This window comes from Carassius carassius, chromosome 15, assembly GCF_963082965.1.
Source record: "Carassius carassius chromosome 15, fCarCar2.1, whole genome shotgun sequence".
NCBI classification, from domain to species: Eukaryota; Metazoa; Chordata; class Actinopteri; order Cypriniformes; family Cyprinidae; genus Carassius; species Carassius carassius.
Window position 1 is genome coordinate 16,293,965 of NC_081769.1, and position 109,939 is coordinate 16,403,903.

Here is a 109,939-nt window from a genome sequence, read left to right on the forward strand (position 1 = left end):
AATTGTTTTGAAGTTAACTAGATATCCACAAGTGAAACTGCATATTATGCTTTGTTTTCTGAGTTATGTCTGTAATAATAGTGTGTACTTTTTTTGCGGGGACAGAAAATATGATCACAAAGGCAGTCTATACACATTTTCCACTTTCTTTCTTTTTTTCTATTTGTTGCAACAGCTACGTAATCTTGTCTTTTTCTTTTCTTTTTTTTTTCTTTTCTTTTCTTTTCTTTTTTTTACTCTTTTGTGTTATTGTGGTTACCCTACCACAATATCACAAATACCACAAATTCACCCTTGGAATCACCCTAGTGAAAAATAAATATATTAAAATGTATTTGAAAAACATTTATTTCATGCTAAATATACTCCAAATACATATACAGTACATAATTATGTGCTTAATAAAAATCGTACTAAACTGCTATACTTAAAGTATGCTAAGTTGGAACAACTCATTTCGTACTTAATGCACTTTGTGTGGAAGTAGTGCTGAAGTCCACCTAAAGATATACTGCAGTATATTTGATTGTGCTAAAGTGGAACTACTACAAGTATAGGCCTACTTTAGGTACACTTTAAATATTTACATTTAAAGACCGATATTATTCAAAAATCATGCAATCCTCATTAATAGTGACATTAAAACACATTTTAGGCTTAATATTAAGAAATGTGCATTGTGCACAAGTAGTACTCCAAATAAAGTTTAATTAAATTTTTTTATATCAGTAAACCTCCAGCGATATGTCAGTAAATGTTAATATATATATATGATCCATTCTTATTATGAAATAAATGTATTTTAAAGACGTTACTTTTTTCCTAAGGCAGGTAAATACCTCAGGTAAACTGTGGTTGGTTGTTTTACGTCAATGAGATGGTCTGCTTCAGTCTAAAGTCAATCTTTCAGCTATCTTTGACTTAACCTACAATTTTTCACATTTCTGGTAGTTGCATGCAGCTTTCAAATTTTTTATGTGCTCTGTTTGGTACCATGGTAAAAATGTATGAATATATCCATGCAAAACAAATGACCGCCAGCACATCAGAAAGAAAGGAACTTTGCTTGTTAAGACTATGTAATAGTTATGTTAACTACTCTTCATTGGAAATGAATGACTTCTCGTCTATGCTGTTTAGTCAAAGGTCAGGGTATACGGGACTAGCTTAACCTTAGTTACCCTTTACTAATTAAACAAAATAATTTTCATGCTTAAGGAAATACAATTACAGTGTCAGAATGCCGAAGCACTCAATCGTTCACAATTGGTAAATAGATTTATCCAAAGCGACACTTGTTGCATTTAAGATATATACATTATTTTCCATTTTATGCGTCCACGGGGAACTGAACTCATGGCCTTGTGTGATGCTCTACCGTTCAAACTACAGGAAAATGATGTGTCAAAATGCAATCAGAAGACATGTGTATTCATGAGGTGTGTGAGAAGGAAACACATTTTGTGTGCATCCAGGCACTATGTCCACAGCTGGGGCACATGGCAGATATGACTACAGTGAACGAGAGCAGTGGGAATGTGAGAGGTGTAATATGGGGTGTGTGGGAACGAGAGCTCAGGTGTTACACTCTAATCTTTGATTAGCGATGTCATCTCTGAGCTCAGTGCGGTCTTACACCCTCAGCATGACGATGATACTGCAGCAGCAGCAGCGATAAATTCATCCAAACAGAATGGTGAAGGTAGTCTTTCATTGCTTTATTTGATGTATAATGCTATTCACTTTTCAAAGTCAATCACTCAAGTGTTTCCTTGCACAAAGGCATCCAGCTGCAGTGCGCTTGCTTTCCTTTGATTTCATTCGGACTTTCCATTATTATATTGCGTCTGCTCTGTCCATTCTCTCTCCATCTGCTTGTGGCTCACATTCATTCTCCTTCTCTTCCGAACGGTGCAAAAGAGGCCAGAAATGATGCTCTTTGTCATGATTGCAGCAGGGACTTACGTGCTAATTATTTTGATTCACGAGTCATAATAATTGGACGCGTTTCCCATAATTACGGCTTTCACAGTCATGACATGATTTGTCTGAATGGTATATTAATTGTCTAATTTTGATCGGTTACTTGAAGCACACATCTTGATGTGTTGAATGTATGGCGAGGAAGTAGTGATCTGGGGGAAATTAGTTATTTTGTGTCTTTTCCTCCCACCAAGTCTTGCTAATCAATTCTCACACGGCAGTAATAATTGTGAAATTATGAATGGAAGCAGTATTGTGGCTGATTAAACGACAGTCTCAAGAGAGCAAGATCTCTGCTGTTTTTTCTTGTGCCTGTGTGATTATAAATAGATGTAAATAAATATGTGATTTTTGTGGTCTGCCAAGCCATATGTTTGTATGTATTTATCGCAAATAGAGGTGACAGACTGTGGAAAAGCAGAGGCGATCTGCTTCATGTCATGTGTTGTGTGTGGTTCTGGGTTTGTTTGATGCTGTTTTTTTTTTAAGAATGGCAGAGGCATCACATAAGCTGCCGACTGTCTTGTGAGTGACTCTCGGGCTGATTCGTTTGTTAATGTTAATGTTTCTGGGGCCTGCAGAGGTGGAGTTAAACCCCTCAGGGCTGTTCAGTTTTCTCTGGCTTTCTGTGGGCAGTCATGTGAACTGCAAAAAAATGACAGCCTGTTATTAATCAGTAACACTTTTGGCACTGTTTTCGGTGGAGGAATATAATAACTCTTTATTTGAGGAGAAGTAATGATATTTTTTTAAAAAGTGAATTCTGTAAGGCAGTGGTTCTCAATTGGCCCCAGATTTACCAAAATGTCACAAAAAAAAACATTTCAATTATATTATTATGAACATTCAATTATATTATTATGAACCACATAGGTCTAAGAATATGCAGCATTAGTGATTTTTTTCTTTCTAGATGTTTCATGCTATGGGGAGCCAATAATTAGTTGCAAAAAACACAATGTTCTTTAGTATATTAAATCATGGAGAGATTGACTAGATGCATGCAATGTGATAAGTATGTATTTTTGATACACTCATTTATATTGTTAGGTGTAGCACTGAACAATTCTTGGTTTTTGAATGAAAATATACTTTTATTCACCAAGAATGGATTAAATTGATCAAAAATAACAGTGAAGATATTTATAACATTAAAACTAATTAGATTTCCAAATAAATGCTGTTCTTTAAACTTTCCATTCATCAAAGAATCCTGATAAAGTTTTCAACATTTGATAATAAATGCTACTTGCACCAAATCAGCATATTAATATGATTTCTGAAGGATCACGTGACTCTGAGTATGCTGAAAATCCAGATTTACCATAACAGACAGAAATGACATTTTACAATATATTAAAATAGAATTTATTTTAAATTGTAATAAATTCTGGGTTTTGATCAAATAAATGCAGTAGCATCATTGGTGAGCACAAGAGAATTCTTTCAAAAACAGAACATCTTTGATTATACTACATTTGCAAACAGTAGTGCATAATAGTCCATGCTACTAATGTACTGTACATTTGAGACACATAATTCATATTACATACAAAAGACTGAAGTATAATATATTTATTTATACCATACACTCTCAGAAAAAAAGTACAAAAGCTGTCACTGGGCCACTACCTTTTTAAAAGGTACATCTTTATACCTTATTTACCCCTAAAGGTTGCATATTAGTAGTACCTAAACAGTACATTTTAGTACCTTTTGAAAGATAACCAACTCAGTGATGGATAATACAGTTTAACTTAACAGGGCTTACTGCATATTCCTGCACTTTTCTCAGGGCACAGATTAATTGCTGTAACATTGAGAGGAATTAAATTTACAGAGCTTTGAATATGGTAGTTAGTGTAATTTACTGTGTGGTAGTATCGTAGTAGTTTCTAGTTATTGCATACTAGATTTCTAATGCAATAGTAAATTTATCGTGCATATTAGGTTTATAGTACACCTGTAGTGCATACAGTACTAGATGTAGAGAATATTAAATATTATTGTAAGTGTTCCCATGTTCCCAAGTTATTAGTATACGTTTAGTTTTGTAGAAGTATACAATATTGCTGCAATGCAGTTAGCAACTTTTACATTTCTGAAGTTTTATAGCTTCCTTAATACTGGCAATGTAATAAAGCACCATTAATCAGTGATAACACGCTTAGAAAAGAAGCATTTGTGATCTGTGAATATGACTTTGAGACAAGGGCTGCTGGCAGAGACAGGAGCTGTAGTAATGAAATCTTGGACCCAGTTTACACAGGTTAATGTCACATGATGCTTTATTTCCTGCTGAGACTCGACTGAGAGTGTGGAAACAGACTGTTGCCTCTCTACCTCCATTTTTCACAGCTTCAGTCCCAGATTCTTGTATTAATCACAATAAACTTCATGAGATTAAATGAGAGATTTTCATCTTCTCCATCTGCTTGTATCAAGTTATTTTATCATTATGGTTTTCTGATTAATACCTTTACCCTTACCTGTGGCCATAGGTATTAGACTAGCGGTACGGTATTCGTTAATAAATTTAAAGTTCATATATAAATTAACTCATTTGCAGCTTCTTCACTATAAATGTCTAATTACAAAATGTTTAATAGAAAATGGCTATCGTTTCAATAGAAATGACATTAAAATACAGATTTTAGTTTACAGTATGTCCCTGTCTGTGTATGTAGTACAAATTAACCATATTTCGAAAGACAATTAAAGTAATTATGAAATCACATTTAAAGATGTAATTAAATCTTGTGGAAGTAGCTCAAAAAATCATTATATTGCATTTAATATATTTTATGTTACTTGCAATTACATGAAATTAAGTTTCTAAAAACATTACATTCATTTGCACTTCATTATATTATTAGTAGTATATTATTTCGGTGATAAGTACACATGTATTCATATACTTTATGAGTATTCAAAAATATAAATACACATACATTCACACAGGTTACTATCCCAAATAATTCTCATTAATGGCTGCTTGAAACTCATTGTATGTCCTTTTTGTTATTGGTTGTGTTCAATTGGTTTTGTACAGTTTATATTTAGTTTGTTCTCTGCTATTTTTGTATTTATAGTCTACCAGCTTCTACAGCTGATAAACATCTTTTAGTTAGAATCCCTCGATTGCTACATGCATAATTCCACATTTACAATATTTTTTTGTTTGTTTTTGCACTGATGTGACACATTAGAAAACGGCTGAGATTTTCCATCCATGCTTAACTCAAAAGGGATTTTTCTGTGAGGGCTACAAATCTGTACTGCAGAGGCTCACCATGCGAACAGGGTTTAACCCATTTTGATGGCTGTGCCATATTGCATTATAAATTATTAACGGCCAAGGCAGCCCTGCATTATGTCTGCTAAATTATGTTTGCTAAATTATGCGTACTGCACGATTGTCCTCTGATTTTGTAGGTTTTTCCTTGTGTGTGTGTTTGTGAGCATCTTTGCCTCTTATAGGTGTGGTTAACATAAAGCATCCGGCGCTGTGAGGTAATGCTTCTCCTCCTGCTTGGTCAGGGAGTCTCTACAGGCTCATTGCAATGATCCAATTCATGTCATGTTGCTGAATTGCATGTTTGTCAGTTATTCCCTTATCTCGTCCCGAGGGATGAAAGCACTGCCCCCCTCCCATCTCTCCATGCTTTTGCGATTCAGCGTTACTATGGTAACAGTGGAGCCCTGCCTTCGCTCCTCTCTCCCCAAGTTCTTAAGAATCTTTGCTTGCCAAAGTCCCCCCAAACATTTTATTTATTTTTAATTTTTTTGTGGCAAAGAAGTTGCGGCAGAATTCAGTCTTTCTTTCTTCTCTATCTCCAGGTTTTTTAGCAGCAATGAGCAGAACTAACAAAAAGTAAGACACACACACGAAGGCATCAGCACAAGCTTATCCACTTTGGTCGATCTGTGAGAGCAGCAGAGAAACACGGGGAGTAAAAGAGTGCAGGAAGGAGAAAAGGTGTGTGCGAGGACAGTCGATGGATGCTGCCCGGATTGAAGGGACAGCACATTCTCATCTGACGAGGAAAAGAAAGATTTCAAAATTGAGTCGAAGGACAGAAACTCGCCGTCAGGTAAGCTTGGCCAATCAGGTAACAGTGTTAAAGGGATAGTTCACCCCAAAATTACAATTCTGTCATTAATTACTCACCCTCATGTCGTTATAAAGCTGTTAGACATATATCTTCGAAACACAAATTGAGATATCTTTGATGAAATCTGAGGGTACTACCATGGTCAAGGCACAGAAACATAAGACTTTGTAAATTTAGTCGCATTCATGTGCATTCCTCTGCACGTAAACAAGGCGCAGCACATGGTACTCTCCATAATGGAGGTGGACTTTCTCGGTAAAGAAGAAATTGTTGAATAAAGTCATAAAAAGTATTCTCGTAGCTTCATAAAATTAGGGTTGAACCACTGCTGTCCCATGGACAATTTTAACAATGTCCTTACTACTTTTCGGGGCCTTGTACGTGTCAGTTGTGTTGTTGTCTATGCAAGGTCAGAAAGCTCTGGATTTCATCAAAAACATCTTCATTTATGTTCCAAAGATGTTACGTTTTTGCAACAACAAGAGGGTGAGAATTTAATGACAGAATTTTTATTATCACTTTAAATGATCTTTGGGCTGATGCCAAAATAGTGAAAAAGCATTTCTCATCTCTCCATCACTAAACTGTCAAGTTAAAAGAAATCAAATGCGAGGAAAGATAGATGGGCACATCTCTCTCTTCCTTTATTTGCTTCATCTCTCGCTCTCTCCCATAGGCATGGTGTGTGAGAAGGGCATTCAGATCCTTCTCACCATCGTGGGTGCTTTTGCATCCTTCGGCCTGATGACGGTGGCTATCGGCACTGATTATTGGCTGTACTCGCGGGCGCTCATCTGTAACAGCACCGCCAATAACACACAAGAGGATCCCCATAATAAGGAGAAGAAGGACCCCGGGGCCTTGACGCACTCTGGCCTGTGGAGGATCTGTTGTCTGGAGGGTCAGCCACTGTCTTGGCTCTTGGTTACATTGTGGGGGTGGCGTCTGTGTGCAGTTATTTGAAAAAAAAAAAAGAAAAAAAGATGAGTTAAGATTTATTAACATTTGCCTTCGTTAGGGCAGCCCTATGATGAGACAGTGTTGATACAAAAAAATATATATATTATTATAAAAAAATTATTAATCCTTTTTAAAGCATTTACAGAATTTGATATTTCTGTAGCATTTTTAATTCTACAGGCTCTATGGAAATTATGAGATTTATTTTATTCTGTTGACAGCCATAGTTTTTAAGTAAGAAATGAAAAACATATTTGTCTGTTATCTCATCAATTATATATACAATACCATTCAAAAGTTTGGGGTTGGTAAGATTTATTAATGTTTCTAAAAGAAATCTCTTCAGTACTCACTAAAGCTGAATGTATTTAATCAGATATACAGTAAAATAAATAAATAAATAAAACAGCAATATTGTAAAAAATCTAAAATCTTTTGTTTTAATGGTAAAATATTTTAGTATATGTCATCTATTCATGTTATGGCAAAGCTGAAATTTCAGCATCATTACTCCAGTCACTTCTTCAGAGTCAAACTATTTTTCAGAAATCATTCTAATATGCTGATTTGGTTCTCAATAAACATTTCTTATTATCAGTGTTGAACATAATGTTGTACTTAATTTTTTTTTTTTTAAACCTGTTTTTTTTTTTTAAACCTGTTTTTGTTTTAATGCTGAATACAATTAACCTATTTAAAATAATAATTATAATAATGTTTCTAACCCAAACTTTTGAATGTGGTGTGTTTGTGTGTGTGTGTGTATATACACACACACACACACACACACACACACACATAATATCTGCAGTGACGATATAAAATGTTATCTTTGTAATATCACACTATTCTTTATATTTATATCTTAGGAAGGAGGTCACTTGAAGGGCATATTCTTATTTTAAGAGGATAAAAAAACATGTCTTAGATTATTTTACAGGCTGGCAATGATTCCAATTGTAAAAATAGTCTAATCATAAGGTTTGCAATGTTTACTTTAATAATCATCAAATTAATATGATCTCTCATGCTTTACATAATGCATATAAAGTATTTTCATAATCAAGTACATTTAAATTATTCTGAAAATGGCTAATGTGCGTGTAGAAAGGATGAAACCATTTAAAAAATGTTCAGTTCTTGATTTAAATAGTATTAAAGTATAATTAACACACACACACAGTATCATAAAACGTATACAAGTCCTGAACCCTGATATGGCCATTTACTGCTAAAGAGTTTTGAGTGTAGAAGTGAAGCCCAACAAAGTCTGTAAAGGCCTAATTAAAAGGCTGAGCTGATTGCATTGAGAGGTCAACACAGAGGGACAGCAGTCTTGGACTTAGGGGCCGTTCTAGCACCTCCGGCTCTCACTCATCCCCGTGTAATGCGCTCTCTGCTCCGCCTGCAGCCAGCCATTGTGCTCTGCTAATTTAGCCTTATGGCTAAGCTCTCTGATAACAAAGCATTCAATTAAAGATAAGCCTGGATTCCCAATAATCACAGTGGCGCGGCTTCTCTCTCTCAGTCGTCTCTCTTTGTTTCTTTCTCGATCTCATTAAAGCTTCGCTTTCCCCTTTTTCTTTGCCCCGTCGGTCGCTGTAGTGTAACAGCACTCTTGGCATAGTTTGGAGGTCAAGACATCCTTGCTTTCCCCAGGGATTAGAGCCAAGATGGATGCTTAGTAGAAACACAATTAAGAGCAGATGAAGTGGAAAGCGGACATTTTGGATCTGCATAATGAATGTCACAGCTAGACCGGACCAAACAGCAAATACTGTTGGCTGTGTGATGATGGGTGCACTGATTGTCACATCATCCCGAATCGATTCTAGACACGCATGCACGCACATGCTGGGTCTCGTCCTTGCCTTCATCCAAGCTCCCCTGTTGCTGGAGCAATCGATAGCAGAAGCTAATGCTATTCTTAAAGATAATGAGCTGCTTTCATGTTTATGTAGCTTATATCAAAGAAAGCAAGGTCAGTAGGTAAAGTAGGTAAGTAGGTAAATACCTGCTGAGAAGTCCAGTTTAGAGCATCCAGCATGAGTATCCATACCGGCTTGGTGCTGGTCTAAACCATAGAAATGTATACATAGATGCCTCATTAGCTGCTGTTTCTGTGGGCTGCTATACATAAATCATCCATCATGTTAAAAGGGGCAAGGCCTGTCTATGAACGCTCAAGAAACTTGATTTTGAGATGATTTTGCTAAACTAACACAATGCAACAAGACAAAGGCATTAGATAACATAACATCAAAAAGTTACCATAGTTTAAAATCCTGTAATATTGTACGGCGCCCCTAAGGTGACGTGGTCGGTTCATTTAGTTTTGTTGTGGCCACAAGATATTAATTTGAGAGAACGTCATATTAACTCATGGGAACATGATATTATGTCGTGGCCATGAGATCATTTTGTCGAGGTAATGCGTCCATTTCTCGTGGCCATGACTTCTTATGTTGAGCGAACCTTGTGACCAAGAGATAAATGTAAACAAACCTGTGTGACCAAAGCAACCCGGGCTTATCAGAGGTGGATTTATTAATTTTTTATCTAGAAATTAGACATTTTATTTTATTATAGAAATTATTACATTATTAAATTATTATATTAACCATAGGCCTTGGCTATCGGACTGCATAACGTGCAATAGTCAACATTCAAATTTATTATGAATAAATTCTACATAAAGTGCATAATATAAAAAAGGCCTACAAGAAAACATTTTTAGTCCATTAACTGATAGTCTTTTCCCCTTGATATTTGTATATTATTATTATTATTTGCCTATTATGATTGGTTATAATTTTTATATTCGTTAATATAAATTTTACCCCTTCATTTCGATCTCTTTACTTTCATGTTCAGAAAACTTTTGTAACTAATAGCCTACTGTTAATGCTCGACATGCCAATAAAGCTTTGATTATGCTGACTGGAATTTTTGCTGAAATGCAATTTAAATTGAACATATATTTCATTATATTTCGGCTAATTAATGGACCATAATTATAAATATTATAGTATTTTGTTATATTATTATAGTATAGTATAGTATAGTATATATATATTATAGTATTTAGAAATTATTCATACACATAGTTTCATTTGTAAATAAAAACACAACACGCTCATTTATCATCGCACATGGGCATAAATACAATCATGAAGTCAAAACTTTATTGACATTTGTCAGGCATTTATTTACAAAATAATTATACAAAACATTAACTAGGTAAAGCGATACAGAAATTGAAAGGGGAAATAAGCATAAATAACAATAAATACAAAAATGTAGCCATAAAAAGTTAATGTAACAATAATTATAATATACAAATATTAAATTAAATTTTTAATTTTAATAAAACTGTTTTATCTATTTTTGATAATCCCGGGTTTCTATGGTCACACAGGTTTGTTTACGCATTAAACTTGTGGCCACAAGATAAACATGTCATTCCCTCACAACATAAGAAGTCATGGCCACGAGAAATGGATCGTTCCATCAACATAACATCTCAAGACCACGACATAAGGATGTTGTTACCTCAACAAAATAACGACATAATATAATGTTCCCACGAGTTAATATGATGGTCCCTCAAATTAATATCTCGTGGCCACAACATATTATCACGTTACCACGAGTTATGAATTTAAATGTTCAAATGTTTTTAAAACCACTGGCTGCACAATCTTGGAAAGCCATTGCTTTTTACTGTGAGTGATGACATATTTACTGGAGCAGTTGAATGTGGCATCTACATACCGTACACAAAATACATAAATTAAAAATAATAATAAAAATAAAATGTTAACTTTTACATATTTTACTTAGTTGTCAAAGCAACATTTCTCACTTTTTTTATTTGATGTACTAAAATAATCTATAACCAATTAAAAAAAAATTCAGGTACATTTAAAAACATTAAAAAATATATTTAATTCAAAATACAACTACTAAAACGTTAACTAAATTTTAAATGAGAACATAAAATAATAACTAAAACTAATAAAAAATATTGACAGAAATTATAATAGTTTTTAAATTATACTACAATGACATTTGATTGCACAGCTGGATTAAAAGTAACGTGCTCTGCTTTTTACTCAGTGCTTAACATTTTTCAACTGACCTTGACCAGAAAAAAAAGGAAAGCATGCAGTCTTTTTTTTTTTTTTTTTTTATAGGGTACAAGGTGATTCCATTGCAAACTATTGAAAAAATAAATACACTGGTCTTAGCTCTTCGGTGGACACATGGCCTTATGATGAAGCCAGCTATTTCTTGCTGGCAAACAAATATATAGATATAAAAAAATTGGGATAGAAGATTACAGTGCTTTTGGACTGGATTTCTGTCATACCTCAAATTATGACTCAAAATTATACAAAAAGCTGGTGATGCCTTTATATTCAACTGTGCATGAGCACTACTCAAGACAAGCAAGAGTAAGCTGCAGCTGGCCTGCCAAAAGGCAAAAAAATAATTGTTTGATCAATCAGTTAATTCCCCCAAATATCAAGCAGGGATGAATGACAAATACGTAAAAATTAAATGAGAACCACTGAAAGCAAAACAAAGTGCGGCACTGTGTTCTTTAAAACATGGGCAGCAAATGATCCAGTGTTCGCTATGGCTCGAAAAAATGCTGCTCAGTAAAATGCTGCTCTACATGAACTCCATCTCTGCAAGTGCCTCAAGTTTGGGTCTCTTATAACCTGCATTTATCTTCATGATAAAATTCACTGCAAATTTTTGCAGTGCATCTTTGGCCCCGCAAAGTAAAGTAATAGTCTTATAAATGATCTTGTCAATCATGTCTCTTCCCAGGTCAGGAACTTTGGTTTCATTCTAGACTCAAAAAAATTCAGTCGTCAAGAACAGTTTTTATCAATTACGTATCATCTCGACATTGAAATATTTGTCTTTTCATGACCTTCTTGCCTATGGTACAAAATGCTGCTGCAAGGCTGTTGACCAGGGCAAAGAAAAATCATCATTTTACAACAATTTTAGCCTCTCTTCACTGGCTACCTGACCATTTTAGAATTCAATATAAAATGTTGTTGTTTGTTTTTAAGGCTTTTATTGGTCAAGCCCCATCTTACCTCACAGATCTTACTCCTCTTTCATCCTCCAGATCTTTAAGATCTTCTGACAGGGCTTTTTTAGCTGTCCCTCGTACACATTTAAAAACAAATGATAATAGGGCTTTTTCAGTTGCAGCCCCCTATTTTTGGAATCAGCTGCCACTAGACATCCACCTTTTGTTGCACCATTTGTTACAACTTTTACAACGATGTTGAAAATATATCTTTTCTCCCAGGCATTCGAATTGGATTTTATCTCTGTTTTTTATAATTTTACTGTTTTATGATCTGTCCTGCTTGTTTTATGTTTTAACCTTTTGATTCTGTTCAGCACTTTTGCCAGCTTTGCTGAGATAAATGTGCTATATAAATAAACTTTACTTAATTTACTTAGTTACAATCCACATTTAAAAGCCGATATATATATATATATATATATATATATATATATATATATATATAAACTAGTGCAAAAACTTGTGAGCTGATACACTATTGTGGTACTCAATATATTTTCCCAAGGTTGCAGGTCAGTTGATGTGCACTTGATGATAGATACTATTATTTAGACACAAGGACATTGCTGAAAGATGCAGTATCTCTAACAAAGATCCCAAATGGTGATGCCAGATTTTCCTCAGTGATACCTTTCCTTTTTGTGCCCTCATCTCTTTCTTACAGATTAATGTCCACGAGAGGAGGAATATAAAAAGGCTTAAACAGCTGTGAAAAGAACCCCCCTCACACCTGTCCACCTGTATCTCCCTGCGTGTGTCTCATCAATCCATCACATTCCCTTTCCATCAATCAACACCAGTCATGATGTCATCTTAGTCCGTCAGTCTGTCTCTCTGCACTGGAGTGGGTATCTATTCACTCCCTGACTGGCTCCAAGCCTATCTGCATGTGTGTGTGTGTTTCCTGTTCCACATCTTAACAAATGAACATAATGAATTAAGAGAATTAGATCTGTATCAGGCGCTACAATCCGAAAATGACTTCCCTATCTAATTTAGAGATTGGATTGCTGATTAGCCCATTAATTGATATTTCAGAACTCTTGCAGTATTCCTTAATGAGATTTCAGAAGGGTCTCTATATCTATGTCTGTCTGTCTCTCATCTGTATCTATCCATCTATGTCTGTCTCTCATCTATATATCTATCTCTCATATATCCACATATCTGTCTCTCATCTATCAATCTAGCTGTCTCTCATCGATCGGTCTTTCTATATGTATATAGAATTTTTCTATATATGTCTGTCATCTATCTATCTGCCATCTAGCTATCTATCTGTCTATCTTTCATCTGCCTCACATCTATCTGTCGATCTTTTTGTCTATGTCTGTCTGTCTCACATTAATGCCTGTTTTATTATGAGAAAATATGTTTGTATCTTTATTTCTGAGTAAGTTCTAATGTTTCTGTTATAGCAAAAAATATATAGAAAAAACGTGACTGCAGTATCATTTTAGTAGGAGAAAATGTATATCCATGCAGTTTTCCATATCAGAGACTTTTTTTTTTTTTTAAGAATTTATTTTTATTTGGCAAGGACTCATTAATTTCGTAAAAAATTACAGTGAAGACATTTATATTATTACAAATAATTAGTTTCAAATAAATACTGTTATTTCAAATGGTGTATGTATAAGTTTCCACAAAATATTAAGTAACTGTTTTCAACATTGATAATATCTGAAGGGTCATGTGACACCGAAGACTAAAGTAACGACGCTGAAAATTTAGCTTTAAATCACAGGAATACATTACTTTTTAAAATATATTAGAATAGAAAATGGTTATTTAAAATTGTAATTTTTACTTGGTTGAGCAAAAGAGACTTCCTTCAAAAACATTAAAAACTTTTGAACGGAAGTGTAATTAAACCGCGATGTCACTTAATTATGAACTAGATAAGTATTAAATATTAAAATGATCCAACTACAATGTCTGCCAGAAAGTGCAGTGAGAGCTTGTACATCAGGGTGTGATCCTGAAGACCTTTGTGGGAGAGTGTGAGGGCTTTTGATGGAGGTACAGTGCTGCAGTTCATTCTCAGTTAAGCTCAGAAATAACATATGTGCAGTATGTGGGGCTTGTTGCGAGGATGTCTTACCTGTGATGTTCCTGTCTGTTTACTTGTAGGGGTGAAGCGTGGCGTGTGCTCCCAGATCAACCACTTCCCAGAGGACGCAGACTTTGATCATGATGGAGCAGAATACGTCCTGCGTAAGCAGCTGCCCTTTATTACAACGACAGACTTTATCATGACAAAGCATTTCTGCATCATGAATGAAATGCAGCTACAGCAAATGTCTTTGCCTTGTTAAAGAAACAGTACACCCAAAAATAAAGCATTTCTACTATTTATTCACTCATTTTTAGTGTTAAATCCTTGTTCTTGCTTCCTTGTTTTTTTTTTAAGTAACATATTGCAGATTCACAATAATTCTTCAAATTCAATCCTATGCTTCATATCCCCTGAAATGCTCCAAGACATTTCTGTACTACAGTTTCCTGTGTGCACGTGTGCATGTCACACACATAAATGCATGCATGCACCCAGGTTGGCATTTTGGTTGGTATTTAGATGGCATTTCCTTGCACTGTCCCAGATTGACTGGTCTCAGATGGGATGCCGAACCGCCAGGGGAACATTTTTCCTCTGGGGCTTTTTCATACACAGTGCACAACAGCCTCATTTTATTACCCAGGTGCCTCATTTTAGCTTAATATTTATGTCTAAAAATGTGGCATGGAGATAAGTATGCACAGTGTCAAAGACCTGAACAGAATTGACTCGCCTACACTCATCATGTCTCAAGCTTCTAATGCTCTCCGTCTCTCGCCCTCTCCCATCTGTCTCTCTACTCCGCTATTCTCTTTCCCTGCAGGAGTGGTTAGGGCCTCCAACATCTTTCCCATTCTTAGTGCCATCCTGCTGCTAATGGGAGGAGTCTGTATCGCAGCCAGCCGTTTCTACAAGAGAAAAAGGAACATCGTGCTGGGGGCTGGCATTCTGTTTGTAGCGGCAGGTAAAGTGTGTGCATTATGTGTGTACAAGCATTGGTCAAGGAGTAAATGTCAAATTACATCTAATATTTACCTGTGCTAGAAAAGTGTGTCATACACCGTGGTGTCCTATAAAGTCTAAAAGTCTTAAATATGGGATTTAACTTTTTTTTTTTATTAAATGTGAATAAATGCATACATGGAAAAACCTGTCAATTTAAATATTTATGGTTTTAATATAATGCATGGAAGATGCACAATATTATATCCCATTTTTATTTATGCATTTTGCAGACACCTTTATCCAAAGGAGCTTACACTGCATTCAGGATAAACATTTCATTTTAAATTTACTTTTGATAAAGGCATCGGCCAAACGCATAAATAAAAATGGAAAGTAATCTTATAATTAAATATGTATAATGCAATATAATTGCATATATTATAAATTATTTTAATATAAAAATATGACAAAAGAAAACACCACGAAATGCTATGAAATGCTTAATACAATTTTACAACAAGTCTTTAAGTGAATGTCTGTACAGAATGATCCACAATATAACTGTAAAATGTAAAACATTTTATCTGATAAAACCTAATTGCCAGATTGGACAGTGAATGCTTCAGAATCTTTTTTATTCTGTATTTCTCAGTACCTGAGAGTTTTGATCAGTTGGCATGTTTTGATCATTGATCTTTCACTGATCTTTAGGCCTGAGTAACATCATTGGTGTGATAGTGTACATTTCTGCCGCTCTGGGTGACATTTCCCCAAAGAAGGATGAAGATAAGAAATGGCAGTACTCCTACGGCTGGTCCTTCTACTTCGGCGGGCTGTCCTTCATCCTGGCTGAGATGGTGGGCGTGTTGGCAGTAAACATCTACATCGAGAAGAACAAGGAGCTCCGCTGTCGCTCTCGCACCGATATCTTTAAGAGCACCACTCACGCCATGCTACGGCTCCCAAGCTACCGCTTCCGGCGCAGATCACGTTCCAGCTCTCGATCCACAGACCCCTCCCGCTCACGAGACCCCTCTCCCGTGGGTGGCCCACCAGGGGGGAAGAACTTCGGAATGCCCCCGTCTGCTTTACTCTCTCAGGGGTCCATATCTGTGTCCACTCTACCCAACCCTCACTCCCGTTCCGCTCTGCCAGGGGGCGATATTTCCCTTTACACCCTCTCTCGAGACCCCAAACTGGGTGGTTTGGGAGGTCTGGGCGCCCCTCCGCTGTACGGCACAGTGGACCGCGCCACGCTATACCAGCTGCACAACTGCTTCCCGAAAGAGAGCGGAGGGAGCGGAGGAAGCATTATGATAACTGGGACACTGCCCTCGCTCAAATCCCACAATCCCTCAGCTGTCCAAAATTCTTCCAACTCCAACGCACCACTCAGCAACTCCGTCCCGTCCTCGCAGCCTCCACCTTTCTCCTCCTCTACGGTGGAGCGGGAACGAGGGATGGGAACACTGGATAGGCTAGGAAAAGGTGACAGAGAGAGCAACTCCAACACGTTAAATAGAAAAACTACACCAGTGTAGTCTCTTGGCATTGACAAATGTTTCACTTTATAAAAAAAAATAAAGAGTAAATGAAAGACAAACATCTCATAATAATAACAACACCTTGTTTTTTTTTTTTCTTCAGTACTGTTTTAATGAAACTATTATCATGGAATACTGTGATATTTTGCTTGATTTTAGGCTTGGAATTTCAAGATGGTGAAGTGTTGTTGTTATTATGAATGCATTTGAACTGCTAGCTCTTAACATGTTGAATGATTCTAGTTTTTAAACTAGAAAGACTATTTTGCTTTTCAAAGATTTTTGACTGTGATTCCAAAACGTGATACTGAGCACTGCAGAAACATGAGTGTATTCAATGTGTGTGAGAAGATTATTACTACGACTAACTTTGTGAGAAGCATTATTTATTTTAAAGAAAGTTTTATTTTCTACCCTTTGATAACATGCAATTTAGTGTAATATCTGTCTTCCAGCTCAGTAAAGAGATCAGCACCATAATTGATGGACTGAAATGACAAAGAGTTAAAATGAAAAAGATTTTTTATATAAACCTACCATCATATTTTTGTTAAAATCACTATTATTAGTAGAAGTAGCACTTGTTGAATTGAAAACCTTTGTTTTGGGGCATTAAAACATTCCCTCATTTGTTCAAAGAGGGACAGATGATATATTTGTGTAGAGAGAATGACGAATGATGACATTCAGTAGAGGGACTTCTATCCAAAACTGTGCTTTTCAAATTGGAGGGAGGTAGGATGGATGGAAAAAAAACAACTTTTTAAATTAAAACTGTATATTACACATAACTGTATTTGAAAAAAAAAGAAGATACTTTAAAAATCTAGAGTACAGATGTGGCGGGGGGGTTGGGTCGGGCTTGAAAAGGGAAGAATGGGTAGCTGGGTCGGGTTCTTTTGAAAATGTATGAGGACACGGTCTTCCTTGAGCTCTGATTGGGCTACACTTGTATGTGGGGCATGCCCGGTGTCATTTGTGTTTTCCCTCCATTGTGTCATGTGATCATGACAGCATCCCAAAGGCAAACTCCCATCCAAAAAACAAAAACAAATGTTCACTGTGCTGCACCTGACTCCCTTTGATCCGTCTGCTTCTCTAAATGAGAATCATATATGTGGACATTCTGCTAACCTTTAACCTTTATTCCATGATCTCAGCCAACAAGAGGTCAACACAGGACATTACATAAAAGAGTGCAAATGAGCATCAAATCACAACCTGCAGTCGGGGGTCTTTTTTAATTCATACAAAAAAAAAAAATTGTGGAAAGCTACACAGACAGCATTTATGTGGTCAGTTATAAATAATACGTAGTGGAGAATAGATATATCTAGAGAAAATATGGTTTATCTTAATGTGTGATAAACTCTTAACACTGTATTGCACGAATTTTACATATAAAAGAAACAACAGACAATCTACGAGTGATGTCGTTTGTGTGTTTTTAACATCTTTATCCATAAAAGATAACCAAGATGATCTTTCATGGAAGTATGTTGGAAGCACGTTTCCAGTTAAAAATACAGCTAAGTAATAGTGAGATAAAGTTTAAAACACAACATAGTGACAAAGTTACAAAGTCAAAATTCAGTAAAAAAAAAAAAAAAAAAAAAATACAAATAAAAGTCACAATTATCTTTTTTTTTTTTTTTTTTTAACTCTGAGGACAAAATGGGCTTCCGTTAAACTGGTTCTCAACCAGGGGCCAGGGCACACTAGGGGGCTTATTAAAAATAAGACAAAATTAGTATTAAAACAAACCAAATCAATCAAGATATTTCTTATTTTAATTCACCCCTCAACAAAGGTTTTTTCTTTTTCTTTGAAGAACCAAGACTCTTTATATGAGGTAAATGTCACATAAAATTATAAAAATCTGAATATATTTTTCTAGTAACGTCAAACACAAATACTTTATTGGGTAGAAATTGTGGGGAAAAAAAAAAAATTATATGTATATATTATTTATATATTTTTTTTTGCCTGATTTCCAGATGAGCAGTCCATCAATTTCTCACTATTGGAGGACTGTTTAGAGGTTTTTATTGTACCCACCCACAAACATCCACTCATTTTGGTCCCGACCAACAATTAATAAACCTGCACGAGCAGATCCTGTTTTATCCCCCCCAACCCACGCACTCGTACACATAAAAAGTGAAAGAACAGCCAGCTAGTCTGACAGGCACTATTAAAGGGCTATATATACAAGCAGACCTCTGGCTTGAGTGTCAACCTACAGCTCCAATTTCCCTATTCCTGCAGCCTACAGATTCACCACATTAAATGGGCCAGTAATAAGCTCGCTGTGGGACATGTTGAGACAGTTGCTCCAGGAACATGCTCACCACCTGTCATTTCTGTGGTTTAAGGAGATCAAGATTGTTACGCACAGGATGGAGGATTTAGTTAGACTGGACGAAAGACACACAGATTACTGAGGCTCAGACCTTTCCTCACTTCCCAAATGTACCGGCACTGCATTCACAAACACTCGTGTGGGAGGGGAGGAACGGGACGGCAGATGCAGCTCCTCCCAAACCCTCAGAGACACCCAAGAGCCGTCAACATTGGCAGAGAACGTCGAGGGGGGGCATAGTTGACATTCTAGGATAATATTTCTTATCCACATCAACATGATTTGCTTAGATGAGCAATGTGCTAATTTTAGAGAGAAGGATTGAAATTAAGAAACCAGCGAGGGAAGGAGTACAGGAGACTGTCTTAGGTGAAAGAGATTTAATCCTCAAGCAAAACTAGTGAACGAGAAAGAGTGCGACGAATATAGAGTGACACAATCAACCAAGTGAAGAACAGACATGAAAGAAAGAAGAAGAAAGTTCAGTGAAGGACAGGGTCTTCAGTATAGGGATAAAGAAAAGCAGGAATACAATATAAACAGTATTTACAGAGAAATGTGGTTCAACAGTGGGTTCATATCATCCACATCAATCGATTCTGTACAATCCATTTTATACACACAATAGAAACACATCTGTTTGAAGTGTATTGTATTAAGCATTGTTTTACGTTTATATACAGTAAAGTCAAAAGTTTACATACACCTAGCAGAATCTGCAAAATGTTAATTTTACCAAAGTAAGAGGGATCATACAAAATGAATGTTATTTAGTACTGACCTAAATAAGATATTTCACATAAAAGATGTTTAGATATAGTCCACAGAAAAAAAGTCGAATTTATAAAACTGACCCCATTCAGAAGGAAAAAACGATGCATTAAAAGCCAGGGATGTAAGATTGTAAGTTTGAAGATTAGGGTAAAGTTTACTTATTTTCTCCTCTGGGAAACATGTAAGTATCTTCTGTAGCTTCTGGAGGGCAGCACTAAATGAAAAGATATGATATTTAGGCAAAATAAGAAAAATGTACACATCTTCATTCTGTTAAAAAGTTTTCAGCCCCGTGCTTGTAATGCATTGTGTTCCCTTCTGAAGCATTGGTGAGTGTTTGAACCTTCTGTAATATTTGCATATGAATCACTCAGTTGTCCTCAAAAGCATTGAGTCATTGTTAGAAATGGTTCAAATACACAAAAATGCTGGAAAATCAAACAATTTGTGGGACCTGAAGGATTTTTCTGAAGAACAGCGGGCAGTTTAACTGTTCAGGACAAACAAGGGACTAATGAACAACTATCACTAAACACAAAAACACAGCTGTGGATCATTCAGACAATAACAGTATTAATAATCAAGTGTATGTAAACTTTTGAGCCATTTTTTAATTTTTTTTTTTTTCTATATGTAAACATCTTTTATGTGAAATATCTTATTCAGGTCAGTACTAAATAAACAAGAACATGCATTTTGTATGATCCCTCTTATTTTAAAAGAATTTACATTTTGTAGATTCTGCAAGGTTTATGTAAACTTTTGTATTCAACTGTAAATAATAAACCATCCCATTAAATCTATATCTAGTCTGCTGATGACTTTGTTCACTGAAAACCATCAGAAAAGACCAGTATAAAGTGATCCCAAAAACAAAATGTGGAGATTCAAATGCATTAATATTTCCATTTTATAGCTAATTACCAAACAAAGTAGCATTTATTTTAAATAAAGATGGTACAAATATATATATTTGCTGTTTTTTTGCTAGTTTGCTGATGTTTCCCAGTTGGTTTTACAACTATCTTAATTAGAAAGACTATTTAAGCTGGTCAAACTATGGTTTCACTATAAACATAATTCTAGTCAATGAAACTCACCTGCCAAGTTTCCTTATTAAACAGAATGGCTATGATGGTACACAAGCCATCTCTCAATAGCATAAACTTGTAAAGCTGGCTTGCAGTTTTATTCTAAAGGCCTGTTTGCACCAATGACTATAACTATAATGGTAACTATAAATATAAAGTTTGAATAATCATTCTAATTTTATAAGAATAGAGAACCACAGCTATACTGAAAATGTCACAGAGAAACGAAAATACGGGAATTATTTTCAGAATAGTTTTTTTTTTCTAGCTGATGAATGATAAAAGCACTGACAGCCAAAACAGAATACACTCGACTTTAAAGAGCTCAAGCATTTGAAACAGCAGTGTGCTCTTATAATAACCAGAATGTTATCTGACACTAATATAGTTTATAAAGTTTCTTATACAAATGCAGATAAAGGGACAATGCATAATAACAGCATGCTGTGTAAATGAAGCCTTTCAAGACGGTAAACAGATCTGTTGGTCACTGATTTTATGTACATAACCATCATAGAAATATCAGTTCAAATTTCAGAGTCAGTGTATGAGCATTAAGTTATATAATCTTATCAATGAGCAAACTAATGCTATTTATTGCAAAACATTAGCTTTTGATAGTCCTTTATAACATTAGTTAATCTCCACAAGCAGCATAAGAGTATAAAAGATTTTGTGCTACTTAACTCGCTGGCAGTCCTCTGACAGCTAGGCATCACTACTGCTCTGCTGACGAAAACATTTCTCCAGGGGGTTGTAGGGGAGGGAAAGCAACAGGAACATAAGCCCTCCAAAAATGAGAATGGCCCCAGCCGAGCCAAGACACGCCACTGACCAGGACAACTCGTGATGGAGAGGGATATTGTGATCACTTGCCAATAATGCCAGCACAGACTGGTGGAAAACTATGATGGACAGTAGGACCAGGATACCTGAGGAAAGTGGAGATGAAAGGTCATTTTATTTAAAGGAATGGTTCAACTATTTAAATTCAATGTGAAACACTCAGGAGCAGAATTAGATTTGTAGTTGGTAGTTGCATCTGAAGTGCTTCACAGTACATAGCTTCCTACTTTGGTTTGTAACTGCGGTCACTATATACTAAGTTTAAATTATCTAGATACATTTAATGTAAATTAGGTCCAATTTTATAGTTACTATACAACTTAAATTTATGGTTTCAATTTAACAAATACTAATTGAGTGATTTAATTAAATCTTTTAAGTTGTAAAGTTTTTTCATGAGCTCGGTTTTTAGCAAAAAAAAAAGAAAAAAAAATGCAACAAGTGAAGTTGCTCAATTTGTCATTTACACATAATTTTATTAGAAGTTGTCATAACTCAGAAAGATTGATGCAAACTGTTGCTTTTTTTGGAGTAACATTGTTACATTGTACACATTGTAACATGTTTTCTTGGAATGCCATTATTGATTGCTTCCAACAAATCTCTATTTTTAATCAAGTCAAGGTAACGAGTTCTTGTTCATTTCCATGACTTGCGATTCAGTGAGGGAGTTACTTATGAAGTTAATAATGATTCAAAAACTTAGTTGAGACATGAGTGAAAGCATGAACACACTGAATAACTGCTTTATAGTAAAAAATTGAGGTTGTAATTCTAATTGGAAGCGATGCTGACACGTTTTTTTTTTCATTTTGCAAATTGTTGACTTTAAAACAAACTATTTGTTATACAAACTAAGTGTTGTATAAATAAATGTGACATGACTTGACTGGAGTGCTGAAATTGCAAAGCTGGTACAAACTTATCCACATGGATATGATCAGATGCTTTCTTAACTGCTGCTTTCTCACCACTCTCTAACCCTAAGAGAATGAAAAAGGACTTCACCGTTTAGTATATTAGGGATGTTTTTCTCCAATGTTTTCTTATGATATATCTGAAAGTCATATTAAACTTGACTGGTTGACACTGAAATTCAGTCATCTCTATTTCTTGAGATGCTTGATGTTGAGGTTTAAGCTCAGAATCTCAGCAATGGGACACAGTGTGCTTGAACATTGCCAATCCCCTATTAAGTCCAGAACACTGACTCATATATTTGACTCAATAAATTTGAGCCTCCTTCATAACTACTTCACATACTTCATAATAGGGCTGCACGATGTGTCGTTTAAGCATCGATATCGCGATGTACAAATCCACGATAGTCACATCGCAGGATGTGCGATGTAGGCTGTCGTAGTTGATCCGTTATTCATTAACTGTACGGGCCAGCTACTCCCCTGCCCTTGACGAATGTGATTCGCGGATTAATTGCACAGCTTAACCATCATAGAGTGAAAGTTTATAATTGACAGGACTGAAAACCACATGCAAGTTTAACAGGGCAGAGACAGAGAGAGCGCGCGGCGGCGCGAGAGAGACAGAGAGAGCGAGAGAGAGAAAGACAGGGAGAGAGCGCGCGCGAGAGACAGGGAGAGAGAGCACGCGCGAGAGAGACGGACAGAGATTACATAAGAAGTACCATTAATGTTTATAGAAATGTATATGGATTTATTTTGCATGTAATTTTTTTTCTTATGAATATATATGTATTTTTGTTTTGTTTGTTTCTATTCTGCTATGTACAATGCTTTAGGAATATGTACCTTTGTATGTCATGCCAATAAAGCAATATTAATTGAATTGAGAGAGAGAGAGAGAGACCGAGAGAGAGCGAACCGTTTTCAAACAACACGAGCGCTGTCTTGCTCTCTCTCGCTCCCTCGCGCATATTAATCAATTGACACGATGGTGTCGATGTTTAAATCATTTAAAATGAGAATGTAAGTGTGCTCACCCCATTTTTGTTTGTAAGAAAAAATATCGCAATATATATCGCAGAAAAATAAAATATCGCAATGTCATTTTTTCCCAATATCGTGCAGCCCTACTTCATAACTACTTCAACTACTCCATAAGTACTTCATTCGGAGGATTTAGTGCAGCTGAATGGTGCTGGTGTGTTTTTAAAGTCACCGAATGCAGTTATGAGATGTTTAAGAGGTACCTGAGAAGACGAAGCAGATGGTAGCAGGCTTGAGGAAGAAGGGCACACTCTTACTGAGAGACATGGTGATGCACACAGAGCCCATGATCATCAGAAACAAACTCAACAAAGCCAACATTGCACCTGCTATATGCAAACCTAGGAGAGAAACAAAGCAAGCAACAAGTCATTTGTTTTAAGACATAATCCTCCATCGTTAAACAATATAGGCAAACATATGTGGGCAACTAAACCCTGCTGTGTTTGTTGAGCATTTAATTATAAAACCATTTGCATTAATGACTCTCCGGAACAGCCGGCACTCTTCTGGGAAGGCATTCCACTTGATGCTGGAACATGGCTGAAGGGATTTGCTCCCATTCAGACCGAAGAGCATTAGTTAGGTCAGGGACCAGTTTTGGCCAATGGGATCTGGCACACATTCAGCATTCCAGTTTATCCCAAAGGTGTTCAATGAGGTTCAATCTGGATTTTAAGCAGTAAATTATTTTCATGTGGCTAGCATTAAGGTCTACCAGTGGATATACAGGAACACTATTAGATCAACTGATTATCACATAATGGGAGCTATATTCCAAGACATGAGATTCATGTGAACAACAGGCTTAAAATTGAGCCATTTTTCACTATAAATATTGACGTATGTTGTCAGTCTGTGGCAAGGCTGAAGAGAAGTAGCAATGTCTGATTCATCAACTAATTGCTCTTCTGAGTCAGATCTTTTCAATAGCCAGTGAGGTTCTCCTCGTCTGGAGAGCGTCAGCACCGTGGGTTATTTATAACAACACAATTAAAGACTTTTAAAATAATTTCAGCTCAAAACTCACTTTCCAACAGCAGCAAGTGTATGAAATATCTTTTGTTTGAGATCCAATGTGGATTATGATCATACATGATCATACATATTTGTAAGCAATGCAAAAGACCATTAGTACCATAGTAAAGATGTTAAATATGAACGCTTGAAGAAAACAGATAAATCATATAGGCTAGGTTATCACAATTGTGTATTAATTTAGTAACATTTTATCTGTCAGTAGACTCATATGACGTTCATATTTAGCTCATAATCATAGCAGCCCATAGCCTCATAATCATAGTTATTGTGCGGGAGCTCCTCTGCTGCTGAGGGTGTATTTTTGATGGAAATAAAGAAATTATTATTATTTCTATATGTGATGTATACTGTGACTACAAATAAACAGAAAGATACGTCACTGAATGGTCCTCTTTCTTTTGTGAGTAACAGTAAATACCACTTTATTTTTGTGTGACTAATTTTCAATACTGACAAATTAATTCATTATGATCAGTGTATCACTTATTATTGTAAAACTGGTAAAACAGAGATGCTTTTGGATTTAATTCTTTGTAAACAACAAAAAATGCAAACACATGGATGCTCTTATGTCTGTTTTGTTGGTGAAATGATGGGGTTGTGTGGCGTTGTTCCAAAGAGTTTAACGTGCAGGTTTTAGTGCAGCACAGCAGAGCCCGGTGCTACAGGTCCGAGGCTACTAGCCCTGCCTGGCCCATTGAAAGCACTGGCTCGCACTGGCCCTACAGTGGAAAAGCAGCTATTGAATCTGTTGATTCAGTTGAATACCAGTGTGAATTATTTAGTCAAGAATTGAACCAATCTAGATCTGTTTTATACAGAGATAATGATGAGATTTGTGAATAATAACTTAAATTCCAGTCTGTTTCTTACACAAAGCTAGGAATGTGGATTCAGAGGATTCTTTTGGGTTCCACAGGAGAAAGTCATTCAGGTTTGAAACAATATGGGGAGTAAATGAAGACAGAAGTTTCTTTTCTTTTTGGTGAACTACATTCTTAAAAACAAAAGTTTTTTATTGGCATTGATGGTTCCACGAAAGAACCTTTAACATCCATGGAAACCTTCCAGTGCACAAAAGGTTCTTTAAAGTGAAAAAATTATCTTTAGATTATTTAAAGGTTTTTCACACTAAGGAAAATAGTGGTTATGTATGGCAGCGCTCCAAAAAAAAAAAATACCTTTTGGAAACTTTACTTTTAAGCGTGTACAGCCAAGGCTACAAGAAGGGGAATCCATATACTTTGGGGAGTATATTTTGTTGGGGTACTCAATAATTATGCCAATGCACTTGAAATAAGTGAAACAAGAAAGAGAGCTCATTATGCATTCTTGTGCATGTACACAGTATGAGATGTGGAGAGATGGAGAGGGGGAGGAGACAGAAACACATGACTGATTTTCAATGAGAGAAACAGCGTGGAAAGAGAGAAAATGAATAGACGAGGGGGAGCACACAGACAGCAGAGTGAAAAGAAGGCAGATTATACAGGAAGAACTTACTTTTTTCTGTCGTTTTCTTAAATATGATAGCATTCTCTCCAGAAGTGTAGAATTTAAAGAATGTGCAGTTTGATTCTGAGGGAGAAAAAAACGAGACAGTGAAAAAGAAAACAGAAAAATGCGCTTGAGCTTTCTGCTATAAGCCCTGTGAGGGTTATTGTGTATTAATGTGTCGAGGACACAGAGCAGCCCTCTCACATATGGCACTGAAAGAGCAAGAGCAACAGAGAGAGCGAAGCAGATGGAAAGAGAGGATGAAGGGCAGAACAAGGAAGAGAGAACAGACTCAAATCCACATTCACTCTCTCTTGTCCTCTGCAGCTTATCTGTTGTCTTCTTATATTTCCAGATTTTTCATTCACGTCCTCTATATTTAGACTTGAAACCAGGCAGCAGTCATATTGCAGTTTATCCATGCGCAATATGACTGACCTTTCTGCTTTAACTGTGACCCACCACACACACACGTCTTTTTTCCAGAACTTTCCCCTAATTAAAAACAATCTGTCTTGTTTTTTGTCCCCTAATTACAAAACAAGCAATAACAGCTCTTAATTTCAAACCAGGCCTTAAAGTTAAAAGTCACTTTTCAATATATTATGAAAAAAATCATTTTTTATATGCGCACTATTATTTCTGGGTTTAGAAATAATAAAAAGTTATATATAACTTCATGTTTTATAATTAGACAAATAAAATATAATTTAAATGTGTTATATATTTGCATTAATTTAAAAATACTAATGTAGCCAATAAATAATACATATATATTAATTGTACTATTAATTACTTTTACAGCCTAATTTAAATACATGTATTCACACATACACGCACAGTCAAATAAGGTCACTGTTGTGAGCTGCACTAGATATAATTTGCATTGAGCTGCTAATGTAATATTGAACAGATCCCTTAAAAATGCACCATAGAAGTCATAACTTAGAATGAAATCAAGGCATCTCTATATAATGACAGGGTTCCAGCATCAAATTATTACGATTTTTTTGTTATCATTAACAGTATTAAACATATAGATCGATTCAGAAACCAAACTAGTTGCATTTTCTCTGGATTGGGTAAATCTTGCCCACTTTGCCAGAAAAAAATTTGGCCCAAAAGCTGCTGTTCTGCAGTCTCAGCTAAAAAGGCATCATGTAATGATCTGTTATGACAGGTTCAAGTAAAGAGTGGAACTGTTCCTTAACAGAGCTGGCAGTCGGACCAGTGGCACTGTTACAAGAGACATCACAGTCCTCTGGGCCTTACAAACGAGACTCCCTGGCTCTGTTTATGTGTGTTGTTATATGAGAGGTAAGATGAATATCACAAACCAGAACACCGTAAACTAAGCAGGTATTGCTGCATATCAAAAACTCAGGTCATTAATGACATCATGGTTTGACTGTATGTGTGCTGAATGCTGCTTTGTGTCTTTAAAAATAATTATGCATGATCTGCTCCTCCTGCTAACCCAGATACATAAATATACGTATGCCCGGCTATACTATGCCATATAATGTGCTCACATTTCCAACAATACATGACAAACAAATTACAAATAAAATGGTTAAAGCCTAAAAAAAATGTTTTACTAAATCAAATGTGGAAATTAAGTAAATCTTAAAATTTCTTTATTGTTTCTTAATCTTGTGTATTTTGATCTCATTATTTCAGCCTCCAATGTCCCCAGGAACCAAACACTGTCACACTGGTTTGGTAGGGTGTGTAATATGTATCTATGTCCAGAATGGAAAACTATCATATTGCCTACTAAATACTACACTGTTTGATATTTTTTTTAAATAGTATGTGAAACAATGCATTACGCAACAAGAAACGCTTTTAATAGAATTAATCTACATTACTATCCTTGATCTCATTATGCTGCATGTTTAGTGTACAATTATCATATCTGGGAAATAAAAAGGTTTTGCATTTTAAATCACATTTTATATATTAATAATTAATATTACGCAGAAAAAAAAAATCCACAAGAGACTCCTGTTTAATGTCAATGTGTATATTACTTGTCAAAAAGTTAAGTTAAAGAAGTAACTTATGCTGCATTAGTTAATAATACTAAGACTGCATTTTCTTATATATATTTATATTATAAATAAATTATAATTTAATATTATACAAATTATATATTTATTATTTTATTAGAATTATTGTTGTGCTGTTTATTCTATTTTTTTTTCTTGTAGGAAGTAATCATTGGTAAGAGAACCAAATCAGCATATTAGAATGATTTCCGGAAGAACATGTGACACTAAAGACTAGGTAAATAGAAAACAGTTATTTAACCGGTTTTTTACTTTACAGTACAAACTACAAATCGAGCACACTGCATTGTGGGAGTACAGAAAATCTGCATAGTAAATACTGCAGACACAGTGAGGGAAGTATTCTGAGTATAGACAGTGGGTGTGTGAGTGTGTACTCTCACCTCCATGCAGTTCTGCAGGTCCACAGCTCTCTCTCTCTGGGTCAATATCTGACACCCATAGCGTGCGAACACATGATTTCCAAAGGCCGTAATGTGCCATCTCACATGTCTGGTTGTTCCTTAAGTGTTTTGGCTGGGATAGCTCCACCCAGAACTCTGTGCCCATGCCAAGCACCGTCAGAGTCACACCAATGAGAGTGAGGAAAAATGCCAGCTTGATCTTGCCTTCTTGGCTGTCACTCATTCGAGGGGGCCTTGACCGTTTACCTGAACGCCCGCTCTTACTGCCAACTCCACCCAAAGCCGCCGTACCCACTCTCCCGTCGTCATCCTGCTGCAAAAATAAGTTGGACCACATGGCAGCAACAATGCGTGGAGAAACTCCCAGAGGCAAAGTCAAGAAAGGAGACAATCAAATAACTAAAGCAAAAATCAGGAGACTAGAGAGATTCGTCTGGAGTTAGGCGGACGGATGGATAATGAGTATGCAGAGAGGTGTATTAATAGAAAGCACAAAAAGGAAGAGGAAATGATAGTGAATTACAATGTTCTGTGATTTAAAAGGAATCCAGCGTGCAAGAAATTCATGTGACAGGGGGTCATTTCTGAAGAGCGCAGAGTGGGAGTTAACTGACGTCTTCAAAAGACAGAAGGTTTGATAAGAAACTAGACAGGAATAATGGCTAGATGAAAAGAAAGACTTGATGAGAGACACTGGATTGAGGCCTTATAGAGCGGTGAAAAGATGACACATTCCTCTTTTTGATGAACCTGCACAAAAAAAAGAAAAAGATTTCAAAAGACATGGTACATAAAAAGTAACAGAAAGACTTAAGGATAAAATTATCAGTAATCTACAATTGTTCTTTTCCTTTAGTCACTCAATATAACTACTTAAAAAAAACTAATTATAATTTGCCAATGGGATACAGAAAAACTGTTCAAGCTATTTTTAATTAACAATTTTAATTATCCAATAGTTATCATGAATTAACAAAAAATAATTTCCAATGTTAACTAAAAAATTATTTTGTTTATTGTAATTTTATGTTCATTCATGACACAAGCCTGAAAAATGTAACTTTTAATTTAAAAGTAAAATTAGAATTGATCTAGTTTTTAAAAGGTCTAATTAAATTACAATTAAATTATTTAGAAGTTGTTTTAGAGTATATATCTTTAAAAAGTTTTTTTTTTCAATACCACTGATATTTTTACTATAAAAAAAGATAAGACTATAAGACAGTTTAAAAAATAGGTATGACTTTACAAAGAAATAAAATATCTAATCTGGTTTTTAGTGGTACAGAAAACAGCCTTTGAGGCCCAAATATGAAAAGTTGTTCCAAACCTGTATGAGTTTCTTTTATCAGAGATTTACATTCAGTTGACCAAACAGTTGATGGTCCCCACTGACTTCCACAGTATGGAAAAAATGCTATGAAAATGAATGGGGACCAGCAACCGTTTGGTCCATGTTACCGACATTCATCAAAATATATTTTAGAAGTAGAAAGAGTTCGTACAAATTTGAAAAAGCTTGAGGAGTAAATAATTACATATTTTTCATTTTTTGGCGAGTTACCCCTTTAAAACTTTAAAAAACAATAGTATAGCTTTGTCCTCTTTTGAGTAAACAAACAGGCAGTAAGCCTACAGAAAAGGTTAATGATTAGGTCACATTGTCTAAGAATTAGCTATGCCAGATGCGACTCCAAGATATCAACACATACCCACATAACTCGGCCCACTTTAGCCCAGCCTGTTTGATCTGTGCCATTTTAAGGCCTCATAAATACCCGAGCATTACATGTACAGAGAACTATTAGATCTATGGACAGAGAGTTTCAAGGTGTGCGGCGTTCTGCTACTCTAAAAAAAGATGCGAGAGCAGGACTGAACAGACTGAGGGATGAAACACAAGGTTGTTGAGAATGGAGGTGAAAAGAAGAGCCAGGTGGAGCAGTAGGTGTTAGTTCATGTGTGACAGAGGGTCTAAAGACAAGGCTCATTGAGGCCAGTCACCTACACAGGAGCAATAAAAACACAAGGCTATAAACAAGCATGTGGGCCACAGCCAAAATATGACCCTGGACCACAAAACTGTCTTAAGTCGCTGGGGTATATTTGTAGAAATAACCAAAAACACATTGTATGGGTCAAAATGATAAATTTTTCTTTTATGCCAAACATCTTTATGATATTAAGATCATGTTCCATGAAGATATTTTGTAAATTTCCTACTGTAAATATATTCAAAGTTAACTTTTGATTAGTAATATGCATTGGTAAGCACTTCATTTGGACAACTTTAAAGGCGATTTTCTCAGTATTTAGATTTATTTGCTCCCTCAGATTCCAGATTTTCAAATAGTTGTATCTCTGCCAAATATTGCCCGATCTTAATAAACCATACATCAATCGAAAGCTTATTTATTCATCATTCATGGGAAGTATAAATCTCAATTTCGAAAAATTGACCCTTGTGACTGGTTTTGTAGACCAGGGTCACAAATAATAGCATGATACACTCACAAACATGCCACACATAAGGTTTTGAAATTTGTTTAGTAAAATATAGTACAAACAAATAATAAGTTATTAAATACATTTTAATATTAAATAAAATGTGATTATATTTTATGTTTGCCCCATTGGCAAATAGTTTAAGTATACACTACCATTCAGAAGTTTGAGGTCAGCAGGTTTTTACTCAGCAAAGATGCATTCAATTGCTCAAAAGTGACACTAAAGACTTTTGTCACAATGTCAGATAAATGATATTTGAAACGTTCTATTCATCAAAGATGAAAAATATTTTTTTTGCACTGATAATAAGAAATTATTTTTAATCACTGGATACATTTAAAAATATAACAGTATTATTTAAAAGTGTATTATTTCACAATATTACTTTTTTACTGTATGTATGATAAAACATAATTAATAAAAATAAATACCTTATTCTTAAAAAGTGTGTTAGGGAACCCAGGGAACATGTTAGGAGAAAATTGTCCAAGAGGGCCTGGCTGCAGGCTTGCACTTGCACTATCAGACACTTGCAGTCTTTGTTTTTTATTTTGTTGAATTTTTTATTACTTTTTGTTTGAATTTCCCAACATTTTATAACAGTAGCCAGGTGGCGAAGACAAGAAAAAAAGAAACTAAATAACAATGTCACTTGCAATTGCTACTTGCACTCTCTGCTGCCTGCGACACTTGCGATCAACACAAATCGTGCGTGTTGCCAATGGAGACAAGACGCTGTGGTGGTGATTAAACGATTAAACCTAATTTAGTACTATAACGTACAGGGTCCTTCAAGAAAAAGACAAGACTGGCAAATACATGGCCAGAACACCAGAATATGAACGCTTGCGCAAAGTCTCTCGCTAAGCGTTTTCCTCCTGTAGAAAAACAAACACTTAACATGGCTTACTGTATTAAAGGTCCCGTTCTTCATGATCCCATGTTTTAAACTTTAATTAGTGTGTAATGTTGTTGTTAGAGTATTAATAATATCTGTAAAATTCTAAAGCTCAAAGTTCAATGCCAAGAGAGATATTTTATTTAACAGAATTCGCCTACAAAAAACGACCCTTTTGGACTACAGCCCTCTAGTTCCTGCAGTAATGACATCACTAAAACAGGTTTTTGACTAACCTCCGCCCACATGAATACACAAACAGGGGGGCGTGGTCTTGTTGCGCTCCGATGGAGAATAGAAAGAGCTGCGTTTGTGTTTGTCGCCATGTTGTCGAAACGCTGTTATTCAATCATCTTTGTTTGGGCTTCCCAGGGACGCTGTACTTAGGAGATTAATGGTTACAATTTATGTTTAACTCGGTTCCCGAAAATTATAATCCACATGTAAAACTATGTGCAGCACATTTTGCTGAGGACAGCTTGCTGAGGGCAGTTTTATCAATCTCAATCAGTTTAATGCTGGATTCTCACAAAGATTATTCCTGAAAGATGGAGCAGTTCCCTCTTTGTCTGGAGAAGGCGTTGTTTATGGACCACACCCGGTAAGTGTATTTTATTATTTAAGTTGGTGCGTTTAACAGTTTCTGTAACTTATTATACAAAGGGCAACGCTGTTTAGCTTTGTTAACTAGCACTGTGCAAAAAAATTGAACGCGATTTTCATGCGCATCTCGTCAGTAAAGGCGTTCTGTGATTATAAGTACATCTCCAGCACATGCATCTGCCCACTTGCTTCTCAAAACTAGCCCTATCGCGTTTACAGGAGAGCCGCGTGCTCTAAGCTGCTGTCGAATCACAACACAGGAACCGCTGGCCCGATCAGAACTCATTATGTATTTCTGAAGGAGGGACTTTATAGAACAAGGAAGTCATCAGCCCGTTTTTATGACAGTGAAAACAGCGGTATACAGATAAACTGTGTGTAAAATACTGTTTTTGTTTTTCACGCGAAACATGAACACATGTTATATTGCACACTGTAAACACAATCAAAGCTTCAAAAAAGCGCGAAAAACGGGACCTTTAATATGCTATTAAAATATCAAATTAAATATACAGTTCATTATATTAATGAATATGTATATAGAATTTTCCTCACATACCGTAAAATGTGGCATAATGGACTAAGACGATAAAGGCCAAACTCAATATGCTTCTCTACATTATTAAAATACATAACTAATATGTACAGGCAAGCAGCCCAGAATTAACGCAACATGCAAAGTTTCGCGTTAAGCATTTTTCCATATAGAATAAACTGTCTACAACTCATTTATTATGCGTTTTATTTATAATGATTTTCTATAGGAGGAAAACGTTTAATGTACAATTTAACACACTGCATTTTGTACTCATCTGCTTGCCTGCACGGAGTTGATCCTTTTAAAATCACAATGCATTTCATAATGCACGTTTATATTTGCTGGTCTGTATATACGTTGAGTCAACAACAAGACATATAGGCTAGGCCTACTGAATTGTCATTATCATCTTAGTCTGTTATTAGGCCACATTAAACGTTTTGGTGTATGGGAGGACAAAGTTTGCGCATTGTGTTCACAGCCATCTGCTTTCCTTGTAGTACATTAAATAATCGAATATTTATCTATATATCGAATTTGGTCTTTTAATTGAACTTAATGTATCTTAATACATTATGCCATATTATGATTTTTCTACAGGAGGAAAACGCTTAACGAAAGACTTTGTGCATTTCGTTAATATTCTGCTGTTCTGTAGCCACGGATTTGCCGGTCTTGTCTTTTTCTTGCATGACCCTGTATGTTATAGTAGTAGGCCTCCTAATTTAGTTTTAATCGTTTAAATCACCACCACAGCATCTTGTCTCCATTGGCAACACGCACGATTTGTGTTGATTGCAAGTGACGTCACAGGTAGCGGAGAGTGCAAGTGGCGATTGCAAGTGACATTGTAATTTAGTTTCTTTTTTCTTGTCTTCACCACCTGACTATTGTTGTAAAATGTTGAGAGATTCAAACAAAAAGTTATCAATAAATAGAAAAAAAAAATAAAGACTGCAAGTGACATCGCTAGCGGAAGCACAAGTGTCTGAGAGTGCAAGTGCAAGTCTGCAGCCAGACCCTTCTCAAAATAGTTAGCCTGAATGCAATGTAAGTCGCTTTGGATAAAAGCGTCTGCATAAAATAAAATAAAACATACATGAAATAAAATACGGCAGGCTTTATGCTTAAAACTAAAATATTGTGTGAAAAATCATCTTAATTCCATATATTGTACTCAAGAATCAAGTCAATACACAAGTAAAAATACAGATACTGTGTGACTACACACTGTTCTGCAGATATAAAACTAGATATTCAGTAAAGGTTTCTGGGGCCATATTATGTTGTGTAAGTTACAGTCATATAACACACTATCAAAACACTAAACACGACCTGGAAATGTAACACACAGGCTATAATTAACCCTCTGAGATAATCTCCATCACAGCTCTTTATATTACCACACCTCGTCAAAACTTTCTTCAAAACCATTATGCTTCTATAATATCTACTATAATTTGCAAGTTGTTGCCTCAAAAGTAAAACATCTGCCTGCACCCATAGCAAAGGGGCTCACATCTCAGTAAAGAGACAGTTTTGGCAGTCGGGATGGAAGAAAACCAATTATCATTTTAAAGCAACTGGGCTTCAGCCCCACACTTGCACATTAGCTCTACTATATAGTTTCCGGAAACAATGTGTAAACATTTCCCAACAAAATACATTACATCCAAATAACTGCCTAGATGTTTGTAGAGTATCAAATAGCAAGAAAAAGCAAACATAAAGTCTTGACACATCAAGTCACATTTAACAGGTATCTTTGGCAATAAAAAACTGAAATATGAATGCATTTTTTTTTATCGGATTAATAAACAAAATCAATTATAACCATAGCAGTCTGCAGATAAGTTTATACTTCTATCAATTAATCCATGCACCCATATTTTAATAAGCTGCACAACATAAACATGTTAAATGAAATTTAAGGCTTGTGTCACAGATATTTATTAAACTATGACAGTGTGCAGCAAGTGCACTGAAAAGCCATCAAGCTTTAGTAACAGTAAAAGCAATCAAATCCTGACCTGTTCTGTGTGAGTGAAGATCTGATGACTAGATAGATGAAACTCAGCTGAGAGAGGAGAAGGAGGGACGTAGAGCGAGAGAGAAAGAAAAGAGAGAGGGACAGAAAAAAGGAGGGTGGAGAAAACTGGGGCTAATGAAATCAAGTTGTAGAGACTATGTAGTGTATGAGTGTGTGTCAGTGTGAGTTTTGCATGTCTGTGGGAAAGTATATCATGTGCATGTCAGCTGATCCATGGATGTTTGTGTGTGTGTGTATTGGCAAAGCTTCTATTTTGGACAAGCACCTGTTAATGACATTAAGAGCATGGGAGTTACATTTGCAAAGAGAGAAAAGAGCGAGAGGGCTGTTTATAAGGCAGCTGATAGAGCCACTTAGAAATGTATACCGGTAAGTGGCATTGAATCAAAGAGGGGTGTGAGAGAAAAAAAAAAAAGAGAACTGGCTGTAAAACATAACACGGGGCATTATCAGTGGGTGGATAATAATGAAGCCTGAAAGATTCTCACTAATTAACCAACAGAACACATGCCTCCATCCATTAGTAGATGTTCATTCAGTCGTTCCATAAATCAATAGAAAACATTTCTGTCTCCCCAAAGTTATTAAAACTATTTCATTGTACTTTAACATATAAAAATATAAAAGCATACTATTCATTTACAAGCTAAATACATTAACGTCTTTCAAAGACTTGGCAACATGAACGATGACAATGTTACCAAGCTGGCTAACACTGATGAGGTGGGGCCAAACTTGCAAAAACAGAGAACTAGTCAGTATGTTCTGCACAATATGCCTTTACTTTCAAGCAAAAGTGTTTAATTTATTGGCTTACATTGTAGCGGATTAATTTCCAGGTGAAAACGTGGGGAGAAATTAAATAAAATTTTTGTATCAGGAAAACTTGCATCTAATGTAGTGCTAAAGATTAAAACTCATCATTCTTTTGCGGCAGGGCACATACAAATCTGAATTACTGATCCGATTGGACCAGAAGTAAAAAAATAATAATAATAATAATAATAAAAAAACTTACTGCTGAGCTCTGCTTGTCAACAAATTTTCCTGGCACTGTAAAAAATATTGGCCAGTTTGGAATTCATTTTCAGACATTTTTTGCATCACATGCATTAGGTAGTCTGTAGCTGTCCGGAGACTCAGAGACAACCAGCTAGTCAAATAATTCGTTTTCTTCATAATAAAAATAACACATTTATATATCCCTGGACTCGTGTCAAACAGCTAAATGCAATTTTATTATATTCTATTAAAATCAACCACCCGATAAATGACTCTTTTTCTAGTCTTTGCAGAGGACTTTATTCGGTTTAATCTACTTGGATTTGTGAAGCACATTAAACTCAAACTCTATTTCTCTGCATTTCATAATTTCCAGTCAAACTCATATAAACACATGAATATCGGCAATCAACATATTTCTTATATGTTTATCCGGTTTCTTTTCTTTGACCAAAAAACAAACATACACCAGCCCACCCCCCAGTCTAAATACAGACTGACTACTGACAGACCCATTGCTCATAATACTCAGATACTGTATTGAAACTGCACTACTTGAAGTGAGCAGTGCCTGTTAGCACTATCTGCTGGCAGAATACAGATGCAGTGTGTAGCAAGTCAATTCAAACGCATTGAGTTTATTTCACCAGAACTTTCTCTGGTCTTCATACATAAACGCATCGTATTAAATCAACTCATTTTTTAAAAAAACAGCAGTGGACAGTTAGATACAGAATGTATAAAAAAGAAGAAGAAAAAACAAACAGAAAAAAGACAAGTATCTTTTTCATTGTGTATAAATTTGGTTAGATTGGGCCAGGAAAATAGGGTTTACGAAAAACAGTACACCTATTATAAAAGGAGGGAGCGATAGCAGGTAAAAGACAGAGGAGGCGGGGGAAAGTAGAGGACAGTATAGATGTAATTGGTAATTATCACCCTCTACAAGACAGAAGCCTGTAGCAGCTTGGCCTTATAAACGTATGGTGTCAAAAGACGACGTGGAAACTCCTCTGGCTTTTTATCCTCAACACTTTTTCACATGAAACCTTATTCACAGCCTAAATATAAAACCATATTCAAATAACAAAGACTTCTCTCCTGAAATACCCCCTCTCACCTTCTTGTTTGAGTGTAACATTCATTTTTGTAGTTGTCATCATTTCTCTTTCCTCACTTGCTCCTTTACATCCTCCTTTCACTCCTATCTGACCAGTGTGTGAGCTGTACAGATGATAGAGCAGGAATTTAACATCGAGACAAAGTGACATGGTAAATTCACTATGGGCCAAAATTAAGCTGGAAGTTTAGTGGCATGTCTAACTGAATCCTTTTCTGTAGATAATGACATGGTACGGTCCATTTTCCCATCTTAAAGCTTTGCACATATTTCAATGTTGTTGTCATCATCATCATAAAAAAAACAAAAAACATGACAAATGATTGGTTCGCTACATTCTGACCAATCACAAGTCATGCTTTAGTCTGCCAGATTTTAAAAAGCTCACACTCTCTCAGACCTCATAAATCTACAAAATAAGGGGCTTCCGAGAGATTCATATCACACCATCTGCATCTCTCCGAGTCTCTCTCACTCTGGATTCTGTCCTGTCTCTACCAGAACTCGCGGCGGTGGTAGGCATCAGGGTCGCAGTATTTAGTCACCACCACTCTGTTGGCGAATTTCCTTCCTGTTAAGCCTTGCATTGCCTTCTGGGACTCAAACACTGACATGAACTCCACAAAGATCTAAGACAAAGAAAAAAATAAAAAAGACCATAAATAACTCTTTCAAATGGTCACGATGAAATGTGACAATGTACAAACAGTTTTCAAACCTTTCCAGTGCCAGGAACTTCCACGCCATCAACGGGACGTGGGATCTCGATGCTCTTGACCTGGCCGTATTTGGAGCACTCGTCTTTGACGTCTTCCACGATCTCCTCATACTCTTCATCATCCAGCAGCTCCTCTGGAGCCACCATGTTCATCAGACACAATACTTCTGTGGGAATGCCACCCATCTGAGTCACCGAGCTGTTCATGAGACCTGGAACTTGAAGGGTAACTGGTGTCTGGTTTATACCAGTCTTCAGAAGGAAGAAAGAGGGGAAGAGGGTGAGAAACAGGAGATATGGTCTACATCCAATGAATAAACTATACACTATTCACACTTTTCCCTCACCAGTGTGGTGTTTTTGGAGCCGACGCTTGCTCTCTGGACCAGGAGTTTCTTGTCACCCAGCTGCATCCCGTTTAGCCCTGCGATGGCCTGTGATAGTAAACAGTGTGCCTTGGAGAGGTCAGCATTGGCGTCAACCAACAGCTCTGACATTGCCTCCATCTCATCCCATGATAAATTATAGCTAAATATTTGTTTCTCATAGATTTACAGATAAAGCCAATATTAAACAGTACATGCAATATATATAAAACAACAAAGCCAACAGTATATGCAGAAGATAAATGAGTGTTATTTGCTGAGCATTTACTGGTTGATTATGAAGGTGTAAAGCTTTGCGTTGTCATCACCTGGTCACTGATATTGACGTCAACATATTCACAGAAGGCATAGCCCTTAGAGAGGCCTGTTGCGCTGTCTTTCACTAAATTAAAGGCCTTCAGTGGGCCAAATGATGTCAGTAATTCCTTGACCTGTAGAACAGAGAAAAATCACTGTTAAATTTTACAAATCTATAACCACACAAGAAGTCATGCATTAAATTGATCCAAAGTCACAGAAAAGACTAGAAAAACATTTCAAACTAAATATTTTGAATGATCTATTTATCAAACTATTTATCAGTTCTGAAGGCCAATTTCTGAAAGACCATGTAATATTCAAGACACGAAAAGCTGCTGAAAATTGAGCTTTGCAGTCACAGGAATAAACTGCATCTTAAAATGACAGAATACAGTTCTTTTAAACTGTATGTGGCGAGTGGGGCGAGGCCGAGAGCCTGGAGTGATTGAGAAATGAGCGACACCTGCTTGACCCACCGGTCTCAAGTCCCACGGAGGAGATGGAAGGATATAGAACATGAGCGACCAACAGTGAAGGACGAGAGAGGACCAGGCCTGGATTTTAGTTTGTGTTTTAGTTTTGTTTGTGCGCGGCAGTCGGCTGTGAGGGGCTGCCGCGCTGTTTTGTGTTTATTTTGTCAATAAAGTTTTCATTTTGATTGTCCGCCGGTTCCCGCCTCCTTCCCGTGATCATGGAGTTTTTATTGATACACTGTAATATTTCACAATATTTCTGTTTTGACTATTTTGGCCAAATAAATATACATTGGTGAGCATTTGGGAACAAATGACTTATTGCATTTGAATCATAAATTAAATATTTACAGTGGTGCTTGAAACTTTGTGAACTATGTTTCTATGTTCTATGTTTCTGCATAAATATGAACCAAAAGATCATCAGATTTTCACGCAAAAAAAGTTGACAAAAAGAATCCAGTCAAACAACTGAGAAAAAAAATATATACTTGGTCATTTATTTTTTCCTGAAAATTATCAAATATAACATATGTTAGTGGCAAAAGTATGTGAATCTCTAGAATTAGCAGATAATTTGAAGGTGAAATTAAGAGTCCATCTGTTCAGAGGTGTTTTTAATCAACAGGATGGCTGTCAGGTGTCAGTGCATGCCCTGTTTTAATTAAAGAACAGGGATCTATCAAACTCTGATCATGTTTGTGGAAGTGAATTAAGGCAGCCAGGGAAAAAGGAGGTCTCTGAGGACCTCAGAAAAAGAGGTATTGTTGCTCATCAGGCTAGAAAACCATCTCTCAAGAGCTTGGACTCCACAAATCCACAGTCAGATAGATTGTGGAGGAAAATCAAGACTATTGTTACTAGTGCGGTGTTCAAAATATTGATACGACGATGCATGGTCACAGAGATTTGACAATACGAATATCGATACAGCTGAGAGAGGAAAAAAGGAGAGAGGCTGTGCACATATGAATTACCTCAGTTTTGTCGCATTTCTCTATTAACAGTGAAGCTGTGGATTTAATTCCTTTAGAAACAATGATGTTACCATCTCCTTGTTGAGAAAGATAATGTAGCTCTTGAGCGATTAAGCTATTTATTGTTTATAAAAATATGCGGGGCAGTGCTAAAAAGTTTGTTCCTGAATGTCTGAATGCATGCAAAGTGTGTTCTGTGTGAGTGACTGAGTGTGTGTGTGCATAAGATACAGAAGACAGCGCATTAGTTTAGAACTCTTTATTTTATTTGTAAAAAGTAGAGAGTGCATTCATTTGTGCAATGATAACATACCATCAATGTTAAGATTATTTTTTTATATATATTAATATGAGTACATTACAATATAAATGTATTAGAATGAGTAAATTATTATTTATGGGCTTCAAAACAAAATGCAAACGATCAGAATTTTGTACCTAGTGGGAAGTGCCCAAAGGCTTTTCTCATATTGGTTGATGTTAGTGTTCATGAATCCACCATCAGGAGAACACTGAACAAGCATGGTGTGCATGGCAGAGTTGCAAGGAAAAAGCCATTGCTCTCTAAAAAGAAGATCATGTGGACAAACCAGAGGACTTGGAGAAACATTTTTTGGATGGAAGAGACGAATATAAATTTTGGGTTTAAATAAGAAACTCTGTTTGGTGAAAGGAGAACACTGCATTCCAGCAAAAGAAACGTATCCCACCTGAAAAACATGGTAGTGGTAGTATCATGGTTTGGGCCTGTTTGGCTGCATCTGGGCCAGGACGGCTTGCCATCATTGACAGAACAATGAATTCTGAATTATACCAGCAAATTTTAAAGGAAAATGTCAAGACATCTGTCTGACAACTGCGTCTCGAGAGAAAGTGGGCAACGCAGCAATACAACGACCCCAAGCACACAAATCGTTCTACCAAAAGAATGGTTAAAGAAGAACAAAGTTAATGTTTTGGAAATGCTGAGTCAACGTCCAGACCTCAATCCATTTGAAATGTTGTGGAAGTCTCTGAAGCAAGCAGTTCACAGGACATTGCAGAATTGAAATTGTTCTGTACTGAGGAATGGGCTAGAATTCTTTCAAGCTGGTTGTAAAGGACTGATCAGCAATCACAAGAAATGTTTAGCTGCAGTTATTGCTGCAAAACTGAGTCACACCAGCTATTGAAAGCAAAGATTAAGATAATTTTACCACTCACAGATGTGTAGGGGAGAGCGGGGTAAGTTGTCACACTTTTCAAACTGCCTAACATTTAATGAGCACCGTACATCACAATGATATAAATGTCATACCAAATGAAAGAATGAAGTCTTGGGCACATATGTTGTTTTCATTACATTTTCATATTTTATATCATTACTGAGTTGTAGACTGTTGAATAGAGAATGTGCACTTGTGACAACTTGCCCCATCGGCAGGTAAGTTGTCACACTAGACTATCTAAAAATAAGAACAAAACTATTTAATTCTGATTATTGATTTTAATTTTAAATTTCAACCAGAACTGGAAATGTAATTTCCAGAATGTGGAAGAAAACAATTATTTCAATCCAAACAATACACATTTCAATCAAAACATGTTTAAGTGGCAAGACCACTTTACTTTGAACTTTAAACTCAAACATTCTCTGGCTTGCACATAGATCCATGATAACTGAATGAAATACTGCAGATAACTCACTTAACTTAACATGTTTAACCTCTGAACAAAACAGATTCCCTGTATCTGACTAATCAGACTCATCTTCAGAGTCACAATTCTGGCACACCTAAATTGCCTGGACTGAAGTGCAAGCATCATGGGCCCATTTGTTGATTTTTACACATTTTACCCAGGTCTCTTTTAGAAGAATGTTTGAAAATGGCTCCACAAAGTCGAGGCAGAAGCACTCTTCATCATCTGATGATGACTCTTCTATTATTTTTCTTCTTTTGACTGCCTCGTTTTTAGTAGGTCCAGATTTTGACTCGCATACAAAAATTTTGAAACTGCTTTTAGCTAGAATCAGCCGTATTCTTTTCTACTTCTAGTAGCTTTTCTATTTCTAAGAATTGCTCTGGAGTTGGTAGTCCGCTGTCAGCAATAGCATTGCTGGGTAAGGGTGAGCTGGTGATAGCAGAAGCATAAATGGGCATGCTAGACAGAACAGATTTGCTGCTGGGGCCTGGCAGGGCAGGGTTCTGAATGGGTCGATCTGTGACATAGGATGGTGCAAAACCAGTTTCCAGAAATACATCTCAATGTTTTTTGAGCATGTTCTATGTGGTTTTTTTTTGTACTGGGGCAAGTTGTCATATGTGACGACTTGCCCCAAAGTCATTGAGACAACTTGCCCCAAACTGACTTGTGTGCTAAAGTTGGCTAAATCTCAAGGTTCGCTCAATAATAGCACGTCAGCTAAAGTATCAAAAGACACGTTATTGTCGTCTCTATTTTGTGCAAAATAATAATTTTTAACATTCATACCTAACAAAGTTGTATTGCATAAAATGTAGAGTGCAATTTTTTTACTCTTTAAGCCAAAAAATAAGAAAATTGAGCTAAACTCAGATTAGAGAGATCTTGACCACATTTGAACAGGAAATTGACTATAGAAGAAGTAGTCACACAAAGTGGCTATTTGATTTTTGAGATAGAGCCTCAAGTTTTGGAGTTATGAACAGTGTGACAACTTACCCATGTGACAACTTACCCCGCTCTCCCCTAACACTGGATCATTTTCTCAATAAATAAAGTATCTGTATTTTGGCTCATATGTTGGATTCTTTATTTTATTTCAGAATCTGTTGATTTTTGGGTCTGATATATATATATATATATATATATATATATATATATATATATATATAGAGAGAGAGAGAGAGAGAGAGAGAGAGAAATAAACTTTCAAGCATCACTGTATATGCATTTATCCTATTGACAAAAGGGAGCTTAAAATCATAGAAACAACTGTTCTGTGGAGCATGAAATGGTTTTGTATTAAATTGTGTAAAGCATAAAATGTAAAAAGGTTGGCAGATCTAATTCTGAAAGCTCTGGCCAACCTTCAGTGAACAGAAAACAATGGCATTTTAACACAAACCTGGTCATCGTTGAGGTAATTTGGCAGACCGCCAATGAAGAGTTTATGGGCCGAATCAGGCACCACCGTGGAGACGACGCCTACAGAGAAAGAACCAGAGTGTGACCAACAATGATTGAAACTAAATAAATAACTACTAAACTTTGAATGAAAAGAACAAAACATTGCGCGTACAAGAATTGGGGGAGCAAAAGAGAGACGTGCCTGGGACATAGACACTGGGATTCTCACTCATGCCTGGCAGAGGCTGGTAGTCGTGTGGTCGACGAATCTTTAAACTCTGTCCCTGGAAAATTATGCCATCAAATGCCATGGCCTGTGTCGTTTCATCCACCGAACGAAACTGTATTGCCGAACATAAAAATAACATTAATAGGCTCCAAGAATTTACTGTAGCTTTGATGAGAGGATCTACAAAACTTGCTCTACCACTCTAAATGAAGACTGACCTCCAAAAAGGCAAAATTCTTGTCCTGGTTGATCTGAACAGCAAGGACTGGGTTACCTGGGGCCTGACACAGGCCACCCAAACGCATCTGAGCATTGAAGAAGTCCATCATAGACTCCTATAAAATAAATTCAGAAAGCAATGCTATCAATCAAACTTGTATAAGAAAAAAAGCAAAGCATTGAACAAAATGAATCAGTTTATGGATGACAGCCCAAATTATACTGGATTCATGATGACGTTGAGGGAAAGATAATCACTCCTTCTAATACACCAAAATACTACAGCATGTCAACGAAAAATGAATCTTACCTCTGTGATGCCAAATGGGATGTTGCCGACATAAAGCCTCCGGGCCTGTCGAGTCATCTGACTACCCACAACAGGAACAGGTGTTGGGGTCACAGCCAGACCCTCGGGGGTCATTGTGGGTAGCAGAGCAGTGGCCGGGATCTGACCAGCAGCTGAAGTCAAAGAGAGGTTTATAAGTATGTTAGACATGAGTTTTCAGCACCATTACTCCAGTCTTCGGTGTCACATTATACTTTAGAAATCATTCTAATGTGCAGGTTTGGTGCTCAAAAACATTTCTTATTATTCTCATCAAAATCAGTTGCTGCTTAATATTTTTCTGGAAACTATCATACATTTTTTTCAGGATTCTTTAATGAATAGTAAAGTAAAAAAAATGTACTAGAAATGTCTATGTACTAGAAATCTTTTATAATATTATGAATCTATTCGCTGTCACTTTTGATCAATTTAATGCATCTTCTTGTTGAACAAAATTATTTTTTGTTTTATTAATACATTGTTAAAAAAATGGGCTAATAGAGTTATTTCAGACTGAGGTAGCACACAACAAGAAATGTATAATACTCTTTTTTTAGCCCAGTGATTAGTTGACAGGAGAGCAGGTGGCTGTTCATTGCTGTCTGGGGGCATCAGGATGGATCAAGAGAGACACAGCTCAAGAGCAGTTTTAAACGGAGTCAAAACAGGAATGAAAGAAAAACAGACTCTTACCCTGCATGGCTTTGTACTGCATGGGTGTGATGTGTTCAAATCCAGGAGGAGGAACATCCCAATATTTTTTTACTTTAATCTTTTTCTTCTCACGGTGCGGAGAGCGACTGTCAATGGAGACAGAGAGATCAACAGTGACAGTGTTTGAAAATATACTGGCTTTCTTAAAGCTTTCAGTGAATGTCCCTAAGGATTTGAGTTTTTCCAATTTTACCTGCGTCTGTGTCTGCGGTCCTTGCTGTCTCCATGACGATCTCGGCTGCCTCCTCTCCTTTCTCTGTCTCGGCTCCTCCTTTTCCTGTCCTGGTCTCTGCTGCGACTTCTCGAGCCACTGCGCCGGTGGTGCTTGTTCTCCTTGTCTCTATCCGCTGTAGGCATAAAAAAATTCAACATGTTCATTCAAATTGCCATCTGCTTACTGATGCTCACCAGTGCCACAAATAAAGCTTTTTTTAATATATATATTTACAGACTGAACAGCATTCTTCAAAATATCTTGAACTGTGTTCTGCAGAAGAAAGTCAGTCATACAGGTTTGGAAGAATATTAGGGTAAGTTAAGGATGACAGGATTTTCATTTGGGTGAACTGACACTTTATCTATATAAGCCTAAACCTGATTACAATAAATTGATCAAAATGTAAACATAAGTAGAAAGCATTTTATTTATCACATGCAACTTTTGACACTTAGCCCAGAACATGTTTATGCATGCATACATTATATAAACATTTTAAACTGTTCATCTTTGCAGAACCACAAACACACACAATGTGTAAATTAGATTTGCAATGCATTTAAGACATAACATCAGTGCATTTGTCTGGTGTGCATCTGTGCAATATGATGCAGACCCTCCTTCAGGCTTGCAGGCATGTCCAGCTCCACCAGGAGAAGACATTTACTCACTGACCACTACCACATCAGCTCTAACACTGGACCATACCCTCATTCTCATCACAATTACACTGTTATTCCTCACCTTGCTTGTTTTCTGTCAGCTGTCTCTCAAACTCGTCAAAATCGGACATTTTCCAGCAGCTCCAACACGCCGACTGAGAGTGAAGCGGGCTAGCTAGCAGCTAGCAATTCAGCGGTTGCTATTATCTCGCAAATTTTTTTGAATAAAGTTCACAACAAGCGTGAAGCCATTAAGAAACTACAGTTTATTTAAGCCAAAAACGCAACCCTGAGGAAGCAAAGCGCAGTTTAATGAAAGCAGCTGGAGTCGAGCTGATGTCTTCCAGAATCGCTCAGGAACGTTACATACAAAGACTAGCATGAGGAAAGCGTGCTTTCAAAGACACCGAGAGTAAACACACATGCACCGGATGATGTACTGAAATAAACGACTGCTCTGCTAGTGGAAGAGCTCATATATTCTTCAAAACTACCGAAATAAGTAAAGCACAGCCTCTATTTTCCACAAAATCTCTGCGAAACGCCAAGGCCGTGAGAGTGCGCCCACTAAGGTCAGTGGCCACTCCCAAACACTTCCGGGTCAACTTTACAATTTTAAGCTATTAAAATATATTCAATTATAAAGGGTATTTATTACATCTGCTGATTTCAAGAATGTGTATATGCATTTAAAACCATGACATATAAATACACGTGTTCTTTACAACCAAAAACTGAATAAATAGGCAGTATTGTTTTGTATCTGACTGCGCCCCCTAACGGCAATGTTTTATTTTTTTTTATTCAGTGATCCTCTCTTTTTTAATTTTGCATATGTACATATATAACAACAAGAGAAATACAACTTGTATATAAATGCCATTAGTACACAAAACTACAAGTAAAAAATAAATAAATAAAAAATAGACAGAGGAAGAAAGAAAACATAAAATAAATAAATAAAACAACCAAAAACAGTGCAATACAGTGAAGACGGTAAATTCAGTAATCCTCCCTGTGGGTTGCATCGAGAGTGTGCTGACAAGTGTATTTTTATGGGTGAACCAGTGAATCATTTACTCAACCGATGCATCATTCATTCAGTTCGTTCACAATCGAGATGACTCAGAACACTGAGTCGTTTAGTAAAGGGGGCTTGTTCAGCAGGTCCAACCAATGAAATGTTCCTTTATATCCCTTACCCGAATGTTATTGGCTCTTGCTATAATCAGTCTTTGAATGCAGCGAGTGAGAATGACTTGTTCATTTAAAAGATTCATTCAAAATAATGACCGAGACGTCACCAGTGGGCTCTTATGAAGTTTTGTGCAATGTTGGGCACACATAGACATTAAGATATATATTTGTGCAGTAACGAGTAGTCTTTTCTGCATTTTATGTAATGTTGTCTTTTATGTCATTCATGATTCTGTTGGTGAAACTGACTAGGCTTACTAATTACAATATTAACTTCACTAGAGTTTAAAAACAGTTTTACCAATAAGAAAGGTGGGCACTTGGACACTTTAAAGCACATACACAATTATAACGGTGACCTGTTAGTCTTCACTTGATCTTTGCGGTCTGCGACTCCCCGATATTCCTCTGCAAACAGTGTGTACTGCTCGTTGGCCTCTGAATACCATTTAACTCTTTTATCAGCACAGTATGACAGTTGCATTCCTTGTGTAAGTGAAAAAATATGCAGGGCATTAGAGCACTGCCTACGTACTTTCAATATTGTTGTTACAAGGACAGTGGCTCAAAACCCAATGTCAGCGTTTTTAGACAATTTAGTATTTATTTTCATTAAACATTTTCTTTTAATTTCATTTAGGTGGCACAGTCAGACACTCATTACAGTTTAGTCACGAAATATGTATTACTTCGCAGTAGCTCTCAACCTTTTTTTGCTTTCATTGCCAAGCTAACAAGTACTGTTGGTGCTAGTACTTACATGTTTTGTGATAAAACAGAATATGTTGTACAACTTGTTTTATTATTTCATTTAAGACTATGTAAATATAACAAAACTGAAATAATTTTAAAACCTATTCGGGGCCCACTGGAAGTTTTCGGAGGCCCTCTAATGGCCCCATGCTGGAGAAACCTTGTATTACAGTCTATGCACAAAGACACAGACTGATTCACACATGACATCTTGTGCACCTAGCCCATTGCTCTGTTTGTTTCTGCAGTATCAAGAATTGGCATACTGTCCACCAAAGGCACAGTGCTGCTACTGTGTGACACGCAGGAGAAGTTCAGACCCACTATTTTCCAGTTTACAAACATTGTGAGCAATGCCGCAAGATTGCTACAGGTAAGATGAACACCTTCATAATAGGGGATACAAAAAAGACAGAGCAATTTTTTGTGATACAATCTACAAATCTTCAACCATGAAGTATTCTTTGATAATATCTTTTTTTAAGTTTTATTAATATAATATTAATTTAATATTAACATAACATAATATTAATTCTTTTTCACTTCCAGGCATGTCGAAATTTTAAGCATCCCTCAGATTTTAACTGAGCATTACCCTAAAGGTTTGGGCACCACTGTTCCTGAGCTGGGGGCTGAGGGCTTGAAGCTACATACAAAGACCAGTTTCTCCATGATGACGGAGAGTGTGGAGAGCTCACTCAAAAGCCTGGGAGACCCTCAGCAGGTCATATTATGTGGCATCGAGGCTCAAGCGTGCATTGCGGTAATGTAAAATAGCTGTTTAAACTAGTGCCATGGCACTTTTTTACTGTCAGCCACACCTTTACGAGAACGAGATCTTAAAGGTTCTTGTTCTGCTGTAGTGCACAACATATGATCTCCTGGAGCGAGGCATGGAGGTTCATATCGTAGCAGATGCTGTCTCTTCTCGAGCTGTATAATAATAAAAAATAACAAAATTGAAACCTGTTGTGATATTTTATATTAATGTATCTTGGCGTTATGTGATAAAGTATGAAAAATCGTCAAGACTTTTACATACCTTATCTTGACTCACATCCACATCTTTTCAAAAACAAACTCAAGTCAATTGATGGATGGCATCTATCAGCTTTTGGTCTGTAGAAAAGGGAGGAATTCTACAGCGTTTGCTTACAAATATATGTTTATTTGTTGAGGTGGTTGTGCAGAATCTGCTGTGTCCTATGAGCCAGTGATTCTCAGGCTTTTCTATACATATCTGTCTGTCATTTTCAGTCAGACAGATCGTCTTTTTGCACTGTCACGACTGAAGCAGAGTGGGGCGTTTCTCACCACTACAGAGGGAGTTTTATTACAGCTAGTGCAGGATGCCAAGCACCCCAACTTTAAAGAGGTACCTGTTGACCTGTGTGTCAGCTACATTTGAACTCTTTTAAACCTAAAAAGCATTTCATCATTGTTTTTGTACTCATGGCACTCAAAATCCATCTCTAAATCCTTTTTTTATATATATCTGTATTTGCATTAAGATATATATAAATACACACACACAGAATTTATATATTAATTTATATATTATTCATTTATTTGCTAAACTGAAATATTTAAATTTAGTTCATATTTATATTTAGGATCTTTTCAATTTAAGAAATGTTACATTTTAATGTATTTTTAACACAAAGCTGACATTAGAAGCAATGTAACAGTTGTTGCGTTGGCCAGTTCTATGTTAATTTATTTGGACATTTTTAAATTTGACAGCACTAATTCCTTTTTTTTCTTTTATTGTTAAGAAAAGAGCTTGGCTATTTTATGAAAACATTTCTTTTTGTGTTCAGCTGAAGAAAAAAAAAAGATGGGTTTGGACTTTTGGGCTAAGCTTTCGCTTTTTATAAGACCTTGAGGAAATCATATGATTCAGGAAGGGTTTTCTTAGCCCTGGTTGAAGGTTTGTTTGTGTCTGTATGAAGAGCTGCTGAGGTGGTTGGGATTTTGTAGTGGTTTAAGTCTGCGTTCAGCTGTTGTTGTGTTCATGTTCTGACCTGTCCTCCTTCATTTTTTGCACACAGATCCAGAAGCTCTTGGCTCACCCCTCCCCTGATACAGGCCTGCTGGCCTTCTTCAGCTCTCTGTATAGGGCCAGTCACACACCACACCCTGCAGACATAATTACATCAGTTACTAGAAATCAGCACAAACCGCTTTCTGAACCTGTTAGAGTTATGTGAGCGCTGTGCATTAGTGTATTTGAATAAGATAACATCCAAAGAAACAGATATTTGACATTTGAAAATGTTTCAAATGGTTCCACAATTCAGAGTTTTTAGTAACGCTTCTGGTTCTGCATGTAAACATTACTTAATGCATTATCTAACTATGAGAAAAACATTTGTTACAGAAATTATTTATCATGGTTATTAATGGTATTTCATATAAAAACAACTTTCCATTGCTAGTTAATGTTATATAATATTAACCGATACAACTTCAGATTTTTATAATGTTTTAGATAATTTTAACATTAACTATGATTAATAAATGCTTTAGAAGTATTTTTAATTTGTTAGTTCATAGTAACTAATGTTAAGAAATGAAAACTCACTTTATAAATGTTATCACATTTATTAATCAAGCTTAATTTTATTTTAATTTGATTTTTTTATTTTTCATTATTATTTTATGTTTGATCATAAAGAGTTAACAATGTATATTTTAACATACGACTTTAATGTGTGTTATATGTGTAAATTAAAAGGAAAAAAAGTAAATGTGTCTTTTATTGTTAACCTACAAGTAACGTGATATTAATGCATAAAACCTTACTGTAAAATCAACAAATGACTGTATTCGGTACATTTATCTTTATAAAATAAGAATAAAACTTAAGCCTCTTGATTATGCATATGGTGTTGATATGTGATAGACTACGTGACGTTTGTTTTTTTCTGACTGCTTCATTGCTTGTGTGCCAAGTGTGAAATCCACCAGGATGCAAAGATCACTGTGTCATAGGACCAAGAAAATCTGAATGGAAATTATTACAGCGGGTTCCCGCCTGCTGCTTCACTCCTCTCCTCTCCTATTTCAGCCGAGAAACGGGAACTAACTCAACAGTAAAACACTAGAAGCGCAGCCATGAGAGGAGGAGATAACGAGAGAGAGGAGGAGAAACACAATGTCACTTCTCAAATGTCAAACGAGGGTGGAGTGTGTGACGTTCAACATAGGCAGAACGGGAGGGGGAAAGAGAAAGAAAGGGAAGAACTTTTTCCGACAGTTTTTTCTTCTTCCAAACAGAAATTTCACATAAAACGTGTTAACTTGGGCGCTTCGGGTAGCGAATGAATGCAGCGATAAACACGAGACAAGAAAGAAGGAGGATAAACAAGCGTTTGCGTAGATCCTTCAGATGCTTCTGTGCAACAGATGACAGCATTAAAAATTAACACAGCGTGAAGCCTGTGGCCCTTTGATAGAACAGAGGTATGTTTTCAGTTTCACTCATCTTTTTTATACTTAAACACACATATTAATATCCTATAAAAGGCTATTTTCGAAATAATAGACCTAAAAGTGTATCCAACATTTGATCCATACAGTGTGCAGTAACTCTTGATGCTTTAAGGATATGTTTGTTTGTCAAAACACTACTTAATGACTTTTAAATTAAGATTGTGATTACTAAACATTTGCATCATATTGTCTTGCAACAGTGTATGGCATTGTGGACTTGGTTTCACAGTTTAGCTGGACTGCATGGGTTAACACACAGTGTTACATAATGTTTTGTTTTGTCTGCAACTCAGATCTCCCCTTCAGCATGACTTCTGAACTGGACTCTAGTTTGACCAGCATTGACTGGCTTCCTCAGCTGGGAGTCAGCACTTTGCGATCAGGGAAAGAAAGAGTGGAGCGAAAAAAAGAACGAGGAAGAGAGAAGGACATCCCTCCCATACCTACACCGTCCCCTGGATCCAGTTCCAAAGTGAAACCACCTCACAGCTATGCCACTCTGATAGCCATGGCGATAAGTTCTGCTCCGGAAATGAAGCTGAGTTTGAATGATATTTACACATGGATCAGCAATACATTTCCGTATTACAGCAGAGCAGGAAGAGGATGGAAGGTAAAGGCCAGACCACTACATGACCACTTCCTTGTGCTAAATAATGCATTGAGGCAGAGTTGTGCATGCGGTGTATGTCTGTGGATTGGATTTACCTTTATTGATTTAATAAACAAGTCTAGAAAGAAACTGCTGTGGAATATAAATGTAGCTGAAAGCAGGTATTTTGTATATTAGGGTCAATCACAGAGTTAAACATGTCAGGATAATACAACCTTCCTGGTATCACAATACAGAGAGAGAAAAAAAGCCTCATTAATGGAAAGAAAAGCTTGAAATAAAACTTTATGGCATAATATTTAATATGTATTATTTTCCATTTTTAAATATTAAATAATTTGACCATCTTGTCTTTTTGGAAAGGCAAGGTTAGTTCAGGTTGTAAAATATCATGTGGTGCAACCCCTCAAAAAACCTTATGAATGTTTTCGACTCCTCCAAAAATATCAATTATATTTATGAAATAATAATTTAATAAATCACGATATAAAAATACTACAGTACACTAAAAACATTCAATAATTAATAAGATGTATATCGAAGGTATGAGGAAAATGTGTTTCTTAGTCATTTAGAAAACTGATCATTTTTATGTCATTGTAGATATTTAAGAGCATTTAAATTTAACAGTTTAACATTTCATAATTTTTCAGCATACAATGTTGTGTGTGTGTGTGTGTGTATATGTGTTTAATGTTTTTGGGATCTTGGCCCTTTTGAAGGACTATTGACCTTGAAAGTTGTTGGATTTCAGAGCCTTAATGATTCTCGATGAGCCCATGGAGCAAGTAAACATGCCTCTTCTTCTGTCCAGTAGCTCGGTTTCTCCTTTGATGGATATAACATTGACTTGTATTTCTGGGGAGCTTGTTTTGCATCATATCCTACTGTCAAAAGGTGTCAAAATTAACAGACTGCTTTTTATTATTGCGTACTTAAAATTTGTATATGATTCATCACACAGATTTATAATAGAACTACAATGACACTTTATGGGTGCATAGTGATACTTTACAGGAAATGTGATGCAATCTCTTCTACTTCATGAATAAAGCGTAATGATATGTGATGCTGTTTAACTGGAAGTGGTGCTGATTATCTGAGGAATCTGGACATGTTTAAAAACAGATTTTAGGAAATGATTCAAATCAATCATAAAACGTTATATTTTCTTGTGATGGCAAAGACGAATTTTCAGCAGTCATTACTCCAGTCTTCAGTGTTCTTCAGAAATGATTCTAATATGCTGATTTGCTGCTCAAGACACTTTCTTATTGTTATTAATGTTGGAAACAGTTGTGCTGCTTAATATTTTTGTGCAAACCATAATGCATTTTTCAAGATTCTGACAAATAGCAAGTTTAAAAGAACAGCAATAGAAATCTTTTGTAAAATTAGTGTTTTTACTTTTTTTTTTTTTTTATTAATTTAATACATCCTTGCTGAATAATAGTATTCTTAAAAAAAACTGGTAACACTTTACTTAAAGCCTTTATGTATAATGCATTAATTATGCATTTTTAATAAGGTAGTTTAAATGCATTAATTATGTTCTGTAATGCACCTTATAATGCATTGTACAATCTCATGAACAATTGTAACCACAGTTAATACATTATAACACTTATCAATTCATTGTTACAGTGTGCATTATAAATTTGGTTATAAGTATTTACGATAAGATATAATGTATTTCAACACACATTATGAATAATTATAATGCATTATACCCTTTAATAACCCTTTTCAGTGGATTATACTTAAAGTCTTTAAGTAAAGTGTTACCAAAAAGCTTACTGACCTCAAATTTTTGCATAATAATGCAGTTCATAACCATTTGTATGCACATACACATTTCTGTTTTGTCTCTTAGAACTCAATTCGACACAATTTGTCCCTCAATAAATGTTTCCGGAAAGTTCCTCGACCACAGAGCGACCCAGGGAAGGTGATGTAGCCAAATAATTTTATTATATATCTAAGGTTTATTCATTTTAAATAGGAAAGATTATTATTTTCATGCTACTAACTACTGTTATAACACTCTCAAATCCACTTACTAATACTGAAGCTGAAATAATCACCTGTTTTAGGGCTCATACTGGACGATGGATGTACCGCCTGACTCAGCTCAACCCAGGGCAGTCAAACGTCCTTATCCTAAAGAGGAAGAGGTAAGAGTACGTCACATGAAGTATATTCATCACATCTGTGAGATCAGTATTTCACTCACCATCATCTCTCTTTCAGGCTCCATTCTCAGAGGCCCAAGTGCCTGTTAGTCAAGCAGAGCCCCTCCCACCTCAGCCAGACAGCAAAAGCACGTTCTCTCCCCCTCCTTGCAAGGTTCAAAGTCATTTCTTCTGCTTTTCTATTTCTGTCAAGGATTAAGATCCTCTTATAGCAATGCTTGAGGTCTAAGAAAAGAGGAAATGAGAGTGTGTGGTAAACAAAAGCTAGTGACTGGCAGACTTCATCATTTATAGTGAATTTAAATGCATGCATCATCTCAAAGGAATAGTTAAAATTTAAATTCTGTTATCATTTTTATCCCCATCAAGTCATTCCAAAGTCCAAACCTGTATGGTATTACTTTCATCTATGGTATTTAAAATCTATACTATACATTTACCACATAGGTGTCAACTTTAAAGTTAGATGAACTACAAAAAGGGTGCTTAGATGCCATTAATATCATTGTTTCTATATAACATAACTAATATTGATATCATATAGAGGTGTCATATTCTAAAGATGTAAACTTAGGAGCTAGCACCAGATAACTAATAGCTTGTGCAAGCACAAACCCTCTTTGGAAAAAAAAAATACTGTCAAGATTTACAAGATTTAAAGACATTCAGAAAAACAATTGCAGTCACAGACACAGTTACTTTTTCAGCTGACATTATGCATTTGTAGGAATTTCCCTTTCAGACGCTACACATAAAAATGTCTTAACCCATTTTGCACTTGACATGGCTGTGATCATTTCATTTCTGGTAGATTGTGTTGGTCATAATGGAAATTAATTGGCTTTGTCTGTTTTCTTTCATTTGCGCATTGTCTTTTGTGTGCAACAGAAGAAAGAATCCTATACAGGTTTGGAATAAAATGATGGCGAGAAATTAATGACAAAATGTTCATTTGTGGGTGAACTATCCCTTTAAATTTGAATTGTGCTTCATGAAAGAAAATAAGTTGAAGTTTGGGCGTGAGGATGAGTAAATGATGTCAGAACTTTCATTTTTGGCTGAACTATTCTTTTAAGTAGTATGTAACATTGTTTATCTAAATAACTCTCAAATAATTCTCTGCTAATTAAATTTCCACAGCAACGTCCAAGCATCCCAGTTACCACATCTCTTCCTTCGAACCCTCATGCTGATCCCTCTCTTCGATTTTCCTTTGCTGATTTGAACTTACCAGATCTGTATAATTCCTTCCAGTCCCTCTGTCGCTCTGTGAGTGAGAGAGTCACCTCACAATGTAAGTAAATCTATTATGCCACTCTTTTCCTTTTGGCTTATCATTTATTTTGATTCTGAATCAAGCCGGTGTAAGATGTGTCAGTTTAGTTGTGTTTGATGATTCACATTCTCTCTCTCTCTCTCTCTCTCTCTCTCTCTCTCTCATAGCGGACGTTACCAATTTACTTGGAATAACCCATGACAGTGCACCGCTCCACACACCAACCCTGCCTCCTCTCTCCCCCTGCCCCTGTCCAAACCCTATTATGAGCCAGTACACCAACCCCAACCCTACTCTTAACCCAAACCTCAATACCAATGGCAGCTTCAACCCAAATACACCCAATACTAACTGTAGTTTTATCCACAACCTAAACCCAAATCAGAACTCTAACATTCATTCAAATTCCAACACTGAGCCTGACAAGCTGCTGCACAGTAATGGTGAGTATAACTGCTCAGGAGTGATGTGTTGTTGGATACGAGTGTCCTGATCCTCTCTTTCTCTCGCTTTCAGCTGTTCCTGCAGATTGGTTCAGCAACGCTGACTCTTTGAGAGAGAGTTTCAGAATTGCTAGTAGTCTGGACTGGGCTAACATTGATCTCACCAGTCACCCTGGTCAGTACTCAGCTGTAATCTACATGCTTTCACTTTCCGCTCTGGAGTTACATTTTAGCTTCAAAAGTAACCATTTTGGAATTTGTGCATCCAGAAGCAGTATTTTCCACTGTTGGGAAGCTATTTTGAAACTGTAACTTGGCAAGTTGCATTCTTCTTATTCCTCAAACTAAAAACAGTCATGCTACCATTTAGTAGAAAATTGCTAAACTACATGCAACAAACAAAACATAGGTAATTTCTGAAACTATTCATGTATTTTTTAAAATACATAATTATAAGGATGTATGATTTGTTAACTTATAATATTAATACTCATGCATTTACACTAAACACTGAACTGTTAAAAACACTTTAATTAATATACAGGGTTTGCAACGCTCTGGAAAACCTCTGTTTTACATTATATAATAATTCAAATGTAATAAGCAAACAAAAACATTAAGCAGCACAACTGTCACAATAATAAATGTTTCTTGAGCACTAAATCAGCATACTAGAATGATTTGTGAAGGATAATGTGACACAGTAGACTCTAGTAATTATTTTTTTTTAAGAAAACAAGCAAATGAACAAGTAAATGAATAGAGTGCAAGTCTAAAAGGGCAAGGTTTTTTCAGAATAAAATTAGAATAGAATGTGCCAGAGTTAGAGGGTCAAATAAAGATGGAAGAGATGTGTTTTAGCCGATTCTTGAAGATGGCTAAGGACTCAGCTGCTCGGATTGAGTTGGGGAGGTCTTTCCACCAGGAGGGAACTTTTCATTTACAAGTCTATGAAAGTGATTTTGTGCCTCTTTGGGATGGCACAATAAAGTGACGTTCACTTGCAGAACGCAAGCTTTTGGAGGGCACATAAGTCTGAAGTAATGAATTTAGGTAAAGGGGTGCAGAGCCAATGGTGGTTTTGTAGGCAAACATTAATGCTTTGAATTTTATGTGAGCAGCTATTGGAAGCCAGTGCAAATTGATAAACAGAAGTGTAATGTACATTTATTTTGGCTCATTAAAAATTAATCTTGCTGCCGCATTCTGGATTAATTGTAAAGGTTTGATAAAACTGTCTGGAAGACCTGCCAAGAGGGCATTGCAATAGTCCAGCCTGGACAGAACAAGAGCTTGAACAAGGAGAACAAGTGAAGCATGTTCCGAAAGAAAGACCCTGAACTTCTTGATGTTGAATAAAGCAAATCTGCAGGATCGGACAGTTTTAGCAGTGTGGTCTGAGAAAGTCAGCTGATCATTAGTAATCATAACTCTTCAGGATGGAAGAGAGGTAGAGTAGAATGTCATCAGCATAGCAGTGGTATAAAAAGCCATGTTTCTGAATGACAGAACCTAGTGATGGAAAATCTCTGAAATTTTTTGCTCATTAAGTTCGGGAACCCTGTACCGTATTTTCTGGACTATAAGTCGCACTTTTTTTCATAGTTTGGATGGTCCTGCGACTTATAGTCAGGTGCGACTTATTTATCAAAATTAATTTGACATGAACCAAGAGAAATGAACTAAGAGACATGAACCAAGAGAAAACATTACCGTCTACAGCCGCGAGAGGGCGCTCTATGCTGCCAGAGATGCTGCTCAGTGCTCCTGTAGTCTACACACTGAGCAGCATAGAGCGCCCTCTCGCGGCTGTAAACCTTAATGTTTTCTCTTGGTTCTAAATAAATGCGACTTATATATGTTTTTTCCCTCATCATGACGTATTTTTGGACTGATGCGACTTATACTCAGGTGCGACTTATAGTCCAAAAAATATGGTAATTTAATCAATTTTACTTATTTACCTAAATATTTATTTTGCTGAATAAAGCATGGTTGCATTTTTTGGACCAGCTCATTAAAAGGAAAAATTTTGTGAATAATCTGTGTGTAATGTTGCTTAAAGGTTTGTTAATTTATGAATGCATTCAAAATACTAGAAAACTACTGTACATACCTGAAATGTTTGTTTCTGTCTATGTTGTTCTCATGCAGACCTGGTAGAGAGCATGCGGCAGGCTGAGCTCTGTGACTGGGCATTGGATTCAACGCTCTTCACCTCACTCTGTGATTCACTCAACCGTTTCTTCACTCAGAAGGGTCTCATCAGCTCATCTTCTGGCGGCCCCTCCTCTTTTGGACAAATGGCCCCTCCTCCTATAAATATGCCGTCCACTAACCCTCCCAGCCTGGCTAGTTTAACTCAACCCTCTCCACTAATCTACTCCTCTCAGCTCCCTTCTGGCACTGGTGAATCTCCCCTCCAAAGTCCCAGGAGAACCCTGACTCCTCACACCCAGAACCAGACAGCACAAAGATCCCTGGGACTGCAGCCCACCACGAGCCACCCTCTGTCTCCTAATGGTATGTCAACAGACCCCTTAAATCCTTACAGGACCACTGTGCATCTAAACTTAAAGGGATAGTTCACCCAAAAATTTAAATTCTGTCATTTGATTACTCACCCCAGTGTAGTTTCAAACCATTCCATGACTTCTGTAGAACATCAAGATATTGTTTTGGAGAATTATTTTAACAGTTTTTACCCACTGTCCTAATACAGCACTTCAAACTCAACCCCTGACCCCCACAGGACGTCAACACTTTAAGAAAGTCCACAGTGAGGAAATCCAGGATGATTTCGACTGGGATTCTTTGATTGAATAATTTTGTAGGCAGATAAATACACTGTAAAGAAAACTTGAGCCAATTATTGAGAAAAGGCATGAGTATCTGTCAAAAAGGAGGTTAAGGCTACTTCATTCATCTTGTTTCATTTATATGTGGAACAAAGCAGCACCATCGTAACAATGATCATCATTCAGCTGTTTGTTTCCTTTGATATGGCAAAGTGGTGCTGGCTGCTATAATCAACTGCATGTTAAAGTGCTGGAGAATAAAATAGCCAGCACCAAATTGTGAGGTTAACCAAAAATTGCAATGCAAAATATTTTTCATGTAAGTTCCTGAACTGCTCCAGATCTTGAAGGTTGGGGTGGATCGATCCACACCAGGCTGCTTTTTACGTCAGCGTATTACAATGTAAATAGCATTAGCACTTCCAAAACCTTAGCCAATTGACAATGGCTCAGTTTTTGCTGAATGTTGATAGAGGCTTTCCTGAAACTTTAGTCAATGTAATAGCTATTGAAAGAACTTTTTGACCAAAGACAATATTACATTGCACGTTTTCAGCAAATTGCATGTACACTAACAATTTGTGGGAGAATAAATGCAGTTTAACAGTACACAGAGTTATATTATGGCATGACAAATGGGTGTATTTTGACTGAAATCTATTATGACATTTATTGCTTTATATTATTACACTGTTACATAGCAAATCCCCTTAGGGAGCCAATGTCTTCTGTCTTAAATAAAAAAATAAAATAAAAACCTCTCCAATGTCTTTTATTTTAATTGCCATTTAAAAGCAAACAAATGCCAAAGTAAGAAAAAAAGATTAGACAGTTTTTTGTGAATTTTTTATTTTATTTCTTAGATTTTTTTCCTCCATTTTATTTTTTAAATGTGAACGTTCACAGTCAATACCACACGACTTTTGACCATCGCCAATATTAGAGAAATATCTGTAAAATGTTCATATATATATATATATATATATATATATAAAATAATTCATTGAAAGTAAATAAAGAATAACCGCATGGATCATGTCATTCAGTCCCCAATTTTATATGATTTCACATAATCATTCAGGTAACTTTCTTTTTCAGTTTCAGAAGCGTTAACACTTTGCCACTTTCTGTTTAAATGTTCAAGGAAAAAATGTGCTTAAGTGAAATGCAAAGACAGGCTGATTCTCATTTGAACAGGTGTCCAATTAATGCTTTGATTCTTACAACTGCAAAAATAAAAGTGTGAAAGAAGGACCTTTATAACAAGTTAAGAGTGCTGAAAGTGAGACTATCCTGATAAAACCCCATCAGAATAACAGCAGAGGACCAAGTGAAAACAATGGACACATTATACAAGCTCTCTCTCAGTCACACACACACGCACAACATCTCTTCATGTGTGCCACTTGACGTGGACTGAAATTTTGCAGGTGGTCAAAGAAGACCAAGCAAGCATCTGTTTCAATGGCAATTTACAGTGTGATTTTCCTTGGTTTAATCGATCCCAGGAGTCAAAGACATATGATTAAAATAAATTACAAAAGATTACACATTAAATTAAAAGTAATACATCTATCGAATGGTTTTTTTACTAGAGTTGTGAATAAAACAGACAGCTGAATTCTTCTCAGTCTGTACAGGGCGAGCCTGTCACAGTCATCCTTCATGCACTCTTTCATCAGAGGCTCAATGAAAGGGGGAGAAAGGGGTATATGATTGAGTTCATTAGTGGCTTGTTTTCCTCCTCCCTTATCTTCATGTTTCTGAACAATAACAATCATCCTAATAATATAACAATATTAACAGCCTGCATTCATTGAATGAACCCACCAATCATCCATTTCTGTTAAAGAAAAATCTGAACTAATAGGGAAATAAATAGACTTCAAATACTCTGTAAAATAAAATGAAAAAAAAAAAAAATTTGAAATGCTGTTTTGTGAAATAAAATAACATTTTAGTTTGTACTTTTTCATTAAATATAGAGATGTACACTTTTTTTTCTTTTTTTTTGTCAAACACGAACTGTTTGTGTTGGTAGGGCAGGTTTGGATTGGTTGGATTTAGTTGAAGGGGCACGTGGGATTAGTGAAATCTCTCAAAGAAGGAAAGGATTGGTGCTTGTGCCTGTTGTTCCACCTCCCATAGATCCTCCTGTTCCTAACACTCCACCCACCCCCGATGGCCCACCCAAAATCAGTGCAGGCTGTGTGGGGCCACCAGGGCCCATCAGCAAGGGATTTCCTGTAGGACCCATGGGGGATATTCCACCAAAAGGCATGGCCATTTGGCTGGACTGTACCATTCCCATGCCCATACCAGGGGCCACCATAGGGACCCCCATTCCTGGCATGCCCATCCCTGGCTGAACCATTCCCACTGCTGGTGGAGGCATGTGACACAGCATAGGATTCTGGGGAATGGGGCTTGTACGGAGCTGGCTCAGACCGAGTGAAGAAGGTTGAGGGGAGATGGATGCCATCGAGGTCGTGCCAAAAGGATTAGATGCAGAAGGTGGTGTTGGAGACACCCCTCTACTGGAAATGTTACTGCCTGGGGTAACTCCCATACCTGTTGAGGAGGGACCTAAAGTTAAAAGAGAAAACTAATGTTAGAGGGATAAACAAAACAAGATTTCTCTCGAAACGTGGGTTGTTTTAAATACACACCCTGTGTCTGTAGGAAGGGGTTGTGAGATGTGGAGGAGATGCTTGGCGGTGGTGGTTGTTTAGGTTTGGGTTTTGATGATACTAGTGAGTCCAAATCCACGAGTGCAGCATTGGGACCCAAAAATGACTCTGGCGTTTTTCGAACAGGCAAGGAGGAACTGAGCGATGAAAGGTCAAAGGGAACTGGAGAGCCTGTGCTGCCTCCACCATCACCTCCTGTCACTGAGGAGCCTCTTCTCTCTGGATCTGCTGTGTGTGTGTGGAAAAGAATAAGACGGAAATGGTTGAACGATACGATCTGTGAATGTCTAACAAAGAAACAGCATTGCTGTCCAAGTGATCCTTTAACATTACTTACCAATAATACCAATACCATATTATTAGACAAGCACTTACCGGTATTTATTTTGGGATGCACCATACAGGTTAACAACTAATATATCTGCAATCTACTCTCCATTGGAAATGAATGGCTTCTGATCTTTTTGTTTCTCATAGATGGTGAAAATGTACAGTTTAAGGATGCCAAGGAAACTCTCGATTGGTTTCAAAGAAAGAAAGTAAAGCTGCTAGAATGACCCAGCCAATCACCTGACTTGAATCCAATAGAAAGTCTATGGAAAGAACTACAGATCAGAGTTCATAGAAGAGGCCCACAGAACCTTCAAGATTTGAAGACCATGTGGAAGAATGGGCCAAAATCACACCTGAGCAAAGCATGCGACTAGATTCTCCATACAGGAGGTATCTTGAAGCTGTCATCAAGGCTTTTGTACTAAGCATCAAATAAATTTCAGTAAGCGTGTTCAATACTTTTTCCCTGGGTCATTCCATTTTATTACACATAACTTAATTTCTGAACTTATTTGTTTTGATTACCTGGGTTGTTACCAACATATGGTGAACATTTTATGTCAACAGCACCTTCAGAAATATATTTACGAAGAAAAATGTTGACGTGTTCAATACTTATTTTACCCGCTGGATCAATGACGTGACGCTATAATTTTCTGTCTGATTTTTCAGTTAATTGGTTTAAATGCATAAAGATGCTATATACAAATACCACCTCTCCCAAATATGTACCAACTTTAACGTTTTCAAAAAACATTAGTTATTTGTATTTTTCTTATTTAATGTGTCAAAACAAGTTGTGCGACTATCTGGCCATTAACTGTTGTTTTGGAAACATCTTTGAAATGACCCTAAATTTATTCAGATTCATTTTCTGCACTATTTTGCATGATTTCCAAAGTGTTTTGTAATCCTGTATAAAATTGCAAAGCATTTGTATTTATATTTCTTTCATAATATTCAAACAAACTTTATCCGATAATCTTCATTTTATGAAATATCATGTCCATATCACTACCATGTTGGTATGTTTATGTTGAAATCCATTCAAAGAGAGGAAGTTGCATCATAACAATTTGCCAAGCACCCATAGAAGCATCAAGCAGGTTTGTAACTCTCTTTCAAATCTGGAACCATTTTAATGGCTGGTATGTAGTTACCACATCTGGATATCGTGGTATGACCTCAAACAAAAAAAAAAAATTAGGGCTGCTGCGATCACGGTCAGCCGATCGTTATGCGCATCTCGTCAGTAAAGCCGGTTCTCTAATCAGCGGTAAATTCCATCAGGTGCGTGATTTCACATAGAGCAGCTGTTACTACACAGAGCCATTGTTAACTGAGAAGCTGCGCAAATCCACGTTCATTTTCAGCGTTTATTTGCGCATCTTCTCAGTTAACAACGGCTCTGTGTAGTAACAGCTGCTCTATGTGAAATCACGCACCTGAGGGAATTTAACGCTGATTAGAGAACCGGCTTTACTGACGAGATGCGCATTAACGATCGGCCGATCGTGATCGGAGCAGCCCTAAAAAAATAGAATATTAAGTTATTTCTACAAGCGTTTATTTTATGAATTTTTAAGTGACCTTTCATGGGAAGCTAGCTTGTTTTGTTTAGATGGCAAATTCTGTGCTTGTAATTTTTGACTGAATTTGAAAATATCATGTGGTGCGACCACTGCAGAGTGTTTTCCATTATAGATATATGTCCCAGATTCACAGTTTTTGTGCTTTTATATTCAATTAATGGTTTATATTATAATGCAATTTGGGTCACTTCGGGTGGTTTGTGTTTAATATGAATTATAATATAGAGCATCTAATTTTCATTTAGCAATCATGAATTTATTATAAATGTATTATATATTTAATTTAATACATTATACTATGTATTTTAATTTATTTTACCAGATACCAATGCCAAGCAAAGTAGAATAAACACTCTCCATAGGCAGCATGTTAATTTAAAATGCACTAAAGAGAAAAAAAAACTTTAAAGCTTTAAAAGGGCTTTAAAGGGTTAGTTCACCCAATAATCAAAATTATGTCATTAATAACTGACCCTCATGTCGTTCCAAACCTGTAAGACCTCAGTTTATCTTCAGAACACAGTTTAAGATATTTTAGATTTAGTCCGAGAGCTCTCAGTCCCTCCATTGAAGCTGTGTGTACGGTCTACTGTCCATGTCCAGAAAGGTAAGAAAAACATCATCAAAGTAGTCCATGTGACATCAGAGGGTCAGTTAGAATTTTTTGAAGCATCGAAAATACATTTTGGTCCAAAAATAGCAAAAACTATGACTTTATTCATCATTGTCTTCTCTTCCATGTTTGTTGTGAGAGAGTTCAAAACAAAGCAGTTTGTGATATCCGGTTTGCGAACGAATCATTCGATGTAACCGGATCTTTTTGAACCAGTTCACCAAATCGAACTGAATCGTTTTAAACGGTTCGTGTCTCCAATACGCATTAATCCACAAATGACTTAAGATGTTAATTTTTTTAATGTGGCTGACACTCCCTCGGAGTTAAAACAAACGAATATCCCAGAGTACTCAAGTACTCATGTATTCAAAAGTACACTGACTAAACTGCTGTGAAGAGAGAACTGAAGATGAATACCGAGCCGAGCCAGATAACTAACAAAAGATTGACTCGTTCACGAGTCAAGAACCATTTCTGCCAGACGCGTCCGATTCGAGAACCGAGGAGCTGATGATACTGCACATGTGTGATTCAGCGTGAAGCAGACTGACACACAGAGCGTCTGAACCGAACTGATTCTTTTGAGGATTGATTCTGAACTGATTCTGTGCTAATTTTATGAGCCCAGGTAAACCGAAGGCTTGAATCAAGGCAATCATCGGCAATGACGCCATTACGTCGAGCGCAAAAGAACCGGTGAACCGTTTTCTTCAACTGGTTTATTGAAATCGAACTGTCCGAAAGAACTACTGGTGATCCGAAAATCGATGCAACAGGTTCTTGACTCGTGAACGAGTCATTTTCTGGCTCAGCTCGGTGTTCATCTTCAGTTCTCTCTTCACAGCAGTTCAGTCAGTGTACTGTTTGAGTACATTAATTACTCCGGGATATTGGTTTGTTTATACGTTAATGCGTGTTGGAGACGCGAACCGTTTAAAACGATTCAGTTCGATTTGGTAAACTGGTTCAAGAAGATCCGGTTACATCGAATGATTCGTTCGTGAACCGGATATGATAAACTGCTTTGTTTTGAACTCTCTCACAACAGACACGGAAGAGAAGACAATGCTGAATAGTTTTTAAGTCGTAGTTTTTGTTATTTTTGGACCAAAATGTATTTTTGATGCTTCAAAAAATTCTAACTGACCCTCTGATGTCACATGGACTACTTTGATGTTTTTCTTACCTTTCTGGACATGGACAGTAGACCATACACACAGTTTCAATGGAGGGACTGAGAGCTCTCGGACTAAATCTAAAATATCTTAAACTGTGTTCCGAAGATAAACGGAGGTCTTACAGGTTTGGAACGACATGAGGGCGAGTTATTAATGACATAATTTTGATTATTGGGTGAACTAACCCTTTAATATAATTTAAACGGATGAGTTATAAAAAAAATTCAACCCCCCTCACAGTTGTCATGAAGGGCAAAATTAGCTATATAGACCAAAATCGTTTTTTTGCACCGGGCTGAAAACATGTTTTTTTTCTGCTATAAAGTTGGGCATTTTAACATGGGGAGCCTATGGGACTGACTCCCTTTTGCAGCCAGCCTCAAGTGGTCAGTTGATGAATTACAGTTTTAGTCACTTCCTTGTTGGTTTCAAGAGGTTGGCGCTCGGTATAAATTTAAATTCTGGGAAAATTACAGTGTATTCTGATCTTAGATGCATTTAAACCTGTTGTAGGGGGCTCCAACATTATATTAGGACACTTTAAAAAAAAACATAGGACCAAGTCTTTAAAACGGACTAATTTATAAATGGCAGTGAATGGGGATTGACATTCTGAAGCCCAAAAGTGCATCCATTTGTCATAAAAAGTGCTCCACACAGCTCTGAGGGATGAATAAAGGCCTTCTGAAGCAAAGCGTTTGTGTATGAAAAATATCCATATTTAAAACTTTATAAATCGTAATCTCCAGCTTCTGCTAACTGTTGTACGTGCACTCATGAGAGTGTTGTTCCAGCAGAAAATGTAGCATAGCATAGCATAAACTCCAGTGAGAATAAGCTACACGCTTATGACAGTTAGCAAAAACTACAGATTATGGTTTTTAAAGTCCTAAATATGGATATTATTCTTACACAAACACATCGCTTCACTTCAGAATTGGACACCCCTATGATAAGTGCATCTATGCATTAACATGTGCAAGTATACCTGTGCCATTTGTTTGTTTAAATGAGCCACTCCAGGGATCAGAGGTCAGACCGTCAGTAGCAGGGGCGGCTCCTTCCGCTGCCCAGGGATCGGCTGACCCTGAGAGCGGGGTAGGGGCCAGAGCCACTGAGGCAGCCCAAGGGTCTGCACTTGGAGGGGTCACAGCTGGAGGGGATACAAAGAGAGGTCAAGGATCAGAGGACACCATGAATAAAGAGGAAAAGCCGGAGTAAAGACACAGAAGACACATCCTCGATACTCTTACCTGTTGATGCCCAGGGGTCAGAGTTTCCTCTAGAGGACGAGTCACCCCATGGATCTGGGGCTACTGTTGCTGGTGCTCCTCCCCAGGGGTCAGCACTTGGAGGAGAAGCGGGGGAAGCGGCTCCCCACGGGTCTGTAGGGCCCCATGGCCCAGCTGTAGATGCAGAAGCCAAAGCGGGAGGAGGAGAGGGTGCTGCGGAGCCCGTTGCAGGGGCCCCCCATGGATCTACAGCACTCAACTCCATCAGAGACGACTGAGAGAGAGACATGTCAGTAAGAACGTCCTAGTTTCGAAAGGAACACGCGAGAAAGCAAAAGAGTGAGAGGGAAGCTTGTTTGTACAGAGAGGACAGACACTTACACTTGCAAGTGGTTCAATAATAGCTAGTTTGGCGAAATAGCTAGAAGGAAGAAACACTTGAGGAAGTGAAACAAGCTCACACGCATCGCTGTGCTAAAGCGCGTACGCAGGGTGAGAGACACAGACAGAGCAGGTAACTCTTGGAGAGTGAGAGGCAGGTACACAAACACACAACCCTCGGTAACACAACACACTACCATGTTTACACTTCACGCTCTCATCCTAGAAGAACAACAACTCGTCAAGCATGAACTCTTGCTGACACAATCGTACACAATCACACACCTCCTCGGGCTTGGCTTTCTCCCTCTTACTCTCCTCGATGGCCATCTGCAGCCTCAGGTCGTCTCCCCTGCGCAGACGCTCCTCCTGCCAATCACACACCACCGTCACATCATCACAGTGAACCAAGTTCTGTGGGCTGATGGGAAATGGAGTCTACTGAACTGTAGCAACCTGACTCCAATGTCTCACCAGCTTCAGAGTTGTGCTTCATGGCTTCAGTTAGGCACAAATCAACAAGACTTGAAAGAAGTGGGCGGTTCATCTACTCTGAATGAACAATTACTGAGAATTATAGGTACTTTCGGAATTACTCATTGTTTTCATCATGCAAAAGTGAAAAATTTGATCAGAAGTCTTCAAACAACAGAAATTATGAACAGGTAAACTCAACAACAGGATTTTTTTAACCTTTTTAAAAGCACTTACTAGGTACTTCTTAGACATTTCAATTGTTCCATGATCATTCTTAAGCATATATTATTTTCAGGCTGATCTGTGATTAGCAAGGGAAGAGGATAGCAAAGGAAGAGTACATCCACTGTAACCTGGATGAATTTTTGCTCCCTGACCTTTTGGTGAGTCTCCTGGCTGACTGTGAGTGCGTAGCGGAGATCTGCATCTTCCAGAGGGTCATTGCTAGTCTGAAGGAGGGGGGCAGGGTGAGGACAGATGTGAGTGAAGGAGTGAGGGGGGAAATGTGCAGAAACTGTGCAGAGGACGGGCCAAATGTTTAATGTGTGTTATTCTACATTTTTAGAGAAACAGACCACATTTCTATTCTATGATGGCAGTTAGGGAAGAAAGCAGATTCAGGGAGCTTTAAAGATTGATATTATAAGCAGAGCTCAACAGTAAGAATGGCCAGGGGCCAGTGTGAGAGCGTTGAGCCAGTTGACAGAACTGTCCCTTGACTTACTGGGACACATCTCTTACATTTTTGTACATGCCTTTTTATACATTGCTAACTTAAACATTTTTTTACTCTGAATACTTACGGTTTTATTATTTTTATTATTATTATAGAATTATTACTAATATAATTTATTGTAAAAATAAATAAATAATAATACTAAATATATATATTTAGCCAAAAAAAACAAAACACACTTTACTGTTGAGCTCTGATCGGGATGCCACAGTTAAAATACAACTTGTAATTCACTAGCACGTTCTAAAATCAGTAAATATATTTCACAAGTCACAGTCCATTAGAGCAATCTATCACAGGACTCTGGAATCTGGAATACTTTATTTGGAACAGATTACATTTTGCTGTCAAATAGGTTTATATAATTGGCCACTAAAGTATAAAACTGAACAATGTCTCAGGCAAACAATTTCCTGTGCTATCTTGCAGCATGGTCTCATCTTTCTTTACATAAAAAAACTACATTTAAATGTCAATTTGTTTATTTATTTCCATATAATAAGCAGGATAATGTACAGTTAGAATTTCATTTTCACAAAATTAAGATCAGATCACCACCTCAGGGTTTATTCTGCATATGACCAGCTGACTCCACATTATCCCTAATGTATAATTCTGCTAAAATCCAATTTCACATTAAGTATGCCAACAAAGCTCTTTCTATTTCTGGTAGAACAACTGTTCATCTTCCTCTGTCTCTGAACCATCTCAGTAGTACACTTTACCTGCAGCCTGAAAACCTGATCGCTGATTGGCTGAGAGACTTTACCTGCTCCGCCTCTTCCTTGCTCATGGCTAGTGCCAGCTGGAGCTGCAGGTCCTCCTCTCCAGTGCTCTGGGGCCACGCCTGCTCAGGGTCTGCTCCCGAGTGCAGTCCTCCCCCTAAAGCAGGAGCAGAAGGGGCCGAAGATGCTAAGGGAGGAGTCAAATGACAGCCATTATGATGCATCAATAGATGGTGGAGTATCGGTCCCTAAAATTGCTTCCAGAGCAAAATGCTTGCCAACATCCATACTTGGCCAAAGCTGTGAAGTGCACTCAGAGTGTTTTTAAAAGGGTGCTGACATTCATTTGAGTGTCCGCCCTGACCCCTTCATGAGCCCCCCCTACTGCAAAGCACTTCTAGTTCTTACCACTGCTAGTCTGTGCCATCTTCTCTTTGGTCTTGAGAGCATGGATCCTCTCCTCTCGTAGCCTCTCCTCGTCTTTTAGCAAAGTCACCAGCTGCTTGGCCTTTTCCCTTACATTCACACCCTGAAACATGCGCACAATATGTAATATTACAAATGAACTAACTGTGTTTTGCACAAAGCATGTGTGCAATTCTAGTATGTTTAATAGTCCAGCATCGGAATGAATCATTTAACAACCTGAACTACAGGTTTTCGAGTTTGAGGTAGTGCACGTGACAAACGTGTTATTAGGGTGACTAAAATAAAATAAAACCTATTAGGCTGAAGTTTTTGTGGTTTAAATGTGAGTGGGAGAAAGACCTTGGTTGAAAGTCATGGCGTTTGAATTGACTGCGAGACCTTGAGCGAGAGATTGCTGTAGTGTGTGAAACACATTTGAGAACCATTACTAACATCATGAAGGACACTTCAAAACTTACACTGAGAGCCTCCTTTTATTTCCTTATTGAAAGAGAGATAACATGTTATAATTGCATGTGTGTATAAATATAACTTCTTGCTTTTGTATACCTGGTCCTTGCCATCTCTGTCAATGTACTGGAAATCTTTGAGAGTCTGAACGGCATAGATGTTTTCCCTGCATTGCTGTGCCACTCTCTCTGAACCCGTCTTTATCAGATACTCCATCAGAGTCATAGCCTGAGAAAGAGCGGGAGTAAAAATACGATCAGATTGTGTTTATAGCTTCATATACCACATCTGCCACTAGTGAGGGTAAAACTGCCAAACTTACTTTATATACATGTCTCCAGTTCTTCCCATGGTCATTGAGTCTCTTCCAGACCATGCTCATAATCTCTGAGAAGGCCACTACATTGTATGTCAGGTCAGCAATCTCTGACATCAGAGAGCTAGAGGGACCCCATGGGTCATTAGAGGTTGCTTCCCTAACCTTGAGAAAAAAAATTCAATAAACTTCACTTAAAGGGTCTCTTCATTCTTACAGAATACTGTGTGTAAAAAGTGCGTTAAACTATACTCTATGCAACTTTAAACATAAGTGTGCTACATGGCCGCATAACATTGCATGTTTATTCAGCTAGTGTTGTCAAGTAAAAAAAAGAAGAATTTAAAATAGTGAATGAATTAATGAAAAATAGATATGGACTAGAGTGGTCCAGAAGTATGATGCTCCAAACCACGGCTCTGAACCGGTTCAGGGAACGAAAACGAAAACTGGAAACGGACGAAATTTTGACAGGAACAGAACCAGAAACAAAATCAAATTTTATAGTTCCGAACAGAAACGAAAATTTGAAATGGCCATTAACCGGTTAATAACGTTATTTTATCGTTCCATTTAATATTTGAAATTTGCTGTCACCCAATCACGAATTCCAGCAGTACCTATGCAAATGTGACGCTGAAGCCAGCAAGAGAAATGTCTGCTCAGCTGTGAACTCATCATGGGCAATTCTCAATGGCAATGCACCACCTTCAGGGCAGCATTAAGACCAAATTGGGCCTGAGATGCTGCAGCGCAAAAAGGGCCTATTTTTTTCTCGGCGTTGGTGCATGTGCATTCGACACTCAAGCACCAGCATGCTTAGCCTTTCCTGCCCAACTTAGGACCGCAGCTCTCCTTTGATTATTCCAACTTTTCGCCGGAGGCACTGGACTCCTTCATGCACAGATAGATGCGCAACCCAATTTCGACATTTGGAAATGTCTGAGAAAGATTCAACCATGACAAAAGCTCGTACAAGTGCGGTTCACAGTCACTGATTTCTGAGTGCGCATGAATTCAGCAAACTGTATCAGCTAATTTTGACCGATTAAAAATCTGTTTTTTATATATATATACTTTTTTAGAGAAAAAAAGATGATTATGCAGACACAAATGTTTAAAAACATTAGGCTATAATTGGTATTTTTTATAATCATTTCTCATTAAAATACATGGCGAATACGGAAACATTTGATTTTGTGAGAGACCCAACATTTTTCGTTTTAGCCTAAATTAATTAGATTTGGTTTGTCGTTAATATTGCTATAGCTTCTTATATTTGTAATTCTTGTTCTTTTTTCTTAGGATGACATTTGGAGTCCGACTTTCGGACGCATATACAGCGTTACTTATTATACAGAAGGCTAACTATTCTATATTCTTTGCACTGTGATGTTACTGTGAATGTTAATTTCGGTTATTTTTCCTAACCGACGCTCCTTAACTGATTATTAACCGTTCACTGACAAGATTATTTTAAATAATAATAATTTATGGTACAAACACTACATATTAAATAACATTTTAGCATCCAGATACATCGGGAACATGGAAACATTTGGATTCGTGCCGAATGAGAGAGGTAGGCATCATCTTCAGCTTAAATTATTTTTTTTTTCGGATTGAAGTTTTTATAGCATAAACTTTAGAGGATTTGTTTTAGAGAGAAACTAATAACCGTTTTTATAATGTTTGTAAACATTTTTGCTTTAGACTTCAGGCATTTTAGCCTTCATTTTTTCGGAAAGTAATAAGGCTAATAAAATGCGATGTGAGCCGCGACTTTCTTCCACCCGAACCGGTTTCGGAACGGTAATAATATCAGAGGAACGCAGAACAGAAACGTTAAAATATCGATTCTGCTCGGAGTGAACAGACTGAATTTTTTTTTTCATTTTCAAGCCCTGCACCAACCATAACTTTATTTCACTAAACCAACCTTGTGACGCACTTTTACTATTTAGGCAGGAATTCTATGCAAAAAATAATGTGTGATGAGATTTCTTAACGAGTTTTGTTTAAGATTATGTGTTCAGCATTTCTGGCTACAAGTTTTTCAGCCTTAACTGAAATTACTGATGAAAACAAATTAATGAATTCCTGAATCTTTTGTATGACTGCTAACAGCTTCATTCAATTGGGAAAAAAATTAAGAGCAGAAGTACAAAAAATGTATTGAGGAACTAAAAGACTTGAATAAGAAGACCGTTTCAAGGCTAAGATGAAGAAGAATGTGAAAAGAAGAACAGAGAAAATGAAAGCTGGGTTACAACGGTAAAAGTCTAACCTTTATCTCTGCCTCTGAGTAATTGTGAACAATGTTCTTCATTTGTCGCCGCAGCGATGATGTCGACATGGCAACAGGCTGGCTATCAGGTTCTGCAAAATCTGGGACATTGTAAAGCAAAGTCAATAAAACACTAATATGGACAGGTACAAAGGCAAACAAAGCCTACACATTTTTCAAAAGGGAGTGTATCAGCTCTGAGAAGGAAATATCTAAGAATGACCAGGAGGTACCAGCAGGACGTTTATCAGAAAACAAAAAGGAAATGCTTTGGCTGCTATTCAAATGCCATTCATCTCTCTATGATTAAAAAAAAAGACCCAATCTAGCATAATATCCCCAGTACCGTGCACCCTCTGTAACCATGAGAGCGCAGCACCAGGAATTCCCCAACCTACAAGTCCTGTGAACACAAGAGCATCTGATGACGTGTGAGTCTGGCTCCAGGAAGTATGTGTGTGAGAAGTGTACTATACCTGGGAGTGTCGCTCTCTCTCTCTCCCCCTCTCGATCTCTCTCTGTGTGTGCACTCAGGTCAGGGTCTCTCAGTGTTCAGCCTGTCCACTGCTCCAAACCTCCGCACGGCGGCCACATGAGGGCCCAGAAGCAAAGATGTGGGGTGAAATAACTATGAGAAGAACAGAGATTTAGACGGGAGGTACAGCATACAGGGATGGAAGCTGTGCAGCACTGTGGAGGCTTAAAAACACAAAAGACATACAATTCTGCTTTGACAATAGAGAAAATGCAGTAATAGCAGACCATGCCTGAAGGCACTGTACATTGCTCATCTGTAACATCAGCTAGGTGTAGGCCTAGAGAAACTACAACAAAGCTGAAGCTCAACACCTGCTGTGATCTACAAAACATAACATCTATCACCTCACTATCACTATAAAGCCTAATTTATCATATGTGGTACATAGATATATAAAGTTGCTAAATTATCAGTATGTTTAAAAGCTGTCGAAACGACTACATGCCTTCTGCCCACTGAATGATAATTCATATTTTAGTAAGAAAAAAAGCCTTTCATTATAGTAGTAAAAATTTACACCTTCACATCATGGTACTTTCTTTTTACCGTGAATTCTTTTTAAGAAAAAAAATATAGGTTGCTATTAATATTTCAAGATGAACATTTACTGGATGGAAGCCATTTAGGCTCATTTGATTATCCGTACATCATTATGTATCACATATAAAACAACAGCATTTTAAGGATCCTTTTTCTCTCAATAGTCATAGCAAGCTTCTGCATTGAATTCTATGTAATTAAAACTGCAGAGCTCTGATCATAAAACTTAGCATGTAAATATCATCTTACTAAAACATAATATTAGAGAATATAGATTGATAAAATATGCAATATATGTAAGTAGTCTGTTACAGTGTTATAAAAATCTCATCGATATATGTTACAAGCTATCAGAATTTAATCTTACATGTTGTCCATATACACAACATCTGGACCAAATTGCATATTTTTGTTCAGTTTGGGCCTTTAAATAAAATAAGCATGTTTTGTCCCTACTTGACTGTCAGCTCCATATTCTCACTATATCACACATGAGCCATAAACCCCTGGTGTATCAAAGAACATAAAATACATATTCCATCTAAAATATACAGCTCCATTTAAAAAACTATTATTCTGACTATTATTTCACTACTATTTATTATGTCACGTTTACATGGTTAACATTAAATCAAACACAGGTATAACACAGGAATAAGGGAGCTGCTAACATGACCTGATCATCATATTAATAATCTAACACACTACACTGACTACATTAAAGGCAAATATAATAAAAATTTTCTTCTAAGCTTCGGTAAATCCAGGAATAACAGGCAATAAGCTAGCAGTTGATAGGGTGTATCAGTATGCAGAACTGTTGTATAAAGCTCTGACCTGATAACAGTCCCACAGCCGCCTTCAGGATTCAGGAGCAAAGTACAAAATCTGAATGAAATGTTGTAAATGAGACCAGACCTTTAACTTCTACCTCCATTCAAAACAGTAAAATCAGGGGTCAACAGGTGGTTTTCAAAGAAAAGTCGATGAGATGATAAACAACATTCAATGAACTTCTCTATGACAACTTCTGCTTGGAAATGGGCATGAAATCTGACAGTTGGCGAATCGGATCAGCATCAGATCTCTTAAAGCGGCGTGTTGTTTATCTTTGTCCGAGCAGAAGACAGTGAGGGCTATCAGACAACAGCACACCCCTCTCTCTACACCTCCACCCAACTAACGAATGAAACAGCATTCATTCCCAGCCGTTAGAGAACTCTTCTGAAGTAACTTCAGCACGGAACAAGCCCTCTGCGCTCCAAACTGATAGAAAGAGATCCCTGCCAAGTGCACTAGAGATCAGCTAGCTGAGGCTACTTACCGCTGAGTTTCTGTTCTTCCTCTCAAACACGACCAGATATCAGCCGAGCAAAAGAAAGCGTTTATTATCAGTGAAGACGGGAGTAAATGGACGCCCTGTTGCCTCTGTCACGGCGCTATAAATTAAAAAAAAGCTCATTTAGAGACTCGAGCGCCGCGATATGCTAACTCAACTCATAAAGAGGCGCGCCTGAGTGCGTGACAGAGTGACGCCCACCGCGGGTTTCCTTCACAGCTATCGCCCTTCGAGTCGTGCTCGTCATTTAAACAAATAACGTGTCATACAGCCGCCTATACTAATACAATAGCGCTACTGTCGTAAATAACGTCTGAACTGACCCTGCCGTTGCTCGGATAGTACGAGGAGATGGCGGCACTTCCGCTTCCGTTTCCCCGCAGCCGGCGGACCGCGCCCCCTTGCGCGCTCAGAGATTTGAATATTCATGAGCCGTAGGAACTACTATCTTAACAATGATTTTTATGTGATTTTGAATATACATACAATGAAAGCATCGAAGTGTATGCATCTAGATTGTGACATGAAAATCTGGTTTATTAATATTATATATGCGCAAACAAATAAAGTAATGTTATCGTTTTGGTGACGTCGCCCTTAAGAGTTTTGTCAGTTATTTTGACAGCAAGGGCTTCTATGTGCTATTAACATTTGTGGCACTCGGGTGTCCTGTTAAACTATACGAGCCTTTGAGTTATGAAGAGATGACAAGCATCCAGTGATATTTTCCTTCCTAACTTTACAGTGATGCTACAGCGCGCAGTGCCCACATAGCGGCGATGTCCTCATCGAATCAAATTAAATCACTAGAATCAGAAACCTCACGCCCCGAGTCCGTTTCGTCTGATTCCTTTTTGTCCGAGTCCGTTTTGTCTGATGCCTAACGTTAACTGTATGAGACCTGACACCTGACGTCGTTTTTCCTGAGACTTGAAGCTTTTCAGTCCGAGGCGCGATGCCGTTTTGTCCGATGATTAAAGCCTTTTTAGTCTGAGGCATGAACGCCTTTTCATTTAATGACCGAGGTCTTAGGATGGACCCCGTACACGTGTCAATTCTTTTCAATGATCAAATTATTTTTTGTGTTAATGTTTTTAAGTATTCTGTTGGTTAATAACAAAAAAGTGTAGTTTTTATATGTTATTATTATTATTATTTGAATTTTAATTATGTAAGATCATTTAGTCTAAATCATGCTGCAGACCCCTTTGATGTTTGCTGAGGCACCCTAGTGTGCCTCGGCCCCTGGTTGAGAACCACTTATTTTTGCGAATATAATATAAAATATTAATGTACTCTCAAGACTCATGGCCGTGTTATTGCTCTTTATTGTACAGAACATTACTTAGAAATGTAATGATGGCACTAAAGGGAAATATATTACCATAGTGCATACCTACCCAGCCGGCATTTCAACGTTGAAACAACGTCAGGTACCAAGGTTGAATCAACGTTGAATTACCTTTCGATTTTGCAAATTGGATCAACGTTGAAATCACGACGTTGATTCACCGTTGAAATCGCAACGCTGTTTCACCGTCTTACCTTCATCACGGGTGAATTACGGTAGTTCTGTAGACCTTGGATTAACGCTGAATGAGGTGATGATTTTGAAAAGTTAATGAAATTTGATAACACGATGTTGTTTCACCGTAGTACCTGGCACCATGTATAAATACACACTTGTATGTTCAATTAGATCCTAGTTTGCATTTAGATCAACAGTACAGGATAAAGGCTAACAATCAAATGACTGGCAGCAATGGCTTTACAATCAACTGCAATAAACTACCACATGCTCAAAATAACAGCAGTTTTATTTTGGAAACATACTGTATAAAACAGATGAAAATAATCCCAAACTTTATTTTTGCAGAGTACAGTCGTGGCCAAAAGTTTTGAGAATTACATAAATATTAGTTTTCAAAAAGTTTGCTGCTAAACTGCTTTTAGACCTTTGTTTCAGTTGTTCAGTGAGGTAATGAAATATACTTACAAGCACTTCATACGTTTCAAAGGCTTTTATCAACAATTACATGACATTTATGCAAAGAGTCAGTATTTGCAGTGTTGAACTTCTTTTTCAGGACCTCTGCAATTCGACTAGGTATGCTCTCAATCAACTTCTGGGCCAAATCCTGACTGAAAGCAACCCATTCTTTCATAATCACGTCTTGGAGTTTGTCAGAATTAGTGGGTTTTTGTTTGTCCACCCGCCTCTTGAAGATTGACCACAAGTTCTCAATGGGATTAAGATCTGGGGAGTTTCCAGGCCATGGACCCAAAATTTACCCCCGAGCCACTTAGTTATCACTTTTGCCTTATGGCACGGTGCTCCATTGTGCTGGAAAATGCATTGTTCTTCACCAAACTGTTGTTGGATTGTTGGAAGAAGTTGCTGTTGGAGGGTGTTTTGGTACCATTCTGTTTTTGGGCAGAATTGTGAGTGAGCCCACTCCCTTGGATGAGAAGCAACCCCACACATGAATGGTGTCAGGATGCTTTACTGTTGGCATGACACAGGACTGATGGTAGCGCTCACCTTTTCTTCTCCGGACAAGCCTTTTTCCAGATGCCCCAAACAATCGGAAAGGGGCTTCATCGAAGAATATGACTTTGCCCCAGTCCTCAGCAGTCCATTCACTATACTTTCTGCAGAAGATCGATCTGTCCCTGATGTTTTTTTTGGAGAGAAGTGGCTTCTTTGCTGCCCTTCTTGACACCAGGCCATCTTCCAAAAGTCTTCGCCTCACTGTGCGTGCAGATGCGCTCACACCTGCCTGCTGCCATTCCTGAGCAAGCTCTGCACTGGTGGCACTCCGATCCCGCAGCTGAATCCTCTTTACGAGACGATCCTGGTGCTTGCTGGACTTTCTTGGATGCCCTGAAGCCTTCTCTACAAGAATTGAAGCTCTTTCCTTGAAGTTCTTGATGATCCTATAAATTGTTGATTTAGGTGCAATCTTAGTAGCCACAATATCCTTGCATGTGAAGCCATTTTTATGCAACGCAATGATGGCTGCACGCGTTTCTTTGCAGGTCACCATGGTTAACAATGGAAGAACAATGATTTCAAGCATCACCCTCCTTTTAACAGAGGTGGAAAGTAACGAATTACATTTACTCGCGTTACTGTAATTGAGTAGCTTTTTTGTGTACTTCTACTTTTTTAAGTATTTTTTTTAATCTGTAATTTTACTTTTACTTAAGTATATTTTGTTTGAAGTATTGTACTTCGCTACATTTTAAAACACATTAATTACTGAGTAAAAAAAAATCGCTCCCTGGAAGCTACGTCAGTAAATAATGGGCAGGAGGGCAAACTGGTGCTAAAATCACAAGAAAGATGCAGACGGACAAAAAAGGCGTTAGTGGTGCAGACACCGCTGAAAACGAAACCCCGTCATATTCTGAAGTTGAACTCGAAGGAAATGAAGTGAACCCCTGCCCATATTTATAATCTATTATGCTGTGTATGCTGTGCTTGCCTAGGGAGACCAAACTAGCAGTTTATAAAAACTCGACAAGACATCAACCCCACGTAAGCATATAGAGGTGAGCTAAATAATTGCGTCATTGCATTGGTGGTTAAAATGATGCTTTGACATTTTAGCAAGAGGTTTTGCACAAATTAGCCAAAAAGACTAGTGCGGAGTGTGCGATATATATCGTCTGCGATAATATCATAATTGTTGTTTTAATAATGTACGCGCGCATTTAGAGTGTTCTTTCACTGTGTGATTCAGTCTGTTGAAATGCATTTAGAATGAAATCAATCAAAATCATTTAGAATCAAAATCACACAAAGAATGCTGTCTTTTCCTCTAAAAATCATAATCACACACACACACACACACACACACACACACACACACACACACACACACACACACACACACACACACACACACACATATATATATATATATATATATATATATATATATATATATATATATATATATATATATATATAGAGATCAGTGGGGATTTATTTAAGACTGCAAGGGAAGCTCAGCTTCCCCTCTAATGTAAAAAAAAAAACCAACGGTCAAATATGTACTATTGTGTATTATGTATTGTGTTAATCAGCTACATGTCGGCTGACTCGATTTTCTCATACATTCCCGTAGCGTCACAGTGCATTTCCCTGTTGAAGCCGAGCGTCCATTGACTTCAATGGGGCTGCTTTGAACAGTTTTTTTCAGTGCTCCGAAGCTAGACGTTCATTGGATAAATGCTGCGATTATGTCCCGCCCACGGACGCTCAGCGTCTCTGGAGGTGAACAGGGCTTCCGTGTGATGATTGGAGGATCTGTCGATCTCCTTTTGACTGACAGCGGTCTGCACCATAAGAAGTCGGTGAAGCTGTTTCACGCTCAGTCCCATGATCGCGGATTTCTCAAGTGTATTCGAAAGACAAACTGCGGCAATATTTCTTGATATTTGTAAAATGCAGAACCACCACAAAATTGAATTGGTAACTAAGACAGATTGAAAATGTGCGCGCACACACACACACACACACACACACACACACACACACACACACACACACACACACACACACACACTATAGCCATCTAGTGGTTAAAGTGATTTATTAAAATTTTTAAACTGAATTTCCCCCAAAATGGGCAAAAATCTTACATTAAACCTTATAAAATTGTCCATGGTATCCCCATGTATGAAAGTTAGAAATCTGGGTCTTTTATGAAGTGAATTTTACCTGAAATGCTTTTTTCTTTTTTTGTAAAAAAAAAAGCCTATTTAAATAAATATTTATTTATTCATAGAAATGTAAAAGATTTAAATCATCCAAAAACTGTACAAAGTTTAGTGAAAACATAAATGAACAGAGTAAAATTATATTTGTAAAAAATTTAAATATTTTACTATTACAAAATGAAATGTTATTGTCTGGGGTCAAAAAGACCCCGAGTGTCACTACAAATGAAGACCATCAGAGGGTTATAATGTAGGCCGAAAATGAGCTTCCCCTCTTTGAAAGACCAGCAGCTGCCACTGATATATTTATATATATATATATATATATATATTTTTTTTTTTTTTACAACAGGACAGTAAACTAAGAGACTTGAATTTTAGACACCATATTGCCGGTTTTTGCTCTATTTCTACAATAAAAATTTATTCCAAACACAGCCACCAAAGCAAAATTTTGCATCTCTGAGCAACATGACAGTGTTTCGTTCCTGAATGAATCAACCGTTTAAATGATTTGGTTCAATCGCAATGACTCACTTATTAACAGTGACTTGCTGACACATACTGGCCATTTTAATTTCACATTTAAAGTATCTTTTGATTTTTTTTTATAATTAAGTTTTTATAATTTCAAATGAGTATTCAACATTTTATGTCTGGCATATCAAAACATTATTCATGCATTTGTAACTGCAGGTTAAATGCATTCTTGTCCTGCACTAAGCAGTGTGTAAATACATCTAAATGCCACGTCCGATGAAGCTTTTAACTTTCCTCTGTATTGAAAAGATGAGTTTGTTGATACTGATTTGCCAGATAACAGCCCAAATGTTTTATTATTCTAAATCACTGATTCCTTTAATTAAAAACTACTAGTTTGAGATTAATAGGCCTATCCCAGGGGTGTCAAACTCAGTTCCTGGAGGGCCATAGCCATAGTTTAGTTCTAACCATGCTCCAGCACACATATCATGTAGTTTTCAAATAAACCTAAATGATTAGATTAGCTGGATCAGGTGTGTTTAATTAGGGTTATATCTAAACTGTGCAGGACTGTGGCCCTCCAGGAACTGAGTTTGACACCCTTGGCCTGTCCCATTTTTGACTCCCTCCCACTGTTACAGTTTTTCTCGATTGGTTTGGCTCATTTCTTGAAACCGAGATGACATTCTCAAAACCATAAGGTCATTTGGCCAAACAGTCTTACAGTTCTGCTCAACATTATAGCTCACTAGCAAAATCAAATATCTTTCCCCAAACTCTTCTTCCATGCTTCAAAAGCAGATTCCTTTCCCATATAAAAGGTCAGTACAGTCAAAATAGCACAGATCCTTCTCAATTGCCTTGGCACATGTGCATTCATTTAGTGCTTTTGTCAAAATAACCTGGATGGTTTAGCACAACACCATGAATCCCCTGCAAAAGCTCATATCTCTCCCAAAATAGTTTATCCATGTGTCAAAACTAAATATCCTTCTCATATAAATAGTCAATGCCCCCAAAATGCATTATACCTTTGGCATTGTTTAAGCACTGCAAGTCAAAATGCTTAGACGTTTTGTCACTGAGGCACAGGTCTAGCAACAGAATACCACTATGAATAAAACTAAAAGATTTTACAGTAAAATCAGCCTCCAATAAACCACTCATACTCAAGGAAACTGTAAACATTTTTATTCGTACAAAGAAAGTTAACATTAGAGAACATACTGTGAAAAGAAAACATACAGGATTCTGTAAATGTGAACGGTTATAAACACAAACAAAAAAAAACTCTAGCCTACCATACTGTAAATAAAGTTTCAGAACTATAGTACAGTAATATTTTCAGTGGTCGCCATTGTCACCCTCTCTTTCCTGGCCACCATCCTCATCCTCCTGGCCATCGACGCGCTGCTCTCTGTTAGGCCATAAATTCTCATCCACATCGCAACGGATATTTTCTCTTGCGATGCAGCGAGGGAAGAAACGGCGTGAATGTCTCAACCATCCCCTACATTGATCCCTTGTGATGTCCTCACATGCAGCATCCATTGCATGCAGCAGGGCCCTCTGGTCTTGAGCCTGATGCTCATACACCCTCCACCTCCAAGCTGAAAAAAACTCCTCAATTGGATTTAGGAAAGGAGAGTAAGGTGGAAGAAACTCCATTAGCATCCGGGGATGGGTGGTGAACCAGGTTCTTCTTCACCTCTCTCATTTTCCGGGATCAGATCAGTATAAAGGTGGTCCAAAAAATTGAGGAGCTTTTGTGTATTGTAGGGCCCTAAACTGGGAATGTGTGTGGCCACACCTCTTTCTGATATAGCGGCACACATTGTTATATTTGCTCCCCGCTGGCCTGGGACATCCACAGTGGCTCGGTGGCCAATGATGTTACGGCCACGCCTTCGACCTTTGGCCAGGTTGAAGCCAGCTTCATCAACGAACACTAGGATGTGAGAGGTTTCGTTGCCTTCTAATGCCATTATTCTCTACAATAGAATAAAAATAAATCTAATCAGTCAAGTAGAGACAGATACTGCAGGGAGGATCTAAAGTACTGTAAAAAGAGGGAGTGAAAAACTGAAGACAATTTCTAGGCAAAATGCTCTAGTCACACAAAGCTGGATTCTGAAGGTAAAAAGGATAAAGCAAAACAAAAAAAGTGGTAACCATGTCTTACTGTAATAGTGTTACAATGATAGACAACCAGTAGTTGACTTACATGCACATACTGGTACCGCAGCTCTTTCACTCTGTCAGAGTTTCTCTCAAATGGTACCCTGTAAATCTGTTTCATGGTCATCTGATGTTTCTTCAATACCCGGTCTATTGTGGAGATGCTGACAGAGTTTATATTTTGGAACATTACATTGTCTAGAAGGATTGCATTATGAATCTGTCTCAGTGTGATGGCATTATTTGCAATGACCATGTTGCATATTTCTCATTCTTGTTGTTCATTTAGAAGTTTTCTTCTGCCACCCACTTGAGGCTGTCGTCCAATCCTAGACATACAAGTCAAAGGTCAACACTGTAAATTTGTTACAAAATGAGTTACCAATGTAATTGTACTGCTGTTTTATGGTACTAAAAGTGTGATGCACTGCACAGTGACTGGAATACTATTCACAGTATTTTCTCTGTCATTTTTATAGTATCACATAACATCACATGAAGATATTACAGTATTCTAGGCCTACACACACACCAACACTGAATAGTTCAATAGAATAGTTCTGTACCTGTTTTCCCTGCGAAAGGTTTGGATGATGGAGGAGACTGTAGACCGAGGCACATTAGGCTGCACTCGGCGACCTGCCTCTGCCTTTGTGAGGCGATGGTTTATAACATGGTCAATAAGGGTGGCCCGGATTTCATCTGGGACATCATGGTACCTCCGTGCTCCTCGGCCTCTTCCCCCTATTCCTCAACGCATTCTCACTCCTCCTCTTCCTCTTCTTCCTCCTCGAGCAGGAAGTTGCTGTTGTACTTGGCGAGGTGCTTCCATGTTCACACTGCAAATGAAACTGGCCCCAGGCCAAGCTCTGTCTATATACTTTTGGCAGCAGTCATAATCATAGACAACACCTGTCAGGTAACTAAACAAACTGTTTGATTGGTCATCTGAGATGTGGGAAACTGCTCCTTCGTTAGTTCTAATTTCACCTGATTGATTGTCAAGTACTGTCATAAATTTATCAAATGTTCCAAGAAATTCTTTCATGGTATTATATCTTTGACTAATTTTGACAGTTGAACAGACAATTGTGCATATGATGACTTAGACAATGAAACCATGCTGATATGTTTTGGAGAGAGTAACCATTTCACTGAAAAATCAACTAATCAGTTTAGATCAGCAAGATCTATTTATTTGGAAAATGTGCTAAATGTGGGCTCATTGTGCTAACTGTAGCTACTTGTACATAATCATTTGAAAAAAAGCACAGAGTCACTTGAGACATGTATAAAGCATTTGCAATTTGATAAAACCAATGAAAAATGACATTCTGTTGTGAACAATTGCAAGGTGGTTTGGAGATTTGTCCATGTTATTTTGAGAATGTCATCTCGGTTTCAAGAAATGAGCCAAACCAATCGAGAAAAACTGTAAAATGTAACTAAGTAATTTTTACTCTGAGTAAATTTTAAATGAGCTACTTTTTACTTTTACTTGAGTTGATTTTTTTGACTGGTACTTTTACTTGTACTTAAGTAAAATTTCATTAATGTAATGGTACTCTTTCCACCTCTGCCTTTTAACATGTCAAGTCTGCCATTCTAACCCAATCAGCCTGACATAATGATCTCCAGCCTTGTGCTCGTCAACATTCTCACCTGAGTTAACAAGACGATTACTGAAATGATCTCAGCAGGTCCTTTAATGACAGCAATGAAATGCAGTGGAAATGTTTTTTTGGGATTAAGTTCATTTTCATGGCAAAGAAGGAATATGCAATTCATCTGATCACTCTTCATAACATTCTGGAGTATATGCAAATTGCCATTATAAAAACTTAAGCAGCAACTTTTCCAATTTCCAATATTTATGTAATTCTCAAAACGTTTGGCCACGACTGTATGCATGGATGTATTGTTCAAAACATGTAGTAGAACAATCCAAATACAGTAATATTTAAAGGTTTTTGTAAAATAATTTGGCATATAAATGCATATTTTTGCGGCACTTGCAAGAGAAACCCTTGTACCTTTAGGACTGAAAACTAGTTTCTGTAAAAAACATGTTTTAGTAATGTGTCTCATGACAAGAGATGTGTACATTTGTGCAGTGATAATGTGCTGCACAGTTTGAGAAGGGAACCTTCAACCAGGACCACTGTAAGGAGAGGGAAGATTAGGACAATTCCAAGGGCCCAGTGGTAGAGAGGGCACCCCGAGTGCGGGGGGGAGGGGGGGGGGGCTTCTAATGGGCACCCTGTGTCTTCATTACCGTGGGGAATGCAGAATGAGATTTCTACCGAAGGGGACTCTAAAATGTTAGAACCAACAGCCTCGTGCATATAGTGTGGTTGTGCTTTGGGTGATCCTTGAAAGTGTCCCAGCGCTAGGTCCATTCTGACGCCATCCCCTCCACTCTCTCCCACTTGTGCACTTTCTGTACCATCCTGTATAAACATTTACATTTAATCATTTAACAGTCGATTTTACCCAAAGCTACTTACAAATGAGAAAAATAGAAGCAGTCAGGTCAACAAGAGAACAACAACAGTATACAAGTGCTATGACAAGTCTCAGTTAGTGTAGTACAGAACGCATAGCCAGGTTTTTTTTTTTTCTAATATGAAAGACAAGAAAAGAAGGAAAAGTGCTAGCATTAGTTGGTTAAGTGCTGGCGACAAAGATGAGTCTTTAGATGTTTCTTGAAAATGAGTAAAGACTCAGCTGTTCGGATTTAGATTGGGAGGTCATTCCACCAGCTGGGCACAGTCGAGGAAAAGGTCCTTGAGAGTGATTTTGAACTTCTTTGGGATGGCACCACAAGGCGTCGTTCACTTGCAGAGCGCAAACTTCTGGAGGGCACATAAGATTTAACCAGTGAGTTTAGGTATGTTCACAATGTTTCACAATAGCTTTGATATTGTGAAATATATTTAACTGAAAACTGAATGCAAAATAAATCACACAATATTTTCACTTTACAGTTCAGCAACAGTGAGGTTGGAAAAAAAGTGGACAACACTATTCATTAAACACTTATTAATGTATTCAGATGAAAGTTTACAATTCACAAATTATTCACAAGCAATGTTTTCAGAGCCACCAGATACACTGTTTTAATCAGAACACTAGCATTACAGTATAGTAAAATAAGTAAAATCTAATTCAGTAAATTTTTAAGTACAATCAAAACCTATCACAAAAGGTCAAAGCATCTCTACCAGTAGTGACAGTGCAATGTAGCAGATGAACAATTTCTTACCAATGTTTCAAGAACAAGCTGGATCCTTGATGACTCTACAAGGGGAAAGAAGAAATGGTTTACTGAAAATTTCTTAAAAAGCAGGATTTCATTTTATACCATTTGTTTAAACCATTGGTTCTCAAACTTTTTATACCAAGTACGACTTCAGAAAATATTTGTTATTAAATATTAAGTTCCACCATAATGACCAACATTAAATTTCAGCAGCATTGTAGGCCAAACTATTCAGCTACAGCTCTACAGTTAAAAAATGAGGCAGTTTTATTCTAATAAGAATATTTATTGTTGTCAGCCACTTTACCATGGAAAATACAGTTTGAACATTAACACTACACTGTGCTTACATGCAGGTAAATGAAAACTTAAAGTTTAAATTAAAATGCGTTATAACAAAAGTTGCATAACTTTACTGTACATTAACTGTACTTAAATGTACAAAAATACCTTACTCAAAGATTAAATTAAAATGTATTAACATTAATATTTAATTTAGTGATTCACCTGCGTAACCACTAGAGAGGGGCCTGACACTGAGAACCACTGCTTTAAACAATCCTAATTCATTTTTAAATTCATTTTCATTAATTCATTAAAAGTTGTACCGACATTTGCACTTATGGTTCAGAAAACACTTTGAAACTATTGTTAGAATAAAAACATATATAACACCTAATGCATGGGATTCATATCAGGAAAATGTGGAAAAATCTCTAAAAGACAGACATTAACCATTAACAAACTCAGGTTATACTTTACCATTTTCAAAAGATAATAAAGATAGCGATTTTCTTACCTCATTTTGCCAGTATGTTTGCAGGACCTCGCAGAACACATCTGACCCTTCTTGTGTTCACAGTTCCCTTTCATAGGTCACTTCGATGCTGCGGTGACGTCACCTGCTATGGGAACACCCCTCGGTGTGACGAATGTCTGAAGCCCTATACCATCCCGCCAATCCTATTGGCCAAATAGCGCTTGGCACCGCCCTACGCATGCGTACGCATCGTATACCTGGGTGCCGCGCGCCATTTTGCTCAGATTTCATTCCTTCAGGGAAGCGAATCATCTGTGCCCTAGGATTCATCTCGCGTTCTCCAGCGGTCTCTACGAGCAGTGTTAACTCCTCTTTGCGGACGCGATGAGTCAACGAAAGGTAAGAGCCGTATATGGGTTTATCACGGGGAGGCACTCATGAGAGGTTCGTTTGAAGCCTCTCTACATGTTCTCTCCGTGATAGCCTACGGCTACAGTAAAAAAAAAAAAAAAAGGAATCCGCGCTCTGGAGTGTATTTCTATAAGTCGCCTCGCGTCTAACCCCCACCGTTTCGTTTCTGCGGTTGCCGAGGCCTCGCACGAGGTGTTGGTTAGGGGCGATATGTGCGGCTTGACTATGAATACAGGGATGCACTGGAGTTTTTGCACTTGCTCACTCTCCCCCACTCGAGCGTATTAATCAGCAGATTTGCTTTTTCAAACTATGTTTGTCCAACCTCCGGTTCTCTCCCTCCGAGCGGACAGGAGAAACGCGCCTCCCCTTCCTCAGTGAGCTATTTATGTGGCTACCCGCATGGTGGATAAACTACCCAACCTCACGGACCTCCAGCAAGAAGTATCGAGGTCCTGGAAGCAGCCTTAATCAGCGCACGTCATGAACGGCGCGGGTTTCGCCACCATTGCTGACATGGCGGACTGCTGTTACAGCGATGCCGCTTTTTCACTACTCTCTTTATATAAAAAAAAAAAAAAAGGGCGGTTCTTAACGAGAAAGCCTCTCGTCCTCAACCCCCACGCTCTAACATTGACTGTCTCGCAGCAAAGGCACCTCGAGCGTCATTGAACTGAGCTATCATTTGAGCGCCCCCTCAGACACTCTGCACAATCCAGCCTTCAGAGTTTGAGGGATGGCACAAGAGGCTGGCAAAGACGGCCAGTTTATGACGGCTCACACAGCTGCCGCGTTCTCGCTAGCGGCGTGGCCCGATATTTATCTTGTTGGATTAAATCCTGCCGTGGATACGCTTCAGGATTTTACACAACGAAACGCAGCGAGTTTGACGCATGCGCTTCCCTTCCTGTTTGCCAGGGACTGTGCCCTCCACTAGAGACTGCTGTTGGACTGCTAATGCACATCCAACCCTCTCACTGTAGTCCCCACGCTCTAACATTGACTGTCTCGCAGCAAACAGCGCTTTGAGCAGCATTGGATCGAGCTGTAACGCCAAACGTTCCCTCAGACACTCTGCGCAATCCAGCTTTCAGAATTCGAGGGTCGATTCAAGGGTCCTGCACAGACGACCCGTTTACGATGGCTCGCACAGCCGCCGCTTTTTCGCTAGCGGCAGAGCCCGATGTTCAATCTGTTGGCCTAATTCCTGCCGTGGACACGTTTCAGGATTATACACAACGAGACGCAACAGCTCGTACGCATACACTTCCCCTGTGCACGAACGCCACGAGCTTTTCGTGCCCGGACATTTTAACGTGTATGACAGCGTTGCAGGAAGCGGAAAATTTGAGACCGCTAGTATTGTTTTGGACCGCGTGGGAACGCTTGCCTGACATTTCTCAATGGGTGTTACGTGCAATTTGTCACGGATACACCATTCAGTTTCGAAGAGGCCCGCCTCCTTTCCGCGGAATTCTTTCCACGGTGGTGAAACGGATGGAAATAGCGGTGCTGCGACAGGAGATGTCAGCTCTGCTGAGCAAAGGGGCTATAGAAGAAGTACACCCCTCTCAGATGGAGTCAGGGTTTACAGCTGTTATTTTGTGGTACCAAAAAAAAAAAAAAAAAACGGCGAATTGCGACCCATTATGGATTTACGCTGTCTGAATCTTGCACTCAGGCCGCGCAAATTCAAGATGTTGACGGTAAAGTCTATTTAGTCTCAGATTCAACCAAACGACTGGTTTGTCACGATCGATCTGAAGGATGCATACTTTCATATTCAGATCATCAAGAGACACAAGAAGTTCCTCAGATTCGCTTTAGAGGGCAAAGCATATCAATACCGCATTCTTCCCTTTGGCTTAGCTCTGGCTCTCCGTACTTTCTCAAAATGCATGGACGCAGCTCTGGCCCCATTGCGGCTCCAGGGCGTTCATGTTTTGAACTACTTAGACGATTGGCTGGTGTTAGCGCAATCGCAGACTCAAGCACACTCTCATCGGGATCTTGTGCTGAATCATTTAAACAGCCTGGGCTTACGCACGAATTTCCAGAAAAGTGTTTTAATCCCCTCTCAACGTATAACCTTCTGGGAATAGACTTGGACTCTCGCGCGATGACAGCAAAGCTTTCTCTCCCGCGCGCACAGTCGATTGCGTCATGCGTGCGGCGCTTCAAAGCGGGTCGCACAGTGACAGTGAGATTGTGCCTCAGACTTTTAGGTCTAATGGCAGAGGCATTCCCCGTAATTCGTCTGGGATTACTTCACAGCGCAACGCAGTTGGCACATAAACAGGTTGGAATTACTGGCGGTTTTTCTGGCACTCCAGTTTTTCTCAAATCTGCTGATCGGCCGTCATGTGCTGCTCAGATCAGACAACACAGTGGTTGTGTCATACCTGAATCATCAGGGAGGATTATGCTCTCGCCCCCTGTGCAGGCTGGCGAAACATGTTCTTCTTTGGTCTCAGAACAAATTTCTATCGATCCGAGCTGTTCATGTCCCCGGACGTTTGAACTTCGGAGCGGATTTGCTATCCAGACAGACTCTGGAGCAAGGGGAATGGAGATTACACCCCCAAACGGTGAATCTCTTATGGCAGATTTTCGGAGAAGCGAGAGTGGATTTATTCGCGTCGAATATGACTACGCATTGCCCGCTATGGTTCTCCCTATGCCCCCCATCGCCTTGGGCTTGGATGCGTTAGCTCACAGTTGGCCCAGGACCAGTTTGTATGCTTTTCCCCCAATTCGTTTGATCCCAGCAGTGTTATCCAGGATATGGCTGGACAGAGTGGAACAGCTGCTGCTGGTGGCTCCGCGGTGGCACACACAGCCGTGGTTTGCGGACCTGATCAGTCTGTTAGCGGGCTCTCCATGGGAGATTCCCTTCAGACAGGATTTATTATCACAAGCACAGGGACTGATTTGGCACCCGAGGCCAGATCTATGGAAACTGTGGGCGTGGCCTCTGAGCGGAGTGAGTTAGTATGTCCCGGTCTTTCTGTTGAAACCACCGAGACTATATTGAATTCTAGAGCAGCTTCTACGAGACGCTTATATGCTTTCAAGTGGAGACTGTTTACGACCTGGTGTGAAATTCGTAATATGGATCCAGTTTACTGCCCAGTGGCTTCAGTACTGGAGTTCCTTCAGGACCGTTTTTTGGATGGAGTGACACCAGCCACTCTAAGGTTTACGTGGCAGCCATTTCAGCTTACCACGAGTATATAGATGGTGCCTCGGTGGGCCGTCATCCACTGGTTTCTCGTTTCATACAGGGTGCGCGACGGCTGAGGCCTTTCCGCCCCGTGCGAGTTCCTTCATGGGATTTATCCATTGTGTTGCACGGTTTATCAGGGCATCCGTTTGAGCCCTTGGAAACTGTACCGGATAAAATCCTGACTCTGAAGACAATTCTTCTTATGGCTTTATCCTCCCTCAAGAGAGTTGGGGATTTACAGGCTCTCTCTGTTTCACCTTCATGCATGGAATTTGCACCAGGCTCTGTGAAGGTGTTGTTGCGACCGAGGCCTAATTATGTCCCTAAGGTCGCATCTAATCCCTTTCGCTTTCAGCAGGTGGTCCTGGAGGCTTTATCCCCTGCTGAGGCGGGGTCTGGAGATCTAAGTCTTTGCCCTGTGAGAGCTTTAAAGACTTATGTGGATCGTACTGCCCCATGGCGTGAGTCTGACCAGCTGTTTGTCTGTTTTGGACATAAGAATAAAGGCCATGCGGTTACAAAACAGCGCATGTCACTTTGGCTGGTGGAGGCAATATCTTTAGCCTATGAGGCGCGCGGGCTCGCTTCGCCCTTAGGAGTTAAAGCTCATTCCACGAGAGCAGTGGCTTCTTCTCGAGCTTTTCTCAGTGGATCTTCCATGGATGATATCTGTGCTGCGGCAGGTTGGTCCTCACCGAGCACTTTTATCAAGTCTTACAGTCTGGATGTGAGGATGGCTCCTGGCTCCCGGGTTCTCTCCGCTTGAGCAGATGCTTCCTTGGATCCCAGCTATCAGGTACGTCAGGCGTTATGGTATAGCGTTCCCATAGCAGGTGACGTCACCGCAGCATCGAAGTGATCTATGAAAGGGAACATCTCGGTTACGTATGTAACCATGGTTCCCTGAATAGGGAACGAGATGCTGCGGTCCTGGCCGTGCCGTACCTTGATAGCATTCTTCTTCTTCAGTCATGAAATCTGAGCGAAATGGCGCGCGGCACCCAGGTATACGATGCGTACGCATGCGTAGGGCGGTGCCAAGCACTATTTGGCCAATAGGATTGGCGAGATGGTATAGGGCTTCAGACATTCATCACACCGAGGGGTGTTCCCATAGCAGGTGACGTCACCGCAGCATCTCGTTCCCTATTCAGGGAACCATGGTTACATACGTAACCGAGATGTTTTTGTTCTCCTTTGACATGTCACGACTCAAATTTGCTTAAAATAAAAAAAATTAACAGGCAAATATTAAATAATTTGGGACCAACCGAGCAGTTATAACGAGCAGCAGCTCACAGTTAGCTGCCTCACTCACAGAAAAACGATAAAAACTGTCATATTTTTTAATGTAGAAAGGCGCGAACCGATTCATTGTCCTGTTTCCTGAATGACAGCAAGATAAACCAATAATGATCAAAGTAATAAAACAAAACTACCAATAGGAGTTGTTTCAGTTTGATAAGCGAAATGTATTTAGTTTTATTGTTGTTAATGATGATAATATCAAAGAGTATAGAAGCCCAAGAGGCGAAACTCAATAGAACGCTCCATAGCAACAGTTGCCCCCATGACGTGACGGCGCGGCCGCCATTATGGACTGAAAACTGAAGGAAAACGCCGAGAAATAGGCCTCGGTCGCAACAACACCTTCACAGAGCCCGGTGCAAATTCCATGCATGAAGGTGAAACAGAGAGAGCCTGTAAATCCCCAACTCTCTTGAGGGAGGATAAAGCCATAAGAAGAATCGTCTTCAGAGTCAGGATTTTATCCGGTACAGTTTCCAAGGGCTCAAACGGATGCCCTGATAAACCGTGCAACACAATGGATAAATCCCATGAAGGAACTCGCACGGGGCGGAAAGGCCTCAGCCGTCGCGCACCCTGTATGAAACGAGAAACCAGTGGATGACGGCCCACTGAGGCACCATCTATATACTCGTGGTAAGCTGAAATGGCTGCCACGTAAACCTTAAAGTGGCTGGTGTCACTCCATCCGAAAAACGGTCCTGAAGGAACTCCAGTACTGAAGCCACTGGGCAGTAAACTGGATCCATATTATGAATTTCACACCAGGTCGTAAACAGTCTCCACTTGAAAGCATACAAGCGTCTCGTAGAAGCTGCTCTAGAATTCAGTATAGTCTCGGTAGTTTCAACAGAAAGACCGGGACATACTAACTCACTCCGCTCAGAGGCCACGCCCACAGTTTCCATAGATCTGGCCTCGGGTGCCAAATCAGTCCCTGTGCTTGTGAAAATAAATCCTGTCTGAGGGGAATCTCCCATGGAGAGCCCGCTAACAGACTGATCAGGTCCGCAAACCACGGCTGTGTGTGCCACCGCAGAGCCACCAGCAGCAGCTGTTCCACTCTGTCCAGCCGTATCCTGGATAACACTGCTGGGATCAAACGAATTGGGGGAAAAGCATACAAACTGGTCCTGGGCCAACTGTGAGCTAACGCATCCAAGCCCAAGGCGATGGGGGGCATAGGGAGAACCATAGCGGGCAATGCATAGTCATATTCGACGCGAATAAATCCACTCTCGCTTCTCCGAAAATCTGCCATAAGAGATTCACCGTTTGGGGTGTAATCTCCATTCCCCTTGCTCCAGAGTCTGTCTGGATAGCAAATCCGCTCCGAAGTTCAAACGTCCGGGGACATGAACAGCTCAGATCGACAGAAATTTGTTCTGAGACCAAAGAAGAACATGTCTCGCCAGCCTGCACAGGGGGCGAGAGCATAATCCTCCCTGATGATTCAGGTATGACACAACCGCTGTGTTGTCTGATCTGAGCAGCACATGACGGCCGATCAGCAGATTCAAGAAATACTGGAGTGCCAGAAAAACCGCCAGTAATTCCAACCTGTTTATGTGCCAACTGCGTTGCGCCGCTGTCCACACTCCGTGGGCTGGGCGCCCTTGACAAACAGCTCCCCAACCGGTCAAAGACGCATCCGTCGTGACGGTCTCTCGGAAAGCACAAATCTCCAGCCGAACCCCGGTTAGGAGAAATTCGGTTGACATCCATAGTTTTAACGACATCACACACCTCCGTGTCACTGAAATCGTCCGATGCGGAAGACAACGGGTTGAAATATTTTGTCTTTTCCTCCACCACTGAAAAGGGCGCATGTGAAGTAATCCCAGACGAATTACGGGGAATGCCACTGCCATTAGACCTAAAAGTCTGAGACACAATCTCACTGTCACTGTGAGACCCGCTTTGAAGCACCGCACGCATGACGCAATGGACATGTGCGCGCGGGAGAGAAAGTTTTGCTGTCATCGCACGATAGTCCAAGTCTATTCACAAAAGGTTATCCGTTGAGAGGGGGTTAAAACACTTTTCTGGAAATTCGTGCATAAGCCCAGGCTGTTTAAATGATTCAGCACAAGATCCCGATGAGAGTGTGCTTGAGTCTGCGATTGCGCTAACACCAGCCAATCGTCTAAGTAGTTCAAAACACGAACGCCCTGGAGCCGCAATGGGGCCAGAGCTGCGTCCATGCATTTTGAGAAAGTACGGAGAGCCAGAGCTAAGCCAAAGGGAAGAATGCGGTATTGATACACTTTGCCCTCTAAAGCGAATCTGAGGAACTTCCTGTGTCTCTTGATGATCTGAATATGAAAGTATGCATCCTTCAGATCGATCGTGACAAACCAGTCGTTTGGTTGAATCTGAGACAAAATAGACTTTACCGTCAACATCTTGAATTTGCTCGGCAAATCCCCGCTTTGAAGCGCCGCACGCATGACGCAATCGACTGTGCGCGCGGGAGAGAAAGCTTTGCTGTCATCGCGCGAGAGTCCAAGTCTATTCCCAGAAGGTTATACGTTAAGAGGGGATTAAAACACTTTTCTGGAAATTCGTGCGTAAGCCCAGGCTGTTTAAATGATTCAGCACAAGATCCCGATGAGAGTGTGCTTGAGTCTGCGATTGCGCTAACACCAGCCTATCCATGGCCTAATTACCCTTAGGAAAATAGTATTTTAGGACAAAATATTACTATGGAAGTACTATAAGACTACTATAGAAATACTATAGCGGCTCTAGGATATTATAGAGGTATTACAGAACATAACATACTTCTGTGATGTTCTGTAATACCTCTATAATATTTTAAAGCTGCTATAATATTTCTATAGTAGTCTTATCGTACTTCTGTAGTATGTCCCAGATTACTATAGGCCTAGTATTCCTATAAGATTACTATAATATTTTGATTCCTATATAATATAAGATTCCTATAGCACTTTTTTGTAAGGGTATGTCCCCCTTCGAATCAGCTTCATTAGCCTACCACTTACGGTTTGCAAAGATACAATTATAAAATTATTGCAAACCTTTAATCTATCAATATTTATGTTCTATTATGCATTTTCCTTGTTATATGAATAACATAAATTCATGAAATAATATATATAGGCAGACACACAGTAATAAGATTTATTCAAATGTTGATTTTGACATTAGTGAACATCACCATCACCATATATATGATTTGGAAAAATAAATAAATAAATAAAATTATAAATGAGCATTTCTAAAGAGAGTTCACCTTTAACAAGAATATCACAAAAATATTAACAACTTGTTTTTCAACATCTTCAGTGAAAGTGCACACAGTGAACATTTCAATGGCAAGAACAAAAACAATCTGTGAATGTCCTATTACAGGCGGAAAGGTACAGAAAAAAGATGTGCGATCTAGCAAGTGCACACATTAACTACCCTTATGAAAGGAAAATATATTTACCAATATATTTCTTAAAATATATTGTGATATATTGTAATATATTAATTTCCCTTTTTATTTTCTAAAATATTATATATTTGAATACATTTAATAATATATTGATGATACATATATTACATAATATATTGCAAAATATACAAATGATTGCCGCTTTCAATTTATTGCAATATATTGGAAAAAATAAATATATATAAGAATATATGCCTAATATATTACATGATATTTTCCAATATACTGCAATATATTTTTGTTTCATAAGGGTATAAACAGTACTAAAATGGAAGTGGTGCCATAAGATCTCAGTAATTAATCAGACACCACCATCTATGCTATTGTGTGTGCATTTGTATTTGTGTGCAAGAAGTTTGTTTGTATTTTTTTTCTTTTTGTGAGGGAAGAGGCATTGACATAGAATGGAAGCATTAGTCAAAAAGGTGTATAATCTAGCAAATGCACACATGAACAAAAAAAGAACTCTGACCATTTTTCGGAAACTAGTGTACTACTAGCCAGCTACTTGCTAGCCAGCTACTAGCCAGTTCAAAATTTGTATAGATTTCTAAAAACGAACAGCAAAACCTCTACACTCAAACTGGCGCTAACGATTTCAGCAGCTTTCAGTCCATAATGGCGGCCGCGCCTACGCAGCGCCATCTATAAACTGTTACCCATAACACAACAGAGTTTCGCCTCTTGGGCTTCTATACTCTTTGATAATATTTAACATATATCTTTAGATTTTATAATAGGTTTCATGACTAAAATATTTTAAAATGCTATTAAAATAATAATAATTTTAAATAATTTAATATAAATAAGTTTGTTAACCTTTTTCAACCATTTAGCATTAAACATTTTTAACGTTGTTTCATTAAAACAACTGACCTTATTTCAACCATATTTCAACGTTGAAAGTTGGTCATGTGCTGGAAGTTTTTCAACTGTTCATCTTTAAACGTTGAATCAACGTTGTTTCAACGTTGAAACCACAACTGACCTTATTTCAACCATATTTCAACGTTGAAACTTGGTCATGTGCTGGAAGTTTTTCAACCATTCGGCTTTAAACGTTGAATCAACGTTGTTTCAATGTTGAAAGCAGAACTGACCTTATTTCAACCATATTTCATCATTGAAGGTCGGTCATGTGCCGGCTGGGTAAGTAATAATCATTCTCATATTCAAATTTTTCATGTGTCAGCTGAACTCAAATTTCACGTTCATCTCCAAAGAATATTTTAGGGCAGTTTTTACTTAAAAATTATGATTTGTGGTGTATTGCAATTAACAGTTTGCAAAAATGATTTTACAGTCTGTATGCTTCATGAAAGTAACATGTAACAGATTACTTTGAGAGCTGGGTGGTCTTCTCACTTCAAGATAAAAATGGCGAGTTGATGACAGAGATTTCATACCAAGTCACTCAAACAGAATATTTGCAGAAACCACTCAAAGGTTATAATAAAACAGACAGTGACCCTTAAATTATACTACTTGAAAAAAAATAATAATAAATGCACGTGCACACATTTATGCAGAAGAACTCAACACCACCACGGCTATGACTGTGAACAGTTTCACACTTCTGTAAAAGATTTAATAGTGAATACATTTGAAATTATTCTTAATTTGTTGTTAATCTAAATAACTAAATCCATTAATTGCAATACAAACACATTCATTGCTGCCTATCTGCATATTTTGGGTATTGGGTAACATGCTAAAGACATAACATGTGACATTCTTGAACAGCAGGGGAGTGACAGAAGCGTAGTTCAGATTATGAATGGAAATGAGACCACAGGGACTGATGAAGCAAGCCTCATTGAAGTCAACAGGAGACTGTATTAGCAACAGCTTCATGCATGTAGAGCAGCTGGAGAAATAGAAACGGCCACGGTTGTGATAACAGGGATTGTTTGCCTTACGTAATATACAGTAGCCATGTTGTACTTGAGATATCAAGGATAATCTATCTGAGATGTAGAATCGAATTAATGAAGTTCAGAGACAGAGTTGAGGTTCAGGGTAAACTGAGAGTGAGATATAGAAAGAGAGAATGTGAACTGGCAGCAATGAGCAGAAGTTTGACATGGAGAGGATGTATTAGGATCTGCAAGCTTTCAGCTGTTTTGTCACTCAAACAGATGGCAAAATGTACAGGTTAGAGACCATTAAAAAAGCCAACAGACAAACAAACTAAATGTTTGTAAACAAAAAGAGGGGATAAAAAAAATTTAATTACTCTAAACTGTTTATAAATATTCATAATTCTTCTTATCCAGCAGTGCTTTGAAAGTGCTTATATTTATGCCAGGATGTTAAATTAAACTATATTAAATGAAAAATAAACATCTAAACCAGTGGCATCTTAAGTCTTTAAGTGCTGTGATTAATACATAAAAATAGAAATATAGCTCATCCATATTTAAAGTTAAAACATATACCAAAGACTTCATTTCATAAATTATTTTGTATATAGATAAAAAAAAAAATAAAAAAAAATATGCGTGACTGGTAATGTCACATTACACTAGGATTATTTTTATTCTTTCAAAAAATTTCTGCCACATTTTTAAAGAATTCCTAAAATGGACTTTATGCTATATCACAATGACAAGGCTTTGGTCAAGAGCTTAGGAGTAATTCGATTTCAAAACTGTAAATGTCTTTTTATCTTCTTCAGGCTCACTTGATCCAGCAGAGCTGCTGTTCTGCACAGTAGGAGGAATGTATGAAAGTGATAGCACTAGTAGGAAGAAGGGAGATCGAGAGAGAGAGAGGAGGATTAGGAAAGAGACTGCAGGGAACAGCAGGAACTCAATAAAGTGTTGCAGATGACAAGTGGAACACACTGGGACACTTTACTGACATACAAGAGGAAAGAGAGTGAGTGAGACGTCTGGGAAGGGGCTGCATACCTCACTGTTGTAGAACATGGCTATCTGGGATAGAAGCATGCAGAGGAATTTTGGAGGGAAAAGGGGAGAGTGAGGGAGAGAAAGAGAGAGAGAGAGAGCAGAGGAAGGTAGCAGGCATGAGTGAGGTCTGTCGGATTCACTGAGGATCAAGACAGAGAGAGAGCACAGATATAAAAATACTCAGTAGCAACTGACACTCACGCACGGTGACATCTGATTAACTGCTTGTCGATCTCAGTTGTATGTTGATAACGAGCACCAGACAGTTTTACTCAGATCTCAGTCCTGTACAGATGGGAGAGAGATACTGACTGTTTCCAAGACATCCTGAAAGAACTGCAGCGTTGGACAATGACTGTGAGTCAAATACTGCTCTTATGGAAAACGCTTCATTTCATAGCAACACACATTAACTAGTACCTAATTGTTACCAGAAATGAATAAATAATGTAAAAAATATGTAAGAATAACACACACACACACACACACACATATATATAGACTATATATAGGATTTAACAGGATAAAACCTTAAATGCCATGCGATCTAAAAGCCGCCATTCACAAAACACCACATGTAACGAAAACATTCATTGCTGCTTTCATCAATAGTGTGTGAATGGCAGCTTTACAGAAGTAAATCATGACTGATAAACTTTTCAGGTTTTATCCTGCTAGATCCTTTAAAGCTGTGTTATACACATGTGGTTAATATGAAGCGTTCCAACCGTTCTCCACAGCACATACTGCACATATCCAATTGCATGTCACTGATAACCCATTTGAAATCATTTTGAAATATAAAAGTGAAAAGGGTTGTCACTGCAATTAAATGGGAAAGATGGTTGAGATTCACAATATATATGTACAATACTGATCCAAAGTGTCTGATTAAGATTTTTAATGTTTTGCTCAAAAAGGATGCATTAAAAACTGTAAAATTGTGAATTATTACTACAACTTAAACAACTATATTGTATAAAAAAAGAAAAAAAAAAAAAAAAAAAAAAAAATATATATATATATATATATATATATATATATATATATATATATATATATATATATATATATATATATATATATATATATGTATATAATTTACTCCTGTGATGGCAAAGTTGCATTTTCTGCAGTCATTACTCAAAGATCATGTCTTCAGTGACATGATCTTTTGGAAATTACTATAATATGCTGATTTTGTGCTGAAGAAACATTGATTTTATTATTCATTATTCGTATTGCAAAAGTATTCTGAATGTCCAATCAATGCTAAATAATTGTGAAATGGTTTCAAAAACTGATTTACAAGGGGTTAAATGGGTAACATCCTAAAAATGTTTGTAATGCCTAACAGCAAAACACAGAGGATATTGTTATAATTCAGTTAAATTAGTCTTACTGTGCATTACAGACAAGAAGGTTACATGGAAAATGTAACAAGCTAGTGCCTGCACGTCTACTCCTGGCACCTTATCAAAGGCCACTGCCAGAGACGTCTATCAGTAAGATAAAGGCTGTTCTCAATGCCTAGCAACGCACTCATACAACCACTTCACCGGGCCTACATCACAGACTTATAAAGTGAATACCACATTTACATTTTCTTTGATGGCTCTGAAAGCGCATGGTGCTGCTCCTCAGCTGCATGGCGTTAGTGAAGGTTACATAGACTCGCACAGTAAAAACATGAACACAGACGCACATAGGACTGGGTTGACGCACACTTCTAGGAACTTTAATCAACACATGTCCCTTATAAATGTATAGGTGTAATGTAAACATGAGCTGCTTGCTTTGTGTTATGTAAAACACACTTGTAATATACACCCAAGCTATTTCAGGGCCGTCAAGGTGTTAATGGGCTTATGGTATTGTTTGACCATTCTCTGTCTGACATAAAGGTGAAGGCTGGTGAAAGAACTGACAGATGGATAGTTTTTACAGCTATTATTATTACAGAGCTCTCTGGAATACAAGGATTCGATTTAATTGCACACTTGCTGATCATTGTCTCAAGCACGTTTGTCTTATCTTTAATTTCATGCCAATTAATTTATTTGGTAAGCAACCATATAAGCAATAATGTACTGTCGGCCAATTATTATTACAAAATATACTATACTGGTTATCTATTAATATTAGAGATCATAGGTCGATATTGGGTATTTAAATGTGCTTGTTCAATTACAAATTTACATTTTCTATTTAGAGTATCTTTGCAGTCATGTAATATTCATTTAAAGTTAATATTTAAAAACACTAATTAATTTTTTAAAGAATTTTTTTTATTATTTTGTATGTTTATTTATTTTATTTTTAATGATTATTATCAAACTTTTTTTTTTTTTTGGTCTGGTTTATAAGGATTTATAATATTATTAAATGGATTTCCAAGTTTTATACTCTGTTATAAAGTTGAGATGCTTATATTCAACTATTTCCATTTAAAATAGCTGATAAAAAAGGATAAGATAATAAACAGGCATTTTCAGTTATAACATTAAAATATATTTCTCAGCATATTTTTAATAAGTGTCAAATTTAATTTTTACAAAGATTTCATAAAACAAAAGTGGAGGCTTCACACAGCCGAGTGAAAATGATCATTGCATGATTTCAATTTTGCTGTTGTTTTGTTGTCAGACTGCTCCTAAAGAACTGGACGAGCTGTGCTACCTCACGGCTCAGTCCATGACATCACTGGTGACATCACAGCACTTCAAGCTCATCAAAAAGCTGGGAGAAGGTTCGTACGGCAAGGTGATGCTGGCGGTGCATCAGAGGAGAGGTCAGTTGATTTGTGCTCACCTGTTTGGTAAATGTTGAGCATTGTGATAAACAAGACAGGCTGTATATATGGTGAAAGCGGCGCACTTCTTACTTTAGCGTTCTCTGAACCTCTAGGAACCCCAATGGCTCTGAAGTTCTTCCCCCGCCGCTCCACCACTCTCCAAGCTTTCCTGCGGGAATACAATCTATCCATCTCCTATTGCACACACCCTTCTTTAACACGGGCTCTAGGCATCTTCTACTCCACTCCTTCTCACTATGTCTTTGCCCAGGAGGCTGGTCTCTATGGCGACCTGTATAATGTCATTGTGTCAGAGGTCAGTAAAACAGTAGACTTAACTGACTTAATAAAAAAGAAAAAAAGTTAAATTCTGTCTTCATTTACTCACCCTGTGATTTAGATGACCACTAGACAACCTTATAGTGGCTCCTCCTATACAGAGCACAGGACAATGGTTCCTGGGCTGTAACCAAAATTATGATGACGCATGCATGCATGATGAGTGGAGCATTTTTGGTAGTGTACAGTGTATCTTTGATTATTCGGGCACGTACATGTTGTGTGATATCTTCACTCCCTGTTCTCATTCTCCTGCCAAAAACAACAGCTCCTATCATCAGCCTTGATACATTAATGCTGATTAATGGGAGTACTTAGAGCACCACTGAAGAGCAGATTAAATACAGAACACGCAGATCTTCACTCATCTCATCACTCTTTCCATTTTTACTGGGCTGTATTAGAATAAATAATGTTTCCAAAGCATTGATACATACAACAAATACATTGAAAGAAAAAAAAACATAGATACATGCATGCATAAATGAAAATAATGTACCAGTAAGGTTTAAATAAATAATCAATATACTGTAACAACAACAAAAACAACAATTGAACAAATAGCAATAATAATAATGAAAATCAAAAATTCTGGTTAAATAAATGAATAAATAAACAAACATAAGAATTGCAATATCAAGATTATTTTTAAAATGGAAAAGGTTATATTAATATATAATTACGTTAATATATAGGCTAATAATTTTACATAATAATAATAATAATAAATTAAAATATACAAATAGTAATACTATTGAACAAGGGTAAATAAGTGAAGAAAAAAGAAAGAAAGAAAGAAATTCAACAATAATAAAAATAATAATAGTAATAATAATAACAATAAAATATAAAACAAATATTGAAATATTGAAAAAAAGAAAATTATAAGGTGCCATGGAATCAATATAATAATAATAACAATAATAATAACTTGACGTATACAAATATTAATAACAATAAAAATGGAAATAGAAAAAATAAGGTGTTATATAACCAAATAAATAAATATACAAGTCATGAATAAAAAATATTATGTGTGATGTTAATAATACTGATCATTATTATAAAATAACATTTTATGTATAATGTTACAACAATATCATGTAAAATGTTAATAATAATAATACATAAAAAAATATAAAATAATAATTCGATAATCAGTATATATATAAAAGCCATCTCTTTCTCTTTTTCTGTAGGAGGGGGTGAGTGAGGAGAATGCACAGCGTGTGATGTCTCAGCTGAGTGGTGCTGTGTCTCATCTCCATTCTCTTGGCTTTGTGCACCGTGACATCAAGCCAGAGAACATCTTCTTGTGTGACCGTGCTTGTCGCTGGGTCAAACTGGGCGACTTTGGCCTGGCGCGAGCACAGGGGACCGAGGTCCGTGCTGTGTGGTACAACTCCCCTTTCTGTGTGCCCGAGGTGGAGGGAGCCAAGACAGTAAGCGATGCAGAGGAAGCGGAGGACATCTGGATGTCCGTGGAGCCCAGTTTGGATACTTGGGCTTTGGGGATCCTCATATACTGCCTGCTGACGAGCTGCTTCCCCTGGGAGGAGAGCACTTCTGATGACCCTTCCTACTGTAAGTACAGAGACTGGTTCAACCGAATCAAGCAGAGAGAGGAGACACAAGACACTGAGATGGAGGGGAGTGAAGCTGAAATTGAAGTGCCCCCACAGTTTGACTCTTTAAGCTTATTTGTCCTCACCTTGCTGAGAAAGCTGCTGAACCCGCTGCCCCGGCTTCGTCCGGGGCCTGATGAGATCCTGTCTTACCTCGGGGGACCTTGGTTACTGAAGACAGAGAAAGAGGAGATGAGGAGAGAGAAGGAGGCACAAGAGGAGGCCAAGAAGATACATGAGAGAGGAAGGGTGGAAGGGGAAAAAGAGATATTGGGACGGAGGGAGAGATAAAGTTCATGCAAGACAGCAATATTACAAACAGATGTACTATACTTTCAAGATTTTATATAGCGTTTATATTTTGGAATATTAGTCTTTTATATCAATACATATTTTTTATTATAAAACTGGAGAAACTTGGACATTTGGACAGTGGCCCCAAAAAATAATTTGGGCAATTGTAGAAGTATTAATGTCATTGCATTAAAAAATAGATATATAATTATTATAAATTTGTTTTTTTTTTATATGAGTTAGTCACATATAAATATATTTTAATATATTTAATATATTAAGTTAGATATTTTAAAATTATATTTTAAATTATATAAATGCAGTACCATCCAAAAGTTAGGGGTTGCTTTTTAAAAAAGTTTTTCGAAGAAGTTTATGCTCACAAAGGCTGCATTTATTTGATCAAAAACAGTAATATTTTAACATGTAACATTATAACAGTTTAAAATAACTATTTTCTATTTTAATAAAAAAAAATTTTTTTTAGCAATCTTCAGCGTCACATGATCCTTCAGGAATCATTCAAATATGCTGATTTGGTGCTCAAACATTATTATTTTATGATCGATGTTGAAAACAGTTGCTGCTTGTGGAAACAATGTATTTTTCAGGACTCTGATGTCTGATTTGTATTTTTTCTTTCTTTCTGGATTATTAGTGTCTGGACACGGTGAAGTAGACTCTTTTTTCATTCAAGAATGGCTTAGTGTTCAGATACTTTGGCCACAATAATTCAGTGTTTCTCATATTGAGCTGATAACACTAAAACCAACAATACTGCAATTACCAACAGACTTCTCAGGTGTAATGTTTAAGTATTCACTCAACATGTAGAGAGGAAAATTGGTAGATGTAGATTAATACTGCTCAACAGATGTGGGTGGAATACATAAACACTGTTTCTACCTCAAACCAGTTGTTTTAATGTACATGGCAATACATGTTTGAATAAACTTGTTTTGGTGACTCGTTTACCCTCTTCAGTCTGTTATATAATATGCACTTCTCAAGTTGCGCTTATAAGTTGACATCCACATACTTGAGTATTTGTTGATAAACTATACCGACCTCATCATGCATAACACTTCAGATGATTTGACCTGAGCAGACATATAGACAGGTTGGTTCAAATACAGCTCTGCTCCGCTCTATATAGGACAAGAGAAGTGTGAAATCTTAAACAAACACAGGTACAATGGGACGGGTGTCAGGTTAGTGTTGTTCTGCGATTGACCGGATCAGTTCAGATATGTGTAGCTGACTCCAACTTTCCAGCTGTCCACACTGTTGCATCATCAAGACCACCCTGTCTTTTCTGTAGCCAGTGCTTACTTACAAATTGTAGTATATTACAAAATACATATAGTTAGTAATGTAGACACATAACAGATTTAAGGTATAATCTGATTAGTTTTTGATACTTTTAGTTTATCTTCGACCTAGTTTAACACTGAATTGAATTGGATGTCTTTTATTGATATAATATTGATATGCAAACAGAAAGACAATGTATTCCATTATTTGTTATTAAAAAGTGCATTAAACATTTCATTATGCCAGGGCTTCTCAAACTGTTTTTTTAGGAACCAGCGGGAGGTTCCCAAGTCAATAAGAGTTGATTATTAAATCTTTAAAAGATTTTAAATTAAATAAATAAATAAAAATAATAATTAAACAATACAAATTAAAAAAAAAAACTATTTTTTTATTTGTTTACCTGCATGTCATGTGACCATCGGCCATCAACAAAACTGTAAACATAAAAAACTATTTCAAAATATTGACTAATTATTATTATACTTATTAAATTCAGGGGGGTACTTCAGGTAATTATACAATGTCAAAAAGGTTCAGCTGACAAAAAAAAAGTTTTATATGTAAATACAAAATGAAAATTAATTTGTCCATTTTCATGTTTTAGGAAATAAATCATAATATATAGTTCAATTCTGTGTAATTATGTGCACTTCCAAAAAAACTGGAAGACTTTTCAAACACAGCAATATGTGTTTTTAGATAGAATATTGAAAAGATTGTGAAGGAATGATAAATAATTTTCTGTCAGTGTGTTAATAATCATGTATTCAATAAAAAAAAGTAACAGTAAGTATTTTAAATGTAATATAATCAGATTATATGTGCTTATTTTATATATATATATGTAATAATGTAATAATATATGTAATCTAGATGATAATCTTACTCAGTATTGTCTGCAACCTACAGTTCATCTATTTAATTAAAATTTCTAACATTGTTCAGTGTTTTGATTATTCCTTCATTTAGTCTATCTCTGACCCCTCTCCATGAATCCTAAAGATTAATTATATCAGCTCTGGCCTTCATGGGGCCTATGTGAGCCCTTCTGCAGATGGTTTTATAAATAGCCTCAGGTTCATCTATTTAGACTGTCGAACACATCAGCACCTTTCTGTGTCCCCTCTTTGCACCCTGTTTCTCTCTCCCTGTTCATGTTCTGTCTCATCTTGACTTTCTCTAAACCATCTCTTCATCTTTCCTATGAAACACTGTGATCTTTCCTTCTCTGGTTCAGTACAGGGTATTAATTTTGCATGCAGGTCAAAGTCAGGTCAAATTATGTGCATTCCCTCACGGATGCATTAAAACAGTCTGCATTCTCCCCTAGTTGATGATAGTGTTGTAATCTTATAGTAAATTACAAGGCACATAAAGAATATTATGTGTTTCATCAATCAGTGTCACTTCATGCCAGCTGGTTTCTGGAAATCTTCTTCCCAAAACAGTTCAGAGATGCACAATATCAGTAGTGTTGCATCTGCATCAATGTTCGGAGCTGCAAGATGCTTTCGAGTGACAAAGGGACCAGACATCATTCTCTTCTAACAAAAGTTGACCAGTTTTCATGATTCAAGCAACAGAAACCACTGGCGATGCAACAAAGTTGAGCTTAGTTTTATGCAAATGAGCAGTATTTAGTCGGCAGAAATCAATAGGAGTGCAGCTCTGCAACCAGATCTGCTTCTTGGTTTACACTTCCTAACTGACCAAAACACATACTAAGACAAACTCAAATTAAAATGAAAACTAATTAAAAAAATTTAATTCAAAATATTAATGAATATTAGATAAAAAATATTAATATAGTATTGGCTTAGGCCATCATATTTTTGTGTTAAATGTTGGCTAAACTTGGTTAGCACTGGTTTAGTGTTGGTCTAAAATAATTGAGAGACTAATGTTTAGAAAAGGTTTTCATTACTACCTCATTTTAAATTCTATTTCATGCCATTTAAAATGCATTCAGTTCTTATTTTAATTCTGAATGATCCACATCTATGATGATTTTCAATTATTGTCTTTTTGAAAAATAAACCTTTACCTAGGCACCACCTATGAGACCTATTTAAACAACACTTATGTCTCAGTTTAATATTGCATGTGTATAAAAAATTCATCTTAATAGTTTTATTACTAGTTTCATTAATTTTGCAGCTGGTAAAACTGAATCTTGGACAAGAGACAAATGTGCACAATGTCATAAACAGAGATTTGATGACCAATAAATTCCAGTGTACAGGGATAGACTCCGCAGGGGACAGCTGGATGGAAGGACATAACAACTGATGAGTGGTGGGAGACACAGATAGAGCGCAGTGGATCATGAAAATGACAGGAGAAGAGTTGGACGGTAAGAGCAGAGCCAAGGACAGCAATGCGTTTAGCAGGACCTGTTACAAACCTCAGCAGAATCAATATACAGACTGGCTGATCTTGATCAATGGAAGTCAACATACGAAACTGATCGTTTGCATTTACAGCAGCAAATACTGATTACTTTTAACAAAATCAGCAGATTTGCAGCGAATCTGTGAATTTGAAGAAATTGGCTGAGTAAATGATTCAATGACTCACTCAGAATACTTCACATTTCAATGCTGTAGTATTTCTAGTATTTCTCTAGTTATACTATTCCTCCAATAGTATTTCGGCAGCCTGGGTTGCCAGTTTGCAGAAAACACAGCATACTGTAGCCATGGAAGACAGCAAACGAACTGGGTCAGAGATTGCACACCTGACACCTGAGATCTACCTGACCTAAAAAGCATTACCACAGGCATATTAAAATGCGGATAAATCAACTCATATCCTTACAGTGTAAGGCTCGTCACCCTACATTGTCAGTTGCACTAGTTAGTGTTGTGTGTCATCAATCTGACAAACTGCATGAGCGTCACGTCTGAGGAGGAGGCGGGAGAAACAATATTTTGAATTTAGACCGCAGTACCATTTCAGTGGCAATAATTACTATGCTACTATTTAATTTTCCTTCTTTAATTGTATGAAAAGAAGCGTATATTTTGCCCGCAGACTCAAGGATGCGATGCATCTGGTTCGGTCTACCGCATAGCGCTTCATCGCTTCTATTTACATCGTCTCGTGTACTCACTCTCGCGACACACATTCATTTTCTACTGAGTAAAAAACATTGCAGAGCAGAGAGGACACAGATAACGAGCTGACAGAACCTACAGAGTAGGAAACAAAGTCTCAGCATTCTAAATCTTCGTTCAAATTTTATTAAGAATTTCAAACGATAAATACAGCTTTGGAGCTTTTTAGTAGCATGACGGATCATATGCGCTCCCACCCTGCCTCAAGTTCAAGTGAAGCGGGAGTGCATTTTTATTAGCATGAAATAAACACTGAATGCACATCCGATCCATGTCGAACTTACTGAATGTATAGTTTATAATGTAATCTGTGATTTCAAAGCTGAATTTTTTGCCTCATTACTCTAGCCACAGATACTTCAGAAATCATTCTAATATTCTGATTTGCTGCTAAAAAACAGTTGTTATTCTTATGTTGAAAACAGCTGAGTAGAAGTGTTTCAAGTTTTGATGAATTGAAAGTTCAAAAGAACAGCACTTATCTGAAATATACATCTTTTGTAACATTATAAATGTCTTTATCATCACTTTTGATCAATTTAAATGAAAACATCCCTGTTAAATAAAAGTATTAATTTATATAAGTTTTTAAATGCTTAAAACTTTTAAATGCTTTATAATGTTACAAAAGCTTTTTATTTCAGATAAATGCTGATCTTTGGATCTTTCTATTCGTTAAAAGAATTGTGAAAAAACATGAACTCACCTATTTTAAATAATAAAATGTTGCCTGAGGATCGTGTGACTGGAGTAATGATGCAAAAATTCAGCTTTGAAATCACAGGAATATATATATATATATATATATATATATATATACAGTATGTATGTATGTATGGAATACCTGTTTGTAGTTATTATCTCAGGAAAAGATGTACTTTGCATGTTTAAATTTCTTTTTTTTTTTGTTAAAGCATCTTAAATGAAAGTCCATGTAAAAGTAATAGTATGCCACTATGCTATAAGCACAGCCTATAATTTGCTACTTCAATTAGCTATTTACCAGAGGCACTCGAGGGTCACTGGGTTTGTATAAAGAATTATACAAAATGCAAGATGCCTAAGCATCTCAGTTTACCTCTTACTTACTACTATAAACCTTCTATTATAAACTGTCATTCGGACCAGTTTATAGATAGTCAGTGTAAGCGATACTGTGAGACAGAGCCAATTGTAGTATCCAAAAGAGGAAATACAGTCATTTATGTTTACAAGAACCCATGAAAATGAGGAGATTTCTCTTTAGTGGAAACTGAAGGGAGATAAGCTCTTTTAAGAGGGGAGAGGAAATACATTCCTCCAATAAACAGGTTAGAATATTATACTGCATTTACGATCTGGCACGCTTATCTATTTGTGGTCAGCTCAAGGACCCAGCGTGTCTCCCTCATGCCGCCCCACATGGCATGATGAAGCACACAGAATTCCTCTGCGTTTGCTCGTCAGGTTGCTGTGTACACAGGTTTGGACTAGCTCAGCTTTGGCTCTCTCCTGCCATGCCACCATATGTCAAATTGTCAACAGCTCCTCTGGTGCTCAGTTTGTCGACCTAGTTAGACTATCATCCCATAGAACAGTATGGACATTGGGAAATAATGCAGCCATGTTGTGTCAACTGCATGATGACTGTCTGACTGGGCCTAAAGGAGGCACCAGATAAGCTACAGGTCAGGACTGCACCATCCAAGGCATTGTGGGTTCCCTTTCATAGGTCACTTCAATGCTGCGGTGACGTCGCCGCTATGGGAACACCTTCGGTGTGACGAATGTCTGAAGCCCTATACCATCCCGCCAATCCTATTGGCCAAATAGCGCTTGGCACCGCCCATGCATGCGTACGCATATATATACCTGGTGCCGCGGGCCATTTCACTCAGATTTCATGACTGAAGAAGAATGCTATCAAGGTACGGCATGGCCAGAACCGCAGCATCTCGTTCCCTATTCAGGGAACCAAGGTTACATACGTAACCGAGATGTTCCCTTTCATAGGTCACTTCAATGCTGCGGTGACGTCACCGCTATGGGAACCATTTCACTCAGATTTCATTCCTTCAGTACGAAGCGAATCTTCTGTGCCCTATTATCTCGCGTTCTCAGCGATCATCTACGAGCAGTATACTCCTCTCCGCGGACGCGATGAGTCAACGAAAGGTAGGAGCCGTATGATGGGTTATCACGAGGAGGCACTTATGAGAGGTTCGTTGCAGCCTCTCTACAGGTTCTCTCCTTGATAGCCTATGGCTACAGTAAAATATGCATACACTTCCCCTGTGCACTACGCCAATAGGAAGTATCCGCGCTCTGGAGTGTATTTCTTAAGTCGCCTCGCGTCTAACCCCCACCGTTTCGCTTCTGCGGTCGCCGAGGCCCCGCACGAGGTGTTGGTTAGGGTCGATATGTGCGGCTTGACTATGAATACAGTGATGCACTGGAGTTCCATGTGCTCGCTCTCCCCCACTTGAGCGTGTTAATCAACAGTTTTTGCTCTTCAAATGGTGGATTACGGCTCACACAGCCGCCGCGTTTTCGCTAGCGGCTTGGCCCTATGTTATCTTGTTGGATTGAATCCTGCCGTGGATACGCTTCAGGATTATATACAACGAAATGCAGCGAGTTTGACGCACACGCTTTTCTTCATGTTAATATACCAGGGACTATGCCCTTCACTGAGAGTGCTGTTAGACTGCTAATGCACATCTACCCTCTCACTGCAGTCCCCATACTCAAACTTTGACTGTCTCGCAGCAAAGGCACCTCGAGCGTCATTGAACGGAGCTATCATTCGCGCGCCCCCTCAGACACTCTGCACAATCCAGCCTTCAGAGTTTGAGGGACGGCGCGGAGGCTAGCAAATATGGCCAGCGTATGACGGTTCACACAGCCGCCGCGTTCTCGCTAGCGGCGCGGCCCGATGTTAATCTTGTTGGATTAAATCCTGCCGTGGATACGCTTCAGGATTATACACAACGAAACGCAGCGAATGTGACGCATGCGTTTTTCCTTCATGTTTGCCAAGGACTGTGCCCGCCTCCAGAGAGCGCTGTTGGACTGCTAATGCACATCTAAGCCTCTCACTGCAGTTTCCACACTCTAACATTTGACTGTCTCGCAGCAAGGGCACCTCGAGCGTCATTTAACTGAGCTATCATTTGAGCGCCCCCTCAGACACTCTGCACAATCCAGCCTTCAGAGTTTGAGGGACGGCGCGGAGGCTGGCAAAGATGGCCAGCGGATGACGGTTCACACGGCCTCCGCGTTCTCGCTAGCGGCGTGGCCCGATGTT

At 37.8% G+C, this 109,939-nt stretch overlaps 7 protein-coding genes and 1 long non-coding RNA gene across 15 annotated transcripts; 4 read left to right on the forward strand and 4 right to left on the reverse strand.

The window, feature by feature from the left end:
- Positions 1–5,808: 5,808 nt before the first annotated feature.
- cacng8b (calcium channel, voltage-dependent, gamma subunit 8b) lies at positions 5,809–16,719 on the forward strand. The gene is made up of 5 exons (XM_059567582.1): positions 5,809–6,077; positions 6,775–6,999; positions 14,308–14,391; positions 15,057–15,197; positions 15,890–16,719. Exons 2-5 carry the CDS (start codon positions 6,777–6,779, stop codon positions 16,717–16,719), a joined length of 1,278 nt encoding a protein of 425 aa, XP_059423565.1. The 5' UTR covers positions 5,809–6,077; positions 6,775–6,776.
- A 4,711-nt stretch (positions 16,720–21,430) lies between these two features.
- cacng6b (calcium channel, voltage-dependent, gamma subunit 6b) lies at positions 21,431–37,599 on the reverse strand. 3 transcript variants are annotated; one of them, XM_059567598.1, is made up of 5 exons: positions 37,496–37,599; positions 28,756–29,089; positions 26,307–26,381; positions 23,966–24,103; positions 21,431–21,881 (listed from the first exon to the last, which is right to left on the reverse strand). In XM_059567598.1, the coding sequence occupies exons 1-5, from the start codon at positions 37,514–37,516 to the stop codon at positions 21,658–21,660; spliced, it is 792 nt and encodes a 263-aa protein (XP_059423581.1). In that variant the 5' UTR covers positions 37,517–37,599; the 3' UTR covers positions 21,431–21,657. The 3 variants fall into 3 exon arrangements, with proteins under 3 accessions (XP_059423581.1, XP_059423579.1, XP_059423580.1); XM_059567596.1 differs by having other exon boundaries at positions 28,756–29,526; XM_059567597.1 differs by lacking the exon at positions 37,496–37,599 and adding an exon at positions 35,354–35,918 and having other exon boundaries at positions 28,756–29,526.
- u2af2a (U2 small nuclear RNA auxiliary factor 2a) lies at positions 36,994–46,371 on the reverse strand. Of its 5 annotated transcripts, XM_059567590.1 has the most exons (12): positions 45,894–46,371; positions 45,126–45,279; positions 44,912–45,018; positions 44,198–44,349; positions 43,887–44,003; positions 43,612–43,780; positions 43,438–43,517; positions 38,908–39,030; positions 38,561–38,668; positions 38,214–38,465; positions 37,943–38,124; positions 36,994–37,599 (listed from the first exon to the last, which is right to left on the reverse strand). In XM_059567590.1, exons 1-11 carry the CDS (start codon positions 45,940–45,942, stop codon positions 37,990–37,992), a joined length of 1,446 nt encoding a protein of 481 aa, XP_059423573.1. In that variant the 5' UTR covers positions 45,943–46,371; the 3' UTR covers positions 36,994–37,599; positions 37,943–37,989. The 5 variants fall into 5 exon arrangements, with proteins under 5 accessions (XP_059423573.1, XP_059423576.1, XP_059423575.1 ...); XM_059567593.1 differs by having other exon boundaries at positions 36,994–38,124; positions 38,561–38,647; positions 43,642–43,780; XM_059567592.1 differs by having other exon boundaries at positions 36,994–38,124; positions 43,642–43,780.
- Positions 46,372–47,908: 1,537 nt separating this feature from the next.
- Positions 47,909–50,475, forward strand: LOC132157906 (isochorismatase domain-containing protein 2-like). Its single transcript, XM_059567167.1, has 6 exons — positions 47,909–47,924; positions 48,010–48,139; positions 48,317–48,524; positions 48,625–48,693; positions 49,017–49,136; positions 49,813–50,475. The coding sequence occupies exons 1-6, from the start codon at positions 47,909–47,911 to the stop codon at positions 49,969–49,971; spliced, it is 702 nt and encodes a 233-aa protein (XP_059423150.1). The 3' UTR covers positions 49,972–50,475.
- A 516-nt stretch (positions 50,476–50,991) lies between these two features.
- foxj2 (forkhead box J2) lies at positions 50,992–59,335 on the forward strand. The gene is made up of 10 exons (XM_059567599.1): positions 50,992–51,226; positions 51,550–51,869; positions 53,743–53,817; positions 53,963–54,043; positions 54,120–54,215; positions 55,202–55,355; positions 55,505–55,780; positions 55,854–55,955; positions 57,935–58,303; positions 58,503–59,335. The coding sequence occupies exons 2-10, from the start codon at positions 51,564–51,566 to the stop codon at positions 58,604–58,606; spliced, it is 1,563 nt and encodes a 520-aa protein (XP_059423582.1). The 5' UTR covers positions 50,992–51,226; positions 51,550–51,563; the 3' UTR covers positions 58,607–59,335.
- A 1,166-nt stretch (positions 59,336–60,501) lies between these two features.
- On the reverse strand, positions 60,502–74,818 carry LOC132158260 (epsin-1-like). 2 transcript variants are annotated; one of them, XM_059567600.1, is made up of 13 exons: positions 74,423–74,818; positions 72,497–72,648; positions 72,021–72,121; positions 69,740–69,898; positions 69,517–69,645; positions 68,947–69,067; positions 68,583–68,725; positions 67,455–67,526; positions 66,886–66,969; positions 66,241–66,493; positions 65,976–66,140; positions 61,248–61,496; positions 60,502–61,164 (listed from the first exon to the last, which is right to left on the reverse strand). In XM_059567600.1, the coding sequence occupies exons 3-13, from the start codon at positions 72,087–72,089 to the stop codon at positions 60,677–60,679; spliced, it is 1,932 nt and encodes a 643-aa protein (XP_059423583.1). In that variant the 5' UTR covers positions 72,090–72,121; positions 72,497–72,648; positions 74,423–74,818; the 3' UTR covers positions 60,502–60,676. The 2 variants fall into 2 exon arrangements, with proteins under 2 accessions (XP_059423583.1, XP_059423584.1); XM_059567601.1 differs by lacking the exon at positions 67,455–67,526.
- A 9,279-nt stretch (positions 74,819–84,097) lies between these two features.
- LOC132157727 (uncharacterized) lies at positions 84,098–85,416 on the reverse strand. The gene is made up of 2 exons (XR_009437598.1): positions 85,092–85,416; positions 84,098–84,681 (listed from the first exon to the last, which is right to left on the reverse strand). It is a non-coding gene; the product is annotated as an uncharacterized LOC132157727 (long non-coding RNA).
- Positions 85,417–97,065: 11,649 nt separating this feature from the next.
- Positions 97,066–103,192, forward strand: LOC132158262 (serine/threonine-protein kinase SBK2-like). The gene is made up of 4 exons (XM_059567602.1): positions 97,066–97,525; positions 99,815–99,959; positions 100,076–100,278; positions 101,501–103,192. Exons 1-4 carry the CDS (start codon positions 97,520–97,522, stop codon positions 102,215–102,217), a joined length of 1,071 nt encoding a protein of 356 aa, XP_059423585.1. The 5' UTR covers positions 97,066–97,519; the 3' UTR covers positions 102,218–103,192.
- Positions 103,193–109,939: the final 6,747 nt, after the last annotated feature.

Bases quoted from the DNA above. Each gene is read 5' to 3' on its own strand.
- LOC132158262 (XM_059567602.1), top strand. The intron at 99,960-100,075 runs GTCAGTTGATTT...CTGAACCTCTAG, and splicing joins GGCGGTGCATCAGAGGAGAG to GAACCCCAATGGCTCTGAAG. The intron at 100,279-101,500 runs GTCAGTAAAACA...CTTTTTCTGTAG, and splicing joins ATAATGTCATTGTGTCAGAG to GAGGGGGTGAGTGAGGAGAA.
- cacng8b (XM_059567582.1), top strand. From the start codon at position 6,777: ATGGTGTGTGAGAAGGGCATTCAGATCCTTCTCACCATCGTGGGTGCT. The intron at 14,392-15,056 runs GTAAGCAGCTGC...CTTTCCCTGCAG, and splicing joins TGGAGCAGAATACGTCCTGC to GAGTGGTTAGGGCCTCCAAC. The intron at 15,198-15,889 runs GTAAAGTGTGTG...ACTGATCTTTAG, and splicing joins CATTCTGTTTGTAGCGGCAG to GCCTGAGTAACATCATTGGT.
- foxj2 (XM_059567599.1), top strand. From the start codon at position 51,564: ATGACTTCTGAACTGGACTCTAGTTTGACCAGCATTGACTGGCTTCCT. The intron at 53,818-53,962 runs GTGATGTAGCCA...CACCTGTTTTAG, and splicing joins CACAGAGCGACCCAGGGAAG to GGCTCATACTGGACGATGGA. The intron at 55,956-57,934 runs GTCAGTACTCAG...GTTCTCATGCAG, and splicing joins TGATCTCACCAGTCACCCTG to ACCTGGTAGAGAGCATGCGG.
- cacng6b (XM_059567596.1), bottom strand. From the start codon at position 29,113: ATGTGGTCCAACTTATTTTTGCAGCAGGATGACGACGGGAGAGTGGGT. The intron at 24,104-26,306 runs GTAAGTTCTTCC...TTTCTCTCCTAG, and splicing joins TAAGAAAACGACAGAAAAAA to GTTTGCATATAGCAGGTGCA. The intron at 21,882-23,965 runs GTACCTCTTAAA...CACTTTCCTCAG, and splicing joins CATCTGCTTCGTCTTCTCAG to GTATCCTGGTCCTACTGTCC.
- LOC132158260 (XM_059567600.1), bottom strand. From the start codon at position 72,089: ATGTCGACATCATCGCTGCGGCGACAAATGAAGAACATTGTTCACAAT. The intron at 66,970-67,454 runs GTCAGGGAGCAA...TGTGATTGGCAG, and splicing joins GCCAGGAGACTCACCAAAAG to GAGGAGCGTCTGCGCAGGGG. The intron at 66,141-66,240 runs GTAAGAGTATCG...TATCCCCTCCAG, and splicing joins TGACCCCTGGGCATCAACAG to CTGTGACCCCTCCAAGTGCA.
- u2af2a (XM_059567590.1), bottom strand. From the start codon at position 45,942: ATGTCCGATTTTGACGAGTTTGAGAGACAGCTGACAGAAAACAAGCAA. The intron at 43,781-43,886 runs GTCAGTCTTCAT...TCGGCAATACAG, and splicing joins AGAATTTTGCCTTTTTGGAG to TTTCGTTCGGTGGATGAAAC. The intron at 38,466-38,560 runs GTGAGGGAAAAG...TTCCTTCTGAAG, and splicing joins GCTCCAAAAACACCACACTG to ACTGGTATAAACCAGACACC.
- LOC132157906 (XM_059567167.1), top strand. The intron at 48,140-48,316 runs ATGAACACCTTC...TTCCAGGCATGT, and splicing joins GCAAGATTGCTACAGGTAAG to CGAAATTTTAAGCATCCCTC. The intron at 49,137-49,812 runs GTACCTGTTGAC...TTTTGCACACAG, and splicing joins AGCACCCCAACTTTAAAGAG to ATCCAGAAGCTCTTGGCTCA.